General features: G+C 27.9%; 24 protein-coding genes across 25 annotated transcripts; 18 read left to right on the forward strand and 6 right to left on the reverse strand.

Moving 5' to 3' along the window:
* Window positions 1-3,483: 3,483 nt before the first annotated feature.
* OCT59_009428 (uncharacterized protein) lies at window positions 3,484-4,340 on the reverse strand (the record flags this gene model as incomplete). The annotated part of the gene is made up of 2 exons (XM_066133547.1): window positions 3,484-3,788; window positions 4,217-4,340. The coding sequence occupies 2 exons, from the start codon at window positions 4,338-4,340 to the stop codon at window positions 3,484-3,486; spliced, it is 429 nt and encodes a 142-aa protein (XP_065999978.1).
* Window positions 4,341-13,893: 9,553 nt separating this feature from the next.
* Window positions 13,894-15,479, forward strand: OCT59_009429 (uncharacterized protein; the record flags this gene model as incomplete). Its single annotated transcript, XM_025312773.2, has 6 exons — window positions 13,894-14,224; window positions 14,297-14,532; window positions 14,608-14,660; window positions 14,783-14,982; window positions 15,058-15,313; window positions 15,409-15,479. Exons 1-6 carry the CDS (start codon window positions 14,006-14,008, stop codon window positions 15,477-15,479), a joined length of 1,035 nt encoding a protein of 344 aa, XP_025188867.1. The 5' UTR covers window positions 13,894-14,005.
* Window positions 15,480-25,460: 9,981 nt separating this feature from the next.
* OCT59_009430 (uncharacterized protein) lies at window positions 25,461-27,136 on the forward strand (the record flags this gene model as incomplete). Its single annotated transcript, XM_066133548.1, has 11 exons — window positions 25,461-25,493; window positions 25,633-25,708; window positions 25,834-25,878; window positions 26,059-26,143; window positions 26,211-26,267; window positions 26,325-26,340; window positions 26,441-26,488; window positions 26,554-26,588; window positions 26,668-26,734; window positions 26,988-26,997; window positions 27,081-27,136. 11 exons carry the CDS (start codon window positions 25,461-25,463, stop codon window positions 27,134-27,136), a joined length of 528 nt encoding a protein of 175 aa, XP_065999979.1.
* Window positions 27,137-31,790: 4,654 nt separating this feature from the next.
* On the forward strand, window positions 31,791-32,935 carry OCT59_009431 (uncharacterized protein; the record flags this gene model as incomplete). The annotated part of the gene is made up of 6 exons (XM_066133549.1): window positions 31,791-31,811; window positions 31,939-32,439; window positions 32,565-32,582; window positions 32,673-32,683; window positions 32,757-32,809; window positions 32,886-32,935. The coding sequence occupies 6 exons, from the start codon at window positions 31,791-31,793 to the stop codon at window positions 32,933-32,935; spliced, it is 654 nt and encodes a 217-aa protein (XP_065999980.1).
* Window positions 32,936-37,988: 5,053 nt separating this feature from the next.
* On the forward strand, window positions 37,989-38,807 carry OCT59_009432 (uncharacterized protein; the record flags this gene model as incomplete). Its single annotated transcript, XM_025309828.2, has 2 exons — window positions 37,989-38,135; window positions 38,217-38,807. 2 exons carry the CDS (start codon window positions 37,989-37,991, stop codon window positions 38,805-38,807), a joined length of 738 nt encoding a protein of 245 aa, XP_025188863.2.
* A 1,414-nt stretch (window positions 38,808-40,221) lies between these two features.
* On the reverse strand, window positions 40,222-40,434 carry OCT59_009433 (uncharacterized protein; the record flags this gene model as incomplete). The annotated part of the gene is made up of 1 exon (XM_066133550.1): window positions 40,222-40,434. The coding sequence occupies one exon, from the start codon at window positions 40,432-40,434 to the stop codon at window positions 40,222-40,224; it is 213 nt and encodes a 70-aa protein (XP_065999981.1).
* Window positions 40,435-43,378: 2,944 nt separating this feature from the next.
* On the forward strand, window positions 43,379-44,962 carry OCT59_009434 (uncharacterized protein; the record flags this gene model as incomplete). Its single annotated transcript, XM_066133551.1, has 6 exons — window positions 43,379-43,486; window positions 43,574-43,582; window positions 43,682-43,782; window positions 43,859-43,909; window positions 44,138-44,194; window positions 44,263-44,962. The coding sequence occupies 6 exons, from the start codon at window positions 43,379-43,381 to the stop codon at window positions 44,324-44,326; spliced, it is 390 nt and encodes a 129-aa protein (XP_065999982.1). The 3' UTR covers window positions 44,327-44,962.
* Window positions 44,963-45,618: 656 nt separating this feature from the next.
* OCT59_009435 (uncharacterized protein) lies at window positions 45,619-46,800 on the reverse strand (the record flags this gene model as incomplete). Of its 2 annotated transcripts, XM_066133553.1 has the most annotated exons (2): window positions 45,619-46,094; window positions 46,151-46,229. In XM_066133553.1, the coding sequence occupies 2 exons, from the start codon at window positions 46,227-46,229 to the stop codon at window positions 45,619-45,621; spliced, it is 555 nt and encodes a 184-aa protein (XP_065999983.1). The 2 variants fall into 2 exon arrangements, with proteins under 2 accessions (XP_065999983.1, XP_025188861.1); XM_025308963.1 differs by having other exon boundaries at window positions 45,619-46,800.
* Window positions 46,801-51,077: 4,277 nt separating this feature from the next.
* OCT59_009436 (uncharacterized protein) lies at window positions 51,078-52,422 on the forward strand (the record flags this gene model as incomplete). The annotated part of the gene is made up of 7 exons (XM_066133554.1): window positions 51,078-51,124; window positions 51,466-51,536; window positions 51,628-51,720; window positions 52,055-52,067; window positions 52,129-52,221; window positions 52,295-52,329; window positions 52,415-52,422. 7 exons carry the CDS (start codon window positions 51,078-51,080, stop codon window positions 52,420-52,422), a joined length of 360 nt encoding a protein of 119 aa, XP_065999984.1.
* Window positions 52,423-54,370: 1,948 nt separating this feature from the next.
* Window positions 54,371-55,789, reverse strand: OCT59_009437 (uncharacterized protein; the record flags this gene model as incomplete). Its single annotated transcript, XM_066133555.1, has 2 exons — window positions 54,371-54,709; window positions 55,550-55,789. 2 exons carry the CDS (start codon window positions 55,787-55,789, stop codon window positions 54,371-54,373), a joined length of 579 nt encoding a protein of 192 aa, XP_065999985.1.
* Window positions 55,790-63,757: 7,968 nt separating this feature from the next.
* Window positions 63,758-65,488, forward strand: OCT59_009438 (uncharacterized protein; the record flags this gene model as incomplete). Its single annotated transcript, XM_066133556.1, has 5 exons — window positions 63,758-63,868; window positions 63,933-63,968; window positions 64,258-64,423; window positions 64,787-65,330; window positions 65,436-65,488. The coding sequence occupies 4 exons, from the start codon at window positions 63,758-63,760 to the stop codon at window positions 65,020-65,022; spliced, it is 549 nt and encodes a 182-aa protein (XP_065999986.1). The 3' UTR covers window positions 65,023-65,330; window positions 65,436-65,488.
* A 479-nt stretch (window positions 65,489-65,967) lies between these two features.
* On the forward strand, window positions 65,968-67,075 carry OCT59_009439 (uncharacterized protein; the record flags this gene model as incomplete). Its single annotated transcript, XM_066133557.1, has 5 exons — window positions 65,968-66,057; window positions 66,124-66,134; window positions 66,210-66,260; window positions 66,328-66,403; window positions 66,494-67,075. The coding sequence occupies 5 exons, from the start codon at window positions 65,968-65,970 to the stop codon at window positions 66,596-66,598; spliced, it is 333 nt and encodes a 110-aa protein (XP_065999987.1). The 3' UTR covers window positions 66,599-67,075.
* A 3,538-nt stretch (window positions 67,076-70,613) lies between these two features.
* OCT59_009440 (uncharacterized protein) lies at window positions 70,614-71,323 on the forward strand (the record flags this gene model as incomplete). The annotated part of the gene is made up of 3 exons (XM_066133558.1): window positions 70,614-70,616; window positions 70,678-70,911; window positions 71,186-71,323. The coding sequence occupies 3 exons, from the start codon at window positions 70,614-70,616 to the stop codon at window positions 71,321-71,323; spliced, it is 375 nt and encodes a 124-aa protein (XP_065999988.1).
* A 4,766-nt stretch (window positions 71,324-76,089) lies between these two features.
* On the reverse strand, window positions 76,090-76,548 carry OCT59_009441 (uncharacterized protein; the record flags this gene model as incomplete). The annotated part of the gene is made up of 1 exon (XM_025323925.2): window positions 76,090-76,548. The coding sequence occupies one exon, from the start codon at window positions 76,546-76,548 to the stop codon at window positions 76,090-76,092; it is 459 nt and encodes a 152-aa protein (XP_025188855.2).
* A 3,282-nt stretch (window positions 76,549-79,830) lies between these two features.
* On the forward strand, window positions 79,831-80,055 carry OCT59_009442 (uncharacterized protein; the record flags this gene model as incomplete). The annotated part of the gene is made up of 1 exon (XM_066133559.1): window positions 79,831-80,055. The coding sequence occupies one exon, from the start codon at window positions 79,831-79,833 to the stop codon at window positions 80,053-80,055; it is 225 nt and encodes a 74-aa protein (XP_065999989.1).
* Window positions 80,056-82,747: 2,692 nt separating this feature from the next.
* On the forward strand, window positions 82,748-83,412 carry OCT59_009443 (uncharacterized protein; the record flags this gene model as incomplete). The annotated part of the gene is made up of 4 exons (XM_066133560.1): window positions 82,748-82,772; window positions 82,938-82,965; window positions 83,034-83,303; window positions 83,379-83,412. 4 exons carry the CDS (start codon window positions 82,748-82,750, stop codon window positions 83,410-83,412), a joined length of 357 nt encoding a protein of 118 aa, XP_065999990.1.
* Window positions 83,413-86,037: 2,625 nt separating this feature from the next.
* On the reverse strand, window positions 86,038-87,411 carry OCT59_009444 (uncharacterized protein; the record flags this gene model as incomplete). Its single annotated transcript, XM_025309826.2, has 5 exons — window positions 86,038-86,404; window positions 86,473-86,893; window positions 86,959-87,045; window positions 87,125-87,199; window positions 87,276-87,411. 5 exons carry the CDS (start codon window positions 87,409-87,411, stop codon window positions 86,038-86,040), a joined length of 1,086 nt encoding a protein of 361 aa, XP_025188853.2.
* Window positions 87,412-88,337: 926 nt separating this feature from the next.
* Window positions 88,338-89,487, forward strand: OCT59_009445 (uncharacterized protein; the record flags this gene model as incomplete). Its single annotated transcript, XM_025323924.1, has 3 exons — window positions 88,338-88,989; window positions 89,074-89,164; window positions 89,235-89,487. The coding sequence occupies 3 exons, from the start codon at window positions 88,338-88,340 to the stop codon at window positions 89,485-89,487; spliced, it is 996 nt and encodes a 331-aa protein (XP_025188852.1).
* A 2,987-nt stretch (window positions 89,488-92,474) lies between these two features.
* Window positions 92,475-93,077, forward strand: OCT59_009446 (uncharacterized protein; the record flags this gene model as incomplete). Its single annotated transcript, XM_066133562.1, has 1 exon — window positions 92,475-93,077. The coding sequence occupies one exon, from the start codon at window positions 92,475-92,477 to the stop codon at window positions 93,075-93,077; it is 603 nt and encodes a 200-aa protein (XP_065999991.1).
* Window positions 93,078-93,193: 116 nt separating this feature from the next.
* On the forward strand, window positions 93,194-94,132 carry OCT59_009447 (uncharacterized protein; the record flags this gene model as incomplete). Its single annotated transcript, XM_025312766.2, has 1 exon — window positions 93,194-94,132. The coding sequence occupies one exon, from the start codon at window positions 93,194-93,196 to the stop codon at window positions 94,130-94,132; it is 939 nt and encodes a 312-aa protein (XP_025188851.2).
* A 5,321-nt stretch (window positions 94,133-99,453) lies between these two features.
* Window positions 99,454-99,684, forward strand: OCT59_009448 (uncharacterized protein; the record flags this gene model as incomplete). Its single annotated transcript, XM_066133563.1, has 1 exon — window positions 99,454-99,684. One exon carries the CDS (start codon window positions 99,454-99,456, stop codon window positions 99,682-99,684), a length of 231 nt encoding a protein of 76 aa, XP_065999992.1.
* A 1,601-nt stretch (window positions 99,685-101,285) lies between these two features.
* OCT59_009449 (uncharacterized protein) lies at window positions 101,286-101,875 on the forward strand (the record flags this gene model as incomplete). The annotated part of the gene is made up of 4 exons (XM_066133564.1): window positions 101,286-101,339; window positions 101,414-101,558; window positions 101,668-101,768; window positions 101,855-101,875. The coding sequence occupies 4 exons, from the start codon at window positions 101,286-101,288 to the stop codon at window positions 101,873-101,875; spliced, it is 321 nt and encodes a 106-aa protein (XP_065999993.1).
* Window positions 101,876-107,978: 6,103 nt separating this feature from the next.
* Window positions 107,979-110,671, forward strand: OCT59_009450 (uncharacterized protein; the record flags this gene model as incomplete). The annotated part of the gene is made up of 6 exons (XM_025308962.2): window positions 107,979-108,026; window positions 108,131-108,187; window positions 108,251-108,323; window positions 108,415-108,820; window positions 108,885-109,479; window positions 109,558-110,671. The coding sequence occupies 6 exons, from the start codon at window positions 107,979-107,981 to the stop codon at window positions 110,416-110,418; spliced, it is 2,040 nt and encodes a 679-aa protein (XP_025188850.2). The 3' UTR covers window positions 110,419-110,671.
* Window positions 110,672-111,646: 975 nt separating this feature from the next.
* On the forward strand, window positions 111,647-112,598 carry OCT59_009451 (uncharacterized protein; the record flags this gene model as incomplete). The annotated part of the gene is made up of 5 exons (XM_066133565.1): window positions 111,647-111,766; window positions 111,876-111,895; window positions 112,026-112,057; window positions 112,138-112,268; window positions 112,398-112,598. 5 exons carry the CDS (start codon window positions 111,647-111,649, stop codon window positions 112,596-112,598), a joined length of 504 nt encoding a protein of 167 aa, XP_065999994.1.
* Between the last annotated feature and the right edge of the window lie 2,707 nt (window positions 112,599-115,305).

Raw genomic sequence — 115,305 nt, forward strand, 5'->3', positions numbered from 1 at the left:
AAATTGTATATATAGAGAGCGGAATTCAAGGTAATTCCTTAGTTCTCATCCACAGAACTCAATAAAAATATAAGTTTCATTTAATTATTTGTTAGTGAAGTTTAATATTAATTAAAGGTAATAGGTTCGCCCTAAACTTTAATTAATGTTCGCTTAATTAATTTTAATTGAATAAATGGAAATTTTAAGATGAATTAAATATACACTTTTGGAAAGTAATAATTCGTAGCGAGAGCTATTGAAGTTTGAAATTAAAGGTAAAAGTGGATATAATTTGGGGAAAATTTAGAGAAGTTAAATTTTATTTTATATCGTTTGATGTTTTATATTACTAACGCTATTTATGTTGTGAACCAAGAATGTTGTCGTATATTGTTTGTTGATCTTGCTGTTCGTTAATTATATCTTTGATTATTTGCCTGTTCGTTTAATTGTTCGTTCGTTCGATTATTCGTTCGTTCGACCATGAGAAAGCCCGTTCGATGTGGCAACTCTGTAAATTGATGACAGAGGGAATAGGGGGATCTCATCGTTGTTATCTGTAATAGAATTTTTTAATTTAGGATTGGACGTGATTCTTTTTAGTCTATTCAATTTTTTGGGATTATTTCAAAATTCAATTCTTGGAGGGTATTTAGGATTGTTGCTTATGGAGAAATACGTTCTTATTTGTCTAATTAGTTTGAGGATATAATAAATATCATTTTATATAATGCAAATTTCGTGTGAATACTCATATTGATGGGTGTTATTTTTGATTAGTGGAAAGTTCAATGATTTGATCATTCTATTGATACTTTGTTGAATAGATTCGTAATGTGTATTAAGTTGCGTTTGTGTATTGGATATTTGAGGTGTTTGAGAATTTAAGTGTAAAAATTCCTTCCATACAAAATTATGGAAGTCAGTCCATTGTGTAGTGGTAATTTTCTTGTAATTGATTTTTTCAGTGGTTGAAATCCATTTTTTCTTGTTTAATTCTATAATGTTATTTGAATTGTTGTTATAATTGTTACAGTTCACGACATAAATATCCGGAATTTTTGATTTTGTGCATAAAGGGGCGCTGTCACACCAGGTCTTGTGCAATCAAAATAATAACTAAAATGGAAATTCACCAGCCCCTTTAGAATATATATATAAACACAAAAATTCTCACCTGATTGTTTTATTAGTGGCAAAACAAATTCATGGCGCCCACTTCGGAATTTGAAATGCAACGGTTAACCATAAAGGAATTATGGGACAATAACATACGAAAACCCTCCGAAATAATTAAAATAACTGGTTTTCCTAAGTCTACAGTATATGATATTGTCAACCGTCTAAAAAAAACAGGAAGTGTTAAGCACTTACCCATTCCTGGTCGTCCTCTTGTTCTTTCTCCCAAAAAACGTCGATATCTTGGCCGTCTTCTTAAAAATGATAATGCTACAACTTCAGCTCTAATGACTACAAAGCTGAATAATTTATATCCAGACCTTAATGTATCAACCCGAACTGTTCAACGTACTCTCAAAAATAAACTTAATTATATTGTTTGTAGGCCACGATCAGTTCCCCTTCTTAAGGCAAGTCATGTTGAAACTCGTCTTCAATGGGCCTTAAACCATACCCAAGATGACTGGTCTCACACAATTTTTTCAGATGAAAGTACATTTCAGACATTCCGTAATACTCAAATTGTGCGTTACAAGGCTGGCAATCCACGTCCATCACATCCTATGGTAAAGCATCCATACAAAGTGCATGTTTGGGGTGCATTTTGCCGTCAGGGGACCAATTGGAGTTGCACTTTTTACAGGAAACATGAATTCTGCAAAATACCGTGAAATTCTTCAATCCCAACTACTTCCTAATGCTTATCATGCTGGTTATGGATGGAAATTTCAGCAAGACAACGCACCTACACACACTGCAAAGCTTACCCATCAATTTTTTGTGATTAACGATGTTTCAGTTATTGATTGGCCTGCTAACTCACCTGACCTGAATCCTATCGAGAATCTATGGGCGATTCTCAAAGGGAATGTAGAAAAAAGGGTCAATAATTGGATTATGAAAAAAAAATCACTTAGTGGAGATGATTTTCAGGGCATAATTCAGCAGGAATGGGATAACATTGATCAAAACGTTTTCTTTAATTTAGCAGATAGCATGTCAGATCGGATTAACATGGTCATAGAAAAAAATGGTTACACGATAAATTACTGATTTTTGACGTATGTTTATCTGCGCATTTTAAACTATAAATACAATAAATTTGAAATGAAAAAAATAAACTTTATTATATTTTTACATATTGTGATAAAATTCCGAATATTTATGTCGTGAACTGTAGTATTGATAAAAAATTCTTTTTTTATCAATATATATATCAATTTGTGATCGGTGTCGATAGGTGCATTAATAATATTGCCGTATAGAGTGTAAGAAAAAATATTTGGAGAACCAAAGATTATGTCTATATATGAATGACCATTATGATTACTAAAAGTAGAAGGTGGCGGGTTGTGGAATATTTTAATTAGATCTTTATAAAATTTTCCTTTTAACGTAGAAAGTATTTGTTTGTGATAATAGTGTCATGAAATATTCTCGTAAGGTATTTTTGTGTGATCGCAGTTTGGTGTATCTATGGTGTTATCTTTTTTATAAGATAGTTTATTATTATGTGGATTAATATTAAAATCCCCTATTAAAATGTAGTAATTATATTTATTAGTATTGTTGATTTTGTTAGAGATATATTTGTCGATTATATCTAAGGTTTTGTATTTGATGGAGTCCGAAGTTATAGGTGGTAAGTATAGATTGATAATGTTAAGTTGGTGGTATTTTTTGAAAAAGAATGTAGCGTATATTAGTCGTCCTAGTATGAAGAATAAGGGACCTATATATTTATATAATGTTGGGAATATAATAATTGATATTCCTGATGATTTATTATCAGGGTCGGGATTATGAATAATAGTAAACTGGCGATTTGATGGTGTATGTGTAAATAGTGTATGATTAAGTTTTTTATAATTATTTTTGTTATTTTGTTGGAAGTCGTTATCGTTTTCAAATGAATTGTTTTTATCATATTTATGCGTTTCGCATAAATGTAGAAAATGAATATCAGATTCTATCATGTAATCTATTAAGTTGATTAATTTGGATTTGAGTTCTCCTCTGATGTTAAGTGAAGCTACGTTTATAGAATCAAAGTATAATAAATTCGGGTTAAAGTATGGGATATTTTTTTTGTGATTTTTTTGATTTATAATATTTTTTTTGTTATTTTGTATAGTTTTTTGGTTATTTGAAATATAGATAAGAGGTTGATTTTTGACGTCAACCGGTGTGTTATTATTGGTGTATTCCATAAAAAAAAGAAATATAAAAGTGTATGTGTAAAAGAAGAACAAGTTGGGTTAAAATCAATATAGGAAGTCCGAAGTTATAATGTCGTTAATTATTAAGGATTCTTGTAAATGATTATTTACGAGATCCAAAATTGAAAATATTATAACCATATGATAATGTACCACTTATGTTATCATTTTGTGTATAGTCCGAATCTGGTTCTATAATACCATCATCGGCAGCGTTGTCTGTTAGTGCCGTTAAATCTTGGTGCATTATAGTGTCGTCTTCTGTTTGAGGAAAACTATCGCTATCGTCAGCTGATATTCTTGGACTTGAAGATTTATTAGATGATCTTGTATAGTGTTTTTTCTTTGTTTGTTCGTATGAGGTTTTTTCGTACGGTGAGGAGCGTTTAGATTGTTTGATAGGTTTGTCTTTAGTGTAAATAGCATTGCTGAGTTTACTGATGTTGTCAGTAAGGATGGTCAGTCGGTCTTTCGGTCCTGGACGGTCCTGCCCGGTCTTTGGGAAAGTTATAAGGAATGCACCCTTGAATTTTAAGGCGCAGCAAGTATGGCTAAAGACCAATAAATGTCAAAATTTGGCCTTTATACTTCTTTTTTTAAGACCAGCAGAGGCGAAATTGGAAAAAGACCGAAAAAAGCAAAAAATACTGGTTTTGGCAAAATAAAAACCTGCCTAGCTCTAAATTGGGTGATTAGATCGAGACCAAAATTTACCACTTTTTGGTCTTTAATCAGTTCTGTTGTGCTACAAAAAATTGGAAGCACAGCCTTATTACTTTTCCAAAAATTTCCTAAAGACCGATCAGGACCGATCAAAGACCGCAGGACCGACTGACCATCTCTAGTTGTCAGTGAGTTTTTGTATGATTTCGTCATATTTGTCTTGTCTTGTATTAATAGCATTGACATTTGTTGCGATGTTATTAACTTGATTTTCAATATTAGAAAATTTCGTCTCATATTGTTTGGGGTTGTTTTCTAATTGTGATATTCTAGTGGTAAGGGTATGTACTTGATTTTCTAGTTGTTTAACTTTTTCCAATAAGTTGTCGTAGTTTTGGTAAATGTTATCATGTGGTCTTGATGTAGTCTGTCTTTGGTAATTAGGTGATGGATTAGAGGATGATTGTTGGATAAAGTTATTTTGTGATTGTGGTGTATGATATTGTAGTCTTGATTGCGGGAATCTTGTGTTTTATTGTTGTGTATTGGCGTTAGATGGATGTGTTCTATTTGTGTTTAGAGCAATAACGTGGTTATATGTTGTCTTGTATTTATCATCTATAGTGATTTTTTCTTCGTTTCTTTTAATAAGTCTTTTTGTAAAAAATTTTCTGTTATTTTTGTCAAGGATGAAATTTTTGTCATCACAATTATTAGTAGTGTGGTTACATGCGCCACATATGTTGCATGTTTTGGATGTTACTGTGTTGGGGTAAATATATATTGAAGATCCGTTGAAGGTAGTACTGATAGCACCATTTGCATTTTCAGGAAATTTTTTTTCATCTGCGTACAGCATATATGTAAGCATTTTTCATTATTGAATATTTAGATGTTTGAGTGAACGTGCACGTGCATCCGTGTAGATATTTTATAACCGGTTCAATATCTTTATTAGTGGTGTTTAGAGACAGACCAGTTACTTTGTAATATTTAGAGGTTCTTTTCTTGTAAATAAGGTTGTTTTTGTTTCCTGGTAATATTCTGACACTAAAATTTTCTATTTCTAAGCTCCAGTATTCTTCTTGCATGAAGTACTCAAATGCTGATTGTTTCTGGAATCTTACTATTAGTTGTTTGTATGTTGGGTTGATAAAGATAGGTTTACCTTGACGGTTACGTCCTTGTAATCTTCTAGGTGGTTTTTTGATTTCTTTATGGTTTTATTATTATTATCATTAAAAAATTAATACAAATTCTTCCAAGTTCGGAGAACACGTGACCAAAAATTCACAGCTCTGGGCCGCATTAGATAATTTGACCAGAATTATGGGTTGATAATTTTAATCGATTAACCAATTTTTGAGATACCTTAATCGATTCCAAACTCTAGTTTAAATAAGTGTATTTTCCTCTATTTTTTTAATGAAATGTCTATTAATGTTTTATTTAATTTCTCTTTTTTTTAGATGATTTATTGGGTATCAGAAGTATATGCTGATGAAGGCCCTATTCTACATGGATTTTGATAAGAGGGGTGGTTTGAATTATTTACTTAATGAAACATTTATTAATGTTTCAGGTTATCTCTTTTTTTAGGAGACTTTTCTTCAGGTCATAATATGGGAATAATTAAATTTTTTGTATTTTTTTTTTTTTGCTCCAGGCAATTTTTTTTCAAAAACTAACATTTTATAATTTGTTTTTTTATTTATAGGAAACCAGCTCAGAACTCTAGAATATGTATCTTTTTTTCGAAAGTTTTAAAATAATTATTATTTTTTATGGACCAGCTCAAAATTGGATTTTGAAGCTTAGGAAGTATCAGGTCTTTGAACGTCAGATTTTGTTTTCGAGTCTGAACGTATGGGATCTCGGTAAAGAATAAAAACAATTAAACAAAACATTGCTAATGTTTTGTCTTCTAGATGAATCATGCGTAATAAAGAAGATAAATCACTCCAAGAGTATCACAAAGTCTAACAAAACTAACTGATTGAGCCAAAAGTAACAATTCAAATGTGGTATGTTGCATGGTTGCTATTTGCATAGATTGGTAGAAATCAGTCCATTTTTTTTAATTTATTCTTTTTTTTTTATTGAAATGATTGCTAACGTTAATGGTTTATTTCTTTTTTCTAGACTGAAGAACGTGTGGGATTTCTGATGGGAAATGCCGGGAAGTCTCTTTGAACGCAGATTTTTTTAACAACTGAAACTTTATTAACAGTTTGTTTTCTCTCTTTTTAGGTAGCTGTATCCTTAAAAATATTGAATTCAATGTATGACCTGGGTAATGGTCAGATACTGGACGCGTGATATCTTGGTGAAGTATTGATCTCTTTTTAGTTATTTTTAATATTTTTAATGTTTTAACAAAATGTTTGTTAACATTCTGCACTTTTTTTTAGGTGGCTCTTTCAGATCTTTTTTGAATTTGGATTTGTATAACCAAGTTATATCACTTTCCTCTAACATAAGTACTAGTAAGAATAAACAAGATTTAACATGAATGACATAATCGATGCATGTTTTTGAAATACAATTAGGTAACAAATGAAAGACTGGCAAAAAGTCTTTTAGTAGTTTAATGATGAAATATTGAGGGTAGCCACAATTTAGATATAATTCACGTGCGAAATATGTATCTTTTTCTAAAACTTCACAATTTCAAAATGAACAATTTAATAAATATTTAATAATATTTTACTATTTATTTACGAATTCGAAAATACAATTACAATTTATTTACAAATTCGATAAGATTTCAATAATATATTTTTACAATTTTGATCAAATCAGCTGACGACACCTTAATGTAACGACTTCGATATTAAATTATACCTAAATCGCGACCAAATCTTGATTAAAAGTTTCACGATAAATTTTTGATATAGTCAATATTTGGTTTCGATTTTAAAAGTTTCCGTAAAGTTATATCACGGAATTTATCAAATTATTTACATTTTCCGTGAAAGGCTCATTTTTACAGAGTTTTTACACAAATAACTGATAAAATTTTTTATAAAGCTAAATTAACTTACAAAAGAATGGAGATAAGATATTTTTAATATTTATTATAATAATTAAATAATAGAAAATGTTACAAAATAGAGATAAGACATTTTAAATATTTATTATAATAATTAAATAATAGAAATGTTACATGTTAAATATTTTTTTTAAAAAAAAAGAACAAGAATAAAAAAAAGTAATATATGTGGGGTAAATTAACATGTAATATATGTACAGGAGAATATTTTGCTCATATAATATAATAACTTTTCTAAGACACTCCATACTTTACTATGTATATATTAAGAAGTCATGCTTCACTAATTTTCTCTTAATAAATAAAAACCGGTATATTTATAGAATTAAACTTTCAAGTTTATTACATGATAGTACAATTACCAGTTTTTTCTGTTGGACCTTCCGTAACTTCAGTAGTAGGTGGTTTAGTGACAACCGTAATTGGATTCATCTTTTTTAGGAAGTTTGTCTGTTGGTTGTTTAAGAATTTATTTGGTAAAACTTTAAAAAAGCTGACAAATTATTTTTGAGTAATAAGTCTTTTTAAAATGGGTGGTTTTTTTTTTTGAAAAATTTGAACTTCCAAATTAACTATTTTATACTTTTAATTTTACTGCGCATATACGAAATGACATTGTACAAATTATTATTGTTCGTTGATTTGTTGAACAATAACAATTCATGTATCATGATTTCGAAACAGTGTAACCTGCGATATTATCTTAATTTGTTTTATTAAAAAGGAGCCTAAAACCTTAACTGTTAACAATCCAAAATCTAAAGCACATAATGCGCTTGTATTTAATATTCTTGGTATTCTGAAATATAAACTAGGAACGGGAACTGTTATTAAGTCCGAAGTGCTGTTAAATGTTTTATTGTTATATATCATCATGCCGACGGACATTTTTGTGTGACCTTTGCATAGTCCTTCGGAACAAATAATTGTATTGTCATCTGACGTTACACAATTCCTTTTTGGAAACCTGTAAAAAGCATAATGACAGCCAGAATTATGATAATTTTTACATTTCCTAAAATGGACTATGACCTAGAATCCCATGACGCAAAAAAATTATGGTATCACAACGGGTAATTCTATTCTTTTTTTTAAAAGAAAAATACAATTTGTTTATACTTCAGAATACAAGAATATTAAATACAAGCGCATTATGCGCTTTAGATTTTCGATTGTTAACAGTTAAGGTTTCAGGCTCCTTTTTTAATAAAACAATATCGCAGGTTACACTGTTTGAAAATCATGACAATATCAGATATAATGAATAATCATTCAAAAAACAATATTAATTTGCACAATATGAACGATTTTTCGTTTCGTACTATATGCGCAGTAAAATTAAAAGTATAAAATAGTTAATTTGGAAATTCAAATTTTTCAAAAAAAATTCACATATTTAAAAAACATTTTAAAAAAGACTTTATTACTCAAAATAATTAGTCGACTTTTTTAAAGTTTCACAAAACAAATTCTTAAACAACTCAGCAGACAAACTTTCTAAAAAAGATGAACCCAATTACGGTTGTCGCTAAACCACCTACTACTGAAGTTACGGAAGGTCCAACAGAAAAAACTGGCAATTGTACTATCATGTAATAAACTTGAAAGTTTAATTCTATCAATATACCAGTTTTTATTTATTAAGAGAAACTTATTATATTACATGAGCAAAATATTTCTTTTATATATTTATTACATGTTAATTTATTTATTTTTTTTATTCTTGATCAATTTTCTTTTCAAAAAATTGTCATTTATTACGTATTTTTCATAAAAATCTTGTCACATTAATATTATCATGTGACTAAATTTTATAATTTGATTGGTTTATATCTTACATAAGGTGGGGCCCATAAGGCATTACATTAAACTAATATTACGTAATTTATGTAACATATTGTCAACACAATGATAATAAACAAGAGTTTGTAAAATATTTGGAATGTGGTTTATTTTGAACTTAATAAAAACGTGACATTTGAATTTATATTATGCTACCATATTCTCAGAATTGTTATTTTCTGTGCAGCAGCGAAATTTAAATTAATTTAAATAAATTATAAAAATTGAAGGGTTTAAATTTTATCTGTTATACGCAGGTGCGTAGCAACGTAACGCACCCCTATATTATGTTATATGTAAAAGTCAAAATTAGTATTCTAAACCCTTTCTAGAACAGGCAAAAATACACGCATAGGACGTGTGCTTTAAAGATTCTATAACAAGTACTACATAAGGTTTGCATCGCGTTTATTCAAAAAAAATGAAATAAAATGAAATTTATGATATCACATTGGGTGTTCTGTCAACTAATTAAATCAAAACTATATATATTATATAGTTACAGTACATTGATCTTCAACTAATAAATGATTTTTTGATGAAAATTTGATTGACACTATAAAACTGTGTAAATAGACAGTTCGAACTTCTAAACTTTTTAAACATAAATCAGTTTTTCATACTACAACTACAAAGTTACGAGGTTTTTTTTTTACATTAACTAGCAAGTTTAAAGAAAATTCCCATTTTAATCTTAAATTTGATAAACTACTATATTGGATGTAAGTTTTTTTTTATTTAAATATAAGAAATCGCCTCGTAACTTTGTTTTTATGTCAAAATTTTACATTGAAATGTTAAGTCGTTAAGGCTACACATCTAATTAACTGAAAGCTTAAAAATGGGTGTATACAAATCATAATAAACGCCGATTTCAGCTAGGTTTTTTTTCCAAAACTAAAAAATTATTATATTATATATTTTATTAAATAATCTTTTAAGACTTATATTATTTTTTTCGGTCTTTTTGGACCGAATTATTGTCCTATTTTTCAGAATTTTTTTCGGTACTTATTTTTTTTTTTTAAACCGATTATTTCTTATCCCCCAAATTTTTTTTCTTTTTCTTTCGAATTTTGCTTTTATTTTTCGATTTTTTCTGTTATTCCTTTTTCCCGATTCTTATTATAATAATAATAATATTTTTGTATCTTTTGTATCAAACTCAATAATAGACTAACATAATTACTTATTTGTTTATTTTTTGTAACAATTCGTTATAATTAATTTTTCTGGAAATTTTTTTTTCATATTAATTAGTGAGATATTTTTTTTCTTAGAGGATGTGATTTTTTTTAATGCTACAATGGAATTTTTTAAGATAAAAAAAAGATTTTTTTTTTGTAACAATATAACAATAAACTACTTATAAAAATTGTTTTTGTATGAATTTATAAATTTCACAGTACTGCAACATTTGTTTCGTGATAATAAAATTTGCATTTAATAATAATATTTCATATACTGTATAACACTTGCACACAATTCATTGTTATTTATAATCATATAAATTGTGTAATTTATTACATTTATTTCCTACTAATGCCATCATAATAATAGTAAAAAACTAGACCTATTCACATTGCATGGCAAATAAAATATTAGTGTGTTATTATTACTCTTTTACTTGATGGGCAAGTATCATCCGGTGCAACGCGACGGGTTACGCTAGTTTAGATTAAAAAGATGTTTTTAGCTAGAAATTTTTTAAAACAATTTTGCATACATCAGGAAATTTTTTCCACTTAAAATCCACACATCGAATATTGAATTCTCCAAATACCCTGTGACAAAACACATGGAATTTTCGGCGTAGATAATCTATCTTTTCTGAATTAAGCTAATTTAATCCAAATTTTCACAAAATTCGATATGAATCTCATATTTCTGAACAAAAATTTCATGAGAATTCAGCCAAAAAGACTGTACATTGTATTGAGAATATTTTTCAAGGTGTGGTGTATGATGACCCTGTAAAAAAAGTTAATCCATTTTTATATTCGTCTTTTTCTGTAAAAGGCTCATATTTCCGGAATTAATAACCTTATATCACGGAATTTATCGAATTATTTACATTTACCGTGAATGTAAAAAAAGTCAATCCGTTATCTTTTTTCTGTAAAAGGCTCATATTTCCGGATTTATTAACTTTATATCACGGAATTTATCGAATTATTTGCATTTTCCGTGAATGGATCCGTGAAAGGCTCATTTTCACGGAGTTCTTACAGAAATAACGGATAAAATTTTTTATAGGGTATTTGTTTCACCCTTTTTAACAAAATCTTTAGCGAAACGTTTAGTAACGTTTTGATATTTCCTTTATTAGACAAAAATTATTGGGATATCAGGATTCTGGTAAGATTTTTTTCGATTTTTTCATTATTTTTAATGAAGTGTTCTAATGGTTCGTTTTTTTTCTTTCTTTAGACAAGTTACCTTGGGAGACATTTCGGTAAAGTTTTTTCCATCTTTTAACGAACTGTTTCTAACAGTTTGTTTCTTCTCTTTTTTAGACGGTTCTTTTGTATTTTCTTGCGGTAAGTTAAATTTTTTTTCATTCATTTTGTTATTTGACGAAACATTAACTAAAATTTTGTTTTCTTGTTTCTTTCTTTTTTTTTAGACGGTCAGGCTTTTGGACACGTGAAATTTCCAATGGTTGGTTTCTTTTACTTTTTTTAGATTTTTTTGGATTAAATTCTTTATTTTAATGAGACGTTAACTGACATTTCATTTTCTTTTTTCTTTTTTTTTTAGACAGGTCAGGCCTTTGGACGTGTAAAATTTTCAACGGTACCTTTCTTAGGTTCTTTCAGATTAAAATTTTTTCATTTTTTTTATTTAACGAAATGTTTAACTAACGTTTCGTTTTCATTTTTCTTTTTTTTTAAAGATTTCCTTGGCACGCAGCTGGACCTTTTGACATTTATGGTTATGGTTAGGATTAGGTTAGGGTTTGCGAGACTTCAGTGGGAACTATTTTGACAGGAATTGTATCACTATTGGCATATAGTAATGAATCAGAATGAAAATTTGATTTTGATTCTGGATACAGAAGAACGGATACATGAACTTAAAATGCTCCCTCAATGGTAATGGTAAGTTTCGTAATGAATTTTACTTTTTTCTTAATATTGGAAACGTCCTTATTCTTTACTTTTTTGTATTTATGTTGTCCTAGATGTAATAATATAAATCTAGGTATGGAAGGGGTTTGATTTGGTACCTGGAGATTGGAGACGGTAAGCTTCTTTGCGAAACTTACTTTTTGTGTTTTCTTTAATTAGAAACATTTTTAATGTTTTTATTATTTTTTTTTTATAGATCTCAGCTTCTTCAAACCTTTTTGTTATTGGACAGATTGTTTTTTGGAGTCCTTAAACGTGTAGAATTCGGTAGGAGGCTACCTTTCCTTGGATTATTTCATTTTAAGGAAAAGTTCGTTTTTTATTGGACTTTTTTCAAATTACCTTTAGCGAAACATATTTATTTCCAGATACTTTTATACATTTTATATATAGAATCATATTGTCAATACTTAATAATGTATAATTTAATAGTTAGCTAGCGTAGCAAGGTAATATATAGCATTGTTTGCTTTATTAAATATATATGCAAATAAAGTATGTTTACAATGTTATATATTTACAATAGTAAAATAGGTACTATAGTGAAATCGTTTTTACAGTAAATTAAAAAGTGTAGTGGCTCTCACTTTTGTATGACCGTATGACGACTATGACGTTCACGGATGAATCACATGATTTTGGCGCAGTGTCAATGAATAAATAACCCAGGTGCTATATATAAAAGCAGCTTTATGATAAAATCTGCATAAACTACCAGAAGCTTAAAAACTCAAAGTAGGAAATATTCTTATATCCCATCTACTAAATTAGTCAAAGAAGCCTCCAATTTAAATTCGCGGGGTACACCGTCGCACAACGATTTTTTTTATGCAAGAAATGAAGGCGTACAAGCTTTTTTGAATAATTTGCAGTTTCGATTTTTTTAAACATCAAGTTTCACGCACGATGCAAAGTAATATCTCGTCATAATTTAAAATAAAGAATTTTACTATACTAAAAATGTGTGTTCATTCCAATGGTGCTACAAACTTATCGTAAAAAGGATGTATTTCAAACATTATGTATTTGCATTTGAAACGTATTTCCATTTTAAAAATATATTTGTTTCACAAATTGTAAAATTGCAAATGCAATAATAAGACCCTTGGTTGTTGATCGTAGTCGCATGGTAGTTTCTAAGCTTTAAAAGTAGATGATCGACATTTTTGGAGATACGTTCAATAAGGACAAGCATAATTTTATTAATTCTATGTAAAAATTAAGCGAAATCTAATCCGGTTGAATTTTCACTCGTTCGCATGATTCATTACTATTATTTCCTTTTTTGCGTTTTAATTATTAAATTATGCATTTGGTATACTTAGGAGATATCATTAAAAAATCCTTTTCTTATTTTATAAAATGCATATATAATTATCGAAATATGTTAATCTATCTCTATTTTAAAGAGAACGATGCTCCTTTACATAAAAAAAATGATTTCATGTTGAAACCATGTTTACAGTTCGAGTTTAATTTCGGAAAATGAAAAGGGAAGCACACCAACAATTTCAAAATTTAATACTAAACAATATCTTTGTCTTAAAACTTAGAACACATGAAACAAAAGGCTTTGTTGACGTTCAAAAAAAAAAAGATCAATAAGCATGTTTTATACAGAATACGGTTTTGTTTGTCTAGCAATCATTAATTAATGACACAGTAAAATCCGCTCCTGGTGTGACTCTATTTGTCACAACCTGGAGAAATTTGTAGGGATCGCCGTATTACTTCTGCTTACAAAGAAGCGAAACGAACAATTAAAAAAAACATCTTTGTTAAAAATTATATATAATGGTCATAAATTTGCCAATGTTAAAATTTTGTATTTGATAAAAAAATCTCTACATAATACATAATTTGCTAAAAATTCTAAACTCAAAAAGTAAATTTTATAAATTTATAATCAACCAAACATTGAAATTAGTATTACAAAAATGGTAATAAGAAGAGAAGATGATACGCTTCAAGGCATTCTTCGAATTTTTTATAAGAAACTTCAAATTTCTGAAAAAATACTTCTTTACGCATATTTAATTGACATGACTGGATACACATTTTTATTTACTATTTATTTATTAGTATCTGGAAGATTTATTACTAATGCTGCATCTCTTGCACTGCTCCTCTTTCCTATTATTTCTGGAATCACAATGGCAAGTTTTATTTATTTATAAATTTGCTTATCATAAATATCAATTTTTTTTGACATTCTACTTCATTTATAGTTTTACAGTAAAACAATCTTACATGGAATTTCATTCCTTGTAGTACATTCCTTTCCTCTTATCGTAGGCGTGTTCCTTTTTTACACGCAAAGAAACACTTGTTCGGATTTACCATCAGAATTTTGTTTCTTTCCGACAAATGTAACATTCTATACATCAGGCGTACTCTTACTTATATTTTTAATTATATCCACGATATTTTATTGCACAATATTATATCATATTTGGTCAAAAAAGTAATTTACACCAATATTTTATATTTATATTTTATATGTAGTAAAAAACTTACAAAATTTTGTATAATTAATTAGGATATGGCCTATAAGACATAAATATCCATACATAAATGATAAAGATATAATAAGTAAGTGAATAACAATTAGTTCTCATAATAAATAAATGCAGCGCTAATTTTTTTTTAAAAAAAAAATAATAATTAGTTCTTTTATCCACAAAATTCTAATATTTTTTTTATTTATTATTTAGGCATGGATGCTATATACCAAATACAATTCCCAATTTTCCATGCGAAAATCATGATTATAGGATTGTATACAGTTTTTTATATATACACGGTTTGGATTGTAAGCATATTAGAAAAAAATCTACGCGGTATGAGAATTATTAATTTTTTTGTCCCATTTAATATCGTAATTATATATTATGCGTATTTTATGTTGAAGGGTGTAAGTATCAAAATAAATTATTAACTGTAAAATTTATCATAAATTTTCTTAATAACATATTTTCTTTACTATTAGGTAAGAGATGAGAAAAAATGGATGATGTACATCGTATATTTTGGGAACATCTTTCAAGCCATCTTTTTATATTATGCAACAAAAGATGTTTGTTATAGTACTCATAAACCATTTTCTTTTCTATATTGTTTTAAATATGGCGCATTTTTCGATGTGTTTTATAGTTTAACAGTAATATCCTGGATAATATTGATTTTATCCACATGGAATTCGATCAGATGTCAAAGAAATTTTGGGTTGCATCTTGGACAATTTCGTAAGTAAATTTAATTTATTGAGAATCGATAAAATAGCTATTTATTTTACTAATATATCATATATTATTTTAAATTTATTTTTTAATATTAACAGTAAAGTATGAACCGATCCCTGATGCATTTAAATCGGGTACAAAATTAGAAAGTATAGAACAAATTTTATAAATAGCAATTCTAAAAATAATGGTCAAGAAAAGAAAACTGGTTATAAATTGATTAAGAATGTAAAAAAAACTTAACGTTTGAAATAGTAAATTAATTTAGAAACATGAACATAATACAAGTCACATTAGAACACTTTTTTTTTAGTTTTATAAAGTGATACCATGCGATATTGCGGAATTTATTTTACAAGCAAATTAAAGAACATATAATAATTACACCCAAGACTAGAACACAAAAAATTCCTTTCATAAACCTATTATTTCCTTCAATAGATTAGAATAAATTATTATAAATTGTTTATTTTATTAAATTTAATACGAAGAACATAAATCATTTTCTTCTAATATGATTGTTTATAACATTTTTAATTTTTAAAGGAGTTTGCTATTTATCGCTGGCGGCGATCATCACAGGTGTCACGTGATTTATAATTTTGGCCGGAATTAAGTGATCGACATAAAAAATGGACTTTTTTGGAATATTGTGTAACACATTTCAGTTTTTTGATCATCATTTTAGAAAAATTGATTTTTTTTTTAAAAAAAAATAATAAATTACAATTATTTTTAGTTAACTATTAAAGATAGTTTAAAATCACTATCCTACAATTTTTACAAAAAAAGAAAAATACTATGTGACAATCTATGTGGATGCATCTCATTCGGCGGGGTCGACAGGCTAAATGTACGAAATGTATATATGTGTATATATATGTGTTTTATATAAGATTTGTGAGTGATTTCCTTTTTAATAATTATTTGCTAATTATGTAATATATTTTCTATTGTCTTACATTTAGACTTTTCCTTTTTTATATTTAAATCGATCAACAAATCTTTTAGTGGTGATAATAGAAAATGTTACAAAATAGAGATAAGACATTTTAAATATTTATTATAATAATTAAATAATGGAAAATGTTACACGTTAAAATATTTTTTTAAAAAAAGATCAAGAATAAAAAAAGTAATATGTAGGGTAAATTAACATGTAAAATATGTACAGGATAAATATTTTTGCTCATATAATATAATAAGTTTTCTAAGACACCATACTTTACTATATATATATTAAGAAGTCATGCTTCACTAATTTTCTCTTAATAATAAAAACCGGTATATTTATAGAATTAAACTTTCAAGTTTATTACATGATAGTACAATTACCAGTTTTTTCTGTTGGACCTTCCGTAACTTCAGTAGTAGGTGGTTTAGTGACAACCGTAATTGGATTCATCTTTTTTAGGAAGTTTGTCTGTTGGTTGTTTAAGAATTTGTTTGGTGAAACTTTAAAAAAGCTGACAAATTATTTTTGAGTAATAAGTCTTTTTTTAAAATGTTTTTAAATATGTGGTTTTTTTTTTTGAAAATTTGAACTTCCAAATTAACTATTTTATACTTTTAATTTTACTGCGCATATACGAAACGAAAATGTTTTATAAATCGTTCATATTGTGCAAATAAATATTGTTTTTTGAATGATTGTTCATTATCTAATATTGTCAGATTTTCAAACAGTGTAACCTAGCAATATTGTTTTATTAAAAAGGAGCCTGAAACCTTAACTGTTAACAATCCAAAATCTAAAGCGCATAATGCGCTTGTATTTAATATTCTTGAATTCTGAAATATAAACAAATTGTATTTTTCTTTTAAAAAAAAGAATAGGATTACCATAATTTTTTTTGCGTCATTTAATTTTTGGGATTCTAGGAAATGTAAATATCATCCCATAATTCTGGCCGGCATTATGCTTTACAGGTTTCCAAAAAGGAATTGTGTAACGTCAGATGACAATACAATTATTTGTTAGTCCGAAGGACCAATGCAAAGGTCACACAAAAATTTCCGTCGGTCCGTTCGGCACATGACGATATACAACAATAAAACATTTAACAGCACTTCGGACTTAATATCCTAGTTTATATTTCAAAATACCAAGAATATTAAATACAAGCGCATTATGCACCATAGATTTTGGATTGTTAACAGTTAAGTTTCAGGCTCCTTTTTAATAAAACAAATTAAGATAATATCGCAGGTTACACTGTTTCGAAATCATGATACATGAATAGTTATTGTTCAACGAATCAATGAACAATAATAATTTGAACAATGTCATTTCGTATATGCGCAGTATAATTAAAAGTATAAAATAGTTAATTTGGAAGTTCAAATTTTCAAAAAAAAAAAACCACATATTTGAAAAAAACATTTTAAAAAAGACTTATTACTCAAAATAATTTGTCAGCTTTTTTAAAGTTTCACCAAACAAATTCTTAAACAACTCAGCAGACAAACTTCCTAAAAAAGATGAATCCAATTACAGTTGTCACTAAACCACCTACTACTGAAGTTACGGAAGGTCCAACAGAAAAAACTGGCAATTGTACTATCATGTAATAAACTTGAAAAGTTTAATTCTATAAATATACCGGTTTTTATTTAATTAGTGAAGCATTACTTCTTAATATATACATAGTAGTAAAGTATGGAGTGTCTTAGAAAACTTATTATATTATATGAGCAAAATATTTCTTCTATATATTTAATACAAGTTAATTTTTTTTTTTTATTCTCGATCAATTTTCTTTTAAAAAATTGTCATTTATTACGTAATTCATAAAAATCTTGCGTTATATTAATATTAAATCATGTGACTTAATTTTATAATTTGATTGGTTTATATCTTGCATGAGGTGGGGATAACATTTAAACTAATATTACGTAATATATGTAACATATTGTCATTACTATAATAAACAAGAGTTTGTAAATATATTGGAATGTGATTTATTTTGAACTTGTTCATCTCTAATAAAAACATGACATTCGAATTTATAATAATTATTCTTTAACTACAGTTGAGTTAATTATGTTAATTATGCTATCATATTCTCAGAATTGTTATCTTTTGTGCAGCAGCGAAAATTTTTTTAAAACAATTTTGCATATATCAGGAAATTTTTTCCACTTAAAATCCACAACATCGAATATTGAATTTTCCAAATACAGCAAAACACATGGTATTTTCGGCGTAGATCACAAAATTCGATATGATATATTTCTGAACTGGAATTACATGGATCTACCTAAAAATTACATGAGAATTCAGCTAAAAAGACTATCATACTTGTATTGAGAATAATTTTCGAGGTGTATGAATGACCCTGTAAAAAAAGTCAATCCATTTTTATATTCGTCTTTTTCTGTAAAAGGCTCATATTTCCGGAATTAATAATCTTATATCACGGATTTATCAAATTATTTACATTTTCCGTGAATGGATCTGTGAAAGGCTCATTTTTACAGAGTTTTTACATAAATAACTGATAAAATTTTTTATAGGGCTAAATTTGTGAATTTACAACTTACAAAAGAATAGAGATAAGACATTTTTAATATTTATAATAATTAAATAATAGAAAATGTTACAAAATGGAGATAAGAAATTTTAGATATTTATTATAATTAAATTATAGAAAATGTTACATGTTAAAATATTTTTTTAAAGAAAAAAGATTAAGAATAAAAAAAAGTAATATATGTAGAGTAGATTAACGTAATATATGTAAGGCACATTCCAATTAATAATTACTAGTTTAACGTCCTTTCTGGCTGAAAAATTTGGGGGGGAGGGAATAATTTAAACATTTAAAATTTTCGGAAGTTTTCGGTGAAATTGGAAATATTCGGTACACCCAATTTCAAAAAAGAGAGGGGGGTGCTTTAAACATATGTGAACATATGTGTTTAAATTATTTTGAAATTTTCAAAAATAGAGTGGGGGGAGGAGGACGTTAAACTAAAAATTAATTTGGAATGGCCTAAGGAGAAATATTTTGCTCATACTATAATATAATAAGTTTTATAAGACACTCCATACTTTACTATGTATATATTAAGAAACCATGCTTCACTAATTTTCTCTTAATAAATAAAAACCGGTATATTTATAGAATTAAACTATCAAGTTTATTACATGATAGTACAATTACTAGTTTTTTCTGGACTTTCCGTAACTTCAGTAGTAGGTGGTTTAGTGACAACTGTAATTGGATTCATTTTTTTTAGGAAGTTTGTCTGTTGAGTTGTTTAAGAATTTGCTTGGTGAAACTTTTAAAAAAAGGCGGCAAATTATTTTTGAGCAATAAAATCTTTTTTAAATGTGGTTTGAAATTTTAAACTTCCAATTTACTATTTTATACTTTAATTTTACTGCGCGAAAAATCGTTCATATTGTGCAAATTAATATTATTTTTTGAATGATTATTCATTATATCTGATATTATCATGATTTTTCACGATATTGTTTTATTAAAAGGAGCCTGAAACCTTAACTACTAACAATCGAAATCTAAAGCGCATAATACTCTTGTATTTAATATTCTTGTATTCTGAAGTGTAAACAAATTGTTTTAAAAAAAGAATAGGTGATACCATAATTTTTTTTGCGTCATTTAATTTTTGGGATTCTAGGTCATACTCCATATAATTCTGGCCGCATTATGCTTTTTTACAGGTTTCCAAAAAGGAATTATGTAACGTCAGATGACAATACTAGTCCGAAGTGTAACGAAGGACTAATGCAAAGGTCTGTCCGTCGGTCCGTTCGGCACATGACGATATACAACAATAAAACTTCGGACTTCCCGTTCCTAGTTTATATTTGGAATACCAAGAATATTAAATACAAGCGCATTATGCGCCTTAGATTTTCGATTGTTAACAGTTAAGGTTTTAGGCTCCTTTTTAATGAAACGGATTAAAATAATATCGCAGGTTACACTGTTTCGAAATCATGATACATGAATAGTTATTGTTCAACGAATCAATGAACAATAATAATTTGAACAATGTCATTTCGTATATACGTATATACGCAGTAAAATTAAAAGTATAAAATAGTTAATTTGGAATTTCAAATTTTTCAAAAAAAAACCACATATTTAAAAACATTTTAAAAAGACTTATTACTCAAAAATAATTTGTCAGCTTTTTTAAAGTTTTACCAAATAAATTCTTAAACAACTCAACTGACAAACTTTCTAAAAAAGATGAATCCAATTACGATTATCACAAAACCACCTACTACTGAAGTTACGGAAGGTCCAACAGAAAAAACCGGTAATTGTACTATCATGTAATAAACTTGAAAGTTTAATTCCATAAATATACCGGTTTTTATTTATTAAGAGAAAATTAGTGAAGCAGTACTTCTTAAAGAAAAAATATATACATAAAGTATGGAGAGTCCTAGACGATTTATTATATGAGCAAAAATATTTTCTTCTATATATTTATTACATGTTAATTTATTTATTTTTTTCTTTTTAAATTGTCATTTATTACGTAATTTTTCATAAAAATCTTACGTTACACTAAACTTTATAATTTGATTGGTTTATATATCTTTACATGAGGTGGATTCCTTAAACTAATCTTACGTAATATATGTAACATATTGTCTATACTATAATACCATGTTTAAAGGGGAGTTAGGATTATAAAATGTAAATATGAATGTGGTTTATTTTGAACTAATAAAAACATGACATTCGAATTTATAATAATTATTTTTAACTACAATTGAGTTAATTATGTTAACTTTTTAAGTACTATCTTAATTTTATCATTTCTCAGAATTGTTAATTTATAAAAAATTTAATATTATTTTGTTCTATAACTATCTACAAATATCATAATCACGTGTTAAATTATTAAAAAAAAAATTAAAAAAATTAAATCACACTATGTTAAAAAATCTAGGAATGTATTTCTTTTTTAGCTAGAAATTTCCAAATATCCTGTGACAAAACTTAGGGATAGAAATCTCGTCGATTCTAATTCGGCTTTAATAAATATGAGCTACGTGCGTCAAATTTAAGACACAAGTAAAGCATGTGATGATGATCAATCAGAAAATGATCGTGAGTCAGTTCTTGAAGTCGGTTCGAATTCTCAGAACGGTTTTTATGGTTGAAAGTAGTTTTAAGCCCAAAAGATCCGGATTTTTTAAAATTTAAGATCAGTTCCAGAATCGACTCGAGTCGACTCATTTTGAACCGATTCCATCCCTAGACAAAACATGTGGTATTTTCGGCATAGATCACAAAATTTGATGTGAGAATTCGGCTGAAAAGACTATACATTGTATTGAGAATATTTTTTCGAGGTGTATGATAAATAAAAAAAGTGAGACCTAAAGTCCCACTTGGATCAGATAATCACTAACTTGATAAAAAATGCGCAGTAATGTTAAATATCATGTAATTCTCTTGTGGAGAATATTATTTATGTGATGGTAAAAGATATATATAGAAGAAGATATCAGTGAGAAATTAGGTAGAGAAAGATTATGATAGTGAGATTCTCGTATTTAGCGATATAGATAGAAACAAGTTAGTTGTAGAAATTTATAAGAAACCTGGGAGAGCAAAGAAATAACTTGATGCTGAGAGACTTGCATTAAATGACCTATGATCCACATACTCCTTCCCTCTTTGATGATAGCATCATATATTTCACTTGCTTCTCTGACATTATTACTCTAAAAATTATCAATAAAGTTTTACCCAAATCGGGGTTCATTTTTTTACCGCATTACATTATTTATATTGAAAATTTCTATGCAACTCCTATATTTTTAAAAATGTAAACCATATACTCTATATGTCAGCCTTTTCTCGAACATAAGATTCTACGGATTGAGACCGGAAAGTCACAATGTTTTTTTCGGGATGATATGAAAATATATTGGTCTCCAACACTTTGTCAGCTTCTTCATAATTATCAAAAAACTCCATAAATGTCGTAAAGTCCAACTCTTTAAGCCTTGATTGCTTTCTTCCTACTTCATGATACAATTGCTTTCGGAGTAGTTGTACAGTGTTGAATTTCTTCTCGACTTCAGCTAAGATTGACTGTTTAATGACTACACGAAAAAAAAGTTAAAACAATAATCCAAAGCAGAATTAAACAACTCATATGAAGCAAATAATGAATACCTTCAAAGGATTGTCCGTTAAGAAAATCATCCGCCAGTCTTTAGCTCTACAATTCGACCACCAACCAATTCGTATAATATTTTTGCCTCTACTTCATTGATCTTGCGCTTCCCAGTTAGATATTTCATTGATTCTTCGTTGCCAAGGTCGCCAATTTCAATCACTGGATGTTTCGCACGTGACCAGGCACTACGAGCTAAAATAAGAATTATGATCAGTAAGTAATACTTCCTTCACTGCTGACAAATACTGCAATGTATTCTCGATGACCAGCACTCACCTAATACTTTCTTCATTAAAATTAAGAGATTTCCCAAATGCTTTGCCAAAGTGCTCTACATCTTTATCTTTAGGATCAGAAGGAACTTCAACATATATGACACCATTCCGCCTGTACCCTTGTCCTTATCCTGCCCTACTTCCCTTGATGCAATTCTGGTTAACGTAATTTTCCCGGTCCCATTCCTATTCGGTTGAAAATTTTTTTAAGGCGTTCTACAACTAAAGGTCGAGGAACAAGCTCATCATCTGAAATATCAATTTTAGGCCGAGTTCCTATTTCCACGGTCTTGTTAAGAAGAGAACGTTATTCTTGTTTTTACGCCGGACGTATATTATATCTCCTGGTATAAAGAGGAAATCAAAACGTACACCACAATGGGAACGAAAATAGACTCTTCAAAAGAGGTGTGGGGAGATGTGAAGAGTATATATATGATTTCGAGAAATAGAAATAAAAAAAGATCTAACGTCAAAAGTATAGATATAAATATAAATATATATTTTTTGCATTGTACTCGATGGTTAACGAGATGGAAGAGCTGAATGATTTTAGAGTAAGACATTAGAAACGAATTTAATAGTTTGAACTATGTCGAATTCAAAAGAAGTTTAAGAGAGTTTCTGGGGTGTATACCTTTCTGAATACATCGTGACTAATAAGATAGACTCTTGATAGACTGCTTGTTATGACGCAGAAATAATATAATTCCCTCGGTAAAAAAAGTAATTTATCAGTACGTGGAAAAAATGAATAAGTTCGGTATTTATTATTTCTTCTGTCGTATGATCTTCGTGCAACACAGATTTAGCGCAGTAATTAACAAAAAACTTAAATACCATGTGATTTTTATATGATAATTCTGACACCTTGAATTTTTTATCGCACACGTTAAAATGCAAATGCGTAGAACAATTATGCAAGTATATGTTTTAAATATAACGCAACATTGCTTAAACAAAGAACTCACATGTTTTTTTATAGTAGTTCAAATAAATGAGGGTACTAAGATTTTAACTGGAAAGGAGTTGAAGAAAACGCTCTCTTTTTAACTTTATTTGACTCATTTAACTTCTGGAATTATCTACACCATAATGTACGTGTTGAGGTAGGATACGGACCTTGGGTTACAGAACACGAAGGATTAGACAGTAAACTGTTATTAATGAAAATATTAGAATTTACACAACTCAAATTCGTTCTCCTTCCATCTGATATTAACATCACCACCACAAATACAATTTCCTAGTGCTTTTGAAAGGCTAATGGATTCCAGACTTCAATTTCTAGTACAAAAAAGAGAAGAAACGCGTAATATATTGTTATACAATCATATTATTCAACTTTTACAAAATAAAAATGTCGGTTGGTTCAGTAGTGATAATCTTACCAATGGAACATGATTTGTTGAGTGTTTAACTAAGGCTATCTGGGTACATTGATCCATATTTGGAAAATTGCGTTCAAGAGGATGTCTTCCTTCATTATTTAACTCTCTGCAGGATGGTGTCTATAATTAATACTATCAAAGAATGAAGGAAAAAACCACAGCTTATACACTTAGAACTTTTTCATTTAGCTAATTCTATAGAACTTTCTTTAGTTGGACCATGAGCATCCGAAGCTTCTTGGCAAGAAGTAGTATCAAATGTTTTTGAATTCACATCAATGATGAAAAGTATAGTGATTATCTTATGAAAGTAAAAATCCAGCGCGTGAGCCATCTTCCAATTGTAGTATTCGTCTTATTTCTAAACATGTTGGAGAAATTGATGAGAGATACTCTGGACTAGATTCTGATCTTAAGAAAAGAATTATTTGATTGCTTGATCTTAATCAGTATGCACCAAACGATCCTATAAAAAAGCATAATTTTATCCAAGATATTCAATTGTCTGTACCTGCAGGATTGTATCGGTAAGTTTTTAGTAATTCTATTCTTTTAAATAAGTAATTATTTTATTGAAATATCTGTATTAATTCTAGGTATTCACATGGGAATTGGAACTCTTAACTTTATATGGAGAGCACCTGATACAATATTATGAAACTCTTTAAAGTACAGATGATTTCTCGTATAAATGATATTATACCAATATGTTGTACTAAACAGATGAGGAATAATGTATTTCAAAAGCAAGTAATAGCATATTTTTTAGTTCAAAACTGATCCAATTTCGTATTTAGTATTCACTAGTTCGTCACTTCTCAAAAATCAGTATTGAGAATGTTGTATCGTGATTTAACTGGCGATGCTTCATTGGCAAATGATCAAATAAGCAAAGAGATGGAAGAAATACTACGTCTTATGATGTCATTAGAGGATCCTTCAATAATAATTGATTTAAGAATTAATAACGGATTTCAAGGATCAAATTTGATATATTTTGGAATGAACTTGATGGATATTTTAATGAGGTAATTATAAATATATTTTTGTATTATACAATTAATTATCAATGTTAATATTATATTTATCTATTTCTAGCATAATAATACTGTTATTAATGAACGCCGAGCAGATACTGTTCATATATTCAGGAGTTACTAGATAGAGTTATGGCTCGTTTAAATACGAAATACCAAGGACCACTCTGCCTGATGATGATGCAGTTCCATCAGAAGGATGGATAAGATTGAATTTTGCGTGAAGATGAACTATGAGCGTGAATAATATCAAATATCGAGATTATGCATGTTTATCTCAGCAGATCATGATAAACATAAGGTACCAATTGGTGAGGTCTGCAGGTGTTCATAATAAAAAAACTTTTGGCACCAGCGGAAGGAAAAATTACTGCAGCCGATCATGACTTTACTAAGTTATCATTAACTCCATCTGTTACACTAATTTGATAATATACCAGATAATATATCCGAATATCCGAATCCTTTTATATAGGAAAGTGTATATATGTTATAAGGATACAGTTTTTCAGCCAAGTAAGTGCTCTAAGGCATTCAACAGAATTTTTTAATCTTGTGAATCGGTAATATCAAAATCAATCTTTACCTTCAATTTTGTCACTTTATACTGATGGACACGAATGTACTTTTATTTTTAACAGGTGATTTTGATATGTTAATTGCAGTTAGAACAGCTCCACATCACAGTTGGTGTAATCATGCTGAAAGAATTATGAGCGTTATTAATTATGGACTATAAGGTGTTGCTATAGAAAGCAGATGAACTTGAAGATGAGTTTGAGACTTTAAAAACATTAGAAGATATAAGTGAAAAATCAAAAGATAATCCAAACTTAAAAGCAGAATTACAAAATGCATTACAACAGTAGTTCAAGAATTACTTCGTGAACGTACAGAACATTTAATTTGGAAAAATGAAACATTTGAAACTGAGGATCTTGCATGTTTGAGGTAAATTTTTATAATTTATAAAGATATCTGTATTATTATTTAACATTTTGTTATTCATTTCTTAAAGAATATACTGCGAATTGATCCCACATTACCTAAAATTTAACAATACAGCAACAAATGCGTAAACACAAGCCTCCGGTAGAATTTATTGAAACTCATTGTCAAGAAAGAGCAATAGAGCATACTCTTTTCAGGTGATAAAGATAACATCATAAGAAAAATTTATTTAATGCTAACTTTTTTTTTAGGTAAAAAATGTAATCAAGCAACTTGCAAAATATGTTATCCTATTAGAATGCCTTTTCAAGACTTACAATTTTTTTCCTGATCTGCCATCACGAGGTATTTTGATAATTTTACGAATACCTTATAGAATTATATTACAAAAAATATTATTTATGAATTAGATAATCCTGATCACTATGAAACATTTGCGAATATGGTAAATCTACGACAGAAAAATTCCGTCCTTCCCTAATCAATATGGAATCTAAAACTGAGCTTGCATTCTTCGAAAAAAGTGGGAAATATTCCGATTTGCTAAAGATTTTGTATCCACAAAAACTGGAAACTTCAACTTTGATATTAGTAAATTACGTTTATTAGTATTTAAAAGTATTATGATCGGTTTTATGTAACCTTGATACTTATGATGTACCAACAAAGCATTTGGAGTTACTTTCATATAATAATACGCCAAATATTGTACTAGTAAATGATATATTTCCTATGAACACAATATAAAATACCTGAAGCATTAATGAAAATTCGATTTTAGATAGTTGTTGTTAATTAATATCGAGAATCAATTGAATATGATGTCTTACGTTAATTCATTAAGTTAAATAAAAGTACAGAAGTATTATATATTTTTACTGAATTTTATTAATTTAAAAAATTTTGATACTTACTTTCTCACTACTGTTTTCTAAAGGTCCTAAAAATAAGAACTCAGATGCTAACACAAGCTCGGAATGTGAGGCAGATTAGCGACGGGTATGGTAAGAAAATGTGCTCTTCAGATAATAATTCGAAGGCATAAAGCTGAGACTGACTTGGTAGAATTTAACCAGGCCTGGGCATTTAACCGACATCAAAAATAGAAGACTCAGGAAATAAATTCGCGACAAATATTTTAAACTTAATAATACATCAAACACGGCTAATCTAATAAATTAATAGATCCACAACTTGCACAACTTCCATACTATGATGGGCGGATTCATACTACGCTAAATTTAGAACTATAAACGAGTCAGCACGTCCTTAGCTGTTGTGGGATTTGATGCAGCTGCAAGAGTAAATAAAACGAAAGGGAAAACGACAGGAAGATTTCATCCGGTTCCTGCCCAGAATCCATTTAATGGAAATGCAAATATTAACATTGAAGCTGAATTTCTGAATTGGTTACAGGAAAAGTATCGGGAGGTAATGGTTGGAACTAATCGAGATGCTCTAACTGTAATGGAGGGCAGATACTTATGAGAAAAGGATTAAGAAAGGTATTCCTTATGCAGATGTATTGCCTTATCTTTATGAGCATATGCCACAATATATAGAAATGAGACTTAGACAAGCTAATCCGGCTAATTTAGTTGCTTTTTTTTTACAAATTTGCGTAGAATTTGGTTAGTAACTAGATGACGAATTACAGTGCAAACAGGCAAGAACTGCATTTAATTCATTTCGAAAACGTTGTTTCACCATAGGATAATGTCCAAGATAATACACAATAAAGCAAAACATATTTGCTATCTGAAATATTTTTATTTTTTTTAAAAAAAAAAGTCAATATTCTTTAAATTTTTTTACTTGCATTACTGGTTCCTGCAGTTATGAAATCAATTATACTTCTGAAAATCTCTTTATCCGTCATAAATCAGCATCGGCCGACGATTATCACGTACCGTATTTGCGGTTATGTGAGACGTTAACAAATGAGGGTGTATTCTCAATTTCAATCTTCCTTTGTTTTTTAATAATATCATATATTTTATCATATAAATAATCTCTATTTTACACTTTTTCACGAATAAAAGAAACATAATGACGCATGAACTTATTAAATTGTAAAAATAAATAATTCCTTTCACATAAAAAGTGTCGATTGAATAAAATTTTCAGATCCTTTAATTTTTTCTCTTTCTTTTTCATAAAAATATTATATTCAAGAGCAATCTTTTTATAATGAAAAATAACAGCATCATTTTTCACACTAGTTGAAATTCTAAAAATTATTTCATTTGTAAATCTATTCATCCATTCAATAAGTTCCAATTTGTAATCTTCTTCGAGACTATTCCAATAAGTTTCCACTTCATTCCATAATTCATTAATCTATTCAAAGGCTTAATCATTAAAACTTGGTCTCATCAAAGCTTGAGTATAAAATTGACGTCTATATTTCCAAGATTTTAATCATTATTACTGGCTAATCTTTGTAATTTATATCCAGTGGCTCCTTCAAATTGAATATTTCTACATAAAAGGATATTTAGTTTTTTTCAGAAGGTATATTCATATTTTCAATCAAATCAACGCTACATAATACGATTGTACGTTTCCCTGCTATATTTATTTCAAACATATTTTCATATTTTTTATGCATTAGCATCAACCAATCATTATATTCCAATCCTCTTTTACCAAGAAGTGGGAAATGGACCAGGTAAAGGATTTGGACGAGTGAAATAATGATAATAATATCTATCTAGTTACATAGAGAATTATAATTCCGAATGAAAAAATAACTGTGGATATCATTTTTTTTTTAATGTAAAAAAGGATGTAAGTAAAGAGCTTATGTCTTTATATTTATACCGAATGGATTACATCACGTCTATTATTTTCACTACTGATTATTTTCTCATCGTAAAGGGTGTTAATAACGGATTCTTTTAAAATAGGGAAAGCAGTGATTAATACTGTTCTGATTTATTACAGTATTATGCTCAGGGCCAGAATTAAGATAATGTTAGTCAGTATCTAAAAAGTGTAATAAAAATTTTTTTATCTATAAAAGGCAAGATCTACATAATTATTTTGTTTTTATATTTCGAGTATCCTTACAGTTGGAGATAGGAAAAATTTTTCCAATGGCAATCATTTCTTAATTATCGTTGCGGCGCATCTATATTCTTTGAATAAAAACAGAATATGTCTAAATTTAAATAATACATTAAGTTTCTAAATTTAAATAATTTATTAAGTTTCTAAATTTCAATATTTCATTAAGTTTCTAAATTTCAATATTTCATTAAGTTTCTAAATTTCAATATTTCATTAAGTTTCTAAATTTCAATATTTCATTAAAATTTAATTAAATTGAAAAGTAAACCGATAATATTATAGCTTAAAGGATTCTCTTTAATATATCAGATTGGATATGTTAAAGTTATTAGCTTTTTGTGAGACGCAATGATTAAAGATTATCTGACTGATACTGAAAAATTCGATTCTGATAAGTTTACAAGACTGAAGAAAGTGATAATATTCATTTGAAAGACAACAGGTTAAATTCTTTCACAATATTTAGAAATGGCAGAACAACTTAATTATGATTCAAGTTCACTTACAGCTATAAAGATAAGGTTAGACAAAAAAATTATAAAATAACGAAACATATTTATGTACTTTATAAATTATCGTTCTCCTTGAGTTGACATTTTTAGCATGTATTGTTTAGAATCTGTAAGTATGTAATTTTTTGCTATTATTATTGCAATGGTACGTGGATCAGCGTTAAAAAATATACAAAATTTGGCAATCGGCTGGAGTTGTTACCAATTTACCGGATCAGCATAATATCCCAGTATGAGGCAGTATCCCACCTACAATTCTATCGGAGATACCCGATGCACCTGCTTTTTTTGAACCGGGTCCAAATTTAGAATAATTTGGTTACATTTTAAAATAATAATTTATCGTACCACTTTCGAAAGAAGGTTGAAATGTAACATAGATATCATCTAATTTTCACATGCATGTTCATATTTATTTTAAATTTAAATATAAATATTAAAATTATTTTAACTGGTATTAATTTGTTAAAATCTTCAATATATTTTTTATTGAATAATCATATACAACTAACCTCGAGATATTTGAAAAACTGTAACGTCCAATAAACAATTATTGTAATATGGCTAAGCTTATTTCCGTAAGTTTTCCGAGATCGTCATCTGGCAGGTTAGGAGTTTTCTTATTTTGGTAACAAAGTCGCACAAATTTTCTAACATAACTAGATATAGAATACGTTTACTTGGTAACAATAAGGAGTTTAAGAAATTTATAGATAGTAATTATTTGTGTCACCTTAAAAATACATAGAATGTAGCCATTGATTCCAAATCGTTAATCCGGGTTCTTTAAAAAAAAAAATAATTGTTGAGACAAAGGTTTTAATTTGGTAGCATACGGGAAAATTCCCTTCCGAAATATGACACAAGGAATTTAAATTCATTATCATGTAAAATCTTGCATAAATGGACATTAACTAAACAATTACTAAAGAAAAAAAATCTATTGTATATTTAATATATAAATGTGCAATAAACACGCTTCCAAAATTTAATATTTATATTCTTTTAAAAAGAGAATAAATATTTCAATAATGATATCAATTATCTCTTTATTTAGTTCATTCGGAATTTCCGATATTTTTTATCTTTCCATTACTTTCATAATTCTCTATGTATCTCGATACTATTATAATTATTTCACTCGTATAAATCCTTTACCTGGTCCACTTCCATTTCCAATGTTTGGTAATATTCACCAAAAATTTGGATATGAATTTAATGATTGGTTAATGTCATTACATAAAAAATATGGAGATATGTTTGAAATAAATTTAGCTGGACAACGTACTATCATATTATGTAATACAGAATTAATTGAAAATATGAATATAACTTCAACTAAAACAAAATATCCTATTAGATTTCTTGTTACAGAAGGATTTAGAGAATATGGAATAAATGGTACAGGAATAGTTAATAATGTTGATCTAAAATCTTGGAAATATAATCGTCAATTTTTCACTCAAGCGATGATGACTCCAAGTTTTAATCATCAAGCTGTTGAATGTACGAATAAATTATGGAGTGAAATGGAATCTTATTGGAAAAATCTTGGAGAAAACCATGAATTGGATCTTATAAGATGGATGCATAGATTTTCAAATGAAATGATTTTTATAATTTCAACAGGAGTAAAAACTAATTGTGTTGCTTCTTATTATTATACTCTTGTACCTAATAATGATTTAAATGAAAAAGAAAAAGAAAAAATTAAAGAATCTGAAGATTTTATTAAATCGCTTGAAATGTTATTAAGAGGGGCCATTTATTTTTTTTACTTTAATAGATTTATGCGTCATTATGTTCCTTTCATTCGTGGAAAAGCAATTAGTTTATTAAAAAATAGAGATTATCTATACGAAAAAATATATAAAATTATTAAAGAAAGAAGGACTGAAATTGAGAATACACCATTAAATCAACCTCTCCGTCATGATATGTTGACATCATTTATAACCGCGAATACACCACGTGATATTAACGTTGTGAGACATGGTGACACTGATGCTGATTTGTTAAGACCGATATCCGACATGGAGATTTTTGGTAATATACTCGATGCTATGGGCGGAGGAACTGATACAGTAAGTAAATTCATATTAAAAAATTATCCTAAATATTTGGGGGAATAATGCTTCATCATTCTAATATTGGGAAGGAAAACTTTTTATTACTTATTTAACTCTTTCTTTAATCTTTTTAAAATTATAGACGGCGAATTTGTTTTGCTTCGTCGCATATTATCTTGGACGTTATCCTGAAGTTAAGCAACGATTACGACAGGAATTGGATGACGTTATCGGAAATGATTCTACAAAACAAATAACATATAAACATATTGATGAATTACGTTATTGCGATGCAGTTATTAAGGAAGTATATCGACTTTTTCCTGTAGCATTTTCACTTGGTCGTGTAAGTACTGAAAAAGATGAAGTCGGAGGATATGTTTGGCCAGAAGAAACTTCATATTCAATACTTTATTGTGCAATAATGAAATCAAAGGATTATTGGACTGATCCTGAGAAATTCGATCCTGATCGATTTTATAAAATTGATGAAGATGATAAATATTTACTTGAAAGACAATACGTTAAAACTGCATTCTCAATTTTTGGAGGTGGAATTAGAGCCTGTCCTGGAAGAAAATTAGCGATGATAGAATTAAAATGTTTATTGGCCTCGATTTATAGAAAATATGATATTGAAATGGTAGATAAAAATGCGCCGATCAATTATGAATCTGGTTTCATCACAGGTTGTAAAGATATGCGAGTTAAAATTAAACCAAGAAAATTATGGGAAAATGAAATATAATTTTTGTATATATATATTAGTGTTATAAAAAATTTTGGGTAACCGTTATTTCATTTTTTTTATTATTTATTATTTGTTACTATTCTAAAAAAATTTATCGTAATTTACAATTATTTATTTATAAAAAGAGACTTCTAATGTGTATTGAACCTTTGAAACCTTAATTTAATCGCAAGTCAAATGATGTTTTATTCGCATTAATTTCTGATTAGAGTGTTTGACACAGTTAATGCGTGGATGAGTAGATATACCGACTATATTTATGGTTGGTTATTAAGGTTAAATTTATTTTGTCATTATTTCCAAGTCAGTAAATTTTAAAATAATTATTGGTTTCGTAGGATCATTATCAAAACTAATATACAGTGAGCATAATACGCTTTTGTACTAATTTATAACATTGTTATATGATTTTTTAATTTTTCCGAATGTTTGCATATATTTCAATAATAACAAAAAAGAAGCTGATGCATCATACATAGTCAGTATAAATTTTATACAGTATTTATGTTCATAAAAATTATCGCACTGGACACTCCTTGAGTAATACGGTCAATATAATAAGTATATTTGATCTCGTTTGCTGAAAGATGAATCGCTCTTGTTAGATATGATAACGCTCTGCTAGAGTTAAGATGCGAACAGCAGGTTCAGAATTTACTAGAAATGAATATAAAATATTTGAATAATTTCCCTTTTAAAAAAATATATATATTTATCACACGATCAACTCACGAAACCTCTATAATTTTTTTAACTAATGGAAGCTCTATCACTTGTTATACAAAATAAAATCGATTTCTTCCTGTAATACAGTATACATGCATCTGTATTAATAATTCAGTTATAAATATAAACTATAAAACTATATTTCGTAATGTCGCGTAATCCGAATGGATAAATGGTTCATCCGCTTGTCATGTCACACGAGTTTTGTGTAATTAATTTTAAATCAGATATAGAACTTTATCCAGATCATTAAAATACAAAAGTCTTTCAAACTTAAATTTATTATTTGGCAATATTTTACGTATAATTATTTATTGTATGAACACTTTATCTGCAAATCTAATAATTTGATAGATTATGATGTGATCTATTTGCTTTTCTTCCTTATATTTTATTACGTACACAATAAAAATTGAAATGAGAATAGGATTTTAACAACAAGAATATATATAATATCGATATTAAAAAGTTTTTATTTATTAGGTTATTAATTAGTACATTATTTATGGGTGAGTTCTCGCTAACTTTAAATAAAAGTTTTTTTTATATAAAATCAGTATTTTACGAGAAATCCATTGAATAATTAACTTTATAATATAGTTATCAATAAAGAAAAATCGCCCTGGCCCGCACTATGGCTAGCTCTAAATTAATACAGTATTATATTCATGTACATGCCTATGAAAGTATTCATTCAGAAGTCAGAACTGATATAAAATTTAAATTATATTATTCTTGAGATTCCAATTCGGAAAAATGTGTCCATAATAGTACTAACCAAATAAATATAAGCCATAAAAAAAATTTTATTCGTTATTTCTGTATAGAGGTTGGAACCGACCAAAAAAACCTTAATCGATTAATAATCGATTAACCAAGGGCTGAAGGGCCCTAATCGATTAATAATCGATTAATATTAAAATATTAAAATTTTTTTTTTTTTGACCGCAGATTGCACCAAATTGTTTTAGATCATACATTTAGTTATAGAAAGTCTTATTTATTATTATTATCATTAAAAAATTAATACAAATTCTTCCAAGTTCGGAGAACACGTGACCAAAAATTCACAGCTCTGGGCCGCATTAGATAATTTGACCAGAATTATGGGTTGATAATTTTAATCGATTAACCGATTTTTGAGATACCTTAATCGATTTAACCGTCTTAGTCGATTAATTAATCGATTAACCTTAATCGATTCCAAACTCTATTTCTGTAAAAACTCCGTAAAAATGAGCCTTACACGGATTCATTCACGGAAATGTAAATAATTCGATAAATTCCGAGATATAAGGTTATTAATTCCGGAAATATGAGCCATTTACGAAAAAAGATGGAATATTAAAAAAAAGGATCAACTTTTTTTACAGGGAAGAATCATAGTATTCTTGAATGTTATTTCTGTTACGATATATAACGTTATAATTTTGATCGTTTATTATACAAGCCTATAAACAAATTCAATTTGAACAGTTGATAAAATCATTCAGCCTGAACGGTTTTCTCAATTATGGCAATTTCTCGCTAAAAAGGCCATCTGCTCTCGTTGCAAATGGATCGGAATTAGGTTTATTCACTAAAAATACAAACTCATGACACAGAAATATGGAATATTCAATTGTTTGTCATAACAAAGTAAATAAAATAATTTAACAAGATCTGATGAATTAATAAATGAATTAAATTACAAAAGATGAATCATTTTGTCTTAACAAAAGCTTCATTTTATATTTTTAGCTTCACCCAAAGCTCCACCTCTAACTCACAAATATAAAATAAGTATATTCAGAGTAATATATACTTATTTTCTTTTGAGAATGAAAAATCACCTTTTGCTTCTCAACCCGCTAGTGATTTTAAAACTGAGCCGCCTAGAAGTAGTGCCAGCGTAGTTATTGCAACTTTACTTTTTTTATACGCTATCTAACACAGGAATTCAGTAAAATATATGTGGTAGTGAAAAGGGATTAGATTTGTTCATCAATCATTGCAAACAAATTTATTAAAATTTAAAGAGATGGAAAATCTGCACCAAGCAATACTAATTTTTTTTTTAAAAAAAAAAAGATCTCGCAACCTGGAGACAATTAATTGTTAAAGAATATATTTTTTTATGATAGCGATGAGTCGCTTTACAAGATATCTTAGAGATTTAATATACTTTCAATCTATTAATGTCCAATTTTTTTAAGTCTATGATGATAGAATGATGACTAAATGCCACACAAAGGATAAATAGTTCATCCACTAGTCATGTTACTTGATGGATGGTAACTGGTAACATGCATTTCTTAGAAGATGGCCTTTTTAATGGATCTTCATGCCAGCACTTTTTCATCAAATCTACATAATATTGTGGAGTTATTTTCAACAATGTCAGGACTCAGGTCACCTTTACAAATACTTAAACTAAATTGAAGATCAGTTCTATACAAATACAGCAGCAAATAACGCTATATTTTCTACTACGCTATGCTACCCACTAAATTAACTACAAAAAAAACTAAATACAGGTATACGAATGTAGAACTCTACATGTTAATTTTCTTATATTTTTGACTTTTTAAATTTTTCGATGTTTTGTAATTTTCTTATTTTATCTAAAATCCTATCTATTTATTGATTTAAGTATTTAAATGATAAGTTCACTGTCTTTCTTCTTTTCGTACTTTTATAACTTTCTCCGAATACATCTTGGAACTTGTGATTTCTTTTTGACGACTCAAGTTTTTTATCGTTCTCGTTCACGTATATTTATGGTATTTTCCCACGATATTGGCGGATAATGAACTAAATTTGAGGTCGATATATCACTATCTTCTTCTCATCATTAACTTTCCGTTATCGTTTTTTCCAACTCGATCATCTTTTTGTACGATGACTTCCATTGATAACTTGTTTATGACTTTTGACGGGAATCCAAAAATGATATATTTTTATCACTTTCTCCATCTTTTCTTCTTAAATTAATTTTTCTATCGCTATTTGTTTTTGTCGATCTTGAAGAATTTATTTAGCGTCATATTTTTCCATAGAATCAACTCTCAAATGGCGTTCCTCGTCTTTTTGATGTTCTTAATTTCTTTTATTAATTGCCATTGATCTCATCATCTTTGTGGAAATGTCCATTCACCATTATACCATATAAATCGTGCGTGTATCTATTCAAATATTATACAACAGAAAAACCTCTTGAATTATTTTGAATTATGTATCTGTGCTCTTACTTTTTGATAATTTAATAGTTTATTAGAGATATATCATTATGTCACGTGTTTCTTGTATCATATTTCCATCCTTTTGACGGAATTTATCGGAAACGATCTCTCTTTGCGTTATTTTGCTGCGCTTGCTGCAGCAAGTTTCTAAGGTAATTATTTCTTTATATTTCATACCTATTTCTTCACTTTTAAATAAAAGTTCTATATTTCAGGATATAATCTAGTATGTATAGTATGTTGACTTATGCTATTGATAAAGCGTTGGAAGTTTTACTGTTTTCCCGAAAACTTCTTCAGTGCTCGTTGTCTGTCCTATATTTCCGAAGTGTTTAACAAAAAATTGAATCTTTCATAAAATATATTCTCAAATTCATTTCTCGTATGATAAGATTCCATTTTTTTTTAACTCTTGTCAGAAAATTTTTGCCGAGATAAGTGCCCCCCATTGTCCATTATTGACAAACTCTATTTTTTGTGTAAACCAGATAATTAGTGTGTTACCTTAGATAATGATAAATATGTAAATATGTGCTGTGATTTACAATTTTTTTTTTCCCGTCGATTTCTATTTCTTTTTTCTCAACAATGATATCGACAATTGTTTTTTCATTAGGGGTTTCCGATATTTTTTATCTTCTCGTAACTTTCATAATTATTTATGTATCTCGATATTATTATCATTATTTCACTCGTCTAAATCCTTTACCTGGTCCATTACCACTTCCAATAGTTGGTAATATTCATCAAAAAAGAGGATATGAATTTAATGATTGGTTAATGTCATTACATAAAAAATATGGAGATATGTTTGAATTAAGCTTAGCGGGACAACGTACAATCATCTTATGTAATACTGATTTAATTGAAAATATGAACATACCTTCAACAAAAACTAGATATCCTTTTAGAAGATATATTGTTTCAGAAGGAGTTAAAGAATATGGAATAGATGGCACAGGAATAATTAATAATATTGATCCAAAATCTTGGAAATATAATCGTCAATTTTTCGTTCAAGCTATGATGACCCCAAGTTTTAATTATCAAGCTGTTGAATGGATGAATGAATTATGGAGTGAAATGGAATCTTTTTGGAATAAACTTGGAGAAAATCATGAATTGGATCTTATAAAATGGATGCATAGATTTTCAAATGATATGATTTTTAAAATTTCGATAGGAAAAAGAAATAATTCTGTTGCTTCTTATTATCATACCCTCGTACCTGAAAGTAATGATTTAGATGAAAAAGAAAAAGAAAAAATCAAAGAATCTGAAGATTTTATTCAATCACTTGAAACGTTAATAAGAGGAGCCATTTATTTTTTTTACTTTAATAGATTTATGCGCCATTATGTTCCTTTCATTCGTGGAAAAGCAATTAGTTTATTAAAAAATAGAGATTATCTATACGAAAAATTATATAATATTATTAAAGAAAGAAGGACTGAAATTGAGAATACACCATTAAATCAACCTCTCCGTCATGATATGTTGACATCATTTATAACTGCGAATACACCACGCGATGTTAACATTGTGAGACATGGTGATGTTGATGCGGATTTGTTAAGACCGATAACTGACAAAGAAATTTTGGGTAATATACTCGATGCTATAGGTGGAGGAACTGATACTGTGAGTGAAAAATTTTTTCATTAAAACTAATACTATATATATTACGCATTTAATTTTAAAAATTCATTTACAATTTTTTAGGTTTCGAATTTGTTTTGCTTCATCGTATATCATCTCGGACATCATCCCGAAGTGGTACAACGGTTACGACAAGAATTTGATGAAGTTCTTGGAAAGGACGTTACAAAACCCATAACGCATAATGATATCGATAAATTACAATATTGTGATGCAGTTATTAAGGAAGTATCTCGTCATTGTCCTGTAAATTATTCACTTGGCCGTGTAAGTGTTGAAAAGGATACGGTTGGAGGATATGTTTGGCCAGAAAAAACTTCATTTTCAATACTTTACTGCTCGATAATGAAACGAAAGGATTATTGGACTGATCCTGAAAAATTCGATCCTGATCGATTTTATAAAATTGATGATAGTGATAAATATTTTCTTGAAAAACAACACGTTAAAAATGCTTTCTCAATTTTTGGAGGTGGAATTAGAGCCTGTCCTGGTAGAAAATTAGCAATGATAGAATTAAAATGTTTATTATCATTAATTTATAGAAAATATGATATTGAATTGGCAGATCCAAATGCACCACTTAATTATCATTCTGCTTTACTTACAGTTTGTAAAGAATTATTTATTAAAGTTAAACCAAGAAAATTTTAAAACACAAATAAAGATTTATGTATTGAATATAGTATTTGTTTATTATGATTTACCATTCTATTTGACATTTTTTTTTTCGTTATAAGATTAGGAATTTTAAATTTAGAAAATATTGCTGGAATGTTTAAATAGATAACATCGTTCTAATTCATTTTGATCTTAAGTTTTATCGAAAGGAGGAATCGTTTATTTGATCATAATAATTTTTTTTATTAAAAAAAATGAACACCAATATTAATTCATTCATGGATAAACGTGGGGCTAGGTCGGGTCATTGCCATAAAAAATTTTTCCTTTATATGATTCTTTTTCTCAATACGCCACGGATAATTGCAGCAAAAACTAGGTTAATATTTAGCTATAACGAAACAGAAAAATTAAATATCCGATTATTATTATACTAAAGATCCGCTGGATTAATCAAGGCGTTATTAGAAAAATATTCAGCTACAATGAAATAGATTATAACAGGATTCGATGAGATGCGATCCGACTGCCGTAGATAATCCATCACGGATTGAAATCACACAAATTTATCCGACATCCGTATTTATTAAATAGATATCCAGTTTATTCGTGCCCATTTTATAGATCATGATTCAGAACCAGGAAATTTCGAAATGGAATTGATAGATTGGAAATTACCGTTTCATACTGAAACGATTATTAAAGTGAAAGATAGTAATGAAATCCTTGGAGGATATAATCGGATTTTATTTTATTTATTTTATTTTATGGTAACGCGCATTTCATTCTTTATTGATTAAAATATGGTAACAAAGTACATTAAATAAAGACAAGATATGCATAGCAGTATAAAATTATACACTATCTACCAACCCATATTCTATAGGGTTGTATAACATTTTGTAGCCCTATTTAAAAACTATATTAACACTATGTTTGATTAACTCTTTTTGTTTATTCTTGCCATTCTTCTTATTTAACGATCTCCCCTTTTCTGCATTAACAAATATCATGAAGTCAACGCTAGTTGCTCGGCAAGGTTATCCGGCCCACCATAAAAGACACAAGTGGAAAATGATGGTATAAAGAAGGCAAGAAGCGTGTATTTCTTCATTCGATACCGTTCTTTGCGCAATTATTACAGGAATCACTTCGTTCTTACCCTGGCATTCTAACCACGAGCTTGCTAAAACCTAGGCATACTTGTACACCGCACCATTCATTTCTTTCATTAATAGATTTATTTTTATTTTTAGCGTCCCCGTAAAAAAAGTCAATCCGTTTTTTTATTCCATCTTTTTTCCGTAAAAGGCTCATATTTCCGGAATTAATAACTTTATATCACGGAATTTATCGAATTATTTACATTTTCCGTGAATGGATCCGGGAAAGGCTCATTCTTACGGAGTTTTTACAGAAATAACAGATAAAATTTTTTATAGGGCGTCTAAATAATGAAAATATTTGTGCATTGCTTTCCTTCTTCAGTTCCATGAATGTCAATATGACCGTTGTTGATTAATGAGGTTTGTATAATTTCTTGATACTTCTCTTCTTTTCTAAAATCGTTGATGATATCCACTACCTCTTTTGGTGTAGTATTTTCTTTAATTGGCTTCGATATCGATTCCGGAGTCTCTTCATCAAGACATCTCTTCATGTATTTTTCGATCGTATCTGTGGGTATAATCTGATTTTATGGAAAACTTTTTTTCGTTATGACTTATGATACTACTAATGATAGCTTTATATATTTTTTTAAGAAAAAGAGGATACATAAATTTATGTTTTAAGTCTGATAAAACTTGAAACTTTGTCTGAAGGTAAATTTTCTGTAGAAGGATATAAAATATTAAAATTATGAAATACTTTATTATGAAATATTAATATTTGATTCACTAATTTTATGTGTAATACATAAAAAAAAATCGCTTCTCAAATTCTTCTGTAAATTTGTATGTGTTAAAAGTCTTACAATATAACCAAATGTATGTCCTAATTAAATAAATAGAAAACGAAAGTTTATGTATCAAATGGGTGTTATACAGTACATTATATTTAGATATTCGACCAATCACCAATTAATTAAAAGAAAAAATAAAATTCATTTCATCGTTTGTATATTTTTAATAATTTACTATATGTTAGATTATTTTGTATGGTTAATCTAAAATTTTTTTTTTTATTTTTAATAATCAAATTAAAGTAATATTTAAATAAAACTAAAAATGATTACTAATTCGAAGTTTTATTTTAGAAAATTCACTTTATTTTTCATCTTTACATCTTTATCTACTAGTAAATACGTAATAAAATAATCAATCATTTTCTGTACGAGTGTACATGTCATTTTTACTTTGGATGTTTAACCGTTTCTCCAAAAACTTTATCATCCTAAAATACAGATTTGGTGTACTCTTCTCGTGTATGAATAATAAGGCTCTATTTATATAGTCGGTTTTCTTCAACTTTTTTTTCTTAATCTAATGATTCGACGAGAAAAAGTTTTCCCATTTATAAAAACTTTAATATTTCAGCTTGTTTAGTATATTATATTTTACCTTTAAATTCCTTGGTGCTAACTTTGAAACTAGTTTTAAAACTGTGAATAATTCTAAATACGCTATTTACCTTCAGTTTATCGTTACGATCCATGATTATTCTAAAAAGGAAATGAATGTAACCGGTAAATATATGCTTTGTTCGAAATAAATAAACTAGTACAACAGTTATGGATATGATCGTTTTAATACATGAGACATTGAGACATGTGAGGAAAACAAATCTATTTCTAAATCTTCTTTTTATTCTGGCGTCATATCACATGATTTTTCCTGATATTATATTTGATCGAAACACTTTTATCTTAAAATTTAATGGTTTTACATTACTAAGTTTGACCCTTTTTGTTATCGTTATTTACAGAAACAATAAAATTTTAGAAAACTAAATTTACTAATGTTTTAATGTTTTCATTGAATCTGTTGAATCAGCGAGAAACAATAAATTTCAAAATTATTAGAATCGACGTTAATGAAATTCTTGAATATTTTATAAAAAATTAAACATAGTCAGCATAAATATGATTTCTCATAATACTATATATAAAAATTAATAAATAAATTATACAAGTTTCCCAACAATTTGTTCAATTTGTTTAATCAAAATAAATATTTAATAATTATATTTATTATACAATATCTAACGCTAATAGAAAATGTAATTATTACAATTTTCGTTAAAAAGAGCACAAATAAAATTTGATACCTCTAATTTTCATCTCTGTTATTGAAAAACATAAAATCAATAAAACTTTAATATGATCTTGATTAGATAAATTTCGCTATTGAATAAATAAAATATTATAACCATTATAAATCTTAAATCTTTTATGCTGCTACCTTAATGTTATTTGTACGCTTGTATTTTGCTTGTATTTTGATCTATCTTATATCGAAGATCCTGATTTGTCCTTACACAGCGCGCTTGAATTTATTGGAAAAAGTATATTAAAATCGGTCTAGGTGAACATCAATTTGAGTAGTGGACCTGGGGAACTTTTTTTATAAGGTTTGATTTTCGAAAATATAAAAAAAATTGAAACAAAAGTATCTAAATAAGTTCATATATCAATGTGAAAGATTATAAACCAATAATAAGTAAACCATTTTAAATTCCAATTCTTAGATCGTTTATGACTTCAATCAAAATGGTATCATACACTTGTTGAATAAGCTCTCTCGTTTTATGCTATCATCTAATTAATGAACACCATGAAGTAGGTGAAAGCTCTGCCTTATCTCCTCTTACTTTATGGCGTAAACTTGAAGTTATAAAGAACTATCTTATCTTTTTAATATTAAAGATGCTTGATCGCCCAGTATACGATCACGTAAATCGATAGTGGAAGTGATCTGTTATATACCACCGTTAGAGCCTTTACCATCAAGACATCATTATATTACTCTGTCAAAATATCAATATAGAGCTAAAGGATACAAAAACATTGTCTTTATGTCTAATCAATTGAATCATGTGCTTTACGGTAGCACAGAAAATTGATTGCCCAATTGTTCCACAACAGTTTGTCATATGGTCTTCATGCAAAAATCGTATTAATTTTTTTTTTCTACTGTGTCGAAGTAAGTTTTAAGCATTTGACGTTATTTATCATCAGTAGTGGCTAGTCGGGGTGGTTTAATTAGTCTATTTTTATTCTGGTATGTATATGTTCACGCATAGTTTTATACGAAAGGCGAAAGCAATTTTAAAGTAAGACATAAGCGGTAAGTATTTCATTTGTTGTCAAAGGTATACCCGTATACAAGGTTTAATATAACAAAAAAATCTAATGCTGTATCCTAAATCAGATTACTGGTTGCTTCCTTCCACCACATGGAACATTAAATCGTGGGATGAATACTTCCTTGAAAAACAAAAGACTACTATACACCAATCTCATAGCTGCCTTGCGGACGAGATTAGAGTTTTAAAACAAAATTTGAAATCCTCAACTAAAATTAATGATTTGCAGAAAAGAATCAACAGATTTGAACCTAACTAAATGTTCAAATAAGTGAATTGTGCTACACCAATCTGTTGGTATGGGAGAGAAGAAGATTTCATTTACACCATTACATTTGCATGTTTTGCTACGCCCCGTCCCGCGTGTGTGTGGGGAAGTGAAAAATTTTATAGATACCTTTGAAGAGGTAGGTAGCTATTTATTGACTTTTGAACATATGCATATGCTATTTTGTTACTTTGTTTACTAAATTTTATGTCGATTTAACTAATAGATGTGTGATGTATATAAATACAATGAAGCCTGAGATTATTCATATAAAATAAAACTAGCAATACAACTTGTCAGACAATCACAGGATTGTTTTTATTCTTAAGCGTAGACTCTACCATTACCTCTCCAGGATGAAGAACCAGGATTTAGAAATTTACACAAATTTGTTGAATTAATGCAAATGCAATTAGAAAATATTTATTTCTATGTGTGAGTTTAAAAAATTTATCTCGCTTTTGATCTAATTACATTAGTCACTAATTAATATTGTTATATTTATCATTAGGATAGATAAATTTTTAAAAAATGCTTGTATTTTGTTGATAATTTGGAAAATGTAAAGACTGAGCGAAATTGAGTATGCAATTGAAATGATAGCATCGATTATGAGAGAAATATTTGACGATACGTCTAAGAGTCAAGTTGTTTGTGATTGTAGCTTAAAATGGGAGGTAAAATTTCTCCTAAGGCTAAATAATAGCGAGAGACCGATAGCGAGCAAGTACCGTGAGGGAAAGATGAAAAGAACTTTGAAAAGTTAAATAGCGCGTGAAATTGTTGAAAGGGATACGATTGAAGCCAGTCGTACGGTGGGTAATCAGGAATATATAAATCTTCGCTGGTAAGACCGACTGATACATTTATTTTTACATAAGCAATAAATAGTATTAATTTCATACTGTACAATAGGGGAGAGACACTTTCCAACGTAATGTCTGATCGGCGATTTACGAATTATTCGTATCGCAAATAATCTTGAACTAAGTCATTCAGAATGTACGAAAGTTCCTTTACATACAAAAATAGTACATGACTGATCAAAATGTTTACGTACACTAAAACTAATCTGACGAAAGTGTGAGAGATTCAAAAATTTTAGGAATTCAGTTTTCGTATTTATTTGTATGCTATGGATTACAATTCAATTTCATAGTTAATATTTTGATCGTTACTTAAGGCCAACATGATCAGATTATAGGAATAGAACTTTTAGATAATGGATTGTACTTTGGGCTTGAAGGTTTAACTTCGAATTTTCAACACAACTTATGAATATTAAATGTCTTCGTAGTGCATTGGAGGCTTTATTTTTTTTCAAGATATTAGCGTTAACTGTTGGTAATTAATAGTTACTTATTTGTGTATATATACGTATATTAGAAAAATGTCGTCGAAAAAGCAAAATTACAAGCTGATCCGACAAAGACTAATCATCCTCTTCAAGATACTACAACAATCGGGTAACTTAGAAGCAGAACACTTCAAGATCAAGTATATTCGAGATACATATTTTACTCCAAAAAAAGGAAAAATGATAAGAATAGTTATGATAATAAAATACGATAGTGGTCTCCGTTAATGTAATCGTTGGTTTATAGCAATGTGGTAATATAAAAATAAAAATCTTACTTAAAATAATATATCATGTTGTGTACGTATGTACGAGATGAAAAAAATAAAGCAAGCTGTTATTAATTGTTATCTTCTTTTTTTCACATCAATATGTTAATGTCTATATCCTAAGGAATACAGTACTATTTATACTACCTATACTTATATTACTTATATGATGTAATGCTCTCATATATGGCATTTGTTACACTAACACTAGTATACGCTGTATCAAACTTTAAATTAAATAAGTATATTTTAATATACTTTAAATAATTTTAAATATAAATACTTTTTATAAGTTTGAGTAAAAATTTTATTTAAATTGAAATTTTCAAATTGAAAATTTTTTTATAGTTTAGTCGATTACTAAAAATTGTATAACAAAACTTATTTATTTAAATTATTGAAGTAGTAGAATTAAAACAAGAAAAGGAAGAATGACAAAGTTTATTGGTTAGGTTGGAAAATAAACTATCCAATCTAGGTTAAAAGAGCTAAAGTTTCAATAAATAAAAATTAGAATCATTTTCTAAACTTAATTCTCTTCTTTTGCTTATCCCTCCTTTGCCAACTCCTACTAACTCCGATTTTAACCTTCTTGGGGAGTATTTTTTTTATCTTTTCTTTTCGAGAGGTCTAAGGATGTCTCGTTCAGATATCATATTTAGGAAAGACTTCAACTTGGGCTTCTTGAAGACTAATCCAAGTTTCTTCCTCCAACTGGATATCGCTAGTTATAACCTTTTCCTCTTTGAACAACTCTACAAAATAAAAAATAGTGTAACTCCTAAATAATTTAGATGGCTCTTCTAACCACAAATCAACTTCTTTAAATAATTTCCTCAATCCTTCATCTCCAAATTTCTCCTTAAATCTTCGCCAATTAAAAAGATATTCCAACCCTTGGTCAATCAAACATTTATATCCACCTTCAATTAAAATTGATTTTGACAATTTAGCTCCCGTCCAATCAACCACCAGAGGACTATAAACAATTAGAGGAGAATTGGTTATGTCGGCACCTAGTAAAGCAGCTCCTTTATAAAAAGTTTGTTCTTGATAAAATCCAGCATGGTCACTGCCTGTAATTCGTAGCCAAGAATAAGAGACATCCTTTTCTTGATTATCTTCAGTATATAATAAACCTCGAATTAAATTTCGTAGAGGAGTTTCAAATTCTAACTTTTGTGAACCATCTTTTTGAATATCGATTGAGTATCGGTCATGTCGAGGGCAATAAAAACTAATTCTGGTGTCTTCATAACAATTGTTTACTCCATATTTATCTACTAAACCACATTGCGAACAAGCGGATCGCAATCCCAGCCCTCCGGTTTTTGGAAATAGCAGCGATCCAATTTTTTCTTTCTCATTAATTATTTTGCTAATTATCTTGGGAACTTTCGGGTGTAAACTTAAACTACTCATTTTCACTATCTCATAGTTTAAGTTACCAAAATAGGAACTTAATTTTTTTAATAACTCTTCAAAATCAGCAAGATAGTTATTAATTTTTCCGGTGGAAGCAAGACTTTTTTGATACTCAATATCCTCCAAAATAAACTTATCAGTACTAAATGTAGCCTCTGTATCCACTAACCCCAACACAACAGTCACACTTTTCCCCAATTTCTCTAATCTTTGAGCCAAGGAAAAAGCCAGTGAGAAAGTAATTAGAGTGCCAACATGAGGGGGGTTATTGGGAAATGCTGCCAGGCTTATTCGAACCTCTCTCTTAGGAAGTTGACCAAAAATATAGTTGACATATTCTTTTTTGAAAGCTCTTCCCGGTGGATGGCTGATTAAACCATCATGAGAAATTTTGATGATCATAATATATTTTATACTACCGGCCAAATGGTTAATGTATAATGTCAGACTTGCTTTGTTTGTTATAGAGGGAGGTATGAAAAAATAGGAAATAAGAGAAGTTTCCTGTAGTTGAGAAACGGAACAAAATGAAAACAAAATAAGTGGAGAGGTAACGGCTTAATTTGCTTTTGAATAGTAGTCTAGCGTTTTTTTTCTCTTCAGCACTCTAATTTGTAATGTTTTTGTAAATCTAATCAATAATCCTCCCGCACTCCTCAATAGTTATGAGAGAGTCCTACGGTAGTATCCCTTTGCTCGCTAACTAATCATTATATATGATATATCAGTCACCTGATATATGTGTATATGTATAAACGTTTTATGTTGTATTATTGTTATTTACTATTTACTATTTACTATTTAGGTCATTACAACGATTGTTTGTTTACCCCCTCTTTCATTTAAAAATCTAAATTTTGATGATCACACAACATTTCAAATTATGGGTTTCTGTAAAAAAAGTCGATCCGTTTTTTATATTCCGTAAAAGGCTGAATTAATAACCTTATATCACGGAATTTATCGAATCATTTACATTTTCCCTGAATGGATCCGTGAAAGGCTCATTTTTACGGAGTTTTTACAGAAATAACGGATAAAATTTTTTATAGGGATTATGTTTATTTATTTAGTTTGTTTAATGAAAACCTGGACGTTAAACAAACAATCAAGTTAAAGGGAGAAAACACAGATGATCATAGCGTTTAGACAATATGTTTTTAACAATGAAAAAAAAATTTTTTTCTACTTTGCCGAATTTTTTATTTCATATTTTTTTGAAAGTTTAGTTTTAAAAACTAGGTACACTATCACGTAGTATACGCGGTATTATAAGTATTAAGTATATCACAAATTTTTAAATTAGTTTATTATAATATACTCTAAATATATTAAATATATATTAAATATAAATATTTTTTATAGGGCTTTAAATAACAAATAAAACAAATAAGATAAAATTTAAAATTTTAAAATTGAAAATCTTTGTTTAATCAATTTTTTCTAAAAAAATTGTATCAATTAAAGATTCTGATAACTCTCAAAAAAAGCTTTTAACAAAACTTATTTATTTTAATTATTAAAGTATTAGAATTAAAACAAGAAAAGGAAGAATGACAAAGTTTACTGGTTAAGTTGGAAAATAAATTATCCAATCTATTGGCAAAACAGCTTTACGCTAAAATTTTATTAATTATAAATCAAAGTACATAATAATAAAACAAAATAAACTAGTCGCATAAAAGAAACAATAAATAAATTGTCCAATCTATAAGTTAAATAGAAGCAGATTCAAGCTAAAGTTTCGATAAATAAAAATTAGTTAGAACCTTTTTCTAAACTTAATTCTCTTCTTTTGCTTCCTGGGGAGTTATTTTTTTTATCTTTTCTTTTCAGGGGATCTAAGGATGTCTTTTTCAGATATCATATTTAGGAAAGGACTTCAACTTGTAGATCAATCCAAATTTCTTTCTCCAACTTGGATATCACTAGTAATGGTTATAGATTGTTCTAATTTTGAATCTTTTTCTCTTTGAACAACTCTACAAAATAAAAATACCGTAACTCCTAAATTCTCGCTAAATCCTTGAAACTAATAAAAAATTCAATCCTTGATCAATAAAATATTTATACCCTCCTCTAACTAAAATTGATTTTGACAATTTAACTCTTGCCCAATCAACCACCAAAGGACTATAAAATCAGAGGAGAATTGATTATAACAATACCTAGTAAAGCAGCTCCTTTATAAAGAGTTGTTATTGATAAAATCCAGCCTGGTCACTGCCCGTAACTCGTAGCCAAAAATAGGGGACATCTTTTTTTTCAGTAAATAATAAACCTCGAACTAAATTCCGTAGTTTCATATTCTAAAAACTAATCCTAATGTCTTCATAACAATTGGTTAACCTATATCTATTGCTAAACCACATTGCGAACAAGCGGATCGCAATCCCAGCCGTTTGGTTTCTCATTAATTATTTTGCTAATTATCTCGGAGCTTTCTGGTGTAAATTTAAACTACTCTGTTTCTCTATCTCGTAGTTTAAGTACCAAAATAGGAACTTAATTTTCTAATAATTTCCTTAAAATCAGCAAGATGGTTATTAAATGTTCAGTGTAAGTAATACTTTTTTGATACTCAATATCTTCCAAAATAAACCTATCAGTAGGTAAAGACCCAGTATCCACTAACCCCAACACAACAGTCACACTTTTCCCAATTTCTCTAATCTTTGAGCTAAGGAAAAAGTCAGTGAGAAAGTAATTAGAGTGCCAGTGATCCCACACTTATTCGAACCTCTTTCTTAGGAAGGTGATCAAAAATATAATTGACATATTCTTTTTTGAAAACCGAGGAACCTCCTTCCGGTGGATTGTGGATTAGACCAAGTTGATCATAATCTACCGGCTAATGTAGAATGTCGGACTTGCTTTTAGGAAAGTATGAAAAAATAGGAAATAAGAGAAGTTTCTTCAGGGGGTAGTTGAGAAACGGAACAAAATTAAGGTTTAATTTGCTATTGAATAGTAGTCAAGCGTTTTTTTTCTTTTCAGCACTCTAATTCGTTATATTTTTGTAAATCTAACCAATAATCCTGCGTAATATCTCTTGCTCGCTAACTCATTATATATATGTGTGTATATGTATACACGTTTACATTAATACATTAATTATATTTTTATAAATTTTAGGGCCGAAGTCCAAAATTTTTTTTTTTATTTATTATTTACTATTATAGTTAAAACAGATGATCATGCAAATATATTTTTTTTAAAAAAAGTTCTTTCAAATTTTTTTAAAAATTCCCATTAGTTCCTTTTTATGTGATATATGTAATATGTCGAAAAAAAAGAGACCGCAAGAATTAGTAATAATATTTTGAGAACAACAAACAACAAAAATGAGATACGCTTAAGAAGTGTCTTTGATTTTTTTTAAAAAAAACAGTTCGATTCGCGAACTAGAAAAATTTTTACTTAATGAACACTTTAATCCTTGTACAAAATCTAATTCTCACTTATTCTGCCACTCAATCTGTTGATTGTTTCGTTCAAAACTCATAAATGGACCGATACTGATTGTTATGTGTGAACCATGTTCTGATGCCTGCATCAACGACCAACAACATTTCAACAAAAATTAATGAAGTCCTTAGTTTCTTCGGTTTGATTTTTCTCTTTATCAAATCTTCCGTAAATATTTCCATTTGAGAATTCTGATTTCAGTGAATTCAAAATTAAAAGGTTTTGACTAAAATAAGGTGTCAAGAAAGCAAATCGCGATTCGAATATTTTTTTTTTTTTTTTTTTTTTGAACGTCCAGTTTTTCATCGTTAAGTTATCATGCCATAGAGAGCGCCCATGTAATGTTCTTTGTTTCTAAGTAATTACTACTATATATTTTCAATAGCTTATGGTGTTTGATATCTGAATTTTTCATTTAAAATCGAATGTTTCGAGATTTACCTATTTTCATTTATTATAAAGTCCGAAGCGTTATATTCACATGATCATTAATAAGTTAACGTGTTACTTGCATGGTCTTGACTCTCGGGTTTACCTTCGCTACGCTTTGAACAATTACAGATAGTTTTCCTTTAACACTGTGATAAAATTTTTCGTTCATATTATAGAGTTCTGTAAAATACGCGCTTCATCTGCATATCTTTTTTGCTTGAGTGAAAAATATCAATGCAATAATCATTCCCCACAAAATTCCCTTCAAGGCTCTTGGGTCCAGTGAAATTGCAAAAGTATTAGCGATAATATTTTGAGCGCGATATAAACACTTTATTATAATGAATAACAACTAGTACAAACTAATAATCAACGTCCAAAGAAACCTTTTCAATGATATATACGTCATTACATTTGTTGAATAAGTTCTCTCGTTTTATGCTATCGTCTAACATGAAGTAGGTACAAGTTCCGCCTTATCTCCACTTTCTTTAAAGAACGAACCTATTATACAGATAATTTTCTTTGTAATATTAAAGACGCTCGAATCACATCACGTAATATTTTGGTGACGCATTCGACTCCAGCGGATGAAAATTGTGAAAATTGGGGAAACAGAGAACAGTAAATTTCGTGAGGTTTATATATTGTAATATTCAAGTTATTCAAGTATAAAAACGCGTGAAAATCAAATGAATGTAGTAGTTTATCATCTGCAAAAGTTGCCTCATTTAGTGAACTGATCGTAAAAAAACCAGTATTTATTTCTTCGACCAAAAATGCTTGATTTCTTTATATTTCTAACGGAAGGTGGAATTATTCTCTGGTAAGATCTTTTACTCGTATTAGCTAAATTCTTTATTGAAAAGGCCAGAGAAAGTAGGTTTATTGGATTCTTAGAGCTTAAAATGACAAATGATTTAGTTCTTATTTTTGTTGTTTTATTGGAACAATTAAATTTTTATTCAATTTAACTTGGCTGCTTATCAAAAAATTCTTCAACTTGCATATATTGAAGAACTTGATAAATTTGCCAGTCTTATCTGAGACTCTAGTCAACTTCACGAATTTGATTTTAATATTAAATAATATCTAAAAAAGGATTCTAAGGTTTAAATTCTAAATGAGGATAATTATTAATCTAATTATCTAATTTATTATTTTTAGGGTCACGGTAAGTTCTCGACCATTTGATAAAACTAAAAAATTTAAAGAAACTGCAGAAGAATCAAAAAAATGTATTTAGTAAATTTTTTTTATTCAGGTGTACGGCTATCAGTTAAGATGAAATTACTCGTAATACTGAACAAACTAGCATTGACTGTGTAGGCTTCGTCTACGTAATGGAAAGAAAGGACGTGGTGGACGAAGACAGATTAGAATTGTACAAAAACGATCTAACTAATCTAATGTTTCATCAGAGTAAGTATAAAAGTAAGGGACGTAATTTTTTTTAAAAAAAGCCTGTTTTGATCAATAATTGTTAAAATAATCTACTGATTCGAACCGGTCATATACGTTCCTCACAATAGTTAAGGAAATTTTACTATTTTCTATCTACTAAACAGGGGGAAAAAAAAGAAAACAATTAAGCTAGCTTCTAAAGATGATAATTGGATAAAGAGTCTCTTGATTTACGTATAGATGATCATGTTTACGAGTGGAAATTACAAGGCGGCCAAAAACTTATCACAGTTCTTAACAAAAAAACTTCCGAAAAGATTAAAGAATTCTTAGGAAAAGATAAAAAAAACAGATAATTGCATTAGGTATGATCTCCTATTTTCTGAAATTAAAGATAAAAAGAAATTTCTAACATGGTAAATACAGATTAGAAATATTGGAAGATGATGAATATTATGATATTGGAACATCTTCAATAATTGATTTATCTTCCGAGTTCAAAGGTGGAATGTATTCATGGTTTGAAAAAGATTGGGACAATTTAAAAAAAAGGTTTATGAAATTGTTGACATGAAAACCAAAAGATTTTGAGGGGAAGTGAAAATTTTTATAAATACCATCGAAGAGGTAGGTAACTATTTATTAACTTTTGAACATATGCACATACTAATTTGTTACTTGTTTACTTAATTTTATGTCTGTTGACTAATAGATGTGTGACGTATATAAATACAATGAAGCCTGAGATTATTCATATAAAATCAAAACTAGCAATATCTCTCAGATGCAAATGCAAATAGCAAATATTTATTTCTATGTTATTTCTATGTATGAGTTTAAAAATTTATCTCGTTTTTTGATCTAACTACATTAGTCACTAATTAATATTAAATTTATCATTAGGTTAGATAAAATGCTTGTATTTTTGTTGATAAATCTGGAAAATGCAAAGAACTAAGCGAAATTGAGTATGCAATTGAAATGATAGTACCGATTATGAGAGAAATATTTAATGAACCATCTAAGAGTCAAGTTGTTTGTGATGGGAGGTAAATTTCTCCTAAGGCTAAATAACGGCGAGAGACCAATAGCGAACAAGTTCCGTGAGGGAAAGATGAAAAGAACTTTGAAAAGAGAGTTAAATAGTACGTGAAATTGTTGAAAGGGAAATGATTGAAGCCAGTCGTACCGGCGGGTAATCAGGAATATATAAATCTTCGCTAGTAAGACTGATACATTTATTTTACATAAGCAATAAAGAGTATTAATTTCATACTTTACAATAGGGGAGAGACACTTTCCAACGTAATGTGTGATCGGTGTTGATTTACGAATTATTCGCATCGCAAATAATCTTGAACTGTTATTCAGAATGTACAAAAGTTCCATACAAAAATAGTACATGACCGATCAAATGTCTACGTACACTAAAAGGTATTTTAAATAATTTTTTGAAAGAAGACTCATCTGCCGAAAGTGTGAGAGATTAAAAATTTTAGGAATTCAGTTTTCTGGTAAGCGTATTTATTTGTATGCTATGAATTACAAATCAATTTCATAGTTAACATTTTAATTGTCATTTAAGGCCTATATGGACAGATTATAGGAATAGAACTTTAAGATAATGGATTGTACTTCGGACTTGAAGGTCCAACTTTCAATTTCCAATACAACTTATGAATATTAATGTCTTCGTAGTGCATTGGATACCTTATTTTTTTTTCAAAATAAGATATTAGCATTAACTGTTGGTAATTGATAGTTACTTATTTATGTATGTACGTATATTAGACAAATGTCGTCGAAAAAGCAAAATTACAAGCTGATCTGACAAAGACTAATCATCCTCTCCATAAGTTACTACATCAATTGGGTAACTTAGAAGCAGGACATTTCAAGATCAAGTATATTCGAGATACATATTTTACTCCAAAAAAGGGAAAAATGATAAGAATAGTTATGATAATGAAATATGATAGTGGTTTCCGTTAATGTAATCGTTGGTTTATAGCAATGTGGTAATATAAAAATAAAATCTTACTTAAAAATAATATATCATGTTATGTACGTATGTACGAGATGAAAAAATAAAGCAAGCTGTTATTAATTGTTATCTTCTTTTTTTCACATCAATATGTTAGTTAATGTTAACTTTGTGGTCACTATACCCTAAGGAATACAGTACATTATTATATAATGTAATGCTCTCATATCATGTTATGGCATTCGAACGTTCATAGATCTTTGTTACAGTATCACGTTTCATACATGGACTACACAGCCCTATCTAGTATACGCTGTAAGTATTAAGTATATCTCATATTTTAAATAATTTTACTTTTTATAGGTTATTTTAGTATAGTCGATTAAAAATTGTATAATAAAACTTATTTATTTAAATTATTGAAGTAGTATAATTAAAACAAGAAAAGGAAGAATGATAAAGTTTATTGGTTAGGTTGGAAAATAAACTATCCAATCTAGAAGTTAAAAGAGAAGCAGATTCAAGCTAAAGTTTCAATAAATAAAAATTAGAACCATTTTCTAAACTTTAATTCTCTTCTTTTGCTTATCCATCCTTTGCCAACTCCTACTAATTCCGATCTTTAACCTTCTTGGGGAGTTATTTTTTTTATTTTTCTTTTCGAGAGGTCTAAGAATGTCTCGTTCAGATATCATATTTAGGAAAGACTTCAACTTGGGCTTCTTGAAGACTAATCCAAGTTTCTTCCTCCAACTGGATATCACTAGTTATAACCTTTTCCTCTTTGAACAACTCTGCAAAATAAAAAATAGTGTAACTCCTAAATAATCTAGATGGTTCTTCTAACCACAAATCAACTTCTTTAAATAATTTCCTCAATCCTTCATCTCCAAATTTCTTCCTAAATCTTTGATAATTAATAAGATATTCCAACTGTTGGTCAATCAAATATTTATACCTTCCTTTAACTAAAATTGATTTTGACAATTTAACTCCTGCCCAATCAACCACCAGAGTAGTGCTCTACATGAGCCAAGCCAGCTCGTGAGCTTTTAAGCTGAGCCAAGCCAAGTTAAACCAAGCTGCAGTTATAGCTTGGCTTGGTGCTGGCTTGGCTTGATTTATTGAAAATTAAAACTAAAGTTTCAAAACGTGATAACCTCGCCAATATTGCTCCAAATTTAATGAATTTACTACCATTAGATTCCTCTTGATGAGACGAATCTAATGGTAGTAAAATCATTAAATTTGGAGCAATATTGGCGAAGTTATCACGTTTTGAAATTTTAGTTATAATAAATTTTATATGATTTTGAAATAAGCTAGCTTGTGAGCTTTTGGAACAAGCCAAGCTGAGCCAAGCTGAGCTAGCCCTTGGCTCAGCTCAAGCTGGCTCATGTAGAGCTTTATTATATGCTGCAAAAATTCAATTCTTAAAGGTTTTATATATGAAACTTTATAATATTTATCAAAGCCTCTTTCATATTAATAAAATCTGGATTTTCTACTATACTTAAGAGCTGTACTGTATTAATAACAAAACCTATAATATTTTAGTTAAGATTTTTATTTAGAAAAATTATGTAGATTAATAATATTATTAGATTTCTTAAGTTTTTTTAATTTTTCCTCATATCTCGCTTATTATAATAGCTTTTGTAATTTTATGCATTCAAGCATTTTTTCACAACCATTATCTGACAAACAGTTTTAGTATTATCTAAAATTATATATATATTAATATTTGATATGGCAATGATTTTTTACTAATAATAAAACTGCTTTTTGAAAAAATATCATCATTAAATTAAAGATTTTAGATGGAGGCTTTCTTTCTTTCTTTAATAAAGTCTGTTTATTGACTTCTACTTCATCATTAATAATTATATTAAAGTCAGATATTGATGCCTCAAATATTGTGTTATTATTAATTTCTTGTATTGTTATAAAACTTTTCTCTAATAAAATTTCTGATTTATATAAATAATTAGAATCATTTTCACTTTCATCTGCAATTTCTTGTACTGAACTTCTTTTCTTTACTACTATTTCTTCTGCCTCTTTAAGCATTTGCTTATGTTTTTTTCTTGTAGTGATCACCATTTTTAATAGTTTAAAATGAATATCTATTTATGTGAATATTTAATATTTTATTTAATAATTAATAATTAATAAATTGGCAAATTATATAATATTAATGATGGTATTGTTACCAGTAAATTTGGTAAGGTAATGATTAAATAATATTGTATTATATTGCAATTTTATGTAAGGATTAACAAAAATTGATGAGACTATTTGTTGGATACAAGAGGAATAAATAATAATAATTATTAGAAAAATCTAAGACGATTTTCTTGTAATTTTAACGAAGAGCTATAGGTGCTGTCAAATTGCCAAATTGAAATTATGGCATCATAAAATATGGATTTTATCACTTAAATATTTAACAAATCATCGAAACCAAGCATTATAGATTTATGGATTACAAATTACTATGGTATAACCAGAAAAATATTTACTTACTTTGTGTAATTTTTGTATTTTTGACATTAAATAATTACGCCATTATGGCGATTTAATATATTACGGTATAAGCTTCATATGCCATAATTAATTCTGACGCCAAGTATACAAGTCTATATATATAAAAATTACATCTCATTTTCAATGAATATTCAGAAGTAACATCTAATATCAAATCTATTCTAATGTATCAGTGATTAATTAATTTTGTGCAAGTTATTTTCATTGTAAACCAAATCAAATAAAGAAAATTAATACAATTTATTAAATAATTAATAACTTTATTTTATTCTAAAGAGCGGTAATCTGTGTCTAATTTAATTATAGCTATTTGATAACAAAGGAAACTATCTGGTAAAAAGAACTAGATTATTCATTACAACACGTAGGACCTCATTTTTCGGATAGCTCAATTTTAACAGTAAAACTACATTACTGAGAAATTAAATAATTAATAACTAAAATAAGAAATTAAATAAAAATAAATCCGATCATAACATGTGATCATTCAACCAAAATTTGCTTTGGAATATCGGACTTTAACCAAATTTTGCGTAACAGTAAAATAATCAGCCAAGTCATATAAAAGAAATGATTTATTCTGAATCGATTTTAGATTAATTCAAATTCGATTCCCATCCCTAACCTGATGTGCTACATAAAAAATTTGATAAAACTTCTCATGGCTGCAAATAATAACTAAACATAATGGTTAGAAATGATCTCAAACTGCACTTCATTTTTTTTTTACATTAACAATATAAACAAATGAACCCTTTTTTTTATTCAATATAATAAAATGATAAATTGCAAAAAAGTCTAGATTTTTTTTACGCAAAATTGGCCCCCTTTTTTTTGAAGATTTTAGGGTTTAGTCTTTCCATCGGATTTTCTTTATGAGTTCAACCAATCGTTAAATTGGTGTACTATAATAAGGAGGATATTTTTTTATTGATTTATTTATGGCACATTATATAAAATTTATATATATTAAATATATATGATATATATTTTATAATCACATTGTAATATGCAGTTTGGCTGGAAATAATTATCATATGATTTTATCATATGATTCATATGATGGAAAGATCAAAAAGAATAACTTTTTTTTTGTGATATGTGTCAAAGATAACAACCGAGAAAGGGCTTTGACAAACTATTTCTCCATATAGATGTCAATGATTTCTAATTGAATTATTTTTATGTATTAATTCGTGATCCACGAGTCAGAACTGCAGAAAATGGGATTAATTATTTTTCTTTCTAGACTATTCGATTGATTATGTAATAAGTATTTTATATTGGTAAGGCAGTGACAGATATTACCTAATATTCTAGGGGGAGGGGGTTACATATATACTATATAAGGAAATTACATATATAATATATCTTACCTGGGGGAGGGGGGTAAGCTCTTATAATAAACTGATATTAGGTAATATCTGTCATTGCCCTAACACATAATCACATTCATCCATCCCGGAATTTCCAACAATAAAATGATAAACAAAATAAACAAAACAAATAAGATATAAGGGTAATGATTAATATGGGGGTAAAAAGGGTAAAAAAGGTAGAATAAAAAATACGCAGATCACGGCTTAAATTTAAAATAAATGTAGTCCTCCCCAAATAATTAGGATCTACCTTTATTATTCTTAATGTAAATTGTAAGTCGCATAAAAAAATAACGACCCAAAAAAATAATAATATTGTAATGAAGATTTACACAAAAAAGATAAGTACGCGGTGAATGGGGAACACCGGTTTTATGTTGATATTGATAATTTAAATAATGTGTTTAAATTGCCCGCGAAAAAAAAAAAATATAAAAATGTGACACAGAAAACTCAGGATAAACATCACCTGATTAGGCAAAGTTAAAAGGAAAAATGTTCTCACCTTTTTTTTCCTAATTTGTATCGGATCAATAATGATAATCCTAGCCTTACAATCAACTACGCAACTGTGCGTGTTGTGTTAATAAATAATAATAATAATAATAATAATTTCTCTTAGCGTCTTTCGATAATTATTCTTTTTAACGAGGTTTATTATCGTGGTTATTATGGTCATTATTGAAGATTGTTGTTATTAAGGTTGTTGTTTCATTATTCGCGATAAAATTCATATCTTCAAACCTTCGAAACCTTCAAAACGCAATTTTTTTTTTATAAAAAAACCGACATGAAAGAAGCAAGGACATCCATTGCTAAAAAATTTTTGAAAACTAGATTTCATCAAATTACTCAGAAATTTTTTTTAATTAAAATAATCAATAAATAATTTTGTCATCATCTTTTTTTTTTAAAAAAAAACCCCTTTTTTTTTCTTTCCAAAGAATCAATAATAATACTTGAATTTCAAACAATTTTACGTACAAATTTTTCGCCAATCGGCAACTTCGGTATTATTATTTTATCATAAAAAGAACACATACAACATAAAGTCATAAACTGCAAACACATCATATACTGTATATCATATATATACAACATATATATATTCCGATTTTTTCAAAATTGAAAAAAATTTTTTTATCTTAAAGTTTGTCATTAAAAAATTTTTTAAACGAGGCGCTATAACTGATAATAAAAATCTTTTTTCTTCGGTTATTCCGGTTTTTTTTTCCTTTTATAAACGATAAAAAATTTTGATGACAAAAAACATTACCAAATATAGTAAACAACAAAATTTGCCCATCAAAAAAGTAGAATAGAATATTTTTTATTTTTTTACTGTATATATATTTTTATTTTGTTTCGGTTTCGTTCATTTTTTAATTCGTTCATTATTTTTAGAGTTCTTATTTAGGAATTTCTTGTTTATCAAACGCCGAGTTCTTTATCTGGAATTAAAAGAATCACTTAAATACAGTAGATGAGTAGAATGATTTATTCATCGATTAATTATAAAAAATATATATAATAGATTAAATACGATTACAATTATTTAGGGATATTTTTAATGGCGTATTTTATTTTTATTTACTATTTGTATATATTTTTAAGATAAGTCATTGTTATTCTAATCGTATATTTATTTTAAATTAATATTATTTTCCTTCGGTAATTTCGGATGAAATTATAAATAATAATCGACTTTACCTCTTTTTACTTTAATTGGTTTGAATAAAAATCCTTTTTCATATTAGCACTCCAAATTTAGTATTCTCCTTCTGTAACAGAAGTTTCATGTTTTGGTGAAATCGTTCATCAATTGATATAAAAAAAAATTATACAAATTTTTTTTTTTAACTCGAAATCAAAACATATTAATATATTATTATCTGTTATATATATATAATATATATAAACTTTTTTATTGTATACAAAAAAAAAATTTTTTTTATTTTTCATTTACGTTTATGTCACATTATAATATCTTTACTTTAAAAATATGTACTTGCGTAAATGAATGAATGAATGAATGAATGAATAATAAATAAATAAATAATTTTTTTTTTAAAGTTGCAAGTTTTTTTTTTTTACTACCTAGTTAAAAAGTGAAGATCATAGGAAAAAAAAAATTTTTTTTATATAAAGAAGTGAGAAAACACGGATCAAGAAAAAAAGAAATATTTTTTTTTATAAAATAACCCTCTTTGGCGTTTAACAAATATTTTTTTAAAAAAAAATTCTTTTTTTCTGCTTTGACGAACTTTTTATTTCATATTTTTTTTTTTTTTTTACCTTGGAAAAAAAACAATATTTGCAATGAATCAATCTGAACGTACTCCTTCAAACGTTCCATCTTACGTTAGTCTTACTATTCGCAGACGGCGGAATAATCGACGAGTAAGATATGGAATTACAATTGATACGATCCGTGTCAGGAGATTACCAACACAAAATACAAACAATCCATCTATAAATCAATTTTTTAACGGATCTTTTTTCCCCTAAAATAAGGGCAAGCATGTTGAAATATTGATTCATATTGAAAATATTACACTAAGCCATTATGCATTAAATAAGCGTAATTTTATTAATATATGGACAATACAAAATAATATGATTAACAAAAACTATCAAGTTTTAATGTTTTTATGAAAAATAGATAAAATAGATCAATCAGAAATTGAATCATCCAATTTTCGGAATATCCTTAAGTTACACAAGATTTAATACTACTTTTCATCAAATTATATATTTGTATAAATTAAATTTAGTGTCCCGTTTATCCGATCCGGATAAATAACGGATATCCGTTAATTATCCGGATAAATGGCAACTTTAAAAATCTTAATTAAATATTAGAATAAATAAATAAATATATAATTTTTTTTTTTTTTTTGAAAATTTAGTATAGTTCTTCTCAAAATTTTTTTTTAAAAAAAACTCCTTTAATAAAATTCCTTGTGATATATTTTTATATGTATCAAAAAAAAGAAACGCAAGATTTATTTCTCACCTTGAAAAAAAAACAATTTTCGAAACTTCTTTTTTAATGAGTTTAATAATATTTTGAGAGAACAAAAAATGAGATACTTTAAAAGGTGTCTTTGATTTAAAAAAACAATTTGATTTCGTGAAAAACTTATTTTTTATAAAATTTTTTTTACCTAACGAACACTAAAAAAAAAAATAAATTTCTTTTACAAAAATATATTACAATTAGTCAACTATACTGCAACTCAAGCTGTTGATTATTGCGGTCAAGCTCATAAATGGACCGATACTTATGTTGTCTCCTCTTATAAAGAGAATAAACCATGTTCCGATGCCCGTATCAACGACCGAACAAAACTTTGGGAAAATTGAATCGTTCCATTGTGAATTCTGTCCTTTGAACTTAAATACATTGTGACATGTGCAATGAAAGCTATGTTGATAAGCAAGGCGGAGATCTGATTACTATTTTCGTCTATAATTTAAATTCATTATCTTTCTATCTCATTTCATTTCACAATTATAAAGGAGTTATCGGTTATCAAGGACCCGCAAAATCATCAATATCCAAAAGGTAGTGCTATCATGCATGAACTGATACACGCTTCGGGTTCTATCATGAATACCAATACTATCGTCCAGGCCGTAACGAATATTTGACCGTTATAGCGAAAGTAGATGATATAAATTTTTGAAAGTTGTGAGACGGGATGTGGTGTGTTTTGGTCCGTATGACCCAGAATCTATCATGTATTATCCCCCTGAGACGTTTATTCCTAAGGACAATGTTTTACAAGCGAAGTCGGGAACGGAAAGAATAAGTGCTATGGATTGTTTCATACAGTCAACTTCGCCTAATAACAAATATCTTTTCACAATTCAGACCAACGTTTAAATTTAAGTACTTATGCTATAAAAGCACTTAATGCACTTGTCTATGTTTTTTTTAATCCATTAATAGTCTAATAATATGACTGTCCAGCTGGTTCTCGTTTATTAATCTGAGTTACAAAAGAAACGACACCCTTCAACATGCTGCCAATCCCGCTAGTCGTGCACTGTACACTATGAATATAAAAAATCTTATTAGATTACTCAGTTAGAATGTTCTTTGCTTCCTAGTTTTTAATAGTGTGTTTTTATAGCTTATCAGTTATGGTGTTTTGAAAATTTGAATTTTTCATTATCATTTATCGAATTCGATTGTTTGAGATTTGATGGATATCCTACTGACTATTTATTAAAAAAAAATTTTTTCTTACTCTGCTTGATAGATAAAGTCTTTTTATTCCTATTATGTTGAACGTCCCTTAATAATATTTATTCTACAAAATACACGCTTCGTTTGCATGCCTCGAATGCTTGAGATGAGTGGGTATCAAATAATCATCTTCAACATAATTCCTTCAATTCCTTAGTGTCAAGATAAACGAATGCTCTTGAGTCCAATGGAATTGTATCAGTGATTATATTTTAAGCTATAAAATATACTATTATATAGAATAAATTTATTCGAGTATCAATCAGTACAAGTCCAAAGAAATCTTTTCAATGATATTATTAATTCACTAAATTTGTTGAATTACAAAGTGTTGAATAATTTTTCTCGTTCTATACTATCATCTAATTAATGAACACCATGGAGTAGGTGCAAACTCCGCTTATATCTCCTCTTTCTTTATGATGGCGAAAGACGCTTGAAATCACTAGTATGTATGTGATCACGTAAATATATTTGGTGATTATCAAATATCAATTCGTCACATTCGATTCAGTATTTTTCTATGTTGGAGAAAAAAATTCGGGAATCGTGAGATTTTTAATTTTTTATATATTGTAATATTCAAGCACGTGAAAACCAAAGTAAATGCAGTAAATTATCATCTGCAAAATTTCCTCATTTAGATTTGAGCTGATGATAAAAAAAACGGTATTTTCACTGCTTGTTTTCTTTATAATTCTAACGAAAGTTGGAATTATTCTCTTTTACTCGTATTACTTCGACCTGGTTTAATTCTTTAATTGATGTATTAACTGGAGAAAGTGCCAGAGAAAATAATTTATTAAAGATTCTTAGAGCTTAAAATTTACAATGATTTAGATCTTATTTTTGTTGTAAATGTCTAATAAAGTGAGTTGACTTTATTATCAATTACGAATCAGTTTTTAATACTTTAATTATTAAGACTAGTATATTTTTATTTAACTAGGCTGCTTATCAAAAAATTCTTTAACTTGCATATATTGAAGAAGTTCTTGATAAATTTGTCAGTCTTATCTCTAATGAATTCGTTTTTGATTAGGATTTTGACAATATTAAAAAAGAAAAGGATTCTAAGATTTAAAATATTATTTAATAATGTTAAATTCAAAGCGCAACCATTTGATAAAATTAAAAAAATTTTAAAAAAAAACTGCAGAAGGGTAAAAAAAAAGTAATTTATATTCAAAATAGTATTACATTATCGGTTTATTTTGAGGAATAATTTTTTATATAAAGTAAATTTTTTATTCAGGCGTGAATAATATATCAAAACTTCCTACGAACCTGATTATCAGTGAAGATGAAATTAAAGACGTTGGTTTAGTTCTTTTATATTTTTAATTAGTTGGTCGGGGTGTTTTCCAAGGTTGTTGGTCTTCATTGGAAAGGACAGGCTCAGTAAAGTCTGTGTTCATAATATTGAAGAACTTCATCTACATAGTGGAAAGTGAGGACGTGGTGGAAGGAAACAATCTGGAAATCTAACGAACCTAATGTTTCATCAGAGTTATATAGTAACGCGATAAAAAGCAAGTTATAAAGAAAATAATGTGTGTATGGGATGATAATTGACAAAAGAAGAGATAGAAAGTTTGGATTATAGCAGAGATAAAGATGATAGTGATGAATCGTCATCAGTTGATCCAGTTGACCAAAGTCAATTGAAGATGGATATTATAGAATCCAAGATTTAGATTCAAGATGACGATGAACTTGAGATGATTATAATGAAACAATACTTCCGCCAAAGATAAAAAACTTGTAGGATAAAAGACTGGAAGCTTTAAGAGTATGTTACTAGTATGTTTATGCTTTAAATAAATTTTGTCATTAAAAGCAATTTTAACTTAAAAAGGAATTTAGTCAACTGTAAAACAATCTATGGAAATGTTGTTGAAACGTATACTCACACCAAAGACATCAGTTGATTTACTACGTGATATTGCGCAAGCTCAGCTTGATTCATGTCTTTATACGACTTGCTTTATTGGAGTAAAGGTGGGTTAAATTTGTAAAATAAATAATAAAAATAGAGACATGCTTACATATTTATCGTTTATAGAGGTGTTTTTTGCGAAGGAAACTAAAAAGTTTTAATGTATGATGGTACACACCAAAATGTTGAGAGCTCAATGTGAGAAATCAAGTTATGGGATATGATGACAATCCGAGAACTATTCAGTCCACTACTAAAGGTGGGGGCATAATGTACCGTGTTATGGGGAGAAAACCATCTTGCAACATCAGATTATATTTGGGAGATACCGATTAAAGATTTCTTGGCCGCGTCAGATGAAGTATAACGAAATTGTCTTATGCTTAAGCTAAACCAAGTTATCTTTAAATCGGCGCAAGGAAAATTTCATCAAGTTTGGGCTGCATCATAGCTTTTCGATGCTCGAGTTGGTGTTGGAGTTGTAAATTATCCACCATTTATGTCAATGAAATTTAAAAGCTATAGAATAATACAACAAAATGTTGAATTGGAGATATATGGAAGAATTACAGCAGATGATTCAGGATGGAAAAGTTTATTTATGATACTGAAAACGGGTTCGCTGGATATTTTAGACACTAAAAAGTGCTACCAGTTATTATGACTGATGAACTTAATCAGGTTATTTTGTTTTTATATACTAATATTTCTTTTAGTTGTTAAAATCGGTTAATTTCATTCAGGAGAAAATTAATTGTGGTAATAAACTTTTTTTATTTGAATAGGCTCGCTTGCCTCTATTTGCTGGAATTTTAGATATTAGTGGTCATTTTGAGAACGAAATTATAGATATGTTTACTAGTCTCTTCAGGAACTATCTGTAAAGATATGAGAATGTCTTCTCTTTTATGGTTCACAAATTTATCAAAAACTTGTTTTATTTCAAAATGGATTAAATGGATTAAAGATCCTTATTGCAGCATGTGATACAGGTGCCATAGAACAATTAAGTGTATATGTTGCTTTAGGTAAAAATTCAATGTTGACGTGGATATGGAAAAGATGCTGGGTTAGCAAAGGATTACTACGATGGAGACATTTGTTGCTGGCCTATATTTTACATTTTTGGCCAAAACAAACAAAGGCGGGACGTATGCAAAACAACGAACCAATAACAGATAATGCGAGTGTTAGCGAAAGTACGTACCGATCATAATATATATATATATTATGTGATTTTTTTGGGTTAACTAATTGAATTTATACTATTAGTTTATTTAGTTAGTTTTTTTTTCAGTGAATAAAATTGTATTTGTCGGTGAAGCATTAGTTGGTAATGAAGCAGTTGATCAACTTACGAAATTTAATTAAGCTTTGAAAGATTTTTCTAGAATACAAATCCAAAACATATAGGTGTATATATATATGTATATATGTATATATGGAATGATTTTAACGAAATTTGATACAGTTGATGATAAGGTTTGGCGGGAATGATATTAAAAGTCCTCCAATTAACATATGGTAATTATTTTGGCATTCCAGCTCCACTTGATTAGAATCTGATCATTCTGTCATATAACTGATTGTTGATAATCTTTTTTTTTTAAAAAAAAACAATAATCTTAGACGCTTTTTTTGGATCATCCTCGTTACATAAATCATCGTAACATAAAATCGTTAAAAAAATATAAAAACAACAAAACAACAAAGTTTTGAAACTACTCATACAATAATTATATTTCCAGTGTAATTGTCATTAGTCAGGTAAGTTAAGTAACCATATTTCTTTTTATAAAAATAACTTTTGTTAAACAAGAAAGGAAGCGTCTGCGACAGAGAGAGTCTGTCGGAAGCCAGCAATGGCGAGTCATCATCCAGTCGGTGGCCGGCTGACTTTATTGTACAGAAGTTATTAGAGTTGTTAAACATGTAGGGCGTCTGCGGTAGAGAGAGTCTATCGGAAGCCAGCAATGGCGAGTCATCATCCAGTCGGTGGCCGGCCTTATGTGCAATAACAATTCACTTTCAATTATTTTCTCCTTTACTTCGTTCAACAAGATATTTAATTTTTTATTTATCGTACTCGAAAGTGATAATGAAAACCTCACGCAACAAAACCTCACGCAACATAACTCGGCAAGAAGGTCACATTAACTGGATGTTGAACTCTCAAGATCCGAATCCTCTCTCATTTTTCCGACATATATGTCCGGCTAATCGGGTTCGAGCAATTGACAAATATCGGAATGTGCTTAATCTGGCCTTGGAGAATACCAACGATCTGTAACTGAAAAATAACTCCAAAAAAAGAAAGAAACGGTCGATGTATGTAATTAAAGATTTCTTGAACATACTTATGTTATATTACCGTATTTCTAACCCTGTGCACCTTTTTAATAGGATGCAAACATTCAAAAGGATTGGGAAACGTGGTTACAAGAAAAAGCGGCGGTATGTCCAGTTTGCTGGCTTTTTAGATAGTTTTGTCTAACATTAATAAAAATTATGCACCACACAGATTATTATTCGTCGTGATGTACGTAAATACCAATCTTAATCTTCATGGGGAGATAAACAAGTTAGTATCAATCAAGGTAAATTAGTCATATTCTTCAAAAACAAATTAAAAGACTTTCAAGCGGGCTATTCCAAATATGACCTTTATGACATTTCCACATCATTAGAGTATCAGAATTTCTATATGTGGTCGAAAGACATTTACTATTTCGGCTAAGTGTAATTTGCTTGGCATCTTCAAGAGTAAGACGAGCATTACCTGCACAATATGAACACCACTTACCACTTTTCACATTGCCAAGAGTTGCATGCCATAAATGGTTTTCTTTGCAATGCCACAATAATGGCAATTGATTATCCTTATACTTAGTTGAGAGGCACTCTCCATGTTTAGATAATGCGATTTTTTTGATATCTTCAAGAGTGCGTTTTACTTTACCTGCACAATGTGGACACCATGTTCCACAATTTTTAATTTTACGAAGTGGGGCATACCATGTATGATTCTTAGAACAGCGCCATATTAATGGGGTTTTGTTATCTTTGTATTCAGTTGAAAGGTATATTTCACCATGAGATTCGGCAATAGTACAAGCATCATTTAAGGATAATTTTTTCATTGTGAACAAAGATTCACTAATTTTTAGATTTTACTCTTCTAATTTCAAAGGAGTATCCCAACCTAGTCTAATCGCTAATGGATCATCTATCACCTTAGTAAAATCAAAAACTATAAATTCTGATTTCGCAAATGCTTTTCAATGATTTTGGATGCTTTTTTTTTGAATCATTTACAAATTGATGTATAATACGAATAAGATCCTCTCCATTCCCTTCATTATTATTAAATAATGCTAGATGGGAAATGTTTTCATGAATTATCTTTGGCACGGCTTGATATTTCTAAGTTACGTATATTGGTGAGATGTTTTGATGCCGTCCACTAATAAAGTAAGGGATGATACGTTCTTGTATTCTTTTTGATTCTTACATCTGGAATTTTTTCGGCCTTTATTGTTTGAAATGAGATATTCTCCCGATATGGGTCAGGACTATTCGCAAAAATATGAATAGCATTTTTTACCAGCTCCCATTTAGGCTCGGCATGCTTTTCACCTAATATAAGATCATCATTTTTAATATATCTATCCCCCTTCTTGCCTTTAAACATGCGCTGAAGTTTGTTGCCAAGAATAAGGTTTATAACCATATTAGTTTTCCCACTATGTGAGACTCCAGTTACTAAAAGGCGAAAAGACCAGTCTGGACTATATTTATTTCCCTTCATTCGCTCCAAAGATTTTCTGGGAATCTCGTCAACGTTATACACAAAAAATTTCATATAGTATTGTTTATTTGATAAATTGAAATGAATTTCTTAGTAAATTTCTTTGAGAAATTTCAGCGAACTTAGTTCGCCCAAAATCACGTGAACTTTCAAGGGTTGGGCAAACTCCCCCAGCGTAACCATCAAAAAAAGCTCGGGCACGTGATTCATGTGATTTGACTGCGGCTAAGTGTGGCTATGGAAATTGCAATACGCAGTTATTGCTAAATTAACTTCCTAAAGTCAACACCAACTCCAAAAGTAAAAGTTTCAGCCTAAACTAACCTTCCTTACCTAACCCTAAGATACTCCAATGTCTACGTTATTTTCAAGGATAAGTATTTCCGCCTAAAACAACTTTCCTTACCCTAACCCTAAGAAACTCCAACATCTATGTTATCTTCAAGGATATGTATTTCCGCCTAAAACAACTTTCCTTACCCTAACCCTAAGATACTCCAACGTCAATGTTATCTTCAAAGATAAGTATTTCAGCCTAAAGTAACTTTCCTTACCCTAAGATACTCCACTCCAAAGATGATTGCTTGAGAATATAATGAAATTTTATAGATGTTAATTCATAAAAGTAAAACAAATTCTTTTAAATTAATAAATTATTGTAATTATTTTATTTAATATTAATTTGACAATAAAATTTATTCAATTTTAATTTATTAAAATACATTAAATTATTTTAAATAATGAGTGCTATCAATATGCCTTCCATGTTAATGGCATGGACGCATGGTTCACTTATTTTGCCTTACTAATTTTTGATGCAGACTAGTTTTGCTTTTCTAGAAGAGAAGGTAGCATTAATTAGGCTGTCAAATAACAGTTGCAAATTAGTTTGTTGAACTGGTATTATTGCTTACTTGGTGATTTCCAAGATATTAGGTTTATTCTACAGGTTTCATATATTTCTGCAAGTAGCTATTGTAAATAAAATAAGCCAACTTTTTTTTTAAAAATAAAAATTTGTATTCTTTGGTATTGGTAATGTAGACGCAAAAAGAAAGGAAAGCTTAAATAATAGCTTAAATAATACGTGATAAATATTTAAATAGATCAGTTGCCACAAACTGTGCTGTATGTAACAAAATCACATGCCCAAAAATCACATGCCCAAGCTTTTTTTGATGGTGTTACTGGGGAAGATAGGGTTGGGCTTCACTTAATCCAAAAATCCTTTCTCGATTAATGTATATCTAATGAACGGATAAAAATCTGCAGTATACGGCACTTCAATAAGACATATGCCTTGCTCCTTGCATATATCTCGCTTCTTCTGATCACGCATTCTCTATTCATCCAAATCTATCTGGCCTCTCCTATGGAACATTGAATTAAGACTATAGTGTTGCTTGCCATGAAATTTGAATTCTAGTCGCAACTCTTCGTTATATTCATCAAGTTGCATTCCATGCAAAAAATTTGGCCTATATGGTAGAAATTTCTTATCTAGTAGATCCTCAAAAATATATCGGCATTGGCATTCATTGCTTGAATGATGACAAAAAGGACACCATTCGAATTTTTTATAATATATTTTAACGGATACTCCCATTGATGTGCAGTATGGATATTTATGATTTGCAGTTAGAAAGCTTGTGTAAGAATTTGATATATCAAGCAAATGGTAATGAGAAACTAAAAAAGATTTTTAAAATTAAATTAAAACAAGAACAAGAAAGATTATGGACTGCGAGTTGCATAGAAAATATCAATAGTATTACGATGGCAGGACATAATTATTGGATACGTGACACAATAATTTTATTAAAGAAAGAAAATATCAATATATGCAATCATGAGATAATTGGAAAACATCAAGATCATAAAATTATGGGTGGTAATATTGAAATTATTAGTTTATTCCCAAAAAATTTAATTTTGATTAGTGCACAATCAAGGAAAAAATAAAAATTTAATCTTTTTAATCTTTTTAGAACAGTTACTAAAAGCAGACTGTAAAAGTTTAATGAAAAGGAAACATACAGTCTAACCTCGATATACCGATAGTTTATATACCGATAATTGACATATACTGATAAATTTCCCTTGTCCCGTTTCACAATTAATAAAAAAACCTCACTATACCGATATTACATATTGTTTCATGATGTAACATATACCGATGCAATTTCTTTGTCCCTTAATAAGTAATATATAGTACTATATACCGATATTTCAAGTTACACCAGCATATATACTAGCTTTTTTTGTTTTAACGCGTCATGTTTTAACTAGTAATGATGTCTCAACAACAAAGAAAAGGAAGTCTGTTCAAGATACCTTCTAACCAAATAAAAGAGTTGTATTGACACATGCACAAAAGCGTCAACTCTGTTTAGATTCTCAGAAAACGCCACACCCTACTTAAGAGGAACTTGCTGTTTTATATAAAGTTAAGCAAAATACTGTTTCAGATATTTTTTAAAAAAAAGAAAAGTGGTTACTTGTAAACCCAGACTCAAGTAATCATAATTTTTTTAATTAATTCCCTTAAATTCATTGCTGTTTTCTAAATTGATAATCACAATTTTTTTTTATATATTAATTTCTTTACCTGCTAGAACAAATGATCCAATGCATGAGATAAACCTACTACTCATATGGGCTGATCGTGCTCATCTCACTAAATAAGTTTATGTGATGTTGACGAGTTGTACCACCCAAGATCGTGAGTTGTACCACTGGTGTACCACCCAAAAATGTGTGATAAAAAAAACTCCCACCAAAAAAGTACCAAAAACGCGTGAAAAAAAAAAGAAATCCAATAACCGCACAGGACATAACCTTTTCGCTATTGAAATCGCAAGTTCAGATCAGTTTTAGATCAGTTTCATTTCGAAATTAACAAAATTAAGAAATATTATAAAAAGTAGTCTTATACGAACCTTTATAAATAGTTGCACTTAAAACGAAGCTTTAGTCACATTTTATAAAAGAATTGCACCATGGTGAGTTAGCAATAATATAATTATTGTTAGATTTTTGCTAAATTTCTTATAATTTATATAGGTCGCCAGAGTTTTTTGTCATGATTATCCTAATAATCCTTACATAGATGCCTTATATTCTATCGGAAATGTTCATTCAAGGTATAAGGTAATAGCACTTGGATACTATCCACAAAATATTAAATACACGCAAAAAAGTAGTAGAAGCATCGTTCAATATCAAATTCCAGATGGATACATCATAGAAACGGAAGCTGCAAACAAAGCAATACGTTGTGAAACGAAATACATCCCGGTAAATAAAGTGAGTGATGATCTTAAACTAATAAGCGTAATTTGTTATCTGTTATATAACAAAATCATTTATTAATGTGAACAAGGTTTTATACACTATAACATGAAAAGAAGGATGGGCAGAATATTCAATATCTAGTGAACGATCAGCAAGTGGGGCAATAAATGCTTTTTTAAAGGTAAATTTTTAGAAATTAGAAATTATTTAATGTATTAATTATTATGTCTAACTATAATTTCTAAAAATATTAAAAATGTAACATCTATTTTTATAGAGAATTAGCCGAGAAAATTCTAGACTTTCTGGGATACATGTTTTTGGATTAGATATTGAAATATTACATCAAGCACGAACTGAAGAATTAACTATAGCAAAAACTACTAATATTGACAAAAAGAAAGCGACCCCTTAGTGAAGTATCAGTATCACAACAAAATAAACGATATGCATCATTTGGGAGAGATTGCTCACAAGAAAATCAAACAGCTTATTTTACAACATCGGATGATTTCAGAGTCCGGGAGCCAATTCACTTACGTAATATGGAATTGGAATATGAAGATCATATTATTAATATAAAATACAATCTATTATTAGATCATATAAAATTAGATGCCTATGTGCGTGCCTGTGATGAAGCTTTATTAGGACGTGATGGTTACCGAAGGCTTGCTGCTGTAGAAGCACGATTGACACGTGAATATCAAGTTGCACAAAGAAGAATAGAAATTACAAAATTAATCAATGAACAAATACCAATCGGAACAATTAATCTTAATAAAGAGGTTAATCAACTTGATGATGATGATGAACATCAAAGCAATCCTGATGGAATCATGGTTGATGAACAAGAAATTGGTAATGGTGTTTATCGATCTATTAGAAATCTTCTTCAAATATTTATTCCTATTTGGAATGAATCAAATCCTCCAATTCTTCAACCAGGAGATACAATTAATTTGAAACTTGGTGGAGACGGTAGAAATGTGGGCCGCAAACAGAATCATGTGATGTTAACTATTTGTTTATTAAATGAAAAAGATGAAGTATTAAAACCAGATCATCAGTATAGGTAGTATTAATTTTGTAATTTTTTAGAACATTTATTAAATAATGAGAAATTAGTATTTGCCTTTTTATAGGTAAAGAAAAATATGAAACATTAGCTAAAGTTGGAAATCTATTTAAGTATCAGCTCCAAGATCTTCAAGAAAATGGAATATCTGTTGATGGTGTGCATTGGCCAATTGAATTATATTTTTCTGGTGACTGGAAATTTATGTATAATATAATGGGATTAAATGCACCAAATGCAAGATATTTTTGCCTATATTGTGATTGTGAAGCAAGTAATCGTTGGAATGTAGATTTATGTTGGCCAATTAATAAAAATACAAAGTGTAAGTGTAAACTTATTAAAATAATTTATGTTAAATTAATTATAAACATTATTTTAAATTAACAGGTCAAAAAAAACCACCTTTATTTCCTGCTATTAAGCAAGAAAATTACATTCCAGACGAATTACATCTATTATTACGTATTTCAGATGTGTTAATGGAATGTTTTTTTAATGATTTATTCAAAAAAAGGGAATTTGAACGAGAAATTAAAAATCAAATAGAACAAACCATGAAGTCAATTAAAGTTCATTTTGAATTTTTTAAATCAAGATCAAATAGTGGCAAGTGGGACTGGACCTCATTAATGGGACCTGACAAGAAAAAGGTTTTGCAACATTTCCCTATTGTTAATTTTATTTCAGGAAAACGTGGTGAAGAAATTCAAAAACTATGGCGTGATTTTTATGATTTATACTTAGTTTTGAGAAGTCCTAATCTAACATATTCAGAAATTGATAATTTCGAAAATAAAGCAAAGCAATGGATTAAATTGTTTTGTCGGCCAAGTCAGGGGCAAATGAACTCAGCATCACAAATACCGGGTTTATATAGAAAAGAGGATGTTACCCCTTATATGCATGTTTTTTCCCAGCACATTCCAGAATTTTTGCGAAATCTAAAGGAAAAAAATATGGAATTGCGGGTTTTTTCTACTTCAAGCATTGAAAAAAAAAACCATAATCAGGTATATCACTTTTATTTTTTTTTTAAATCATTTTGTTTAACTAATTACGTTATCTCTATTTTTATCTATAAATTTTAGGTTAGACTATTTTTTTGTGGAACAACTATGGGTGGTGGAACCAGAGGAAAACCTGTAGTATATGATATTATGGAGTTTGAAAATCGTCAGTTATATTATTTAATAAATAATACGCCGCAAGAAATTCTGATGCGACATATTGATGCAGGGGACAAAGAAAACAAAGACTAAAAGTGGAATTTACTTACTCTGATTCATATCTTGAAGTGGCCGAGGTAAAATGTAACGGAATTTCTTCTTAACAGGCTGTTTTAAATTGTTGGATAAAGATGATGTATCTTCTTGAAATATTGAAAATTGTGAATTTGGTGTAGGTGTTTGGTTTATGTTACTATAATAAAAAAATTATGAATAAATGTAAATTTTAAAAAAAAAATAATAATAAACTCATTACTTTTCTTGAAATTCTCCAGAGTCTGTAATAAAATTACATGTCATTCTTCCTAATGTGAACTTTCTATTATTCTCTAATAATACCGTCTGGCTCCATATAAATTTAACTTGATACGTATTTTCATAATCTTCAAGTAAGACATAACCTTTAGTATTAGTTAGAGGATTTTGTCGGAAACTCTACTGATCATAGTGAAGTATTTGCTTAAGTCTGTTTTCTCCTGTTAACCCCCCAAAATAACATTGATATTTATGTTTAGCAGGACTGTATTTGAACTTTTCTTCATCTTTAAATAGATATACAAATATGTTTTCTGGAAATGTTTCGATTGAAAAGCGTTTTTTCCCAATGGCATGTCGAGAAAAACCTAGTTTTTTTTTAATAAGAATTATAAAGGAGTTTATGTATTGAGACATTTGTTCCGAAGTAGGACGAGGGAAGAGAATAGAAATGGGGTATTGTTTTATTGTGCGAATGTTTATTTCTTTCGATGAACGAATAATTTTTGATAAGTTGTAAAAGCTTTAAAACAAAGCTTACAGCAAATAGACAACAGGTTTTCCATCAGGACGTGAAAAACTACTGTACAACGATTACTGAATAAATATCGTATAGTACATGCAATAATCACATTGTTGATCTGTGTGACAAAATTGAAGAAGAGTCAAATTGGCCCATATGTAATATACAATTTGTATATTAGTAGTAAAGCTCCGCACGAGCCAGCTCGAGCTGAGCCGAGCCAAAATTTGAGCCGGCTCGGCTCAATTAGAATTTTCGAGCTTGGCTCATGTCGAGCCAACCTTGAGCCGAGCTTTTATCAAATTTTGCATATTTCTCGTGATTTTTTTAATTTTGGTCAGAATTAAGTAATCGACATGGAAATTTCCTTTTTTGAACATTCGAGTAATGTTACATAATCCAAAAAAGGCAATTTTATTTCTTATCAAAAATGGGGAAATGCATTACACAGGATTCCTAATAAAGGAAATTTCCATGTCGATCACTTAATTCTGGCCAAAATTTAAAATCACGTGATGCTGACAATAATAAAGAAAAAAAGTCTGGAGCTCGTGAGCCAGCTCATAGCTTGTGAGCCACTGTATCAAAGCTCGGCTCGAATGAGCCAAGCCAAATTGATTACGAGCCGCGGCTCAGCTCAGCTCGATATGCCCGCTCACAAGCTGCTGAACATGGCTACTATAAGCACTATATATAATATATAATAAAAGCTAAAATATGCATCAATAAGTTTAAGATTTTGTGCAGTTTCTTTTTGATATGATTTCCATGATTTTTTTATTGCACTTGAAAACTTTTCTGCCAAGTTTAAAAATTTAGTTTAATCAGTCTAAGGTAATATGGTTATAGTTGCCACCGAAATTATTATTACGGTTATGGCACGTGCTGTAATCACCGTAATTAAAAACCGTAAACCGTAATTGCCGTAATGCCGTAATGCCGTAATTTAACTTGACACCGTAATGCCGTAGTGTAATATGCCGTAAATAAATAAGACTAAACTTAATTTCAGCCGTTCGTAATGCCTAGTCAACTTTTTTTAGCGTTATATCACGTAACATTACACCAATTTCCAAAAAAAGGAAATTTTGTCCCTCAATAAATTAAAGAAATGGGTTACACAAGGTTACACAAGGTGCTAAAAAGGAGATCTTTTTGCCGATCATTTGGTATTATTCAAGTCACGTGATCATAATTAATTACGGCATTTTTTACAGTTACGGCATTATTTACGACATATGCCGTAATGCTGTAATGCCGTAATTAGGGAATTTCGACGGCACCTATAAATATGGTATCTTATTTCAAGAAAAAAATAAAAAAAATATTTTTATATCAGCTTTTAACAAAAAATTCAAAAATGATATATATTATATACTGTATATTAACTTAATTTAAAAACTCTTTTTAGTTTCATTTTTATATTTAAAATATATGCAAAAAAAGAAAATTAAAAAATTTATTAGATTTACCTTTTAGCAAAAATTTAATTGATTCTACCAGTAATATTTTAGGAATTAGAATCCTTAAAAATTCTTTTAATTAAATTTATAAGGATTCATTTCTATTTTTTAATAAAAAATTTTATAGAATTCTTAAGAATCCATAAATTTTTAAAGATTTTTAAAGGATTTTATAACTATAAAAATTCTTTTTATTTATAAAAAATCTTTAAATTCCAATTTCTAAAATATTACAGATGTAAATAAAAAATTATATTTAATAATTATTATTTCTTTTTTTTAAAAGTTGGTAGTTTAATTTTTTTAAAATATAAACTGAAACTAATAATAATATATTAACAATTATTTATATAAATGGAATTTTAAATTATTAATGCTAAAATTTTATTTTATTTTATTTTATTTTATTTTTTTAAAAATTTTATTATAGATGTGATCATGTCCTATTATAATCACGCTTACTTACATATATAAACTTACAAAATATAAGATAAACAAATACATATAAGAATTAAGCATTATGAAACAAGACTACTTTTCAAAAAGAACAAGTCGACCTGTCACCTAAACGATCACATCATTGTTAAAAACTATGATGCGACCTCAAATTCAAAGGTGACTGTCATGATCTACCTAAAAATTTGCCCAATGACCGCCTCGATGGAATGCCAAATCATTCCATTTATTCCAATTACTTTCTAACATCTTACAGCCAACATTTTTAACACCCACTTCAGTGCAATTACTATGTGACTTAGCTTTTTTATCTTTACCGCTAATACCGCACCGCTTTTCTTCCTTTATTTGTAACTCGTTCCTTGGTTCCCAAATAAGCACTTTGAATTCTAATAAAACTCTCCCAGTTATTTGTTTCATTACCTTATACAACAATTTTTCTTCAATTATTTTATAGCACCTTAATAATTCTATTAATTGACAACTGACTTGATTTTTCATTAAAAATGTAAAATCATATAAACATCCAATATCCCACATACCTAGCTCATTAATTTTACCATTTAATTCTTGCGTATCTATGTCATCTTTTGAATACTCCTGTATAATTTTAACTAAAAAGATTTTTAATCGCATAAGTATATCTTGCACGACATTTTGAATCTTACTACATTTCCAAAAATGATCAAAGGTTTCTTCTTCTATTTTACAAAAATTACATTTCCAATCTTCATCATATAGATCTGGCTTACGCTTTTTTAAATTAGCACAAGTTGGTAATTCATTACAACAAATGCTAAAATTTTATTATTTTAAGTAAATTGTTATTTTTATTTTTAATTTACAAAATGAACTGAATTACAGTAAAGATCACTGAGTCCTATATACTAGAACTAAAAGTAATTTGCTAAACTAATAACTAAAATATGACTGTCCCTTAGAGAAACAAGATGTTACCATTTTGATTGGAAAAGTAAAAGAGAATAGAAGTAAGATAAATTACCTTCTGGACTTATTTTAAATAAATAAAATTGCTATGAATCACTAAAAGTAATTTTGCTTTATTATGTGATTTTTTAATAATATATAATTTATCACATTGCATCACATCCTCCTTATTTTTATTTTTGCTATATATTCTAAAGATTTAAAATTTTTTCATTATAAGAAATCCTATTTATTATCCTTAGGCTATTCAAAATCTAATAATTTATTTAATATAACCCTTTCTCCTTCTTTTTCAATTTTGGAAGGTTTTTAATATATAATTTGATTCTAATCATTTTTGTTCACTATAATAAATATTTATAAAAACAAAAAATTTTTTTCTTTTAATAAAAGTATTTGTTAATTTTTAATTTTTTTAATTTTAAAGTTTTAAAAATTTCTAATTTATATATAATTTATAGATTTTAAATTAATGAATTATTTTTCTAAAATTTTAAAGTCTTTTTAATAATTTTTATATTAAAAATAAAAAAAAAAATTGATACTCTATAAAAAGTGGTTATACTAAATTTATATTAAATTTATACTGGCTTAAATTTGGATTATTTTTTGCATAAATTTGGGCTAATTTAAAGCCAATGAGCCCATTTGGTATAAATTTAACATAAAACTTTTTGTAGAAATACCATTAATTTGTTGCGCTTTTCAAAAAATTGTGCTATGATACTCCCCTATATATCATTTAATGAAAAAATTATTAGGCAAATTCACCTGATATGAAATCCCGTGCATGCTGATCAATTTAGTGCTACTAGTGTGCTATTCGATAATTAAACGTATACTGTCTAAAAGAAAAAAAAAAGAAATTTATTTTTTAAATAACCAATGGAATAAATATGATAAATTGCACCACACAAAAAAAAATGGTTTTTTTTTTATATTACGCCAAATTGGCCTTTTAGTTTTGTTCACTGGGATGGGTTTAGCCATTAAAAAAAACCGTCGTAATATTTTATTGGTGCATAGGTAGCACATTATGAATTTCTTTTTCTTATTTGTACTACAAAAAAATTATATTAAACATGGTTTGTTTTGAATCCAAACTATAATGCAATATATAATATAGTGTATATGTCATATAAATTCAAAGATTGATTTACAAGTCACAATGAAATATGAAACTATATCGTAATTATTGTACGATGGAAAGATGAAAAGGAATAACTGACAAAATTTTGTAATCTATTTTTTTTAATAATGGCTGCAAACTTTATATTTTTTAACTATTCTTCAAAAAATAAGGCGTAAAAGGTAAAAAGGTTTTCCTTTTGAAACTAAATTGAATTTGATGTTTCAAAGAATTGGTTTATCAAGAACTATGATATCATAATTTATAATTATTTTTCTTTTTTAGACTATTTGACCGATTTTGTTCACTCAAGAGGTTATATATTTTTTATATAATATACAGTATGTTATGAAATTGATTACGGTAATCAATAAATTACAATAATAAAGATCAATTAGCCGTACGATTTTTTACATTTTTTTAATCATGTTGGGTTATTAAGTAACATTTGACTCACTTGATGATCGACATTCCGATCATCAAGCGAGTCATATGTATACTGTACATCATCAAACAAACATCATCAAACATCAAACTCCTTAAAATATGATTAATATAAAAATGTGACTCACTGACTCAGGTAACGATTATTTAAGAAATAAGATGAATGAACAATTATACATTATACATATGAACTGATTTAGGCAGGTCATTAAAAAAAAAAAGTTTCAGATTTCTCACTTTATTTGTATAGTTCGGTCGATTTTAATTTGTAATGATAAACAAAAAATTCTAAAAATAAAAACTTAAAAATAATGAATGAACCCGAAATAAAAAATATTCTATTTGATATTTTTTTTTTTGTTGGGGTATTGAAATTCTCTAAATTTGTCAAAAAGAAATAAACAAAAAAATTACTTGGCTGAAGTATTCTTTTTATTGGTATTTGTATGCTAGGTAATGATAAATAAAAAAGCAAGGAGCTGTTAAGGTTGAAAGAACCATCGTCATTATAAAGAAAAAAGAAAAAAAAGTGTTTCAAAGTCATAGACATAAACAAAAAAAAGTTTCTCCTGTAAGAAAAAAAACCTTATAAACAAACCTTTTTATTTCTTTATATATATTTGGTAATTTTGATTATCGAAATTTTTTTATGCTCATTTATCAAAAAGAAAAAAAAAATAGGACCAATACATCAATGTTGTTTATATAATAGTAACACCGAATCACTTAAATAAGATGTTTGTTTATATTACGAGAATATATTGTAAAAAAAAAATACAGCTATCTGCAAAATAATTATTTAGATTTTAGTTTTAGTAAATCCGTTGTTTATGATAATAACATAGCCCACGTCCATTTCACAACATCTTCCGATCAGCAATCTCCAAAACATGTTTAATAATTTTAAAATTTAATAATAATAATATGATTTTAATAATAATAATATTATATACAATATTACATACATATATATGTAAAACTTTATTGTATAAAAAAAAAAAATTTGTTATTTTTTTTTCATTTACGTTACGTACCATTGTAATATTCTTTCTTTGTATAAGTTATAGTCTAACTTTTTTTAAAAAAAAGATTTGTAACTTTAAAAAAAAAAAAATTTTTTAAAATAATTTAATTAAGATTAGAAACTTTGGTAAATAAACAATTAATTGATTGATTGATTTTTTTTTATATACAGTATATACCAAGTTAAAAAAGTGAAAAAACACAGAAGATCAGAGGGAAAAAAAAAAAAAATCTTTTTTTATATAAAATAACCTTCTTTGGCGTTTAACTCAAATATTTTTAACAGCGAAAAAAAAAATTCCTCTTTTTATGCTTTGATGAATTTTTTTTTCATATTTTTTTTCTCATCTTGAAAAAAAAAAACAATTTTCACAATGAATGAATCTGATTATGCTCATATATCCAATTTTACTGGAACTATTGAACGTATTCCTTCAAACGATCCATTTTACACTAGTCTTGTTATTCGAAGGCGAAATAATCGTCGAGAAAGACATAGAATTAGAATTAATACGATCCGTGTTGGTAGATTACTACCAATACAAAATACAAACAATCCATCCGTAAATCAAATTTTTAACGGATCTTCTTTCCCCTAAAATCAGAGCGATGATTCATGCAGTAGTGGCGGAAAATAATTGGGATTTATATTGCTTAATTAAATTATAATAATAATTTTAGTTATGTCATGTTGAAATATTGATTCATATTGAATATATTACACCAAGTCATTATGCATTAAATAAGCTAATAATATCTTTCACAATAATATAAGTTATCAGTAAGTTTAATGATTTTATCAAATTTTCGAAGGGAAGTCACGCTACACTGCTTCGTTTTTTATCAAAAATATTATAAATAGTTTTAAAATTATTGAATTATCTAATGGTTATCATTCATTTTCTTATCCCGCAGTAGAATAGATGATATATTGATTATTTTAGTTAATTTAAAATTATTTTAGTTTTAGATATACCCAATTAAATTATTGTAAAATGAGGCAATCAAATTTAACTGTTTCAGGTGTGCATCGCCATTTGCGCATTTGCGCAAGATGATGTAAACAAAAAACCTAACTCAAATTTTGTTAGTTCATTAAAAGCAAAGATAAAAAATAATAAACAAAACAAATATGGATACAAACAATAAAAATGAAACGTATTTGATTGACATTTTTAATTTAAATATTAAACATTATAAATCACGTTACCGGTTGAAGGGCCAATCTTTAAATGAATATGTATAAAGATTAAGATGGTCATGATGGTCATGATAGAAGAAAAATGAAAAATTTGAAACAAGAACAGGTCATTCTGAATGGAGAAAATCATTAACGACCATACGAGCATGTTTAATATTGATAACATAAAAAGACTATTGTTTATTATTAAAAGAACCTGATTATAATATGGAACTGTAGCTTTAAAATATTTTTTTTTTAAAGTTTTGAAACGATTATAATTCTATGAATATATTTTATTATAGCATCTTCGTCGGCAGGTTCGATGATGTTATTACTATTGCATATAAACAACAAAATGGATACATATAACACATATACATACGTATATACTATTTGGTTAATTGGCGTCATTAAAAAACCTTTTTTTTTTAGCGTCCTTGCTTCTTTATTTATCATTACCTAGCACGCAAATATCAACAAAAAGTACAGTAAAGAAAAATATTATTTCACCTGCCAGCTAAGCAAATTTTTTTTTTATTTCTTTTTGACAAAGAAAAAATTTAGTGATATTGTACATTCAATAAACCGGAAAAATATATATATATTTTTTTTAAGTGCATCAAAAAAAAATTAATTCTACGACTCGCACATTATCTTAATTTATTAGATCTAGATTTCGATGAACTCGTGGTAAGTGGTAATCCGAAACAAATAATTTTTTTTAATATACGCGAAACAACAACAATCAAACCTTTTTTTTTCGTTTTTTATAATGGAAACAAGGAACAAGGAAAAGCGAGAATTCTGCGTGTACATTAAAGTCTGCAGTTATAGTTATCAGTTATAGTGATTCATACAAACGAAAACAGGTTTTAAAACAGGTTAACATAACGCTATCTTATCAGTTATTAAGGTTTGAAGTTAGATCCCAAAAAGTAAATTGGCGCATTAATTCGTCATCATATCAATTTGACTGAATTATAATCCCATGTTTTAACAAAAAAAAAAAAAAATTTTTTTACCAAATTTTTTTTTTTCTGTCTTGACAAATTTTTTATTATAATTTTTTTTTGAAAGTTTTAAAGTTTTTTAACTTCTTCTTTCAAATTTTTTTTTAAAAACTCCTTTAACAAAAATTCCCATTAAGTTCCTTTTATGTGATATATATTTTTATATATATCAAAAAAAAAAGGAAGAAACCGCTAGATTTTTGTTCTCACTTTGAAGAAAGAAACAATATTCGAAAACTTCTTTTTTAATGAAGTTTATAATTTAATAATGATGTTTTTTGAGATTTGATTCGACAATTACGTTAATATTGTATTTTAATTATTCTGAACTTCAAAATTATGAAACATTTCCTTTTATTTTACGCCCAATGTGATTGTCAAATTTTTTTCTTATAATGAGGGTCAGAAAATTCCTAGGAAATGTCACTTTTTTCTTTACAAAAAAAAAAATTAAAAAATTAAATATGCGCATTTATACAAAAATTCATTCTTATAATTCCTCCTTGGTTCATTTCTCAATACTTGCCATTCCTCATTTTAATCTTAACAAATTCTCTCGCAAATAACAAACAACAAAAACAAGATACACTTTTGGTTTAAAAAAACAACAATTTGATTCGCGAAAAAAAAAAATTTCTAATTTTGTAAAGTTTTTTTTTTATAATAAAAAAAAAATTTTTTTATTTACGAACACTTAAAAGAACTTCTTGTACAAAAATTTTAATTCTTTAGAAAAAAATAACAAAAATGGAACTTATCTCTTCTTATAAAGAGATTTATTTGCAAATAACTATCTCAAAAAGTTGCCCAACAAACACAACAATCTCAACGTGCTCAACGTGGAAGAAATGACGATGTTGCTAATATAGGAAATATTGGAAACATTAGTAAACAACTCAAACAACAAAAAAGAAGAATCTACTTTACGCGCAGAAGAGAAGCGTTTAATTCGTATGAAGAACGCTTTATGGGTCAAACTCATGATATTGTTCAAGAGAAAAGCTACCCAACAAGCACAACAATCTCAACGTGGAAGAATGGAACGACCATCAGTCGCTTATACTGCCAAATGGACCTATCTTTTATTATAAAGAGAATATGCGTAAACCATGTTCTGATGTCTGTATCAAAAAACGAACAAACCTGTGGCCGAACGGAATAGTTCCATATGAATTCGGCAACAATGTGTCCTTGGAATTTGAACTCATTGTGTTATACGCAATGAAAACGTCTCAGTAAAATTCGTGATAAAAAACGGATCAGTCAGATTACGTAAATCGTTGATAAGGTGTATTGGTAGGCAAGGAAAAGACCAGGTACTTACCATATTCGTTTATAATTCAAACTCGTTATCTCTCTCTCATCCCATTTCACAATTATAAAGGAATTATGACTTGCAAAATTATCTACATCCCGAGGGTAATATTGTGCACGAAATGATGTACGCGCTCGGGTTCTATCATGAACACTGTCGTCCAGACCGTGACAATTATTGGACCGTTACTGCTAAAGAAATTTTGGAAAAGTGTGTGAGATGGATGTGGTTTGTTTTGGTCTGTATGACCCAGAATCAATCATGCATTATCCCTTGGATGTTATTCCGGAGGACGACGTATACAAGCGAAGCCGGGGACGGAAAGAACAAATGCTATTGGTTTGTATATGACTTCTTTCGATTTGTTTCATACAGTCAGCTTCGTCTAATAAAAAACATCTTTCCGCAATTCAGGCCAACGTGTAAAGTTAAGTGCCTTATGATATAAATGCACTTAATGCACTTTATCCTAGCTCGTCATACCTCCCGTTAAGGAGGAGTTTAAAAATGAAAGGTAACCATAATTTATAATTCGAACTTTATATTCTTTGAACTATATCCGACATTTTATAATTTGGATTATTATTCTTAATATTTTTCGTATAGCTGAAGGAAGATTTAGAAAAGAAGAAGTGGATGGAGGAATTAGAGAAAGAGAATAGGAAAAAGAACAGGAGGAAGAAGAAAACAATTATTTACTCATAATAATATTATTTAATATTCACTTGCATTTTTTAAAAATAATAGAGTACCAGTAAAGATTTTTCATTTAATTATATGATAATTACTTTTAATGTTACTTCTTTTTGAATTCTTAACTCGTGAAAAAATGATTATAATTTTTAAATTTTGAAAATATTTTAAATAATTTGAACTCCTATTATACAGAAAATTAATTATAGTTCTAGCGAATTTTTATAAGTGAATAACTTGTTATAATGAAGAAAAATTCAGGTACAGATTTTCTTTATATATAATAAAATGACCCTCAGTATAGTGAATTTATCACTATAACAAATTTTAATCTCCAGCTTATGGGAATCACTAAAGTGAGGGTGAACTGTACTGGTTGAAATTTTCTTAGCCAATAGAGACGAAATCAGCAAAAGCTCTATAAAAAAAAAGATGAATAAATTTAAGTAATCATAATTTTTTTAATATAACTTTAATTATATTAGTTATTATTACCTTAAATTCATTGCTGTTTTCTAAATTGATAATCCCCAATTTATTTCAAAATCATATAAGAATGTTATTAATTTTGTGGCGCAGTACAATATTTAATTAAAATTACTGCGGTCCACAATAACACAATATATAAATTGAAAGATTTGATTTCCATAATTCTATTGCACTTGAAAACTTTTCTAAAAATTTTGTTTAACCAGCCTAAGGTAATATGGTCAAGAAAAATGTAAAAAAATATTTTTATATTAGCTTCTAACAAAAAATTCATATATTATATATATGGGCGGACTTATAGCAAAAGGTGGAGCTTGGACAATCACGTGATTTCAAAAAAAATCAAACTTTAATATTACTATATTGGTTAATTTAATAAATTACTCTTCTAGTAATAAAATAAATAAATAATTTAATAAATTATAATTTATTCCATCATTTTTAAAGATTTTTAAAATCAATTTTTTGCAAACTAGGGTAAAATTTTGCAAGGAATTCATTAAAAGCATTAGTTTTTTTTCTAAAACATCTATATTATTTATTAAATGCAATAATAGAAAAATACAAAATTTGCAAATTCTTAAATAAAAAATTTTTTTATTAATATATTATAAACAAAATTTTTTTTTCTGAAAGGTTAAATAAAGTAATATATAATTAAAATAAAATTTCAAAAAAAAATTTTTGGCCAAGCCCTCCCTTTTGCTACAAGTTTGCCCATATATTAAAAACTCTTTTAATTTTATTTTTACAAAAATTATAAATTATATCATTGATGTTTAACACCACAGTTATATATATTAATTATTTTTTTATTTATTATATAATTTTTTATTCTATATTATTAATAGTCTAATTAAAATGTTTCCATTAATAAAATATTATAATTTATATTGCAATATTTAATACTGTAGCAGTGTAACATATACTTCACATATATTTTTATTAGTTTTTCCATTTTCCAAATGGTAAGTTTTGAAGCTTTTGCTTTAATACTTTTTTTTTGTTAGCATTAAGGTTGCCTACCTAAACCTCTCCAAAATTTTACGATTAGTTTCTCCAAGATTTTACTATAGTTTTATTATAGTTTTGGCAAGGTTTTGGCAGTTTCAGCATTTATAATAAGTTTTATCAGGTTTCGCTTTTCTTCAGAGTTTCGCCAACTTTTTAATAAGACTTTTATATAGTTTCGGCAAAGTTTTGCTATTTTGGCATTTCACCAACTTGCCAAAACCCCCTAGTTTCTCCAGCAACCTTAGTTAGCATTAATATGAAATATATCAAACACTTGGTATGTCAAATCATGTGAACTTTCAGAGACACCCTATTCAAGAAATTTATATCGCAGAAACGAAGATTTTATCACAACCTTTATTTCCTATAATAAATTTTTTTTAAAAAAAATGTATTATAATATCCTTTAAGAAAATTTTAGATACCTAGTAAACATGTTTTTCCAATGGAATTGGTTTATTTTACTCGCTTTAAAGTTTCTTTACAAGTTTTCTTTGATATTTTGAGGTATAAAAGTTATCATTAAAAAAAGATGAAAAAATATATAATTCAGAAATCAAACATTACTCTTCAATCTTTTACATTATTGTCAATAAATTATGATTTTACATTATGATAATTAAGCAAAATCATATAATATATGTAAAATACCTGCAATAATATTTCTCATCATTTATTAGATTCTTTATATTATATAACTATTATTAACCCATTATCAACTATCATCAATTTTTTTAGATTGTAAGAAGAATAAAATATATTTATTTAATAATAAAAAAATAAAAATAAAAATAAAAGTAAAATTCTAATTAAGAATAAATCAAACTTATAGGGTTAATTGAGACATTATAATAATAATAATGATAATATAAATGATTTAAGGAATCTCATTCTCATTCAATAACTTTTTAGAAGCATTCAATAACTTTTTAGAAGCAACACTCATAATATTAGCTTCTTTATACTCAAATTCTGGACCAAAATTAACTTTTAAAATACAATGTCCGTTAGAACCAATTGTAGGATACAATATATTATGAAGCAAACCGGTATAAGCAATACCCAAATTTTCACCATTTATTGTGAAGAAAACTTGTCTATTATTTGGATAATAGCCACAACCTATCACATCATTCACTTTTCCCCATTTTTCGGCATATGTTGATCCTGTATACTTTTCATTGCGAAATATTCTACCCTCATCTGAATGAAATCCAATAGAATCTGTATTGCATCCGGGTAATCTTAAATGAAAGAAAATTAATAGTAATCGCTTAAATAAAACCTTAAATTATTATATAAAAATACGTACCTATTAGTCGGAAAATTTTTTGGTGCAAGACCGATTGCAATTATTGTTTCATCATTATTCGGGTTTGACAAGATTGTTATTTCATAGTAATGAAACCAGTCTGCTTGTGATATACCAGGTAAAGGACAATTTGTTTGTATCATAATATCTGATTTAGCGTTAAAAACAACTTTTTCAACGCCTATAACCTCAAAATTTTTATTATTTTCATCGCTTACAATATCTTCATCTTTTTTATCATCATTGTCATCGTAGGGCATAATCTGTACAATATTTAATAATAAAATTCTTGATTCAGGTACAAATTTCCATTCATCGGTTTTTAAGGACTCTTTTCCTAAAAATTTTAAAATTTTCTTATAAGGTTTCTTCAAGAACTCGAGCTCTCCAATTCTTTGTAGCAGAATCTCTGATCTATATACTAAAATAAATAAATAAGTTAGCGTACATAAATAATAATTATTATTATAAAATGTTTTTACTTACTATGTTTAATAAAATTTTTATTAATCCATTTATGACATAAGCATGTGTTAAGAAATAAAATTACTATAAAAATCAGGGTGGATATACCTAATAAATGTATAATAACAATTTGTTAATATATTAATTTTAATTATTTAATAAGAACAATTTAATAGAATTTATTTACCAATAAAAAATCTCTCTCTATATTGAATATCATTTTCAATGATTTCAATGAAAAATTCAATTGAGTGCAGGATATCTTTAATATATTAGTCAGTATAATTTATTTAGTATAATTATAATTGAAAAAAAACTGCTTAAAAGTTATAAATTACCATAATCCAGTTGTGGATAATAATAAAAATAATAATTTAGGCGAAAACTCCATACTAGTCTAAAAAGTATTATTACTATTTCAATTAGACTTGCAATATAAAATAAAATATAAAGACTTTTTGAACGTTTTCGCATCGCTACAAAAACCATTGAAATTGGAATAATTGTGATGATCCCAAATATATTACAAAATATATCGATAATGTTTTCAGGAAAACCTTTATTATAATAATTTGGTATTTCACGAATTTTAAAAATCTCATATATTTCTGAAATCAATATCCAAATTCCAAAAAACGAGGTCGTAATTGGAAGTAAAAACTTTTCAAGTTGATATATAATATAGATGTCTAGTAATAGAACTAATTAGTATAACAATAGAATTAAAAAGACTAGTAATTTATAAAAATAAACATACTTTTCTCGTTTTTATACTCCTTAAATAATAAAATACAAATTATTATAAAAATAAATTGAAAAATTCCCAAAGTTATCACTACAGGTTTGTATATAGATATATAATAGTTATATGCATTTATATTTGTTCCATTAGTTAATTCGTTTAAACCGCTAGAAGTAAGAGCTTATCATGCAAAAAATTATAAATTAATAATACTTTTTTTTTTTAATTAAAACTTGATATTTATGCAGTTATAAAAAATATTTACCATAATTATAATCAAATATAAAGATATTACAAATCATTAATATAAATGGAGCAAGGTTTATGATTAAAAATGCTATATAATGTATCATAGTTTTATTATAGATCGCAGTAAATCCACTTAAAAAAACGAATGGAAATGTAAACCATAATGAAAAATTAAAATATAAATGAAAATAAGAATAAATAAGAAGAAAGAGAATTTCGGAAATCATTATAAAAATAAATAAAAATTCTAAAAATTTTCCAACGTTCATGTTTAAAAAATGTGCACCTCAAGAATAAGAATTGTATTCTTTATATACTGTAATATAAATAACTCGACGATATCACATATCACATAATCACAATTATTTATATAGCAGCAAGTGTCTTAAGTTTTTTATTTTAGTTCAAAATGATATTCACAGAAAGTAAACGATCAACTGAACCTTATTCTTTTATTTTCTTAAAGAAATTATGCTCTCTTTCATTTATTCTCATACTTCTTTACTATACTTATAATCAATTTTCACAATATTATGTATCGATTTCTAATCCCAATATTAATTTCTATAAACTAAATGTTGATGAATTTATAAATACTAACATTAGTATTATTATAAGCGTTCGGGGTGAAATTGCAAATTGTAATTACATAAACAATAACAACGATAAAGGTGAATGTAGGAAATATAAAGTTCCTAATGATAACAATCTTCACTATTCTTTCAACCATAGTTCTTCAGGAGTGTTAAGTACAACTATAAAAATAACTCCTAAGAATACCATCCCTGAAATTTATTTAGGTGGATTTGAATTAGATAAATATTATCCATCAGAGAGTGCTTCTAATTATCCTAATTATCTTATAAATATTATGAAGGAACAAACTATGATCGTATATTATTCACCAATTATTAAAACAGACTTTAATAATGATCAATATGTCAACTTTAATGTACGTACTGCTACTAAAACACCTTCGGCAACTACTACAAATACAATAAGTCTTACATTAATCCAAATGTCAACGGATATTTATTACCAAGAAGAAACTTATAATGATCGTAATTATTAGTTTTTTTTTTTTAAATTCTAGAAAAATGATTCTAATTTCAAATATTAATAAAATATTTATCATTTTTTTTTAGTTGGTTCAGTTATGTCGGATATTGGTGGTTTCTTCAGTTCTTTATCTGGAATCTTCATATTTTTATTTGGAGCATCTAAATTAGCACCATGGTGAGCGAAATAATTACTATATATAATTCGTAAATACATTTATATTCATAATACCTTATTTCTTCTATAGGGGATTTTTGCAAACGTATGTGTTTAATTGCTTATGTATAAAATATCAAAAAAAACTTGTAAAGAAACTTAAAAGCAAATACAAACCAATTCCATTCGTTAGTGGAAGAGCTAAAAATGTTACTTTAGAAGAACGTATTCAAAGTATCGAAAATTTGCTTGAGGAATATTATCTTGATACGAAATTTTTAAATATATTATTAGAAGAAGATAAAGATAATGATGATAAAGTCCAGATTATTACTGCGGCATAAATTTCTTGAATATCACCTAAACACCATTATTTAAATTGCTCAAATAGTTCTGTACATTCATTAGTTACTTAAATAGTGTTTCATTGAATTCATTTATATTCCGTTTTTATACTATTGAACGAGACTAAAATATTAAAGTTAACATCTTTTTTTTACATTATGTAATATAAGTTGGACACATTGTTTGTGGATGGAATGATTTACATTCATAATATGACCATAAATTTCACACCATTTATGTTTACACGTAGTTAATCGCTGTAACAGAAGTACAACTAATGAGACTGATTTGATTGTAAAAACTTTAATTAGTATATTTAAAGATTAGTTCGAACTGTGGATCAACCGTTTATGTTACACGTGGTTATACAATCATTACACAATGCATACCTCAAATGAGAGTGATTTGATTGTTAAAAGCCTATATTTAGTCCTATTTAAAATTTTCAATAGAACTCAATATTATTAATTTGCGCTATTGGTTTTTTTCCTGAATATAATTACAAATTATTTACTTCTGTGCTAATGTTTCGGCGAAACTGTTTTGCGGTTGGTCCATTTTTGAGCTATTCTGACGAAACTAGAAATTTCACGTAGCTAAATTTGCTAAATTTAGAATTTTCTCATTTAACCATCTCGCAAGATGTAGATTTGAGATATACAGATATACTCCTTGATTAGACAAACCTAAATATGTATTTTCCTCGATGGGCTGATGGACTAAAGCGTAACACAAAATTATGTATACAGTATTTCTTGATACCGTGATGAAAATAGTTTATTATTTTTATCACATCATTATTACCTTAGAAAATTCTCGCACTTTTTTTTCCTTGTATACAGCTGTTAAAATGTTTTATATCAGATAATAAAAATTTTGTAAAAAATATATAATTTAATACTGTATTTAATATTTAAAAATAGTGAAATAAAATTTTATTTTATTGGCAACGTGCATTTCTTTATTGGTAAATATATACTTGTGAATCAAATTGCATAAAAAAAAATACATCATAATTTCAGTTTTCTGGGCACAGTTTTATATGTTATTTCTTGTATCATCTCACTAGCAATGAAAAAGTTAGTTGTATTTCTGCGCCTTTTTTGTTTAGTATTTTATCTTATTAGTTACAATTCTCGTTGAAAAATGGGATATCCAATGATAACAGAAGAACGACCAAATGATCTTAAGAAATGGTTTACGGGACACGTTAAACCATTTCTCGAAGAAAATATGAATGATTCAGGATATGATGAATATGACACCAAAAAAAATCCAAGAACAAATTGTCAATGGTTACTTACACTTTCTTTACAGCCATATCTGATATAAAGTAAGAGTAACATGGTCATGTGTTGGTATATTTTTTGGAACATTCTCGTTACCGACAGTAATTTTCATGATGCATTTGGTAACTCTTCGTGTTTGAGTAATCCAAACTACATACCTGAAGGGCATCCCATGTGTATGTTGATTTTGATGAAGTAACTCGAATTAATGAACGTGTAGAAAAAAAGGAAGGACGATAATTTGTTAATTTTACGAAATCAATACAAAAAAAAAATAAGGATAGCAGATATATAGGTTCCAAGGATTATATAGTTAGTTGTTACAACTACAACGCAGCTGTGATTACGAGTACGTGATACATAAGATCATGTACTCATGTACTCACGTGTACTACTCTCTTCATTATTTCAAAAATAAAAAAATTTTACACATTACAATATAATGTATACGACGCGAAATTTATAAAAATAAACAACTGTTATATATAAAAGAAAAAATTGCAAATTTTCTTTTTATCGAAGAATTAAGTAATCAACAAAAATATAAAGAAAAAAAGAAAGAATAACAACGCGATTTATTGGATTATTCTTCTAGATTCATGTATACGCATTACAAAAAAAAAAAAGAATATGGATTGGAAAAAAGTAAAAGTGTGAATTAAATATACTTTTTTTTCTAGTTTTTAGTGGTTGGTAGAAGAAGAAATAAATTGCAGCTTGAGTGTGTAAAATAGTAAGGAAGCGATGTTGTATGAATTATAATAAATGTTGTTTACTTAATAAACTAACAAAAACAAATTTTTTTTCTTAATAATTAACGCCACGACTTAGACTTTATTTAGATTTATAAACATTTGAATTTAGATTTATTCGCCCATAATCACGAAATTTATTAAGACAGGTTAATCTTTCATAAATCTTACAATAATTATACGTTTAATTTTTACAAAAAAATAAAAGTTATCTAAATTTAACAACTATATAAATTTTATACAATGACTTTTTACTGGGCGTCATTATGCGTGTAAACACTGTGTAAACTGAATTGCGGTCAGTTGATACATTCGTGTGACCTGGAAAAATAAAAATTTATCATTATAATCGCCATTGCAAAATGATTGTCATCATAGAAGTTCGTATATGCACAAACTGATTAACATAAGTATATCATGCGAATTTTTTGTGATGATATGCAGGGATGAGTTTTATACTTGAAAAAAATAGTTACCATCATCTGAATGTTTTTATTGGGTCTCATTTATTTAACATATTCATGATGCATGTAGTTACGCCAGCATTTATCATGAGAAAATTAAACATATCTTTTAAACATAATACAAATATAACCATAAGCGAAATATTAAAGTGAAATTTTCTTTGAAGGCCTAATTTGTATCGGCGTATCGTCCCTATGAAAAAAGAAAAATGCCCAAAACGGGCTCAACATATCAGACGTTTTTGGTATTTTATATGGCGTACTACTTTACTATATGCTCAAGAAGGGCAATAAAAAGGGGTCAATTTGATTTTTTTCGATTCGAGTTTTTAAGGTCTTAACATACAACAAGTTAATTATTTTTTATTTTTTACTATCATATATTTACTTATTCATTAAACTTATCGTTAATGGATAATTTGATGACCTGTGTAACCCATTTTATTATAAATATACCCTTAAAAGTCTGAAAGGATTTTCAATGTCATCTCACATGTTTTCCGATGTTCCTCCGGGAAAACCCAGCTTAAGAGCCGCGTATGAGCAATGGCTTAAATTACAGAATCCGGTTGAGAGAACCGAACCGGGCAATCATCCCAAAATTCCACCCAAGGAACTTAATGTAGGCATTGTAGGTGGCGGAATGTCCGGCCTGTATGCCGCTTTAATTTTGCAGTCTCATGGAGCAAAGGTATCTATTTTTGAAAAAAACACGCGTCAGCGCTTAGGCGGGCGTGTATATACGCACCGTTTTACACAGGAGCCCAATCAGTATTTTGAAGCAGGCGCCATGCGTTTGCCGGAGACCTCTGAGCAACAACCGGTCTTTGATCTTATTGACTATCTTAATGAAAAACTTCCGGGGGAATCCTGCATTAAAACCATTCCTTACGTGCTTTACGATGATAAGGGCAATCTGGTTTTGATAAACAATAAGTTTGGCCCGGATGGCAAAACAATGAGTGTTTCTTATGCAAATGCCAATCCGGATAAACTGGGCTTTTCTTCTAAGGCTATAGAATGCAACAAGACGGCAAATCAACTCATATACGAGAAGTTATATGGCCATATTTGGATGCGCTAAAAAAAGATTTTGCCAAGGGGTTTCAGGAAATTATCAAGTTTGACGATTTTTCTTTCCGTGCATACCTTGTGCAAGTTGCAGAATGGGACGAAGATAGAATCAATTATGTCGAAGTTATGACGTCTCAGACAAACCAATTCCAAAACAGTTTTACTGAACTGGTTATTGAGAATATGGATTTCTCGCAGGCAAGCTGGAAAACAATAGAAAATGGAATGGAGCGTTTACCGCATGGATGCGCCCAGTTAATTGGTTCTGAGAATATTTTTACGGGGGCTGAAGTTTATAAAATTGAAGATGTATCTGACGGCGTAAATATTTATCACTCGGAATCATCCGCACCGGTAAAATTCGATAAAGTCCTTATGGCGTTGCCTCCCGCAGCATTACGGACCATTGAGACGCCAACATGGTCCCCCGATAAAATGCATGCGATACGCGCCCTTCATTTTGAACCGCTATATAAAATTGGTTTAAGATTTAAAACGCGCTTCTGGGAAAAAGTGAGCCCACCGTCCAAAGGAGGCCAAAGCATAACCGATCTGCCGTCACGTTGGTTTGTATATCCATCCTATGGTATTGGTGATAACGGACCCGGCGTATTGTTATTGTATGCGTGGATGACAGATGCTATCGCTTTTTTACCTAAAAATGAAAAAGAGCGTATTTGCTTAGGTTTACGTGATTTGAAGAAAGTCTATGGTGATCAGGTCGACATAGACGATCAGTTTATTGAAGGATATTCAATTAACTGGACAGATGAAGAATCAACAGGAGACGCTATGTTTTTTCCAGGCCAGTTTCGTAACTTGTTTAATATTGCAAGAGCTCCAGAAGGAAATGTCTATTTTGCCGGCGAGCATTTGAGCGTTCATCACACTTGGATTTTGGGAGCGTTGGATTCTGCGCTTTTAGCATGTCAGCAAATGTTAGGGGAACCGAACATCATGCCTTTAAGACCAACAACAAAACAAAATCCGCCGAAGCATGATTATGACTATAGTGATTGCATAAAAGCAAAACCTATGGCTGTTTACCGGGATCAAAGAACGTAAAAATCGTGACCCCGAAGCATGATAGATATTATGCTTTGGTTTAAAGATCTCTTACTCGAGGAAAAACCAACTATTATAAATATAAAAAACGTCCGTATTTTCATATAAAAGTTCGATTATATCTCCGTTTAATCAAATGTGAAGGAAAGATTATAAATGGAAGGATATTATATTGATAACATATATATTGAATATTTTAACAATAAAGGAGAATATTTGTAGACATGAGAATTAATTTATTAAATGTGACTTCATAATCCGAATAAAAATGAATCCAACATTATGTAAGTATAAGTTGATAAAGAATCGCTAAAATCGGCTATAAACTATTTATAACTATCATAAAATGCACAGCAAATGTCCCAAATCCATATTTTGACGCGGATTTTCTATGCTAGTGTATATGGATATTATTTTACCAGGCGATTGTAAAACATATAAAAGGATTATTTCTAGAGAAACGCTTTTGTATTTCTTTTCCTCCAACAAGTAAAAAAAAATATCAATTTCACATAAAACTAATAAAACAAAATCTATCAAAAAAAAAATGTTCTCAAACTCGGGTATTTTTTTGATCGCAGTCTTCGGCGTCACAATTGTTTTTTTCGAGATGCTGACCCATGGTGTCCTAACTATGGAAATGATCCAGAGCATTTTTTCAGGAAATATAAACATTTATATAATCTTTGCCATCGCTATCTTTTTTTTTCGCAAATATCTAATGGGATCACGAGATAATAATCTCGAAAAACATTAAGTAATGAGTAAAAAATTATATACGTCATGCATATATACACTTATCTGTGTTATGCTGCGCCTTATTCTTTTCTAGCAGGATAAAACTGATTTTCTTTCACAAGTCACGTTTCCACGAGACAATATTTTGAGTAAATATTTAACTATCAGCAACTAAAAGCCTGCGCCGGACAAAACATATAAAACCAGGTCTGGGCAAATACTATTAACTTTAATTGTATTTCTTTTTAAAAACATTATACGTTGAAAAAGTTCAGAGTTCATTCTAGATTTTTTTGCTGAAAGCAAATTTCCTATACAGATGAATACAAAACATATCGGGTATATATTATTTATGAAAAAAAATGAATTGCATCAAGTTTATGGCCCTTTTTAATAATATGAGGAAAAGGGAAAGTCATTCTCCAACGCAATTATACAATATTTTATCAATCGAAATTGGTCTTAGTGCTAGCACATCAGCTAGTTTCTATCGTCATCAAAAATCACCAAGAAGAACTTATGGATAAAATTATCGAATAAGTTGAAAAGGTTTTTCCAATAGTAGCAGTAGTAGCAGTAGTAGTAGCAGTATAATTCGCAATAGTGATAATAATGTTAATAGTGCGGAGTAGTGAGAAGGAACCATCGTATTATGGTTTAGGGGGCCGGCGGAAAGCATGATATTATTTCATTTCGTGATTTATTCCTCCCTTTTACTCCAATATCTTTTATTAGTTTCATTTTTTACTTATCCGTCCGGCCCCTTTCTCATGTATTACTTTACAAAAATATATTAAAGATTTTACTTTGAATTTTTTTAAACGTGTTGTGTATTTTGAAAGTGACATTAATATTTATTAATATTTATTAATTTATTCTTTTATTATTAGATTTTTACTTCAAATCACTGGGGGTGATCATCACCGTTGGCCAGAATTATCAATTTTTACCAGCACTATATTTTTTTAATGCTGGTCGATCATCATAATTTCAGTCACCGGTGATCATCACCTCCGGTGATAGTTGGAAAAATTCTTTTTATTAATTACATTTACTTTCACTGGTCGCATGCTATACTTTTTTGGTAACTTTTCGTATTACTCATTTTGACCCACTCGTGTAACAGGTAATATATTAGATGATGTGATCAAGTGATAAATATAAATATAAGCCACGTAAAACTAAGATACGATTCAACTTTTTCTCAACTCTCTCTAACTATATAAAATGTCTCAAAAAAGAACTGTAAAGCGTGAGACTAAAAAAACTAAGTAATGCAGTTCTAATTTTTTTTTTGAATACCATCTCTTCCCATATATTAACTAATCTTTGTTGTTAGGTTGATTGATACGTCTGAGAAAATTTCGGCTAATGAATGTATAAAAAAAACTTTTATGTTTGTAATGCTGAAATAAATCTCGTCCCATTACCAGGTATAATATTATTTTCTGTCTTAATAAGTAAAGTTGAATATTTTTTTTGAACTCGGAATTCCAGGAAAGGAACTTTTAGAGCCAGTCCGTACTCTTAAAAGAAAATCAGTCTCTGACTGGACGGAGCAAGATGTCATGCCACTAGCTGAATTACTAGCAGGAAGAATAGGAATTGACGGTATCGGAGAGAACTTTTCGGGCGCGAGTGCCTTTGGTAGTATCAGCGAAGACTTGTCAAAATTTGTCTTCGAACATCCAAAATCAGATCAATTATTGATCCGGTCTACGTAACTATCGACTTAACAACGTGTGCAAACAATGTGCCTCCAGCTTGCAAGGAACATATGTAGATCTTCGGGCTATTCTACAAAATTCAACTCTTCCAGCAACTTTGTTTTAATCATTTACGTAGTTGCTTTGCCCTGCTTATTATAAATATGTTTTTCTATTATATTTAGCATAATGCAAACCATTATTTTTACCTTTCACTAATATAGAGTTATTTCTTCTATCTGCTTTAAAGTACTTTGTCTTATGAATTTGTATAACAAAAAAAAAATGTATTATTCAAAATAATTATAACATTTGAAAAAAAATAAAATGTGCTTTTATATATCAGATTAATAAGAGGATTGTTACTTTGTATGGGATGTTTTTATTTCCAAGTATACACAAGTTAAAAAAATAAAGACCGGTGTGAACTTTATTAATTTATATACGTGATAAATTTTAATGAAGAATGTTGACTCCGAAGGTTATTGATTGCTTAATTTCAATAATGTTAAGATTTACATCCTCAAGTAGAGTAGTCGAGTACAAAACAATCATATATTGTCATTACATAATACAGAAAAATCGAATGGAAGTTCTAACACATGAAAAAAAATCATGTTAATTTTGAGAGAACCACCCACTTAATTTCCCAGAAACATATTTACCTGGAGAACTTTTCTCCAACTAAACTTCTCTTCCTTCTCTATATTTCTTCGCGGTCTAAAAATAATAGTGTTATTTAGTAATTTTTCATAGAGACCGATCGCCTTAATAACCAAAGGGTAATACTTACATAAAATGCTTTTGTAAGACTCAATTTCTTAATTCGTTCATTTATTATTCTAGGAATATCATCCCAATAAAAGCGTTTCTTCTTATTTGGAGTAATATGGTATTCGAAGATTTCTTTGTTTTCGTTCGTTAATGAGAAGACGAGTCTGAGAATCTGCCCACTCGCCTGTTTTATATATATATATATATATATATATATAGAGAGAAAAGAGTGATGTGTTAGACTGATCAAATATAATAATTATAATGGTGGCTTAGCTAAGATTAAGGAGGCGGAATCTCATTGGACGATCGTCTCGTGATTTATAGAAACTCGCCTGAAACTATCCTGGAACTGTCGTGGAACTAATATGGGGGAAAGAAGGTAAAAAAAAGGTAAAAAAAGGTAAAAAAGAAAACAATAAATAAAATAGAATAAAAAATAAGCAGATCATGGCTTAAATTTAAAATAAATGTAGTCCTCCCCAAATAATTAGGATCTACTTTTATTTATTTGTTTCAGACTTTTCAGCCAAACGATACGAAAGTGATGTAAATTGTAATTCGTGTAAAATAATATTGTGTTACGAAAAAAAAATAGGATTAATATAAAAAATGTGACTCAGAAAACTCATAGAAGGATGAAGATATAGTCCGATCATCATGGAAACATGGTTGACTCAGGAACGATCAAGTCGATCAACGATTCACACAATAATAAATCTCACATCACCTGATTAGGCAAAGTTAAAATTTTTTTCTCTAGATATAAAGAGATAAACAAAAATTTGTTTGTGGAATATTATTACTCTTTTTATTACCTAATTTTGGGAATGATTTTTGTCATCAAAATTAATTAACGTTTATTATCGTTTATTTCGGAATAACAAGAAAAAAAAGTTGTTTGTTTAGGAAAATTTATTTTATTACGAAGGGATTAATTGAAAACTTTAAGATAAGAAAAATTTTTCAATTGAAAAAAATCAGAATATATATTATATGTTGTTATATGATGTATTTGATGTATTTGCAGTTTGTATTTATGTTGTATGTGTTGTTTAAATGATAAAATAGGAATTTAAAGGAAAGGATGATTTTTCATTGAAAAAATATATAATAGGATTACAATTATTTAGTACTTAACCAGAAATGATAGGCGTATTTTACTATTTGTACATATTTTTTATTAAGATAAGGTCAATTGTTATAACAGCACGTTTAATTGTATATATTTTGTTTTCCATTTACGATTCTATGTTAAAAGTTAATAATTTCTTTCGGTAATTACCTCACAATAATTACATGTATATTATTATCAATTAATATCACAGATTTGGCCACGTACCAATCAGAATGCTAGATTTTGTAGATTTTGGTTAACTGATAAAATTATATTTAACAACGATATTATCATGTGACCCATTGTATGATTTTTACAAAATTATCGGGAAATTATTCTGTATAGGAGTACGGTCATCGACTTTACGACTTTACCTCTTATGGTTTAAATAATTTTCTTTATAAAATTTACTTTAATATTTGTATTTGTTTTAAGAAAGAAAAAAAAAAAATTATTATTATTTATATTAAAATATTCTTTATTTGTTGCATGCAGTTTTCTGTTTTGACGAAATCGTTCATCAATTGATATAAAAATATTATTTTAACTCGAAAATAAAAACATATTATATCTGTTATACATAACTGAATATACAAAAAACTTTTTTTATTGTATACAAAAAAAAAAAAAATTCTTTTTTTTCATTTACGTTTACGTTACATTATAATATTTTTTACTTTTAAAAAAAACTTGCGTAAATGAATGAATGAATGAATTAATTAATTAATTAATTTTTTTTTTTTTTAAAGTTGCAAGTTTTTTTTTTTACTACCAAAAAAAATTATTTTTTTTTTATATATAAAAGTGAAAGATCAAGAAAAAAAAAATAAGAAAAAAAAATAATTCTTTTTTGTATTATAAAATAACCCCCTCTTTGGTGTTTAACCCTAATATTTTTTTTAACAACGAAAAAAAAAATTCCTTTACGAATTTTTTATTTCATATTTTTTGTTTTTTTCACATTGAAAAAAAAAACAATATTCGCAATGAATCAATCTGATTATGCTCATAATTCCAATTTTACTGAAACTAACGAACGTACTCCTTCAAACGTTCCATCTTACGCTAGTCTTGTTATTCGAAGGCGAAATAATCGTCGAATAAGACATGAAAGACATGGAATTATAATTGATACAATTCGTATTAGGAGATTACCAACTCAAATTACAAACAATCCATCCATAAATCAATTTTTTAACGGATTTTCTTTCCCCTAAAATAAGGGTAAGCATTGATTCATATTGAATATATAATATTATTAACAAAAAAAGTAACTATCGAAAAATAATTTATCAATAAGTTTAATGTTTTTAGAACAATCAATATTATATATGAAAACTACGCCAATTGAAAATCATCCAGTTTTCGGAATATTTTAAAGTTACACAGAATTCATTTCGCATAATTCAAGTTTATCAAATTATAGTTTGTTAAAAATAAACTGTACATTTTAGTCATTTGTTAAGGTAACCACCGAACATCGCCATTTGAGGGCTGGTAATAAAAAATGTGCGCAAGATATAAACAAAAAAACCTAACTCACTCTTTTACAATAAAATTTTTTTTTTTTTACTGCATCAATGACGAAAAGTTTTTCACAAGTGTTGTTTTATTACAATTATTTATTATAAGTATTGTATTGTTTTTTAAAAAAAAAATTATATAAAAAAAAAAATTTTTTTGTATAAATTAAAATTTAGTGCCCGGATAAATCCGATAATTATCCGGATAAACGCATCTGGATAATTAACTGATATCCGATAATTATCCGAGTAAATAAATAAATTAAAGTAAATAAATAAATAAAATAAATAAATAAATAATAAATTTATATATCAAATTGACCGATTGGCACAACTAAACATTATTTAAAATAGCACGTCATTTTTCCAATCGGTCATATATATTTTTTTTTTTTACTATCCCAAAATATTTCGAAATTTTTATTTCATATTTTTTTTTTTTTTTTTTTGAAAATTTTAGTAAAGTTCTTACTACTTTCTTTCAAATTTTTTTAAAAAACTCCTTTAACAAAATTCCCAATAGTTCCTTATGTGATATATTTTTATATGTATCAAAAAAAAAAGAAACGCAAAATTTATTTCTCACCTTGAAGAAAAAAACAATTTCGAAACTTTTTTTTAATGAATTTAATAATATTTTGGGAGAACAAAAATGAGATACTTAAAGGTGTCTTTGATTTTAATAAAAAACAATTTGATTTCGTGAAAAATAATTATTTTTTTTTATAAAAAAAACCTTTTTTTTTACCTAACGAACACAAAAAAAATAAAAATAAATAAATTTCTTCTACAAAAATATATTATAACCATCAGTCAATTAGTCAATTATACTGCAACTTAAGCTGTCGATTATCTCGGTCAAGCTCATAAATGGACTGATACTGATATTGTCTCCTCTTATAAAGAGAATATGAGTGAACCATGTTCCGATGCCTGTATCAACGACCGAACAAACCTTTGGGAAAATTGAATCGTTCCATTGTGAATTCTGTCCTTCGAACTTAAATGCATTGTTAGTAAGATTCGTACTATTTTCGTCTATAATTCAAATTCATTATCTTTCTCTCTCATTTCATTTCACAATTATAAAGGGGTTATCGGTTATCAAGGACCTGCAGAATCATCAATATCCAAAGGTAGTACTATGCATGAACTGATGCTCACGCTTCGGGTTCTATCATAAATACCAATACTATCGCCCAGGCCGTAACGAATATTTGTACCATTATAGCTAAAGTAGAAATTTTAGAAAGTTGTGAGACAGGATACGCCCGATATAGCGTGTTTTTGTCAGTATGACTCAGAATCAATCATGCATTATTCCCTGGGAAGTTATCCCAAAGGACAATGTATACAAGCGAAGCGGGAACGAGAAGAACAAATATGAGTTTTTATATAACTCCTTTCGATTTGTTTCGTACAGTCAGCTTCGCCTAATAAAAAATATCTTTCCACGCACAATTCAGGCCACCGTGTAAAGTTAAGTGCTTATGATAAAAATGCACTTAATGCACTTTATCCTAACTCGTCATACCTCTCCACGTTAACGAGGAGTTTAAAAATGAAAGGTAATCATAATTTATAATTCGAGCTTTTATATTTTATGAACTGTATCCGACATTTTACTAACTTTATTCCTTATAATTTGAATTATTATTCTTAATTTTTTTCGTATAGCTGAAAGAAGATTTAGAAAAAGAAGAAGTGAAAGCAGGAATTGGAGAAAGAGAATAGGAAGAACAGGAGGAAGAAGAAAACAATTATTCACTAATAATATTGTAAATTTTAGTATTTCGCATTATAATAGGTTCTAATCAAATTTCATGTACATTTAATATTCACTTGCATTTTTTTAAAATAATAGAATAATTATAATTACTTGTAAAGTTGCTTCTTTTTTGAATTCTTAACCCATGAAAAAATGATTATAATTATTAAAATTTGAAAATACTTTAAATAATTTGTACTACTACTACAGAAAATTAATTACAGTTCACCTCACTATAGTGAATCCCATGGGCTGGAGATTAAAATTCGTTATAGTGAGAAATTCACTATACTGAGGGTCATTTTATTATATATTAAAAAAATCCGACCTGAATTTTTCTTCATTATAGCAAGTTATTACTATATAAAATTTCGCTATAGAGAGGTGAAACTGTACTGGTTGAAAATTTTCTTAACCGAAATCAGCAAAAGTTCTATAAAAAAAAGATGATTTTTTTTAATACAACTTTAATTATATTAGTTATTATTCCCTTAAATTCATTGCTGTTTTCTTTTTATAATTATTATTTAAAATTAAATTTTTAATTTCTTTACCTGCTAAAATAAATGATCCAATGCATGAAAATGAACCTATTACTAATTCACAATATATAAATTAAAAAATACCAGAAATAAAATAATAGCTAAAATATCCATCAATATTTTATGCAGTTTTTTTTTAATGATTTCCATAATTTTTCTATTGCACTTGAAAACTTTTCTTGCAAGTTTAAAAATTTAATTTAACCAGCCTAAGGTGACCTAGTACCTCACTTCAAGAAAAAAATAAAAAAAATATTTTTATATTAGCTTTTAACAAAGAATTTAAAAAATGAGATATATTGTATATCTGATATCTGATATATTAACTTAATTTAAAAACTCTTTTTTGGTTTCATTTTTATATTGCAAAAAAAAAAAGAATTTTTTTTTTAATTAAAAATCAGTAATATTTTGAAAATAAAATCCTTAAAAATTTTTAATAAATTTATAAGGATCCTTAAAGAATCATTTATAAAAATTCTATAGAATTCTTAAGAATCCATAAATTTTTAAAGATTTTTAAAGGATTCTATAACCAATTTAAGTATTTTTAAAAATTCTTTTTATCTATAAAGAATCTTTAAAAATTCTAATTTCTAAAACATTACTAATGTAAATAAAAAATTATATTCAACAGTTATTATTTCTTTATTTTCAAAATTTGATAGATTAATTTTTTTAAATATAAAACTAGTAATAATTATTTATATAAATAGTATTTTAAAGTATTAATGCTAAAATTTATTATTTTAAGTAAATAAAATTACTATAATAGGTTGCCAAAGATAATTTTATCTTATTATATAATTTTTTAATAATATATAATTTGTATATTACATCATATTCTTCTTGTTTCATTTTTGCTATATATTTTAAAAACTTAAAATTTTTCAGTGTAAAAAATCTATTTGTTATAGTTATTTAAATCCAATAATTTGTTTAATATAATCTTTTTTTAATTTTTGGAAAGTTTTTTCAATATATATAATTTGAAGAAGAAATTTTATAATTAGGCTATATTTTTTAAGTATTTAATTAATAAATTATAATATCTATTTAAACTAAAATTAACAATAATTCTGGCCATTTTTTTGTTAAAATCCTTATAAATCTTATTATATTAAATAATATATTAAATTAAATATGGTTTTATTTGTTACAATTTATAATTTTGACTATATTTTATAATTTTAGTTAGAGCTGGCAATGATCATGATCATAACTGGCCAATGACCAGTTAATAAGTTAATAATCATAACTGATATTAATCAGTCAAAGGCTTCTGTTTGACCATTTAACTGACCATTTTGACTAACTGTTTGACCAACCATTTAACTAACTATTTAATTAACTGTTAATTAACCATTTAACCAACTTTATTCATTTAACATTTTTTTTATAAACTTAAACAATAAAAAAGTTAAATAACATTTTTGTTAGCAAATTTAATCAAAAAAAATACTTTTTAACTTTTTGTCTATAAGCATATTCAAAATAACTTTTAACAATTAAAAGCTAAGGAGCTAAAGTTGAATTTTACTAAAGGCAAAATTCATTCCTTTATATATCTTTTACATTTTATTAAACTACCCTAAAATTAAAGTACTCTAAAAATATTCTTTATAAAAGAAAAATCTTTCTATCTATCTTTTTTTTTTGATCTCTATTTATATTCTTATAACTAATAATTACTCCTTATTTATATAATGATAAATTCCCATTTAAATTAATTTCTTGTTAATACAATTATTTTATTATGTAATATTTTTCTAATAATCAAATCATTGATGCAATATTTATCCTTATTATTGTATTATTTATATAATCTTATTTGACTATTAATCTAACTTGTTTCTAAATAAACTATAAATAACTAAATAATAATTTATTTATAAATAAACTAATAATAACTAAATAAATTAAAAATATAAATATATTATAAATAACTTATATAATTATAAAAATTACATCATATAAATCATTTATTCTTCCAATTATTTATTTTTTGGTTAACTATTTTTCTGATCATTTAGTTTTCTAAGATTATACCATTACTATACTATTACTATCATTACTATATCAATTTATAATTTGTAAACTACTAGATAAATGAAAATAGCTGTAGTATATTTTAATGAATTAATGTATTATATTGTAAAATATTTTAAACATATTTTTGTAACATTAATCAGTGAAATGTTATTGTATTATCTTTCCTATAAAAAATAAATGTCCAGAAATTGTCTATATAATGTCCAGAAATAGTCCAGAAAATATTTGATATGTCCGGAAATTGTCCAGTTGTTTGACACAATTTAATTTTCAAAATTTTGTAATGTCCAGTTTCTGTTCAGAATATGTCTAGTATTATAATTCACCGAGCATACAGTATAAAGAATACATGTATAGAACTAAGTTTATTCTATTTTTATTTATTAACAATAAATGTGTTATGAATGCTTGTGTTTTATATTTTTCCCATTCTCTTTTTTGTTCCATTCTCATTAAGAATTTAACACTATGTATTGTATCTACTAGTATTGCCTGCCATAAATAGTTGTAAGTCTAAAAATTAAATAATTATAATGGTTGTAAATCAGAATTATCATCTTTTAGTTAGCCATAATAGCATAGTATTTACAACCAAATTACAACTTATGTTTATAATATTACAACCTGCTTAGGTTGTAATTCAAAATATAATAATCAATACTTATGGCATGCAACCTTAGTGTCTACATATTTTCGTTCTATGATCAAAAGATTGTACCTTACACAATTAAAGATTTTTCACTTAATAAGATGATGACAATTTTTATTTGTTGATAAAGGCACATGATTCCTTATAGTCTTGGTATGATCGTTACCAGGTCAAATCCAAATAGCTGCGCATGTATCACGTAGGACGAAATTTGTTATATTTTTTTCACAAGCGCAATCTGTGAACTAGAAGAGTGCTTTCTCTAGATTTGTGCAATACGCAGAAATAATTTTAAATAAGTACAGTATATTATAAGACCAGCCGAGTCAGAGAGTATGGCCTACACATAGCAATATTCGGTTAACTTTTTGCTGCGAGGTATGCAATTAAAAAATATAAATTGATATATTAGCTATAATATCTGGCTTACATTATGAAATAATGCCATTCAGGCATTCCTGTTATTTATCTGGTCGCTCAAAGATGGACACTAGTATTCTTACTTGTGTACAAACGGACTTTTCGAAGAAAAGGCAGCGTCAATGGGGACACTGTAAGGGCCGGTTAATTTCGGACATGTTATAGCAAGAAAGTTATTCACTCTATAACGGGGGCTTGAAAATATACTTTTAAGTGTGCCAATAAGACTTAAAATGCAATAAAAAGGGGTTATTATAACATTGATTTATATAAAGAAAGAGGCCGTTCCATTTTTTTTTCACATGTAGTTTTGGACTTTAGAAAAAAAGAGTTACCGCTTTAGTGCTCGACCGCAATAAATATCACAAATTAGGTACGTTTTTTGGTATATTTGCGGAGTTGGAGTTTGGCACATCAATTGTTGATTGCTGTTATCAAAATCGGTAGTAACGATTAAATTACAATGTTAACGCTATTATCTTGGATTCATTTGTCGTCAATAGCTAGTTAGTATATGATCGTTGAACACCTTGATTATCCATTGTTCGAATTCTTATTCTTGATAATGTAAGTGATTCTGAAACATTATCGCTAGTTGTTATACAAGATTTTCGCTATCATAGCTAGCTTGCCCGGATATTGTCTTATAACTAAATGTAGCTCTCGTGTATCATCATTACTTCACAATCACAAAAAATCACATTTAGGGATCTTGTAGAGTAATATAATTGGGAGGGATATATAGGAGAATTATTCATGCACTGTTCTATTATGATCATAATATGGTCAAAAAATATTAGATTGTCTATGGACAACAAGAGAGAGCGATTTTGTCTTGTGCGTTGTTCCCTATTATAGTAAAAATGGATCGCCAATGGTCAACGATATAACGCTATGCCGTGTGATATCTAGGTGTATGGGAATTTTATACAAAGGATAAGGTCTAAAATATGCAATCGGCATTTGCTTTATACTAGGAAAACTTGATCCGTTATTCGATACGAGCAATGATTTATTTATTTTGTTAGAATAATGTTATAAGTGGACGATTATAGTTTATTTATACCATATATATGAACGAAATTAGTATTGGCATCGTAACATTCAAAAATTAATGCAAGCAACCGAGGTTAATAGTAATTATACAGTATCTTGCATTCTATACTACTTCGTTGACAGATGGATTGTTCTTTCCGCTTATGGGACAATTTATGAATAGATACGATAATTTTGTTGTGCAATGAGAGAGGGAAATAAAAAGGGTAAGTTCAACAGACGGTCTTGCAAGAAAGTCAACTTAGAATTTAGATAGGCCTGATACCAAAAGTACCCCTTAGTCATATACTGGTGAACTCTGTATTTATTCTTGTATGTTATATCACGCTACTAGTGTATTAATAAAAAAAAAATATTCGAATATAAACATTTTTTCAAACATTACAAGTTATAGCAATTTAGCAAACGATATATCAAATTTTTTATTTTAGCAATACAACATTTTTGTTATACAAGCAAGATCATACAGAAAATTACATTAATACATTATTGAATAATTATTTTTTTCTATTCTGTAAAAAACCGTTTAACTTGATTTTAAACTACCATCTTGATAACTACGGTAAAATAACACCTAAAACCTCGCAAATTTTCTTTTGCGATCAGCAGGACTACATCTTTCATAAATCTTTAATAAATCATATTGAGCATTGACTTCATTATTGGGCAAATTTACTAATTCGGAAATTGTCGTAGGAAAATTCATAGGTAGTCCATCGGTGTTAGTTTCGATTTTTTGGGGGTTGTCTACTTTGGATAAAATTAATTTGTCATGAAATAGAGCGTAATTCCTCTAAAAGAAATTTTTAGAAATTATTCAGTTCAAATAGCAAAAATAAAAATTAGATCTCCTTTGAAATAATATACATACGAAACTGTAATGTATTGTTTAATCTCGTGTCAAAGTAGTTACAAAGGTAATTAGCGTATTGTCAATGTTAGATAGTTTTTGGTTGATTGAGGCCAATTAAAGATGTTACTCTTGATAAAATGGCATTGTGGAGAACTTTAATGTAAGGGAAGAAAGAGCTTCAGTATAGTTTCGTTTATAAATTTAAGAAACTTGAGAAGAGTGATGAGCATACTGATGGGTACTGATGAGTGATGAAACTTTTATAGGTTCGGGATTATCAATTACATCATGCGATGTGATTAATTGTGAGCTATAACTATTTGAATTCGAGCTCATCACTTCCTGCAGAATCCAAAATATATACAACATATGAACATAATGGGCAAAAGTAATAAAATCGGTTAATAATTTAATCTCCTTTTTCTACGATAATCAATAGAGATACAGATATCCACAAATATTTATTGTAACAATTGTGTATAATTGGAAATTCGTGTAAGGATGCACCTTCTATTACTCCATTTTTATGTTATCAGGAACACATTTGTGAGACTTACATATTTGTACTACTTTCTGAACCTGGTAATCTCTTTTTTTAATATAGTGTATACCATATAGCGTTTATGCGGTAAACCTTAATTCTCAGACATGCAATCAATAAAATGCGTTCTCGTTGGTGATGAAAATGCTGAAAAAGTAAGACTAAGAGTCTCAAAGCCAATAAAGGACATTGTATTATTTACATTATTTACAAATAACCATTTAATATTTTTTTTTCAATTTCTGGTTATTTGTTATAGACGACCCTTCTTATCTCTTATACGACCAATAAATTTCCAAGTGAATTCGTCCCTACTGTAAGTATTTCTCGGTAAAGGAAAAAATTTTTATAATCACTTGGTAATTATGTGGCATTGTAGGTTTTTGACAATTATGCCGTTACAATAATGATTGGTGATGAGCCATATACACTAGGATTGTTTGATATGACTGGTACGTTGATTGACTTTTATTAATATTAATTTATTTTTGATTATATTTATCTTATTTGTGTTTCTATTGATAAAAAAAAATGGATTAATAGGTCAAGAAGATTACGATCGTCTCCGACCACTTTCATATGCTCAAACGGACGTTTTCCTTGTTTGTTTTTCTGTAGTCTCACCAGCTTCTTTTGAAAACATTAAAGAGAAGTGGATTCCTGAAGTTCAACATCATTGCCCTGGAGTTCCACATTTGATTGTAGGCACACAAATAGATTTGCGTGATGACCCTGCTGTAGTTGAAAAATTATCGAGACAAAAGATGAAACCAGTATCAGTAGAGGAAGGGGAAAGATTGGCTAGAGAAATTGGAGCAGTGAAATATGTCGAGTGTTCAGCACTGACACAAAAGGGTTTAAAAAATGTTTTTGATGAAGCTATTGTTGCAGCCTTAGAACCACCCGTTGTGCGGCGAGTCAATCGTCCTTTTATTAGTAGGTTAAGGAGGTAAGAATCAAACTATATAAAGATTTATCCAGTTTAAAATTTTACAACTAAATTACTATTCAAGATTTTATAAAGGATTAAGAAGAAAGGAAGAATCCATACCCCAGCTTCCCAGTGTATATCAACCAAAACCATCAGATGGACCTGTTGAACCTGTTGAATTTGTCAAACCTGTTAAACCTGTCAAACCCATTGAACCCGTTGAACCCGTTGAACCCATTGAGCCTGTTGAATCCATTGAACCCACTGAACCCATTGAATCTGTTGAACAAATTAAACCCGTTGAATTTGTTGAACCCATTGAACCCGTTGAATCCATTGACGAGTTTGTTGATAAAAGAGATAAAAAATACTCCACTTGTAAGTCTTGTAAACGATTTAACACGGGAGAAAATTTATGCCATTCATGCGATCCTCGAATAGCTAAAAAGTGGAAAAGTAAAAATAAAGAGATTGATGATTTTATCAAGGAATCACAACTTAAGGCCAAACATTACGATGATGTAATTGAATGGATAAATTTTGACCAATTAAGGGGTATTGAAGAAATTGGAAAAGGAGGTTTTAGTACTGTATATTCGGCAAATTGGGTAAATCAGAAAAAGGTTGCACTTAAAAGATTCAAAACTCAAGATAACTCATTGGATTTCTTAAATGAGGTAATATTGAAATTTTAGTTATTTACATAACTTATCATAATGTACTGTACACCTAACGAGAATCTTATGATCTTTTAGATTAAAGCTCATGTACAATGTCAATTCCAAGCGAGCAGTATAAAAATACATGGGATAACCTTTAAACCATCTACGAAAGAGTATATGATGGTTTATCAATATGCGAATGAAGGGGATCTTCGACAATATTTATCAAAGAAATTTCCAACTCTTATTTGGGAACAAAAGTTGGACTTACTTATTTCAATCGCATTAGATTTGCTAACCATTCATCATGAAGGGTACCTTCACAAAGATCTTCATAGTGGTAACATACTCTTGTTCAGCAATACGGATCAACCAGGTATAAAATCCTGTATTTCTGATTTAGGATTATCCAGAAGGATGGATGATACAGATGTTAATGAATATGAAGGAGTGTATGGAGTCTTTCCTTACGTGGCACCTGAAGTATTACTGCGTAAGCCGTACACCAAAGAATCAGATATTTATAGTTTGGGTGTAATCATGTCCGAGATGTCAATTGGTAAATTGCCATTTGAAAATGTATCACATGATATATGCCTTCTGATAAACATTTGTAAAAATGGATTACGACCGGAATTTGCTCCTGGTACGCCCGATTGTTATATTCAATTAGCGAAGCAATGTATGGATGCTGATCCAGAAAAACGACCAACCGCCTATAAAATTTGTGAGGAATGCTGCAATTGGCGTGACCTTCTTGGAGAATTAAATGAAAAAGAACTCGATGAAAAAGAAGTTGATATTAGAAGTGCTTTTTTGGAAGCAGATAAAATCATTCCTACCTTATCAACAGTTTCACAAAGACATTCCAATGCAATATATGTAAGTCGATTTATCGACACACAAAAATTTTTAAACTCAGATACATCAATAAAACCAATACTATATTGGTAAATCATAAATCAAATAGGTACTATTTAAATTATAACATTCATTTGGAATTTTACGATATCATTAAGTCTTTATATTCATTCGGAATAATTAGATTGTCACGATCATTGATCAGAATAATTAAATTTAAGGATAGACCCTAAAAAATAGTTGTAAACATCTATTTTTGTCAATTTTTTATTATCATTTAATGGAAGAACTATGTGTGATAAGATAATAAAATTTTAATGAAAAACGTTTGTTTTAAGATGTCATACATATATTTTTTTCAGTCCATCTTATTTAAGTGAGGTACAAATCTTTTTGCAACGGCCCATATATATATTGTAAAATTCAATATATTTGAAATTTATCGTAGTATAGAAAACAGCCACTGATTTGGTTTTGTACTTTGTAAAAATGTATTACAGTGTATGAATAAAGTTAATTACTATGGAGTAGTGTCTAAATGATCATCGAAACACTTACCCAGTATATTCTTTTTTGATTAGATTTTACTAGACAAATTAAGAAAATAAAACTTCGAAAAATTTATATTCATTATTTTATTATAGATTTAGATTATATATAAAATTATGATTTTTTTTAGATTTATAAATTTATTCTTAATCTAAATCCTACTCGATTCGATTATAGATTATAGAGTAGAGCCTTATTCTCTTTTTTATCGAATTCGCACCTTATAAATAAATTTTCCCAAAAAAAAAAAAATAAATAAAATAATAGATATTGATAAACATTACATCATGAGAAACAATTACCTCATTTTTACTCTTAAAATGTATTAATAAAAGATTATTTATTCGTGAACGTGAAAATTTTAATAATAATAATAATAATCGATAATATTTTTCTTCCTATTATCCATTTTATTTACATTCATGTTAATTATTAATAATAAATTAAATAATATCATATCGTAATTTATACGAAATTATTAATAGATATTATAAAAATATTTTGTAATTTTTTTGTTTATTTTGTTAAATAAAAATTATAAAAGGAGAAAAAGGAGGAACTAAACATATCAATCGTAATTTGTAATAACGAAAAAAAATTGAAAAAAAAAATTAATATGAAAAAAAAAACCCCCCAAATTATTTTAGATTGAGAAAAAAAATTTATCATGAATGAAATGAATAAAAATTATTTCACATTGAGAAAAAAAAATCAATTTAAATAAACCTTAAAAAAAATGCGGTTTTGTAAAATTTGCAAAAAAAAAAGAAAAATGCCTGCAAAACTCAATACGATTTGTTATGTACATAATATTGCTGAACGTTTAACACAAGACTTTACTGTGAAAGAAATTACTGGTATTACAAGAATTAAAGACGATGATCCAACTAAAGTTATTTATCTAAAGATCAAAGCCCTTATTCCGTCTGATTAAAATATTGAATCCAAAATTGAAGATTTTGAAAATGGACAAATCGTTATAATTAAAGGAAAATTTATAGGATGTGATAGATGGTATACCGTATGTATTTCATATTTTGTTATGTAAAAAAAAAAAATCGTAATAAGCTAAAAAATATATATATTTTTTATATATAAATATATATATGTTTTTTTTCTCAAATAATAATGTAAATGCTACTTCGATCAAGCCATTGCCAATTCTGGATTTTAATGATATCGGGTTAACGTAACACTAATAGGATTAACTACTAAAGACAGTCAAGAATATTAACGGTTATTTAACCCTCAATTTCTACGTAGAAGAAAGCTTAGGAAATCGTAAACTGACTGAATTCTGGGTTGAAGCTAGACATGATCCTAACAATAGATACTATTTGGCCAATAAAACAAATTCAATTAACCAAAATATGCGTTCAACAACTGCGATCTTAGTAGGTGTGATATACTGACTATGTTCCGCCGGTTATTAATGAGATTACACAAGAAGAAACCGCTGAAGGAAACATGTACAGTACTACCGAAATAACAACACCTCTCAACAATTCCCAAATCTTCCTTAGATGAATCAACAAGGATCTAATAATAATAGATCTTACCATCCTTCTCGAGGTGCGACGTCAAGGCGAAGAGGACGAACCACCCTCGCTCAAATGGAATCAACTAATACCCAGAATCTATCTGCTGCTTTAGAAGCGAACCCTATTCCCACTAATATAAACCAGATTCCTAATAATGAAATTTCGGAAGAAAATGATAATTGAATATTATCAATGTTTTCTTTTTTTTTCTCTTAACCCTTTTTTTCTTCCCTTTTTCAAATTTCAAATTTCAAACAATACGTCCTTAGTCAATTATTACTAAAATAAAAATAAATCAATCTATTCTGATATTTTCTGATATATCAATTTATTCTAAATAAACCATAAACTTTTTTTTCTAGTACAAATTAAAAACAATTCAATAAAATTTCATTTTCAAAAGAAAGAAAAAATACTTTTCCCATGAATACTAAATAACGTAAAAATACTCTGTGTAACTAAAACTCGTATATATGGATTATCTCATTGTGTAGTACAAAATACCGAAAATGTCCAAAAGCTAATCACAAACAAAAAAACGGTGGCTAATCTAAAAAATATACTGGCTAGTTGAAATTAAAATTTTGAATTTAGATTGAATTTGGATATGTATAAAAACTAAAGTAATAACTATAAATATAATAAATAGAATTTTTGATTATCTGATAAAAATAGCTTTTAGATAAAATGTAGAGAGGTATAATGGTAGAAACAATTTTAGAAGCAGGGTGAAATAATTAATCCATATTAGTATATATTAATGCTAAGCCTTCACAATAATATTTAATCCAGAAAAATTATAAGAAACTACAGAAGGGAAATTTTTTTTTAAAAAAAATGATAAAAAAAAAATAAAGAAACAGAAAAAATAAAATAAAATATAACCGATGTATTACATAAAAAATTTGATCATAATAATATCAGATATGCAAATAAAAAAAAAACATTTTATAAAGGGTAAAACTTCTCGTGCAAATAATAAACATAGTGGTAGAATGATCACAAATCGAACTTTTACATTTTTACAACAATATAAACAAATGAAACTTTTTTTATTTATTCAATACAACTAAATTGGAATAAATTGATAGGATTGACCCCTTTTTTTTCCCAAGATTTTAGGTTTAGTTTTCCACTTATGAGTTCAACCAGTTAAATTTTCGGATGTACGTACATATTGATTTATTTGTAGCACATTATAATGAAGTAGGATATTTTTGGATATATACATGTAATTAATATATATATGTTATGCTTACAAAGATAATATTTATTTGTGACATGTGTCAAAGACAACAGTTTATATTTTGACAGTCAAATAAAAATTTATTGTAAAACAATAATTATTTTTCTTTCTAGACTATTCGATCAGATTATGTAATATATATTTTTTATATTGGTTTGTAAATCATCCATTCAATAATGCGGTCCGAAAGGATATAAGGGTAATTATTAATAATGATAATATGGGGGAAAATACTGGGAAAATAGGGTAAAAAGGTAAAAGGGTAATGAATAAAAAATAAGCAGATCATGGCTTAAATTGTAGTCCTCCCAAAATAATTAGGATCTACTTTTTATTATTATTTTCTTTGTTTCAGGCTTTTCAGCCAAAACGATACAAAAGTGATGTAAATTGTAAGTCGCGTAAAAAAAAATAATAACGAGATTTACACAAAAAAGAAAAGTACGCGGTGAATGGTGAATACCAGTTTTATGTTGATAATAAATTGTGTTATATAATTATGTTAAATGATTGTTTAAAAAAAGTAAAATTCCTCACGAAAAAAAAATAGGATTAATATAAAAATGTGACTCAGGTCTCAGGAGTAAACATAATTTACCTGAACCGGCATATACACATCACCTAATTAGGCAAATAATAAAAAGTAAATTAAGGTGATTCAAATGTTTCAAATTTTCATACCTTTTTTTCGGATGAAGCTAAACAAGTTTTTTTTGATGGGAGTATGAAATTCTCTCTTTTTCATTGTCAAAAAAAAAATTTGCTTGGCTGAAGGTGAATATGTTGTATATATGATAAATATGATGCATTTGATGTATTTTAGTTTTTGTTGTTTACAGGTTTTAAATTTGTCCATCCTTCCTAAACAGAATATTTTATGCACGTTCAATCTTATATTTACTGTATTTCATTTCATTTTCATTTTTACTTTATATTTTCCAATTACGTTTCTATGTTAAAATGTTTAGAATGTTTTAATCGATTTTATCTCTTAAACTATTTATAGTTTAAATAATTCGCTTTATAAAACTTACTTTAAAAAGTGAAAATAATTATTGATTATTTAAAATCCTTTTTCGAATTTATAAAAAGTGCTCCAAATTTAGAATTCTCTGTCTGTTGCATGCAACAGAAGTTTCAAATCGTTCATTAATTAATATAAAAAAAAGTTATACAATTCTTTTTTTAACTTGAAAACAACATATTAGTATATCAGTTATATATATAAATAAATAAACGTTTTTATTGTATACAAAAAAAAAAAAATATTTTTTTTATATATAGAAGTGAGAAAACACAGAAAATCAAGAAAAAAAACTTCCTTTACGAATTTTTTATTTCATATTTTTTGTTTTTTTTCAAAACAATATTCGTATGAATCAATCTGAACGTACTCCTTCAAACGTTCCATCTTACGCTAGTCTTGTTATTCGAAGGCGAAATAATCGTCGAATAAGACATGAAAGACATGGAATTATAATTGATACGATTCGTATTAGGAGATTACCAACTCAAATTACAAACAATCCATCCATAAATCGATTTTTTAACGGATTTTCTTTCCCCTAAAATAAGGGCAAAGCATGTTGAAATATTGATTCATATTGAATATATTACACTAAGCCATTATGCATTAAATAAGCG

Source organism: Rhizophagus irregularis, chromosome 17 (assembly GCF_026210795.1).
Source record: "Rhizophagus irregularis chromosome 17, complete sequence".
Classification (NCBI taxonomy): Eukaryota; Fungi; Glomeromycota; class Glomeromycetes; order Glomerales; family Glomeraceae; genus Rhizophagus; species Rhizophagus irregularis.